The sequence below is a fragment of the Agelaius phoeniceus genome, chromosome 2 (assembly GCF_051311805.1).
Source record: "Agelaius phoeniceus isolate bAgePho1 chromosome 2, bAgePho1.hap1, whole genome shotgun sequence".
Taxonomy (NCBI): domain Eukaryota; kingdom Metazoa; phylum Chordata; class Aves; order Passeriformes; family Icteridae; genus Agelaius; species Agelaius phoeniceus.
The window spans coordinates 83,381,212-83,501,574 of NC_135266.1; the positions used below are offsets into that span (position 1 = coordinate 83,381,212).

General features: G+C 43.1%; 3 protein-coding genes and 1 long non-coding RNA gene across 8 annotated transcripts; 2 read left to right on the forward strand and 2 right to left on the reverse strand.

Annotated features, from left to right (window-relative positions):
- Positions 1–262: 262 nt before the first annotated feature.
- On the reverse strand, positions 263–30,194 carry PRCP (prolylcarboxypeptidase). Of its 4 annotated transcripts, XM_077174015.1 has the most exons (10): positions 29,811–30,194; positions 23,703–23,765; positions 13,985–14,125; positions 12,778–12,879; positions 12,263–12,444; positions 11,441–11,598; positions 10,686–10,858; positions 9,100–9,264; positions 7,749–7,936; positions 263–3,443 (listed from the first exon to the last, which is right to left on the reverse strand). In XM_077174015.1, the coding sequence occupies exons 1-10, from the start codon at positions 30,123–30,125 to the stop codon at positions 3,239–3,241; spliced, it is 1,692 nt and encodes a 563-aa protein (XP_077030130.1). In that variant the 5' UTR covers positions 30,126–30,194; the 3' UTR covers positions 263–3,238. The 4 variants fall into 4 exon arrangements, with proteins under 4 accessions (XP_077030130.1, XP_054510603.2, XP_077030131.1 ...); XM_054654628.2 differs by lacking the exon at positions 23,703–23,765; XM_077174016.1 differs by lacking the exons at positions 23,703–23,765; positions 29,811–30,194 and adding an exon at positions 21,696–21,811.
- A 146-nt stretch (positions 30,195–30,340) lies between these two features.
- DDIAS (DNA damage induced apoptosis suppressor) lies at positions 30,341–42,109 on the forward strand. The gene is made up of 7 exons (XM_054655173.2): positions 30,341–30,465; positions 30,568–30,678; positions 32,714–32,842; positions 33,614–33,775; positions 34,858–34,975; positions 36,742–39,130; positions 39,805–42,109. Exons 3-7 carry the CDS (start codon positions 32,730–32,732, stop codon positions 39,933–39,935), a joined length of 2,913 nt encoding a protein of 970 aa, XP_054511148.2. The 5' UTR covers positions 30,341–30,465; positions 30,568–30,678; positions 32,714–32,729; the 3' UTR covers positions 39,936–42,109.
- Positions 42,110–43,683: 1,574 nt separating this feature from the next.
- On the reverse strand, positions 43,684–92,885 carry RAB30 (RAB30, member RAS oncogene family). Of its 2 annotated transcripts, XM_077174014.1 has the most exons (6): positions 92,350–92,885; positions 85,569–85,692; positions 61,238–61,338; positions 59,814–59,897; positions 54,527–54,710; positions 43,684–52,236 (listed from the first exon to the last, which is right to left on the reverse strand). In XM_077174014.1, exons 3-6 carry the CDS (start codon positions 61,328–61,330, stop codon positions 51,986–51,988), a joined length of 612 nt encoding a protein of 203 aa, XP_077030129.1. In that variant the 5' UTR covers positions 61,331–61,338; positions 85,569–85,692; positions 92,350–92,885; the 3' UTR covers positions 43,684–51,985. The 2 variants fall into 2 exon arrangements, with proteins under 2 accessions (XP_077030129.1, XP_054510751.1); XM_054654776.2 differs by lacking the exon at positions 85,569–85,692.
- Positions 92,886–93,053: 168 nt separating this feature from the next.
- Positions 93,054–103,512, forward strand: LOC143693377 (uncharacterized). Its single transcript, XR_013180987.1, has 2 exons — positions 93,054–94,662; positions 94,779–103,512. It is a non-coding gene; the product is annotated as an uncharacterized LOC143693377 (long non-coding RNA).
- The last annotated feature ends 16,851 nt before the right edge of the window (positions 103,513–120,363 follow it).

Here is a 120,363-nt window from a genome sequence, read left to right on the forward strand (position 1 = left end):
TGTGGTCACCTACAGAGAACAGCCAGCTCATACACCTGCTGCTCACCACAGCCAAAGCTCTGCAGTGAGAAACTCCCAAAGGAGAGCAGACTCACCATCTGTCATCCTGATTGCCATGTGTGTGACTCCAGGATTCCTGTGACCAGCTCTCCCCACACTCCTCAACAGCCAAGTACAAACCAGACAATGTCACTTCCAGAACTTGGAATCTGCCAAAGGATAAAAATTTATGTCCCTGTAAACAAAATCCAGTTTCAGAAACTCATCATTATCTTAATGCATTTTTATTGATACAAACTGCAGGCTCACTGCTAGGATTCATGCTTTGGAGAAAACATTAACTCTTTTTCCTTCTGCATTTTTCCCAGTGAGTAGGAAATTTAAAATTCTCAAGTCTTAAATTCCAGTAATTTCTGACACAAGCCAAGGACTTACATAAGCCTGAGATGAAGTATGGCCCATCATCATATGCCTGGAAAGATACATCAGCCATTTGTTATGGCCCAACTCGTTCTCACCTGTATGAAACACACAGGAGAGCTAACATTTAGATAAGGTAGCCAAACCACAAAGCAATCCCTTGGAAGCATTCAGAGATGTGTACGTGGGTTTTAAGATGAAGTCTGAATGTTTGAGATAAATAAGACCTACTCAGCTTGATGGGAAAAAAAGTCAAATCAATTAAAAATAACATAAAAGCAAGTCACATAATTCATAAACTGGTCCAACCAATAAGAACCCGATCCAAAGTGCACTTGAATCAGTCTCACAGACAGAAACTGCATGGACCATTAGAGAGTATTAACATCCCTCCCCAAACAAACAAAAAACACAAAACCGCTATGAAAAAAAATTTTCTAAGTGTCATTTCACAAAACTTAAAACTGAAAAATTGCATGTTGTCCTAAATGTTGCTGAAGGTAACTTTTTTGCTTATGAAAGGAGTGAGAAGAGGAATGAAATTTTAAATTACTTATGCTGCTTGAAACTAAAAAGTGTTTTCCATACAACAAAGCAGCAGCTGTTTCCTGAGACAGTAAGTTCACTAGCAGGGGAGAGAGAGGAGACACAAACTGACTAACAATATACAGTAGCTGTTAATTTGGGCTGTTCACATCTTTGTCCATACAACATGGAAATGCTTATCCCAAAATTTTCACTTGGAGTAGCACCCTGAGCAATCAGTGGATTAGTGGGAGCCTAATTAATTAGAGCCCCCCTAATTAGTGGGGACTGATTAGACCAGGGATCTTGTTTGCTCAAGTAAATAATTTCTGATCCCCAAATTTATACTAAGTCTTACAGGTTTCATTTCTCACCCCACAGTAAACCAGGGCATTACCACAGACCAATTAATGTGGAAGAAGATACTACAGTATTTCTAAAAACTTTGCTGTAACATAATTGATTAAAAACCAATACATTTTGTTTCAAAAGAATCAAGGACATGTTGTTCTAAAGTCCATGAGTGAGAGTCTGGAGTATATTTACAGCAAAAACTGGAACTATTGGAAAAGGGGAACACCAACAGCTTTCAGTCAACAGGTTTCAGGCAAATCCTGCACAGCTCATCCTTTAGCCCTGGCCTTGTTCTCTGGAGTCTCTAAATTACCTTGCTCAAAAGCACAGGAATGTTAAGACTGTAGAGTCTGAACATAAACGCCATATTTAACACTAGATGAGGAAAAAGATAATCTATTATCTTAGATAATCTGTTATCTAAGGAGTGTTTGAAAAGATAAAAATATTCAGTGTTGGGTTCTCTTTGTTCCCAGAGGACAGGAAGAGACTGGAAACAGAAAAGGCCACCTGGGATCTTAGGAATATACTCAACTGTCAGGCATACCACCAAAGCTGAGAAAACTTTTCAACAGAGATGGAATTTTAAAAGTCTGGGGACATGAAGACTTGCCTGAGTCATTCTAAAATGGAGTTGTCCTTTAAACTGCAAAGAATCCTTTCTGAAGAAGGGTTGCAGTGTGAATGAAGCCAAAGCTGGAAAACAAGGGGACTGCCCCAGCCATTTATTAATGTCAAATATGCTGTCTCACAAATCAGGGCAGTTTGTCTGGTTTGGAAGCCTTACAGAAAGCCCAGTGCACCTGGCTTGGTGAGCTCAGCATCAGGCTTTAGGCTGATCCAAGGGAATAGCTGCATTCTGTGTTTTCAATAGTTGTCCAGCAAACAATTTTTTTAAAAGGCTTTTATTGAAGAGCCATCAGCAAACAGATCATGCAGAATTTGAACAATACACAGAATGGAGGGGAGGGAAGAACCCACACAAGGCACAGCCCCAATTATTTGTCACTTCATAAGATGTAGCCAGCACAAGTGTCCCATTTGCTCTTCAAGAGAATAGCTTCAAAAGCTTCCTGATTTTAAAAAGCTAAGTATTTGTGAGGGATACACACACATACATACACAAAATACACTCATTTTTCTCTGGTAACCATCAGCACAGATAGTGACATATCTCAGAATTAGGACTCAGCAAAAGAAGTAGTAAAATCTTGATGCAGATTCTGCATGCTCAGCCAGTTATCAGCAGAGTGAGTCTGGGCCCAGCCCTGACCATTCAGTACAGCACAGAATACAAAAATCCACTGATTAATAAGCTGCTGGAAAACTAGGTAGGAAAAAAGTCGTATATTTATTTCTTTTCCAACACTGATTCCAAAGGGTAAGGGGCTGGTAAGGGCTGGGTAAGGATTTAGCTTCCTTACACACAGGACAGCCACTTTCCGCAACAAGCCTTCCCTACATCTCCACCAAACATCACAGTAAGATGTGATTTCTGTTCCCTCATTATCTCCACCAGTAGAGGATGTCTGAAATTCAATCACACTGGAGGCAGCAAGAGTTTCACCACAAACAGCACTCCTATGTAATCCACTGTTGGATCCACCAGCAATTGGAACAATCACTCAGTGCAGCGAGGAGAAGAGCAACAAGCCTAGAACAGGAACCCATTACTGTGCAGTAAAGCACAGCATTTGAGAAGAGCAGAAGAGGAAAGCAAACCAGAGCAGGCAGCTCAATCCATGCACTTTGACTGGAGTTTAACATCTGAGCATGCTCTCCATCCATCTGCTGCCTGCCTCTCTCATGGACACGAGCCATGGTGACCGCTGTGGTGCAGGTGAGGAGGGAAATGCTCCAATGACCATATCACAAGGCCTGGCCCTATTCTCAGCAAAGCCAAGAGAGGTGAAATGGCCACAGTTGTTGCAGTAGCACTTCAGTGGCTGTGCCTGGCCTTTTCAATCCACTCCTTCATGAGGCAGATCTCCGTGGCTCGAGCTTGCTGCACAGACTTGGGGTCCAAAGGGTTGCGGCTGCGCAGGTCCAGGTGATGGGCTCCATCCGGGATCACAACTGCCACGAGGGAATCGGTGATGTTCTGGGTCACCCCACCTGCAGACCATGGATCCAGGCCACCATTGCTGTAAGGAAAGACTATTTCATTAGGGGACGTGCACAGCAAGGCTGCAGCTCACATCACCAATTCTACTAGTTTTGCACGTGCAGCGACAGAAACAGAGCTCAGCCCTGTCCTAATGTCTTGTGCCCACCCCTCTGCTAAGAAGCAACTTTTTGACAGAAGTATGGAGCTATCAACAGCTTAAGCAAGGCTATACTTCTCATCAATTATCTGCTAATTCAGATAATTACCTATAAAAGTGCAAAAGCCTCTGAAGAGAAATCTGCTGCCACCTGTAATTGTCATTAAAGTCTCAGGTTTCCCTTTACCAAAACATGCCCAAACTCCCAAACCAAAGCACTTCCCTTTCCTTCTTCACAGTCTGCCATAAACAAATTACCCACTGGACCCTTTAGAGCTGAATTTTTAGGAAGTTCTACCTTTTGCTGTTTCAGCTGAGTGCCATCTTGGTTTTGCAAAGAAATGCTTGGATGGTTTGTTAATGCGCTGACTTTAATAACAACCATATGAAAATGAAGATTATATCCCTTAAAAAACTGTCTAAACTGACTCTTCCTCTGTAACAGGACAACTTAATACCATTTACTACTCCTCCTCCCTCATCCTAGATCAATTTTAACAATTCTTTACACTATAGATCCGGCTCCAAAGAATAGTCCATCGAGCAGGCCAATGGCTCAGCTGGGAGAGAGCTTTCCATCTCTCATTCCTAGCTCTGGATTTGACCCAATAACCCCTACTACATCTTATTTTCCTTTACTGCAATGACCTTCCCACACATGGCCCATCTTTCTGCACAAAGAAAGCAACATCCATATACTTGTGGAACTATACAAACCTAGATCTGTTTCTCACTTTAAACACTGGGCCTGCCCACAAAAGGAAATGTCAGAGATGGGCTGAGGTATGAGAGGGTAAATTTCTAGAAGAAGCTAAGAAATTAAAACATCCTTGACACAGAGATATGCAGCTAGAAAAATACCACAATGGTAGCACCAGAAAATAACAGTAAAATAATGAATTTTTTTTAAAGCCTTTTAAGAAAAAACTAGAAGTAAAAACCTGGAGTCTAAACTAATATTTTACTTGTTTCACCACTGCAAAAAAACCAAAACAGCCAAGTATCTTGAGTCTCTGTAGTTCTTTACTTTCAGTGATTCTAAATATGACTTAAGACAAGAGAAACATTTTGTATCTGCAAAACAAAAAGCATTGAGAGCTTCCCAATAAGCCAAAAGCATTGGATTTAAAAGGTCACCTGAATCAGCAGAGCACCTTGGCAACAGGGGAATGAGTTGCTGAGAGACCCATGATGCACATGAACTTGGATCTTTTGGTCCCAGTCATGTGGAAGCTAAGCATGCCACAGGCTTTTCTGTGAGCTTCTGGCTACATCCTCTGTATCTCCTTCCAAAGGATGGCACCAGAGGCACTGACGCAGTTTGGGAAGTGAAACTTGAAGGGAGGAGGGATGGAGGGCTCACCACAAAATCATAAATCTTTACAGTTTTTGCAGATTAAGATAATTCCAACTGAAATCAATTATTTATGTGTTAAAACTAAGCAAGCATGTAAGTACTCAGTTGCCCATCTCACAGGCCAGGAATTTCCCAGTACAAACCAAAGAGGAAAAAGAAGAGAAAGAATAAGTCAGACATTTCTTTCTAGCAGTGGCCAGGCAAACAGGACTTCAGAAAAAAACTAGTGCAAAAATCAGCATGCTAGTCCTGTTTTCAATTCATATACTTCCCTGACAGCATCCATAGGGTTCTGCCTATCCCACAGCACACAGCTCCGTTTCCTGTATTTTCTTCAGCCCTCCTGTCCTGTCCAGAAGTTTTACACAATTGTAGCAGCACTGTGGATCCTTTTGTAACATGACCACCCTCCACAATTGTCATGTTTCCTGTTAACTTTTTTCTCTAACCTTTTCTCTTCAGCAACACATTGTTCTGTCTTCTCTGCCTCCATTCCTTCCTTTAGTGCTAACAATTCTCCCTTCTGCACAGAGCAACAGAATCTCTTAAAACAGAGCCTTCTCTTTCTGCCTCTCCCATGCCAGTGCAGGACTGGATATGTGGGTGCCCTGACTCAGAAGCCCACAACTTAGGTGTGATTCACTGAGATTGAAAACCCCCATTTTTAGACTGTGCACACCAAATTTCATACTGTCTGATATAACCTGGGCTGATTCTGACTACACAGTATACTGATGACACTACAACTGCTACAAGCTCTCTGCCACCACATGTATGAACAGTGTTAAAATGTCACTTCCCACCACTGTGCAATGCTTCCACAAGGAGTACACAGCATGTTCCCATAAGAAGAGGGAAATTGCTGGAAGAGAAAGGGGAAACAGTGTTCTGAAACCCCCAATTTCCTCTGACTAGTTTTAATAAAGGTGTACTGCCTAGAACAGGCAAGTACCACCTGCCCACAGCCTAAGTAACCACTTGCACACTACATTACTCCAGGAAGGTACCAGAATGGCAATGGAATTCCCTGCATTAATCCCACGCATTACAAACAACAGCCTGACTGTGCAGAGTGATGTACTGCTCACAGAGGGAGAAGCAGCAGCACCAGTTTGAGCATCCTGTCCAAATCCCACTGTGTCTGGATAAATCCACCCTACAGTGGTTCTCTTTAGATGGAGTACTTTTCCCTTCCTGCTCTACACTGTTGTGCAAGTTGCCTGTCACTTGAAACACCATCCTTTTCACCCCACAGGGAGCCACATCCCCTGGTAAACACTGGGATGTTTTTTATCCTCAAACACTGCAGAGTGCTTTACAAAAGGCTCTTATATAAAATGTACAGTGTTGACAATGTATTTGTTTGAAGAGAAACATCCCAGCTTGAGATCCAAAAGCTTTGTGTGTACAGCACTACTTTAACATTCATTTGGTTGCTTTCAGGCTTTTCTCATTTCCAGCTCCTTCAGCTGGCATAAATTCTTAAACACTTATTTAGATTTGTTTGTCTATCGCTTACAAAGCAGATTTCTACTGTACAGAGCTGTGCAGCCTTGGAAATAAGCAACACTCTGCAGAAACTAAGTGAAACCAACAAATTTTTTTTATTAAAAAGTTTTCCAAAAATGGGTGGGATTTCTCCCTCCAGAGTAGATATCCTGCTGGGACAGAAACAGCAAGAGGCAAACAAGAGGAAAGCAAAAGGCCTTTGCAGCCAAACAGACTGACACTAGCAGCTGCGATCCAGAAAATAATCCCCAATTCAAGTGAGAACTTTCCACTTTTAAAATGCATACCTATCTACCACATCCAAAAGACTAATTCTGACCTTGGTTTGTAGAAGTGGCAAGGTGTTTTATGAAAAGGCCTTGCAAAATTTTAACCAGAGCACAGAGGACTACATATCCAGGAGCTTCCCATAGTGGGCAATGGGTACAGCAAGTCAGGACTCCTGAGGTCTCAAATGGGTTTGTGGAACACCTCCCACCCACATAAGATGGATAGATAATACTCACCTGAATCACCTCACAGCATAAGTAAAACCACATGAACCTCCCTTTGGAGACAGCAGAGTGTAATCTTAAAAGTCAGGGAAGTGAAGGCTGAATAGAGAGCAAGCAGCATGGACTAGTTTTTTATGCTAGACTGAAACATTTTTTTTCACTTTTTGTCCACATACAAATGTGTTTCAGACAAACTTTTGTTGTATTACCAGTATTCCTTACAAAAATAGACACATCTCTGTATCTGGATCTTACACAAGTTTGTTGAAACTTGACTAAATGCCACTATAAAAGAAAAAGTTGTTGGCAGTAATAGAAAAACTCCCAAAGTTACTTCCCTCTTCTTTCTATATGAAAGGGAAAAAGGAATGCAATGCCAGCCCCTTCACAAGGCTATCACTCAGAGCAGTAATTTTGGTGACCAAGATTCTGTGTTATAGCTAGAACTCATTTAGACTTTCCTTTTGTGTGTAAAGCAACAGGGCTTTGGGTTCATAAAAGTAGGAATTCACCAGCATGAGAAACCTGGAATTTAGCCACAAGGTAAGAAGGAATCCACATGGAAAGAAGATGTTTGGCAGAATCCCAGCTCAGATGCTTCTTTTAGAGTCACACAGGCAGTAACAGAACAGTTGGCTTCTTTGGCCACCGCAGACTGACCATTTTACTCTCAATAGCAACACAAAGCATGCCCATCATTTATTCAGCTGGAGTGCTGGAGACAGATCCCTTTGCTATTATGCCTTTGCTATTTGCAGCAGATTCTCTACACTGGAAATGCAAACTGGTGGAAGACATTACACCATCAGTTGAAACAAGGCTTACCTGAAGATGATGTTGCTGTGTGAACTGATGTTTTTTCCTCCATACATAGAAAGAATCCAAGAGAGACGAGGCCTCACTCCCCACATCCTGTAACACTCTTCTGAAAGTGCATCAAAGTCCCACTTCTGGGGCTCAAACATGTCATGGACACCATCTGTGCACAAGGGCATCACCATCTCAGTGCAAGCCTGAAAGAAAGGGCGGGTCAATAGAGTAAATTCTGAGGAGAACATCCAATAGCTGTTACTGCAGTATTTAAAAAGGCAGGCTCAAACAGCATTTGATCAGTAATTACTACCTAAGGACTACAGAATCATTTAGGTTGGAAAAGACCTTGTAAGACTGAGTTCAACCATAAACCAAAAAGTGCCAAGGCCACCTCCAAACCATGTACCTAAGTGCATAGCATCTTTTAAAAAACTCCAGGATGGTGACTCCACACCATTTCCCTATGTAGCCTGTTTCAGTGCTTGACATTTTTCCTAATATTCAATCTACATCTCCCCTGGTACAGCTTGAGTCCATTTCTTCTCATTCTATTGCTTGTTACTTAAGAGACAGAAACCCACGTCCCCTACAATCTCCTTTCATAAAGTTGTAGAGAACATTAAGGTCTTTCTTCAGCATCCTCCTTTTCTCCAGGCTAAGCACCCCCAGCTCCCTCAGCCACTCCTCATCAGGCTTGTGCTCTGGACCCTTCCCCAGCTCCATTTCCCTTCTCTGGACACACTCCAGCCCCTCCATGTCCTTCTTACAGTGAGGGGCCCAGAACTGGACACAGGATTTGAGGTATGGCCTCACCAGTGCTGAGTGCACGGGGACAATCATTGCCCTGGTCCTGCTGGCCACACCAGTGCTGATCCAGGCCAGGATGCCACTGGTCTTCTTGGCCACCTGGGCACTGCTGGCTCAGGTTCAGCTGCTGTCAGCCAGCACCCCCAGGGCCTTTTACCCAGGCAGCTTTCCAGACACTTTGCCCTCAGCCTCTAGCCCTGCCTGGGGTTGTTGTGACCCAAGTGCAGGACCCACCACCTGGCCTTGTTAGACCTCATAAAACTGACTGCCCTACACAACTTAGAACTGTCTGCTGTACATCATTTTCCAGTCAGCGAACAGCTGAAACTCAGCAAGTAGCTAGATAATGAAGACACAATCTAAACCTCTGGGAAAGCTGCTTCTCTTTTCTGCCTTGTCTTCCCCACTACAATCACACTTGATTTGTGACTATGTTTGTCATCAATACACATCAATACTTCTGGCACAATATATTGACCGCTAAATGACGATTCTCGTCAGCTCTAGATTAAAAAACCACCACTGACTTACAATTTATAAAGATTAGTGAGCATACCTGGTAGTACCAACCCATTTCACCCAGACTCTTCGTTGCAGTCTGCGACACATCTAAGCATGAGGCCTCTCCTGTATAATTGTAATATAAATTTACTGCCTGGAAAACATTCTGCAGCAACAATTTGTCAGAGAGACTGGGATCCTTCAAGAACTTGCAGACTTCCTGCAATGAAGAGATAAGACGTCGTCTAAATCTATAGGAATTAAATATTAATACATGACACCTGGTAGGATATTAATTTCTTTTCCAAGTACAATCAGACCACTTCCAGAAAGTGTCTATGAAGTAATATACCCTGATTATCAAAAAATGCAGTATCATATATGTGTAGTGCATGCTACTATGAGGAACCTGAAACTTTGTATTTCCTGACTAAAATTTTTTTTTTCAAAACCCAACAGTTCTACCTTAATGTTTCATTCACCAAATTTTTCAATCCATTTTCCATACTTTAAAATTTATTATATTTAATAAATAGTATTTAGTACCTCTGTAATTAAAGACAGCACATACAGATACCTAACAGAGAAGCTCCAGGTATTGATTGGGGTTCCCTGCAGATTGATGCAGGTAAATCACAAGAGAGAACAGATTAAACAACATACACATGGACATATATATATATAAATAAATATATAATACACACACATATATATATATATATACATAAATACATATCCAGCCACTCATTAACATTGGAAAAGACCTCCAAGATCATCAAGTCCACATTTCCCTCTCCCTTTCTTGCCTTAAGAGTCCTATCAGAGCTACTGTTTCAGAAAATAAAGTATCTTAACAACTTCTATAAATCAGATTTCATACATTAGTATTGTCCAATGGGTAATGGCCTTTTCTGGGTTAGGTCTATAAGCAGAAATAATTTTCAAGGTGTTTATTCTGCTCTTTGAGACAGCCACAGAGGACAGATTCATTTCCCTCTCTCCTCCATCAGGCAGCTCTACACAAGGGAATGATTTTATTTTATAATTAACTACTGCCTAAAATACTTACATCTTACCTACCTCACACAGTAACCCAAGTTCTGCAGGGAAATTCAGCCAGAGTCTTAAAAGAATAAGAACACTCCAAGGATAAACAGAACTGCACAAGCGAAGGCTTGCAAGTGTAAAAAGAGCTTCTGCTTTGAGAAGCGACCCTGCAAGGAGTGTATTTGTGGAGATCCACATTTTCTCTCACTGGTTTTCCCACATCAAAAAGGACATAGGCTCAAAACTTGTTCTGTTGCAAGCTCTGTCAGCTGAGTCTGACATCAGAAGCTCTAATTGCATGTGCTTTTTGTGCAGTATTTCTGCTACTCAAGAACAGCTCTGCAGGGCAGCTGGGTCATCTAAGTCATCCCTGGCACTTTTTTTTATCCTGGGCTGTTGATATAACCTGTTAGACCTACAAGGAGCAGTTAGGCAACAAACCAAGATATGCACAAGATATTATCTTGGTTGTCTTTTCTCAGCACATTGCTTCTATGGAGCCAAGAAAACAAAGGAAAAGGTGCAAGCTAGGAAAGGAGGAGAGAATTAATTAAACCAAATAGTCAATTCTACAAGATACTGATTCTATATTACCTGTATAGGCCAGGCTGGCAGAGGCTGCAAGAAGTCAGCTTTATAGGGATAATCCACCATAGCCAAGTTTACCCATGTTTCACTCAGCCAATTTTTCAATACAGCAGCATCCTGAGGAGTTTTTAAGGGGCTGCACAAATGAAATGTGTTGGAAAGCCACTGCAAACCTGCATCTTTAATAAAAGCAAATGAATAAAACAGTTATTTAATGTGTTGTACTATTAACACATACGTCAGTTGTGCTGCTACTAAAAAACCATTTTCGCTTAGCCTAACTAACTTAGTGAAACTATTCCACAGACATACAAGCACAGCAGATCAAATTTTAGTCAGCACCTCACTGTAACCTCTTTTCAGGTAGTTACATAATCACAGAATCACTTAGGTTAGAAAAGATCCTCAAGTCCAACTGAATCCCTGTCACTGAGTTCATAGTGACTGCAGTAATTTTCTTTTCCTCAGTGTCTCAGTTGGCAAAGTACTTTTTTTATAGTAACTACTATCTGGCCTATTTTAAGGTTCTGATTTTAAGTCTGTCCTTATCTGACCTTAGGAATGTTTGGACCTGGATTCTGCATCCCACCAGGCCTGAAAGAAGTGTGTGATACAAGAAAACAGGCATTCAAAAGTAGTGCTAGATTGAAGTTTTCAATACAAGCAGCAGAATTTCAAAAAACCCAATACATACGCAGGTGAAAGTCATAACACACTTCTGATCTTTACTATTCTTTGAAAAAGCACTGGTGAGGTCTTACCTGTTGAGGAGAGGTGGTTAATAGCATTCCAGGAATTCCGGATGCTCTCTGAGCAGCCCTTGCCACTCTTTTTGAAATCATTGGTCACTATGCTGAAAAATGTGCCACATGGAACCAGATCACCAAACTGCCAGATTGGGGCAGAGGCTGCCAGAGCTCTGCAAAGGGAAATAAAAAGATCCTGAACCCCTGCAAAAAGGAATTCCATACCCTCCCAATAGCCACTATCTAGGCAGCATTTATAATTCAACTTGGACACTGGCCTCTAGGTGAACCAACCATAATGCTGCCAAATTATTCCACATGTCTGTATGCAAAAGGCTGCTGGAGGATATGTCTTGGACATTGGTGCAACAATATCAGCAAACAAAAGGTAGGAATTCAGACTTGATTACTTTACTGTTTTTTATTCTCACCTATAAATTAGGTCTTTCTCACTAGGCATTATGTGAACTCAAATGAAGAGAGGCCCAGTCCATGAAAATATACTCTCTAGTTTATTTCCAAGAGGGTAACGAGGTTATTGGAGAGATTAAAAACCTGCCTAAAGTCTGGAGACCCTAAAAAATGTAGGTGCCGAGTCAGTGTTCACATGTTGTTTTCACAAATCTCACAAAATACACCATCCAGTACCTGCTGACTGACAGTTGCCTTTGTCAGGCAAACAGCACCTCTTCCCAAATTCAAAGTAACTTGAATCCTTCTCCCAGTACTGAAAATTTCACACCAGCTTGGAATTATGGTACTTCTCCCAGAGCAGTAACATTTATAGCACAGAAGTAAGAAATGCCTGCTGTGTTTAAGCAGGAGGAGCACACTCACCCAACCACCACATGGGGATACTTCATCCTAAACCAGGCTGCAAGCATTCCTCCATAAGATCCTCCAATAGCTATGACTGGACTGTGCTTGGCTCCTGCAATGGTTGTCTTTAAGTATTCAACAAGTACTGCAAAGTCTGCCAGAGCTTGTTCTGATGTCAGGTAATTGAGGTGCTTGGAATCCTGAGAGAAAGAAGGCAGGTTATGGACAATACAAGTGATTTCCAGCAACAGCCTTTCTATTCCCCACAGTAGCTACAGCTAAAATGAGGTGTACAGCTGACATCATAAGTCTAAATCTGTGCCTGAGAACAAATGAAATATTCTTCGCAGGTGTCCCTTGAAGCACTAAAAAGAACCTTCTAGTTTGGTTTTAATCTTTTACCCTAGAATTGATAGCTACAAAAGAGTTATATATTACTCAAGTTAACACTCAATGCCCTGGCAAGAATTAAAATATGCAGAATTATGTTTGTAGGGAATACATTTATTAGGAAGAAAAAAGATGACACTTACACTGAAAGATTCATTCCCAAAGGGCAAAGATTCTCCATAATATCTATGTTCAGCAAATACCAACATGGCATTAAGTTCTCCAGCCACATCCCACATAAAACCCTGGGTGGAGGAAAACAGACACTGAAAATAATTGACTCAACTTGTTTAAAAGTCTCTAGTTTCAATCTAGTGTATTCCAATTCTTTGATTAGAAAGCTATCACTATCAAAATGCCACTAGAAAGACAGAGTGCAATTTGGTTTTAAGGTATCATTTAAGTAAGGAAACATGCAAAACAGGTATCAACCCAGGGAAGCTGATATATACAAAGACAGTATGTATAGTTCAATGCTGCAAAATATTAAATATCCTTGTTTTGTGACTACACATAGGAAATTTAACAGAACTCCTATGGCACAAGCTTAACACACAGGAAATAAACAGGCTACAGGAGAAAACCATGCATTTGACCTAGGACTACATTACAGAAAACACAAAATTTGTTTGGCAATAACCAGTAATCTGGAGCACTGCAATACAGTTATTTTCAACTAATAAATAAGTACAACTTGTCATTACTTGTTGATAAGAGTTTGTTACCACCAGCTATGAGAAGAAGCAGACAGAGATCATCGGCTGGCAGCACAAAGCATGCAAGCAGTCCTTGGTGGCTCTGAGCTCAGCACATGCCACCTCCTGTCATGTTACTGGACTTTGTATTGAAATGTCTGAAAAATACCCACACACTCCATTCTGCATTTGTATCAGTCAGGGAAGTAAAAACTTCCACAGGTACTGTAGAGAACAAGAATTATCTGGCTCTGATTTCCACTTCCCTTCATATTTTTCTTAATAGAGAAACAAAAATCCAAACATGAAAACCTTCCATTTTACTTGGGGACTCTAAAGTACTAGGATAAGTTAAATTTGGTCCAAAATTCTGAACTGCTAGCTCAGGGCACTACGGTGTTTCCTCTAGAAATTTTCTTCACTGCCCCAGGAATTAAACAGAAGTGTATCCCTTTATTTATTTGGGCTTCAAATAGGACCCTGAACCCCCTCAAACTTTTTCTGTGCTTTTGTTCAGCTTCCTCTTCCTCCTATAACAATCACAGCAATCATTACAAACTTATCCTTCAACGACCTTCTGTGACTGTCTTCTTGCTCCTCCTCACTTTTTCAGGATGCCATGACTGGCAGTGCAATCCCACTGTTTCCCACCTACCGTGTTGTTGCAGAACCACTCGATGTCTCCTTCATTGCCTGTATAAAACAGTATTGGTCCATTGTCCTTCTTCCAGTGCTGATCTGCTACCAGGTACCTCTGCTGGAATGTACCATTTTCATCAAATCCAAAGTGATCAATCTGCAGGAACAAGCGTCAGCAACATGGTCAGAAAGCTAGAACTGATCCTGGAGCCCACTGGGAGCGCTGACAGTTACTTAACAGGTTAAAAAAATGTGTCATTAAATTAATTTATATTCCTAATTCATCAAATTATTTCTGCTTTGTGAAAAAAAAATGGTCAAAATTACAGGTGTTTATACTGAAGGAGAAATGCTATCTTCAGGCATTAAGAAAAAAATCCATGCCCGCTTTATAGCATCCTACTTAACAGATATTCTAAATATATTTAGGAATTTGGACAAATCTGCTGAGAGGTCACAAAGTACCTCATGCAATAAAACTTTATCAACAAGTAAAAAGAGTCATCACAGGATGTTTTGAGTCTCAGGAAAACCTTACTAGCATAGTTATTAAGAAAAACCCAGCAAACTAAACAAAAAAGAACTCCAAAACTAAAACCAACAAAAATCCCACCTCTTCTTTCTCTCCTCTTTCTGGCATAAGAATTAAATTTAAACAGATTCTTGTTAGAAAGTGAGTTGTTATTGTTTACCACTGCTCTACAAATATTGCCAGCCTATATACATCATAGCTCTTAACCCGAACCCCACAGTGTTAGATTTATTCTCTCATTAGAAATTCAATTCCTACAGTCATTTTTTTCCCAGCTTTTACTCACACTGCTTTGTATTCACTATCCACCTCGACCTTTCCCCTAGAATTCATCCACACTGGAAAGTTGTGCTTTTACAAGTAAATTGCTTTTGCAAGTAACTCCCTGCATAGGCATAATCTTATTCTGGAATACCCATACAGGCTTTTACTATGAAATATTAAAAAAATAAATCAAACCAAACCACAGAGTTACTCCAGAAGACCTATCCTACTTAATCAGCATGTATTCACAGTTCTTCACTATTTTTATTCATCAGCTGAAGATGACCTGCAGCTTCCCAATTTTGACTTTTAGCAGTGCATCAATCCACCTTTTCCTGTCATGGTTCCTGCTGGTGGTAACAGCCTGACATCTGCTGGCTTGAGGATCTCTGCTCACCCATCCATCTCCTTCACACCCAAACTCTGCCACACCTCTCAGCTGCTACAGGAAACAAACTTTCACATTCCCTGTTTTGGGGACATCTGCAAGTTAAAGTTGAAGAGCAGCAGATGGCAGCCAAACCCAAGCACTTGCTGATATCACAGTAACATACCTGCTAGGTGGATTCTTTTAAGCAGCTCAGAAAAGCCTAACGCTTGACCAGCAGGATCCAGCTACTCCACACCACGTAATTATCTTTGCTTTGGGTCAAAGAGAGCACAGGAACTTATTTCAGATGCACAGTCTGCTGCAAAATGTCTTTTCTGAACTCCCTTAGGGGTTACTCACTCTTGGACTCAAGTGGGAGGATGTGTGTGCTGCAGCTCACTGCTACAACACATGGAGGTCTGTGCATGGTGTGGACAGACAAGAGACAAAGTCTTTGCCTTCAATAAGTAACTTCAGTGACTGCTTCCAGACCCAAATAAAACTATTTTATGTACTCTCACAGTTTTCCTCTAGGAGGCCATGTGCTCCTTCCTCTTAAGTACATGGTGATGCTATATCATGTGCATGTTTAAGGGCTCTTTCACTGGGCCTCAGTACTGACAGCACACGCTGGGCTTGTTTCACACTGACAACTCACCTGCACAGCTATTCATTTTAGTTTCACCTATTAAGAGTGATTACATGCAGAAAGGCAGAACAAGGTCAGCAACTGATAAAGTCTCTGGTCATAAGACTTTGGGACAATTAAAGAGAAAAATCAGTTAAGGCACATCTAAAAAGTCACTGTATAGTTTGATAAACTCCAACACTGTTAGAAAGTACAGCTAACACACCTTTTGTTCCATGTTTGTTTGTAAATGGGAGAAATTCTTTTTCTATTTAAAATTTCTTGTTAGGCTGCTTGCCAGAGATAGGAAAAACAGCCCCATGTGTCCTGCTTGCCTTTTATGGAATAACCTAAATGAAACAAAATTAAATATTCAGATTTAGAACTTGATTCTGCATCCTTCCTGCCTGAAGCCAGAGTGCCAGCTAGAGGACTGCACCCCACAAAATATTCAACTTTCCTAACTACAAAGATATATACCAGTGCAGGCAACTTAACATGCAACAGACAAAAAAGAGTGCAGAGGGAAAACCAAAACTAAAACCAGAAAAACCCCAAGCAAACAAAAAAAACAGAGAGAAATTTTTTGCTACCAGGCTGAACTTATCCAATGGGGTATTATGCAGAACAGATTCTAAAGCCCATCTTAGTCTTCCTATTTCACAAGAGCTAGAAAATTAAGAGAGTGATACTCCAACATGCACATCTTTTCCCAAATTATGGCTAGTTTTCTTTAGAGATGTGATTTACTGGAGTTTTCTTCTGATGTGATCAGCAAATCTACTTCCCCAAAACAAACCACAAAATCATAATGCTTTAGTGAGTCTGTCTTTCAAAACCAAGAAGGAGAAAAACACAGGAATTTAAGTTCTCTTTTGGTGGTTTTAGTAACCATGTTGATCAAAGAAAAGTCACGATCCTCTGTCTTGACTCTGACATGCTGTACACTCCCTCACTGCCATCAGCCATGTTATTTTTTCCTATTCCTCCCTCAATCTGTAGAAATTTGATACTCCCACAACAGCTAGATTGCCTCTGTTCATCACACTCACAGCACATCCAACCGTGGATACATGTAAGATCCCAGACAGAACAAACACAAAGCCAAACTTCTCCAGAAGAAAAAAAATCACAAGCAGCTATTACTTGGCTGAAGAGCAGAAACTCCTTCAGTTCTAGATGATGGGGCATCATACCTTGTAGTAGCTTGTCTTTGCAAGAGTAAGACATCCAACATGAGTTAAAAAAAAAATCTAAACCAAAATAAAACCTAATGTTTGTAAGGCAGTCAAAAAAGAAAGTGTCACAAATGCTGGTTATTGCCAACAAATTTAAAGAAATTCTAAATCCAGAACATCAAAACACAGTATAGTGGTATCCCAAGGAGTATCTTCTCAAAAGAGTAAAAACTGTGTTAAAATTTGTCAGGCCAGAGGGAAGAAGCCCAAGAATCAATGTAAAATTGTGAGGTGAAGGGTTAGGGGACACACGGGGAAAGCTGCAGTTGAGGAACAGCAGATGGAGCTGTTGTGTAGCCAAAGTGTGCAGCAGGAGCGTGCAGGGCTGCGCACAGGGACTGCTGGGTCTCAAACAATTGTTTCATCTCACCGTTTTTTATGGAACAGGCATGCAAACAGGTAATAAATCCCAGCAACTGTGTGATGCCTACTGTAGTACTCAAATTAACCAGGTATTTTTATAGCTTTTTTCCTTTAAGGAGACGTCATTAAAAATTGAACCAGAAAGGTTTTTTTCCCACTCTTACACAAATGAAGTAAGATAAAAGCAATTACTTTTACAACCCGACCACAACAGCAAAAAGGAAAAAATACCTGTTTAGAACACATTTAAAATACCTTAACTGCTGGTTAAAACAATGGTAATGGTATTCCAGAAGATATGTGTTTTTTCCAATTAAAATTTTTGTAATTACAATTGTGTCCAGGATGTCAGCAGTAAGTACAAGGTCCTGAGCAATCCTAAACAATTTTTAAATTGGCCCTGCTTTGTGTGGGAGGTTTGAAGAGATGATGGCATAGTTCACTCCTAAAACTAAACTATTCTAGAATTAATGCACACCAGTTACTCAGCCCAAAGTTCTAAGCTTCTGTAAACAGGACTACGTGGCAAGTTTGATAAAAAAATAACAACACAACCACCATCAGTCATCTATAAAACAGAAATGTTTTATAGATGAAACTATGATCTACTGACACAAGAACAGTCATTCTGATACTAATAAGAGGAAGGATAAAATTAGAAAAAGTAGCACTGAAACCCATAAGTTATGAGTAAGTTTTTAAGAGAAATTCTTGTCAGCTGAGGCAAGCAGGATGGCAAAGTGAACACAAATTTCAGTTCCACATACAAAAACCTTTGTGAACACTGCTCGATTAAGAAGCCTCATATTTTCCTGCACTCCTTTGAGTGCAAAGACTCACAAAGCATTTGGGGAAAATAAAAGCAAACATACAGCAGATGGCTTGTGAGGCAGGCAGCTCTGATGGAAGGTAGGTGCTACCCAAGGCAGGGCTGCTGAGAACTGCACTCCCTGAGCTGAGTACAGATGTCAGTGGGCAGCACAAGGCAGTGAGCCCATGAGGATGATGAGAGCACCAGACTGAAGGCTCAAGTCAGCAGCTTTAATCCTTCAGCTCAGAGAAACCTTCTACAAAGAAGTGCAGCTGATCAGCTCAGGGTGAGGCACCTTCCCCAGACTGGTTTACTGAACAAACTCACACTGGGAGGAATGGCCAAACTCCACCTTGGTGCCTTCTGTTTGAACTATACAGCACCTTTCTGTATCTTTATAAGTGCACATGTACCATGTGCTTTTGTTAACCTCTCAAAGATTACTTATCTCAAGGTGGTTTTTGCAATGTGCTTTTTTGCTATTTTAAAAGTCCATTTAAAATAAAACAAGCCACTCTGCCACATCTCCCCTGGGGAGGAGACAAAAAAGGCTCAACAGATGTTAGTTGTTGTACAGATGTTAGTCTGCTTAATGTACTTCTGGAAGTATTCAGGAACTCAGGCAATGAGTAGAGTACAAAGACAAAACAGGACATGTGGGCTAAAACCCACTTCCTTCTCAGCAGCACCTTAAGGTCATCAGTGACTAGAGACAGGGCAGCAAAGCCAAGCCTTTACCAGAAAAGACTATAATTCACAGGGTAGTTTTTAACCAAAAGCATCTAATACCAGGGGTGGTAAGTCAGCACCTGCTGGCTTCATGCTTTTGGGTTTCTGGCAAGATTGTGAGCATCTGAAAGGCTTTCTGTGATGCCTTGAATTTCAATCCTCCATGCGATAGCTTTGTTTTCCCAAATTGGATATTCCATGTGAAATCAAGCCAGTTGTTTTACTGGTGAGGAGCCAGGGGATTTTAAGTTGTTCTTTACTCTCCACATGTCCATGGAGCTGTTTTGAGGGCTCATCCTGTCTGAATTATTTCCTGAGGACAGGAAGATACAGGATAGCCTGAGGATATCCTCCTGTGTGAACAGCAGTGTAGACCTTAGCCTCCTTGGGATTTCACTGATGTGCTTCTATTCCTGCTTTTACTCCTGATGGGCTGTGGGGGACCCCAGTTCAGTCAGCTGGCCCTATTAGTTTTGTTTCCTCTTATAACCTTTACTTCCTCTATTCAAATTTGAAGTTCATGAGGGCAGGGACTTTCTTGTCATGTCTGTATAACAAAGGAGGGGGAGGGGGGCAGATTTTGTTGAGCCTGCTAGGACTGCAGTTTCATCCCACCAGTACCTGATAAGATTCTCTGTTTGTCCCTGCTCAGTGCAGGAAAGGGAGGGGGGAAAAAAGACAAGAAAATCAAGCTTAGATTTGTTTCATATCTTTCATTTTAAATGCAAGGAATGAGGTGTTTTCTTGCTTTCAAGGCTGATAGTTGTGCAAGGAACAGCAGAGACTGAAGATTTGTACTTCTCTGTGGAAATGCATAATCATTTGGTGTTCTGTGGAAGAGCAGGGAGATGTAAACTGCACCTTTTTGCATCAGGCTGTGTAACTTACTAACTGGAAAGTCTTCAATGTAAATAATACCAGAAATCTAAGAGATAGGATCATAGGCTAGAATAACAGAACTGCTTAGGCTGGAACAACACCTTAAGACTGAGTCCAACCATTAACCCAGCACTGACAAGCCCAGCCCAAAACCACATCCCCAAGAATCACAACGACACAGCTTTTGAACACATCCAGAGATGGCAATTCCACCACTTCCCTGGACATGCTGTTGCAGTGCCTGACAAGCTTTTCAGTGAAAATTATTTACTTGAGCAAACAAGATCCCTGGTCTAATCAGTCCCCACTAATTAGGGGGGCTCTAATTAATTAGGCTCCCACTAATCCACTGATTGCTCAGGGTGCTACTCCAAACCTACTATCCAAACCTCCCCCTCAACTTGAGGCCATTTCTTCTCATTCTACTGCTTGTTACTTAAGAGACAGAAACCCATCTCCCTACAATCTCCTTTCACAAAGTTGTAGAGAGCATTAAGGTCTCTCCTCAGCCTTGCTCTAGCCAGATTAAACACCCCCAGCTCCCTCAGCTGTGCCTCACCAGTTTTGTGCTCCAGACCCTTCCCCAGCTCCATTTCCCTTCTCTGGACACACTCCAGCCCCTCCATGTCCTTCTTGCAGAGAGGGGCCCAGAACTGGACACAGGATTTGAGGTATGGCCTCACCAGTGCCCAGTACAGAGGACGATCCCTGCCCTGCTCCTGCTGGCCACACCATTGCTGATCCAGGCCAGGATGCCATTGGCCTTCTTGGCCACCTGGGCACTGCTGGCTCATGTTCAGCTGCTGTCAGCCAGCACTGCCAGATCCTTTTACCCTGGGCAGCTTTCCAGCCATTCTTCCCCCAGCCGGTAGCCCCGCCTGGGGTTGTTCTGACCCAAGGGCAGGACTGAGCACTTTGCCTTGTTGAACCTCATACAACTGGCTTCAGACAATGGATTCAGCCTGTCCAGATCCCTCTGTTGGGCCTTCCTGCCCTCCAGAAGACCAGCAGCTGAATTTAACCCCACTCACCACCACACTCTGGGCTTAGCCATCCAGCCAGTTTTCCACCCAGCAAAGAGTATGCTCATCCAAGCCAAGGCTGCCTCTGTCATTGTTCTTTTCCCCAAGCTCCATAGTTCAGAGGTTTTGTTCACCAGATTTAATTTTATTTGTTGGTCCATCACATTTACCAAACCATATGGATAACAATAGACATGCTTTTTGACTATTTATAGTTTTCAATTTCTATTCAACTATTGAGATAGTTTAGGGCAACTGTTACGAAGCTTTTCTTGACTATAATGAGCTTCCAGCCAACCATGCCCCCAGAGCAAATGCAGGATTAGGATCAAATCCGTGTAATTGAAAGAATCTGTCACTGCAACTGTGTCCTTGAGAATACACTGGCCTTTGATAATTCACATAGGTTAGTGATAAACCTGGCAGTGTTACATTACAGATGGACTTGATGATCTTAAAGGTCTCTTCCAGCCTAAATGTGTTTATGATTCTACACTTCATGTATCTTTCTGAAACTTCTCTTATGATGCAGAAATCACAGCACCTGCTCTTGTGATGTTTAAGGAAGCCTAATTTTTAGCATTGATTTATCTCTTCAGTGATTAAAAGACACAAACAAGGAAAACTTCAGACAGGAACTCTACCCCTGCCCTGAGTCACACAGTTTGGACAGGCACTTGAAAAGACCAAAGAAAATTTAAGCAGCGACAGGATATGCTGTAGGAAAGCACCAGGGTACTCAGGTCAGCCCTTGTTAGAAACAAACAGTACATGATGAAAGGTTATTTTTATGTCGGAAGCCCAACCAGCTAATGAGAACACAAACAAATTGATTTCAACTTCCCCACACCATAGGTTTGTGCTGCAATTGAACCTCCAGATTCTGCTTACCATGTAAAAATGAAGTCCATAAACACATTTAGGCTTTAAAATCCTCCAGCAGACAGTGAAGATGCTATTCTCTGTTAGAACTCCTCCATTTGGAAGGAGAAGTACCACAGGCACTCTCAACATTTTCTGTCCCAGACTTGAGAGCCACAAAGCTCCAGCACAAGGGGAAGAATAGGTGACCAAGGCAGGAATGTCTTCAGTCAGCTTTACTGCTGTCACTCCTTCACCAGGCTCCATTCCCCTGCCAGCTGGTTCTTTTCAGAGCAATGAAGAGGCTTGTTCTGCTCAGACTCCACCAGCTACATAATTCTGCAACTAACTACTATGGCTGTAAACACCCCAAATGTGATGCTTCCATTCAAGGTATTATTTTCCTGGCAAAATGCTTCCACAGGACAAGGGATGGGGCAAGGCATGGAGAACAACCAGCTCAGAGCCCTACTTCACAAGGTGTGACTTCTCAAGGCTGAAAAAAGCACAAAGATGCAATACACCAGCAAGATCAAAGTTACCCTTGTGCAAGGCCTCTCAAACCCCTAACAGGCAAAGGCCACTAATATTTTCCATGTGCCTTCCAGATTGAATTACAAATCCATCACATTCAGAGGATTAACTTCAGAGGAAAGGAAAAAATTGGATGTGAAAAGTCAATATGTCACAGATTAATCTGCATAAAAGCATTCCAGGTTTTTTTAAGAGTGACCTAAAGTTCTGTTAGGACTAATTGTTTAAGCAAAAGAATTTGCAAAGTTTCATCTTTTCTGATGAACATGGTTCTCATTTGAAAGATTTGAAAGACTTCCTCAATATTTTTTTTTATAAAGACACTGGGAATAAAAGCATTTCAGAGCCAAGATAATATTTTTATTTAGTCAAATTAAATATTTAAACCAGCTCTACCTCTACCCCAAAAAGGTCTAGAACTGCCTAACTTGCTAAACATTTTTAAAAGGTTTAATCCAGGTTACAGCTGTTTTATTTCCCAGGTTTTCACAACTATAAATAAATTTGCTTTATCATTCTCCCAGACATAGTTCAACCACTACTATTTGTATTATATTTTCTATTGCTAATCCTAGAAAAGAGGATCCAAGGAAGTAGAGATGAACAATGACAGCAAACAGGAAAACTGTCCTGTCATCTATCCAGATAATCTTCTAATTAGGCAGAGCACAGACTAAATTACAAGAGCTCAGTGCAGGGATGGCAATTTATCAGCATTAAAAGGCTAAGTGTTTTACACGTGCCACTGTGGATCATGCATTTAGTAGCCACCAATTCTGATCAGCACTGAGGTGGGGGGAGAGAAAATTTCACGAAACAAAGCAGGAGAGCAGCAATTACTTCTGCAGCGCTGGTTCAATAGCAAAACTACCATGTAGCCACTGCTACTTGGGCAAGCTTGCAACAGCGAGGAACAACTTCTGCTTGCAGGGCTGCAAGATGTTGGTAGACAGGATGATGGGGAAACCAGCAGCATTCAGGGAAATATCATCTGTGGCTCCCTGCACCACCAAGTGTATCCATACTGGTAATCAGAGGGAAAGGACATCACACAGTATCATGGCTCCATGGTAGCCCATGCAGGCAGGCTTTTCAGTGAGCCACCTCCTCTGCAGGAAAGACACACATCTCAAATTTCCCTCCACAAGCACCTTTTCCAGCTAATCTTCACATATCCACTTTGGCTTCAAGCCTGACACAAGGGTGAACTTGTACATAAGCTCTGTCTGTATCTTGGCAGCAGATGAGAATAATGGAAAAGCTGTTACATCAATTTAAAGTTAGAAACAACAGCCCACAAGGATCAGAAGTTTTGTTCTTTCTCACTGTGTGTGTTTAGAGAACAACAACCATGCAGAGCACACCTGATAGCAGCACTATAACAGCACCAAATATCAGAACACACTACATGCATGCTAGAGCTGAACAAAAGCACGAGACAGAAACTAGAAATTTAAAATAAAAAACATCCCATCACACCACAAGCAAAGAGTATCTACTGACTGCGCTTAAAAGAAATGCAATCCCCATTCTTCTGTGTATGTTTAATTCTCTGAATTGACATACCTGGAAAACAAAGAAATTAACCATTTTGTGAATATTAGTAAGATGGCCCAGTACAGCCTGTTTGCCCCGACTAAATTTCTTATAAGCCTCACAGTTTTAGATATAAAATCCAAATATTACAGGATGTCTGAAATAAATTAAGGTATTTGATTTTTGAAAGCTTAAAATGAAATAATCAAGTTTGACTTCTGGTCTCTCAATTTGGCAAAATGGTACAAATTATCTACACGAGCTGCAACAACTTCTCATGCTGATGGCTGGTCTTGATCTTCTCAAAGTCAGATGAAGAAATAGATACAGAACTCATTAGCATAAAATTTCATGTTGAACTTCATTTTCCTCCATATCTCCCCACAAAACAAAAAAATAAAAATCAGCTCTAAGACTCTGCTTCAACTTGTAGAATCTTATGGTACAAGCTAAATTTAATGGAGGTAACAGGAGTTCTCATGCACATCTGGCTTGGGAATGGCTTGCTACTTCAGCCACAAGTCAGTTCTGCTTACTGTTTTGTTCTTTAGACTTTCTTTAATCTAGACAGTCTATCAGAAATCTTTCAGTAGCCTATTACAGCTTTGAACGATTAAAGCTAGTGAGATGTGCTCATTTTCAGTGAGAGAGTAGTGATCATTGATGTTTTTTGAGTCACTAGTATTAACTGCTCACTTGAAGGAAGAGGCTGCAAGTTGTGAGGAAATTGTTTCCTGATTAATTTGAGAAGCTGATGTCTGCATTGTGACCCCATAGATAAGTAGTGCATAAAAATAAAATTTCACTGACAAGCTTTAACAAGTACTTCCCCGTTTTCCTGTTCACTGAGTAAGAGCTATTGTTCCTGGTTTATAGCTTACAGTTCCCATTTTAAATCATGCTATGAAATCACAGAGTAAGAGCTGCCAAGTACCCCTGTACTACTTGATGAGTAAAACACATATTCCAAGTAATTCACCTCAGAGACAAACATCAACATCACTTCTTCTCTAAACACCGGCATAACTTTTAATTGGTACCAAGGGGCTCTGTAAAAAGCACTTTGTTTTTTCCTTCACCAGAAGCCAAAAGTGCTATTGTATTATGGTACCAGGCATGAAAAACAAACCCATCTTAACCATTCCCGACATCTGTTACTATTCTGAGATACCAACCTGAGTCACAATAAGATGTTAACCACAATTAAAAATGATAACCTCAACCCATCTCAATGTCTTCCTAAGCAAGTTATAGACCTGTGAATGAAAACTACTTCACTAGGTTTAAAAAATTATTTATATTCATTCTAATGTTCACATTTTCAATCAGGGCTTTTATTTTCTATACCTCAGAATTTCAGTCTGTAATAAAAAATAGGGTAATAAAGACCCCTGCTAAAGCCAGAAAGGATCAATTTGCATTACTTTTTAAACTTCATCACTTTGAAGCTTCAACATATCTTCCTTTTATGTACACACAATATGAAGCGTGCATGCATTTTAGAGCACAAAGACTTCATGTGAATTTATTACAAGATACTGACATAGGTGTGAAACCTAGGAAGTTATGAAATGTAATCAGAATCCTTCTTTTGGAAGGGGTTACACAACCGACATGTATTAGTTCAAAAGATAATCTGATTGAAGGACCAGGCTCAGCAAGTTGCTGAACAAAAATTAATTTGTCCTTGTTACAACTGGTTCTTAGACAAATTCACAGCACTTCACAAACCGTGATTGAGGTGAAGGGTTCCTCAGCACAGAGTCTCACACAGCCATCAATTATCAAATTGAGAGAAGAGACACCAGGTCCACTCTCCTTTCTAAGATGAGTTTACCACTGAGAAGCCTTCAAATATCAGCAATTTTAAGGCATCATCATCAGTGCTGCTCTCAGCAGTACTGCTTATAAAGCACCACAAGTCCTCAGGCTGTGGCTTTTGTAACACTAGTATGTGTGCCAAAGACAGACACACAAAGGTACAAGATGAGGCTCCCCAAAAGTCAGAACTGACTGACTCCAGACCCTCCTCAGTATGCTGTAATGTTATTTCTGCTTGGGTAAAGAGAACCAGATGGATCTTGGATGCCTCACCAAGTCATTCCAATGAATTTATACTGTGGTCACAGACCCAGCTGCTTACAAAGAAGCCATCCCAGCAGTGGTGATCCTGATACAGCTCTATACATTCTACACATCATTCTCTCTGTAAAGTCCCATTTTGGATGGATTAATTTAACACACAAATCAAAACCAACTGCGTAGCAGGCAAACAAATTACCACAGACTTGCCTACAAAAGTCCCATTAATACATCAGAAAAGCTATAAAAGAGATAATCATCCCCTAAACACACAAAATTTGTTAAAGATGTGGCTGATGGTAGAGTTTCTCCTTCAAGGACCATCTCCTCTTCTAGGTCTGCATGAGGTACTTTTTTACTGGAGTAAAAACTTTGTATTTCACTGATACATAGGAGGAGTAGAGGGCTGAAAGACATCAGTTACTTTTGAAGGGAGAGGAAAAGAAAAAAAAAATCACACCTCCAAGACAAAATAATAAAAGTTATTAAATGCATACACAGGTTAGCAAACAAGCTAAGATGCTAGTCACAGTGACACAGGCACTGCTTGACTGATTTCTCAATATTCTAGACTTTAGCCCCACCATCACAGATGTCTGACACTTAAAGTGGTAAACAGGAGGAAGTTTAATGCAATGAGCATTGAGCTTAACTCTGACCCTGTTATTTCCCCATTTTTATGAAAACAGACTTTAATGTCACTGATTCACAGTAAAAGTTGACACCAGACACTCAAACAATGTTACATGTCTATAGACTGTCATGCCCAGAGGTTCCAATAAATTATTCACAGTTATCAAGAAGTAACTTTTTAGGCAACAAACCATGTAAGGAATCTATTTATACTTTCAAAGTTTTCTTCTGTATAAGTATTAAGCATTTAAAGACTCTATTTAAAGGTATGTTTAATATTAATAGGTATAAAAATAATTCCTTTGTAACAGCATAGTATTTTGCCATATTATGAAGTATTTTTTTATATTGAATGCTTTTAGACAAATTATTTCAACTTGTGATGAAAATCACCAAAGAGAGAAACAAGAATCAAAACAGGAGCCTTAGCTAAGAGGAAAGACTTGGCAGCAAGGAACACAAGCAGATAATTCATGTCATAAGAAATATAATGTAAGTAATTAAACTTCAACAATCCTGAGAGGTGGCAAAGTATCACCCCACCTTATTTAACATGTTAATCATAAACATAATTTTATGTTGGACTACAGAACAATAATGCAAGTACAAATTCCCAGACGACAGCACTGAGTGCATGCTTTATCAGGGCTGAATGCTATCAGTTCTACACACTGTGCTACTGATAGTGTGTCCTATGCTCTCTGTGTGATTAGACCTCTGGTGCTATCCCTGTATCTTTCAAGTGCCATGCAGCAGAATTCAGATCTTTGATGAACACACCTCTCACACTCTGTTCAACAATATTAGTAAGTCTTTGGACAAGGAAAGCAAGGACTTCCAGGCTGGTGAATGGGCTCCCTCTTTCCAGCAGCAGCCACTCTCAGCTAACATGATTGTGCTTGAGGTATGAGAGGAAGAGACAGAAGGGTGAACAAGATGTAGCATCAATGTTTACAATAGGTTCTTACTGTGGCTCTTCCCTCCATCTCTCAATACCTATCTATGTCCCAAAATCCACAGGTCTCAGCCACACCACAGCTCTGCTGGCAGCTGGATGGCACCTGGTCTGTCAGTGCCAGAGCTGAGGAGACCAGCCAGGTGACAGCAGGGCCCCGGGAGGAGGTGAGGACAGAAGTGTGACAAAGGGTGGCTCAGCTCACAGCACAGAATTAGTATCACTGATACTATGATAGCAATGTGCAACAACCAGTGCGCCACAACAATTAGGGTTAATTACAGCACTGCTGCAGCAGTGATATCCTGGCCAGCACTGGCCACACACTGCAAAGCTATCTGCACTATGCTCACAATACAAGTCCAGGGCTCTCAGAGGAGTTAATGCAGGACACAAATCTCAAATCATTACCTGAGTGGACATGAGGCAGAGATGTTGTCAAGACATGATTCCATGATTTATGCAGGGAGATTCCTGGAACAGGAGCATTCCCAAACCATTAACACTATCTGCAGAAGACTGTAATCTCAGTGGATGTATTTCTCACTAAAATCATTCCAAATCTATCTTCCACCTCAAATGACAGGGACCTTGACCCTAAAATTATTCCATAGCTATTCAGTATAATCTTGTAAAGATTATCTGTTTTCTTTATACCTGTTCTCTCTGTGAGTATAATCTTCCCATTTTGCTCACTCCACCATAACTTCACCTTGTACAAAGCTGAAACAGGAGATATTCAATCCACATATTATCCAAGATGCCCAGCCATAAGTTGCACCAAGACACATTTAGATAAGATTTTTTTTTTTTTTTCACTGACACAGTTATTAAGCATTGGATCAGGCTTCCCAGAGAAGTGGCTGAATCAACAACCCTGGAGATTTTTAAAGAGGTGTAGACATGGAACTTGGGGACATTGCTTAGTGGTGCATTTGGCAGTACTGGGTTAATAATGGATGATCTGAAAGGTCTTTTACAACCTAAATTATTCTATTCTATAATTCTATTCAACCTAAACTATTATATTCTTATTATTCTATCCTAAATTAAACACCTTCTCCCTTGCACCCCTCCCTATGCAGACCAGGGCATGAAATTCAGACGCATGCTACAAGCCTGATTCTGAACAAAGCAAGAGAGTCCCAGGACTAGGAAAACATCCTCCTCCCTTACTGTGCCTCCCAGCAAAAAGAACCATTGCCTCCCCCAGGAAACCCAGGTACAGAACAGGGGATGCTGCAGACACTGCTCAACACACCCAAGGAACTGCTGACTGTTTTTATGAAAACCTGTGAACAAGGAGGGTTTCAAGTCTGATCCAACAAAACCACACCAACACTTAAAGACACTGCAGAGCCCTCTATTCTATCCACATGCCATGGATTTCACCAACAAGTTGCTGGAGGAGAGAGGATGATAAAGCTCAAGTTAGTAATAGAAATCTGTTTCATGTTCCATTTTTGCCTTTTTTCTAACTTGGAAATGAAACTCGAGATAATTTTACTAAGGAGGTAACATAGAAGATCTTTATTAAAGGCTTTCAGAGGCAGTTATGGAAAGTTGTCCACAAAAGCCCAGCCCCAAAGGGGTGAGTACATTTTTACAGGTTTTAGGAGATCAGTATAATTGATAAAAAGCACCAGTTAGGAGGACAAGTGGTGATGCCATTCCCCCCCAGGTCAAGCCCCTTCTCTGGAGTCTCCCCTTTGGCATGAAACATATCTCAAAGAGCTGTTGTCAACCTTGGCTCCCAGAAAGATCCAAGATAGGAGAGGGGCCTTGTGCCTCCTGGGGCTGGGAGCTCTGGAATTTGTTTTGTCTTTTTGCCTAGGGAAAGGCCATAGAAAATAACTGGAAAAACCAGCCACTAGTACAACAGGCTACAGATAAATGTGCGAAGAACACAGAGAACGTATAAAAGGAAAAAAAAAAAAAAAGGTAAAAACGAAATGGATATGACCATCCAGGGAAAAGCTATTTTCCTATTGTGTTCATCCAGGGAAAAGCTATTTCTCCCTGCCCATAGCTGGGGAGAAGTAATTAGACGGATCTTTACGGTCCCTCCCAACCCAAACCATTCTGTGATTAAACAAACAAACAAAAATCCCCACGCTAGTGCTGCTCGCAGGTGCGATATGCGTGCAGCGGCGGAGCGCAGCCCCTCGCTGTGGGCGGCAATACGGGCACAAAAGAGCGCAGACCCCCGACACTTTAAATACCTGCGCTTAACCAGAACACTCACGGCTTGGAGTATTTTATCGAAGAGAACCGGCACTCAGCGCTTTTTTAAAAGCCTGAAGCGAACATTCGTGTCCCGCCCGGGGCTCGAGTGAGGCTAATGACAGAGGAAAGTGCCCCCAGCTCCCGCAGGAAAATCCCCCCCCCCCGCAGCTGGCTCCCACCTGCTGCCTCAGGTAGCGCGTCTGGTAGGGCCCGACCGGCAGCGAGGCGCTCCGGCGGCGGCGGAGCAGCGGGGCGGGCAGGGAGCCGGCCGCGCCAAGGAGCGCCAGGAGCAGGAGGAGCCGCAGCATCGCCGCGGGCGGCAGGGGCGGCAGGAGGAGGAGCGGGAAGAGGAGAAGCAGGAGCAGGCTCGGCCCCGCCGCTTTATACGGGCCCGGCTCCCCCACCCGGGGCTGCCCCGCTGGAGCGGCGGGGCCCCGGGGGTGGGGCCAACCTACACGTGCAGGGGCGGGCCCGAACCAGCAGCGCCTTCCCATTGGTTGCCGATCGGCTGTTGGCCGGGGCGGCTTCTATCGGTGTTTCGGCCGCGCGGCTTCCCGCGGGGAAGCAGCGATTGGCTTCCCGAAGCACGTGACCCGCCCGTCTTGCCGCTCCGCGCCGTGCGGGGGTGCGGCCGACATTCTCGCTCTGTGATTGGGCGAGACGAGCTACTGTCCCCTAGGACTGCATCGCGATTGGCTGAGCGCCGCCTCGTCCCGCCCCCACTTGGCGGCGCTCAGCAGCCGCACTTCCGCCCTTTCGCTCTGCCCTCAGGCCCCGGCACCGCCCGCCGATCCAGACCCCGCTGCTGCCCCGGCGTGGCCCGGCCCGGCCTGGGTGAGTCGAACCGGACCGGCCGCTCGCTGTCGGCTTCGGGAAGGCTCAGGCGTGTAAACGGAAGCGAGATGTGTTAACCACCCGTGCTTTGTTTTTCCTTAGGGAGAGAGCGAGGCAGCGGGATCGCCAGAGGGCACCAGGGACCGCGCTGGGGCCGCCGCTGAACGGCAGCGAGGGCAGCAGGGCTCTGAGATTGCCCGGCCGGGCACTGAGGTTTGCGTTGTTTGGTTTGTTACAAAAAGTTCAAGTAAAACACATCTGTTCGTGCCGAACTCTTTCAGTCTGCGTCCGGGTAGTGAGTGCTGTATTTCTTCCGAAGGGAAATAGAGCTGGAGATCTCGAGTCTGTTCGCTCTTGACAGAACTTGTATAAGCACTTCCACGCTATGCTTTATCTCCCCTATTTCAGTTTAGCATTTACATGCTGTGCTTTATCTCCCGTATTTCAGTTTAGCATTTACCTAATGTGATTTATCTCCCGTATTTCAGTTTAATACTTGCAGTGTTCTCTGTTTTCTGGGGTGTGCGTTAGTGTTTTGGGTGTTTTTGGTTTTGTTGTGTGTTTTTTAATGTCTCGAAAAAGTGCAGGTAACAAAAACTATGTAAACTTCGTTTCTGGAGTTCTGAGTTGAAAACGGGTGGGAATGAAGCACCTGCTAGTTTCTCCAAGCCCACCTTTTTGGGCAATAAAAAAAATCAGACTTAACTTTATTCCTCCTTTTCTATATATTGATGTATTTTCCATGTACTTTTTACTGTTGTCTTGTTCTAAAACAAAGTCTTTGTTACTAAAACTAAATAGTTACCTTACGGTATGAGTTGAAGGCATTTACCATTCAATATACTGAGTCAAATTAGTTTCTGTCAATATGTAAGTTCTGAAGAGATGGATTTTTTCTTATTTTGTTTGGCTCCCTATTACAGCTTTTCCCTTTTCCTACCTCAATTTTCCAGATGTAGGGAATAAGGGAATATTGGGATTTTTTTTTTTTTTTTTATCTGACCTACTTAGAGGCAATGAGTTTAGTCACTCACATTTTTCTAGTACTCAGTGTTACAGAACTTGTTTTGACCAGGAGGCTGAGAAAGGTGTTCCAAGCAAAGAAATAGCCCATAAATTTAACTTTCTGGTGGCAAAACATGACCAAACATCTTTGTTGATTATAGAATGTGGGATTTTTTTTTTTTTACCTGTAAAAGCCATAGCTGAGTCTCTTCTATCTCTTTGGTCTTTTGCCTCTCAAGAGAGTTTTGGAATAAAAATGTGGAATTCCCTTCCTATCCTGCAGTTTATATAAAAGAGAGATTGTTATTTAGCTGTGGCTGTGATAAAAGAGCTTTTGCACATACAGACTTCTAAGGAGTCGTTTGATTCAGCTGTAGAGAACATTTTGGCCATTTAAGTGGGAACTCTGTGATTTGAGGTATTGGATGAGGCTCCAAGTGACTTGGTCTAGTAGAAAATGTCCCTGCCCATGGCCTTGGGGCTGGAATAGGTGATGTTTAAGGTCTCTTCCAACCCAAACCATTCCAGGATTCTGTGATTGTTGTCTACATTTTCCTGACATCTGCTGAGAAAAAAAGTTGTCTGTCTAAAATACTGGAAGTTTCCTAAAACTTGGTGTTTTGGGCAGAGTAGTGTAATAAAGCCCAAATAAATCTACAGGAAAGTAATACTGAATAGAAATAAATTCACTCCTATTTATTTGTTTAGTTCATCATTTATTTGTCAAATCTGTGTAGCCTCTTTGACCAGGAGCTGCTCTTTTAGCAAAAAGAACATGATATAGGAGCAAATATAGTTTCTGTTGTGAGCCTTTTTCAGGATTTTCTGAGTAACCTCTCCAAGTCATTGGTGTTGAAACATTTGTAGAATTACAAGTGCAGAATCATTTCAGTTTTTACCCCATGGTGTGAATTCATTCTAAGTTAAGGAAAAGAATTAGAAAGCTATTTCCTGCAGTGCTGTGCCCAAGGATAGTTCTGATAAAGATCCCTAAACTCAAGTGAGAATTTGCATGATCTGTGTGCAATGGTGTGCAAATGCCATGAACAGTTCCTTCATATTGCATAACTTTATCATTTTTTATTTTATTTTTAAAGAGTTAATTAATAGAATTTTTGTGTTCAAAGAGAAATCATAATTTCCTGAAGGCTGCTGTTCAAAATGTTCAAATAACCCAACTGAAAGCATTTAATATTGACATCTTATGAGAACTCTTCTAACCATTTCACCTTACTTCTTTCAGGTGATGCTGTGAGCACATGAATAGCGTGCAGGGACTCTTGGCTGCCTCAGTGATTTCCATCCAGAATTCCTGCTTTGTCTATCCTGCCTGTCAAAACTGCTTTTCTAGGCTGATACTGGATTCCAGGAGGTATGTCCTGTTTTGGGGATCATGTACTGATTTCCATTAACTTACTGATTTCCATTACTCTGTTAGCTGAACGCTAAAAAAAAAGCGGTGAAAATCCAGCCCCTCTAGATCAAATCCTGGTTTTATTTTTTTCATCTCCTTCTGCATGTGCAGTGCACCTGGTAGTCTTGTATGACTCTTCACTGAGTGCATGTCCAGAAAGGGATAAGCTTTCTTTTTTAATTGCAGCAGTGGGTGAAATCTCTGACACACAGAAGAAGAGTAAATCAATGAATGCCAGCACTAAATAGAAGGAGCTGACTTTGTAAAACAAGGATATCTGTTGTTTCAAATGCTGAAGTACAAAATAACAGTGTTGTTTCCTGATTATTTTTTAAACCTAGGTATTTATACTCAAGCTGCAGGAAGAAAAATCCCAAACCAAAATGAAATGTGAGAAAAGTGAGCACAGGAAATTCAAAAATTCAAAATTGCACCCCAACAGTCTCTCAAAACCCACTGTCCCTTCAATTTCACAACAGGCTAGCATTTAATAAATCAGTGAAAGAAATCAGAGCCATTCTGTCATAATACACACATCTTGCTCTGAGCCTTTGGTAAGATTAATGCCTCAAGGAGTAAAGAATAAGGAAAAAATCTTACAGGTTTTAATGGAATATTTGATACATTATAGTAGTAATATTTACGGCTGCAGATAAATTCTTACCTCAGCAGTGATTACCAGAACTTCATTTATTCAATCTTTTTTATCCTTTTACTGTCTTTTGTCAGATTCAGCTGTCTAAAATGTGGCTGCACAGGTGAAGCTAAAGATGCAAGCTACAGATATAGATTGTCCCTAAGGATTGCTGACACTAATGATTTGTTTGACATCACTGTTTTTGGAAGTTGCTTAGATCCATTCTTTGGGGTCACCGCAGAGAATCTGCAGAGGTAAGGAATAGATTGTCTGGCCATATAGCTGCTGCTATTTATTCAGCCCAAAAAAACTGCAGTGAGCCTAGATGGTGGGAACATGAGTGGGAAGTAACTGCTAAAGTGCTCCCTTCCAGCTTTTCCTTGGTACCCATCACCTTGAGAAAGTGTGGAAGTTAGTTTCTTCCTGAAATCTTGATGTTTTGAGATGGATTACTTCTAGGTAGTAAAAGAAATCCTCCACTTGTGTATTGAAGGCTGCTTCTACCTGTTAAGTGAGCCTCACTGCTTGGTTGGTTTGGCTTCTTCCTTGTGTCCTTTCTCCTTTTTCTAAGATGATTGAATTTCCTTTGTTTAACTAAGTTGGCTCTTCCAGATAGAGCCTCTGGCTTTTCTTTTTTAACAATTTGAATGCACCTTGTGACTAATTGGCAGTATAACCAAATTTTCCTGAAGAAAGAAGGGATTTCTAAGAAAGTCTGTTAGTCCTCAGAGCCTGACCACCCACATTATAGGCTTCAGATTTTCTGAAATGTGAAACTGCCAGGATGGGATATTCAGATAGATTCCCTGCTTCTTTTTCTAGTCTGTTATTTTCCCAGTGCCTTGGCTCAAAGATGAATTGTTTGTAATGGCATATTAGCAGCATTAATAACATGCTCATGACAGGCATTCTGCCCTACACTGCTGTACTGCTGTCAGCTGTGGAAAGCAGTTATTTCCATGTCTTGCATGGATACTGCTGTGCTGTAAAGGCTGGGCAGGAAGGATGTGTAAGGAACAGCAGCATGTTGACCAGCATTGTACAGTCACTGTGTTGGCAGAAAAATCACAACCCTGTGGGGAACACCTCAAAGTTGTGTGTGTATTGAACTTGTCCAGAGTTGTTGTTTTGTTTATTTTATCTCACTAACAAGTTAGATGAACTAAAGAATTTAATTTATAGCTTCATGGTTTTCCTGTTTTCATTCTGAGTTTAGTTGTAACTAGCACAAAATTTTTCCTTAACATGTGTCCTCATTAGCACTATACTACAGCTAAAATGCTGTGTAAGTCTTCTTCCTCTGTTGGTCCAATACCTCTGTGTGTTTTTATTCTAGGTATATTCAAGACTTCAATCAGCTGTCAGGAGAAACAAGCACAGAGTCAAGTGCAAGAGCGTTAGTTCAAGCAGTGGAAACCTGTTTCATTGGAAAAAGGTTTATATTTGGAGTGAAGGTAACTTTTAATCCACATTATGGCCTTTTAGTGAGTTTCTGTAGCCAGTTAGGGGTATAGACTGACTTATCAAAGCTTCATGTACAACTTCTTTTTGATAAAATGTAAGGCTAGGACATGAGAAGGACTCTGCTTCTTTTCCCCAAAACTCCTGTGGTTTGGTGGGTTTTTTTTCTTTTTTTTTTGAATGAGTCACATCCAAAAATCATCTTGAATGGCAGTAGTCAGCTTAACAGCTTGTCAGGGTGCTTTTTGGAGAGCCTGAGCAATTCCAGCTCCTGTGCATATCAGTAACAGCTTGCAGCCTGTAAAAAACCATGTACGGTTGGAGCAAGAAGCAGACTCTCTTTCCAAGCACTGCCCTACCTTTCCTATGCTGTGTATTCTCCTTTCCAGTCTAAAATGTAAGGAGAAGCACATCCTCTTGTAGCATTTTAATATTTCCGGATTCAAGAGTATTTTCAAAATGTTGTTAAAGTATAGCTGCTCAGCATCTGCATTGGTGGCTCTTTTGTGTGTTTAACACCCTTTGAAATATTAGTTCTTAGCAATATTTCTATAGAAACAGTGTTCAAGGTTCTCTTCAAGTGGTGCTTATGTGAGTCATTCATATTATGAAATCTCTGAACTAAATCCTACCTGGCAGGTGTTTTGCCTCTCCCACAGGTTGTATCTGAACTGAGATTTTTCCTGGTGGACAGCATCTCAAGTAATGGAAGTTGGAGGACTTCTTGGATTAACTTTACTTACCTGGAACTCTTGATCAGGTCTCTGGGCCTGATGCCTTGACAAATGTAACTCATCATAGATATCAGCAGCCTTGTGGCTGCTCGTACACACACAGGAGCTGAACACACATTCAAAGACTTTGTTCAGCCCTTGGCTGTAGACATTTCTGTACAGTTGTGTTCAGCTGTGAATATGTCCCAGATAGTTCTCAGAATCAGCATAACATACTTTTTAAAGACTTACCTAGGAGGGTGTTGTCCTTGGCTAACAGCCTTCAGCCTCAAACTGACTCAGGGACGAGGAGGGTTGTTGGAGATAACTGTATCTGCTTTTTGGCCTCTCTGGCTCTGCCAGACCTTGAGGGGTAGATCAGAAAGGGTTTATCCACTTCTTGAAATATGAGCTGATTCCCTCTCCGTTTAATGTCATTTTTCACCTGTAATTTCAGTATACAGAGAAGCAGGTTTTATACAGAATTGCAGTTGAAGCTCCTTTGAAATGCTGCTCTCTAAAAAATCTGAGCAGATGAAGGTCGTAGCTCATTTCCCTTTCACGGATGTAGTGCACAGAAAGTACCACGCTGGCTTTGGCAGCTGAGCTGCCAAGTCAAGTGTCTGCTACCAGAGTGCTTTGTTTCAAGTGCTGCCCAGTGCCTCCTGCATAAAAGCAAAGCACTGGCCTTAGGCTGCCAGCCATTCACTCTGAACTGCACTAGAGGAGGCCCGGAAGCATTCGGTGCCCTAAAGGGAGGAAGAAATTTTCTGTGAAGTCCTTTCTCAGAGTTCTTGGTTGTTTTTCCAGCTCCAAAACTCTGTAATTGCAACAAGCAAAGAACTTCTCACTGTGATGCCCTTTACAGCCCTTGCCAGGGTTTATTTCCCAGGGAGGGCCTTGTGTGACAGACTGTTTTGTATTCTCTCCCCTGCAGATCCTAACAAAAAGGGAGATCTAAATTTACGCCTGACTTAGAAGACATGTGTTAATATTTTTTTTTTCTCTAAGTTGATTGTTTTTTTGTTTTCTTTCCCCTTGCCCAGGTTTGTGCAAGGGGAGATGGAGGGCATTCTGCTGCCAGCAGCATCTTGCAGAAGTGTTCCAGAATTAATAGAAGTACGAAAAACCTTGTGGCGTGCCAGATCTTCCCGCCAAGTGCTGCTGTTACTGGCTTCACTGTTATCAGCTACTTAGATCATCTCCTGCAGTCGGCACAATTCAGGAGCTGCAAGAACAGCTCAGATTTACCTGATGCGTCATCAGCTCCCATAGATGAACCTCTCAGTGAGCTCAGCAGCTTGTCTAGCCTGAGCAGGAGCTCCTGTTCTGTTCAGTCTAGTGGCAGGGAAAGTTTTTTAGGGTGCTGGCAGCAATCCTTAAGTCTGACTTCATCTGTTGCTTGGGTAACAACGGAAGACTTTCCCACTCTGGAAGTGAGAAAGCTGGTGAGTGAACCGCATGAACAAGAGGGGAAGCCTGTCTCTGCAGAGTTGGGCAGCGTAAGCCTCAACAATCAGACTCTTTGGGACTCACAGTTTCTGATCTCTTCTGTGGAGGAAGGGGATAAAGAGAAGGATAATGAATCAAGTTCACAGCTTAGTTGGACTGACAGTATCTCTGCAACGGATAAATTGGAGAGAGTTTCCTCTTCAAACACCAAATGTTCATATGGAAACAGTTCCAAGTTGTTACAACATCCCTTGGAATCTGAGGTAAAAAACAATAACCCAAAAACTAATAGTAGAAATTATTCTTATCCAGAAAAATCCCACAATGCCCTTGTTTGCAAGAGAGATGCCTCAGTTCCTAATCACGTAAATGTAGCTGGAGTGTCTCAGATGGACTCCATGCTTTGGGAAGAGCTCCCATTCTCAGAAAGCCTAAATGAATTGTTAGCCAGAATAGAGGATGGCAGGAGTGTTGTAACATCACCCAGCCCTGATGCAGGCAAACTTGTCCATCTTGAGAGCAGCAAGTTGGGTGTAAATGTTAGCAAATCATATTCCAGGCAAGCTGTAGGTGATTTGCCTGCAGCCAGTGTCTCAGGGAGGCTCTTTCCAGCAGTAGGGAATGATAGTTGGGAGACCACAGTGTTTGCTTGTCTTCAGTCAAATGCAAACCCTCCAAGTGATGTCTCACAATATGAGTGTTCCCCTAGTGATTTATCTTCAACCCTCAAGGAAGGTGGAGCGTCCTCACCAGTTACACCAGAGCCTTCTGTTTCTCAGAGCAGATGTGTGCGCTCCAAAGAAGCAAATAATGACCCTGCAAATTCATCTTGGTCTTTTATTAGGCTGCATGGAGAAACCTCCTGTTCAAAAAAGAGTAAGACAGCCACCTGTGTGCATTCTGCATGTGAAGGCTGTTTAGCTTCTTGTGAAAATAAGGAAAACTATTCTACACCGAGCCAGAAGACAGATCTTACACTCACAGAGGCCCAGGTCTCTGATCCACCAGCTCCCAACAATGCAAGAAGTATATATAAAAGAGAATTAAAACCATTGACAGAACTGTCAGATAATACCTTCAAAAGTGTTAGTAGGAAAGAGCTTCAGTGGAACAACTTCTTCCCTGAAGGCAGCTACAATGCTTCTGCTGATCTCTTTGATGCAAGCATAAGAGATGTAGTAAAACCTGTGGAATTCTTAAATAAATCATGTAGTTCTTCAATACAGGAAGATACTTTGACAGAGGTCACAGCTGAATCGGTGCTTTCTCCTGGAGGTGTTCCTTGTAACAGTTCAAAACTGAGCTCATCCCTACCCAGGTCCCGTCATGCTTTTAGCAAGCACAGTACACCTGTAACTTACTCCTTTAGGGATTCAGAATGCAGTTCAGTTTGTGCTCATGACTTCGTTCCTCATTCACAGTCAACTCCTATGACAAAACCTCTGCAGAAACTATGGCCTGTTGGGGAAAGAAGCTCTTTCATCACCCTCTTCACCCCTAAAAATCCCACTAAAATCCATTCCCAAGGCAAGCGATCCAGGTCTTCCTTTCAGAACACTCTGCTGCAGCAGCTGACCGGCAAGTTAGTGAAACGTGAGAGACCAAGGAGCAGGAAAGACAAAGAGAGTGATAGCTCTGCTTCCCAAAAGTTCCTGAACAGCCAACTGCCTGCCAGCTTGGAGGAGTGGATCCCTCCATCTTCAACCAAAGGGCTGAAACCAACTGCATCTTTAAATTTAAAAGCAGATAGCTGGGCTGCTGACTTGCAATCCACCTGTGAGCACACTGGCAGGAATCCTATTTCCGAAAGCAGAAAGAGAAGTGAAAATTATGAAAATCTCATCCAAAATGAGAGAATAAGCCCTGGGGAAAGAGCCAGGATTCTAACAACTCCTTTATCTGCAAGTGTCACCAAGACCTTGTTTTTAAATGATCCTGTCCTGAAAACTTGTTCCCCTTCAGAAGGTGAGAATCACCTCTCAGGTGGAAATTATTCAGGGGTTGTGTTGGAAAGGCCAACTGTCTGGTCTCCTGAGCTGTTCCTCCAAGCACAGACTCCTTTTTCAAAGAAGCCAAAATACTAGGAAAGATACATTTCTATGTTGTGTTCTTTTTAATTTTTTTTAAACTTTAGGGAATTATCTGGTGGAAGAAAAGAGCTATTTAAAAGTTAAATTGTTTATACACCTGTCAGCATGTATCTTGCAAAAAGGAATTAGGTTTATTTTCAGACCTTTGTACCACAGAGATGAGGGAAATGAGAATTTCTAGTTACTATATTCTCTTGAAAATTAATGAGGATGTGCAATAAACACTTCTGTAAATGTGTGAGTATTGAATACATCTCACTTCATAAAGTACAAGTAGGTGAAGTGTTTTAATGTTCACTGCTGTCTTTTCATCACAAGAGCAGCACTGGAATCCATGTCCACTCCACATTTTTGCCTGATGACTCTCGGGAGAAGGGCCAAATTTTCATTGAAGATTTGATGGTGCCTTGTGTCTGAGCCCATTGAGATCCTGTGACAGCCTTGAGCTGGGTGGAGGGGGCCATCCTGAGAGCTTGGCAGCAGCTCCCAGTTTTCCTCCAGGCTTTTTCAAGTTAAAGACTGCTAGTGGCAGATTCCTGACAGTGTATTCCCTCTCCTTGCTTTAAGGTCTTCTGTATCCCAAATCCAAACCAGCTGCATTTGGGATCATTGAACAGGGAAATCTTGGATCTGCTGCTTGTAAGCTTGTAGGTCAGGTTCTGCAGAAGGATGTGGGAATCTGGTGTCACAGGATCTGAGCAGCTGACATTTTGTTGTGAGTGAGTGTTTTAAGGTCCTACTGTGGCCCAAGGGGGTGAAGGGGATGCACCACACTTGTAGAACCAGAAGCAGACCTAAAAGTACTTGCTGTGACTTTTTCTTTTGAGGTATAAAATGAATATGAACCATTTACATTGTGACTGGTGACAGGGAGGGGTTACTTGGCTCCTTCTCAGCTGCAAGGCAGATGTTTTTATCTTCCTATGTTTGAGGCCTCATAATTTCTACAGCATCTACTTCAGCCTCTCTCTTTGTTCAGAAGAGTTTTTCAGGAATAAGGGCATTTATTCTCACTACCTTGTTCCTTATCCATGATTTTTAGCATAGATCACCATCACAGAACATACAGGTAAACATTTTCAGTTTCTTGGTCTCTAGCCTAACTTCTGCACCTTCTAATCAAATGCTTTTCCCTTTGAGAGATGGGAGGGAGGAGGGTATTTGGAATCAAACAAGCTTTTCCTGTGGCTGAGCAGGGTATAAATGAGGTACAGCCTCTCCTGCCAAGGGTGCAGATGTGCTGAGGCTGCAGGCATTCCTGTAGGCTGACCCAAGAAAAAGTCACACATGGTTATGCAGCAGGTCTGCACAGGTAAATTCCTTCTACAAAGAAGCTTTTTCAAGTCAGCATTGGTTGGTTTGGTTATTTTTTTTCCTCATTATTTACAGTTGAAATTTAGGCACAGGTTCAAAGACTTACCTGGCATTGAAAGGACAGGGAGCACAGCTCTGGAGATCACTGAAAGACCTTATCTCTTCTTGCTGTCCCCAGCAAGAATCTCAAGCACAGCACAAAAGTTCTACTGGTATTTAAGGATCCTGCAACAGCAGATGGCAGTGGAAAGAGGCGCAAGATTTCTTCTGACAGGTCCAAGCCTCTGCAGTCCCTGAACCCGAGACATAAACAGAAGAAAAAGGAACATCTTGCTATAGCAAAGAGAGAGATAGAAAAAGAGCAGAATCAGGCATCACAATTTTTAGCAATGTTTAATTGATAAACTAATGATGTTTTTTAACAGAGAGGGGAAATTTAGGTTAAATACACAGAAGAAATTCTTCACCGTGAGGGTGGTGAGCAGTGGCACAGGTTGCCCAGAGAAGCTGTGGATGCCCCATCCCTGAAAGCATTCAAGGCCAGGTTGGATGCAGCTCTGAGCAACCTGGTGTAGTGGAAGGTGTCCCTGCCCATGGCAGGGGGATTGGAACAAGATCTTTGAAGTCCCTTCCAACCCAAAATGGGTCACAGAAGCCATTCCGTGGTTCTGTGACCAAGGTAACCTGTGAGTAGAGTTGCTTGCAAAGTGTGGTGCCAGTGACAGCAGAACATATTGCAGAACATGGCAGGGCTCTGCTGTAAAGGACACAGAGCTCCCCATGCAAGGCCTCCTGGCGCAGCCAGGAGAAGAAGTTACAAGGGCTTTGCAAGCTGCTGCTGAGTTGTGCAGCTGAGCTTTAGCCCAGCAAAGCAGTACACCATAACCACACCAGGGCTGCTTCAGTCGGGGTAGGGGAGGGCTCCAGGATGAGGCCAAGTGAAAAGGCCTGGACTCATGCCTGCATTTACCAAGTGCTGTGCCTATTGAAAAAATTTTATGTATTGCAAATAAAATCCAGCTTGATGAACCCTTGGGGCAAGTGGAAAAGGAGTAAGAAATGTTGCCTGCCTGGAAATTATAAATCTGCGTGTATAGCTTATGTAGAAGAAATGAAGTGAAAGACAGCGTTACTCATACCCAAATCACTGAGCAGAGGGAAGGCAGTACAGAAAAGGTTTTAAGACATCATAACACTTGAAACCAGTTGTTTCTACTACAGCACATAATAGGGTACTGCAGTTATCATTGGCTCTTTAAGCACTCCCTTGTGATGAACTGGACTGATACCCACTCTATCACCAGGAGTTAGAGCTGATCCAAGTGAGACACCAGAGACTTGATGCAGCTGGCTATGAAACACTGCTAGAGCTTCTACATCATATACCTGACAGCATCTTGACATGAAATGTTTGGTCCAGCATGAGTGATTTTTTTTCACATACCAGGGTAAGTGATAGCTTTGGTGCAGGCTGATGTGATTATAATTATAAGCTTGTACAAAAAGACTAAAGCTCAGCATGTTTAATTCTGAGGGTAATAAAACTCCTGAAAATGCACACTGGGTTTGTGATTGATTCCCTATGCATAGAAATCCATAAATCAAGACTAGATTTTAAATTAGGCAGGACTGTCTGTGCCATACCATTGAAATTAAAGCAGAGCACTCAGATCTCCTGTGCTTTGTGCAAGAGGACTGCACACAGAGTGAGAGCAAAAAGTATTGTTGTGTGACAGGCCCCTGTCAGCAAGATGGCATCTTCTGGGCAGAGCTCCCCATATGCTCAGTAGGGAGACTGTGACCCTGAGAGGATGGAAGAGAGGCACAAAAAGCTCTCTTGCTTTCACTCCTGTAGTCAGTCAGCCTTGCATGTGCTCCCCTGGGCAGCTTGTTCCCTTTTTGCAGGGAGCGTTTGTGTGCTCCCCTTCCTTTCACCCTCGGCAAAGCCTGGCACAGGCTGTACCCTTGCTGCTACACCTGCTGAACAAGAAGCAGGTTGCACATCCCACTGGTTACATGCTCCTTGGAAGGAAGAGCTGCCACTCACCTTTCCCCAGGAAGACTTTGGTCTGTTTTCTCCAGCAAAAGCAACACATAACGTACTCCCAAAAGCAACACACTCCAGCCCTCCTCTCTTTCTGTAAATATTCACTTCCCAAGAGGTCTGAGCATCTGAAGGATGTTTCCTTCCCTGTCTTTGCCTTGTACCTACCTGGAAGCATACAGGGACTTTTCCCTATCCAAATACCTGTCTGTTCTCTCACAGACTCAAACTGCCAGCTTCCTGGGGAAGGAAGAGCAGATGGTCCAGCACTCATGTCAGACATTTACCAAGGAAGGAGCTTCAAGGTCAGCGGAAGAGGCAATAAAAGACACATGGTGTCTTCAAGCTTCACAGCTCGTTTCCCGGTGTTAAGTGTTAGCAGGAGTCATCTTTGATGTGGGGCAGAGCACAGGGGAGGAAACCCGATCCCCAGAAGAAGTCAGAGCATAAACTGAAATGTATTTACCAAAAGACAAAAGGCTTAAAATGGGAGATCTTGTCCAAAAGGATTTTAGGCCTCAAGGAAGGCAGGTCACTGGGGAACTCCAGGGGAGTTCAGTGAGGATGAAAACAGCAAGTTGAAGGCTGAACAGAAGGAATGGCATTAAAAAACAAAAAAATTACTAGGTCAAAGAATAAAAGACAACCAAAGCATCCAACCATCATCTGGCATTTATGCTACACAAATCCAGCATCTTGCATGAACAAGAGCTTAACCTGCCATAGGCTTGCAAGGTCAGTGGGTGGACGGTGCCCCTGTCAAAGGCCACCCTCTAGTGCCTGATGCTGGCATTTCTTTGGCATTTCAAATCTCTATAATTTCTCCTATTTTGAGGTTTGTTTTTTTTTTTCCTCTTCTACTGCAAAGGGACCTTGCTCCCATGGGCAGCAGCTCTACATCTGCTCTTCTTGTGAGGTCTCAGTGCTGCAAGAGCCTCCGTATGCTCAGCCCAAGCAGAAAATCCTCAGTAGCCGCTCATTTGCTGGTCTAATGTCAAATCATGTCAATTGAATGCTTTGTATTTAAGGCAACTTTGCTCTGCAGTCCAAATCAAAAACCAAACAAATCCAACACTTTAGACACCAAGTGGAAAGGATTAAACATTTATTTACATACAGATACACATGTAAGCAATTTCTAAGTATAAAAAGGACATTACAAATAAATGTGAAGCATCATACATTCATCATCCTGGTCATCCAAAACACATTCCTTTCTCAAGCCCACTGTACCACATGTGACCACAAGAACTTAAAGAAGAGACAAGCCAAATGCTTCTAACAGTGAATGATTCACAGTTTGGTGATTTGCTAACACCTATACCCTCCCCAAAGACAACACTACCCCACCAAGGAGATCAATTGTCTGACCAGCAGTAGTGCATTTTCTCCACTGAAATGGTTGTGCTTGATCAACAAAAACCACATCCTTTCCTCATCCTTCTGGCCAGATGTTTAGGAATGAGGGTTCTTGCTAAAATTCTGTACATTGTGCTAAATTCACAATTGTTGGGAAAAAGACAGCAGACTTTTGTGGGAAAAACTCCAACACAGAAAATTCCTTTAATGCTGTGACTTCCCTGGCATGGAAATCACAAACAAAATGCTGCTGTTAGTGCTTAAGAAAATTTTTTTAAACTACAATTCAAACTATAGTTGATGGTGTAAAATATACTTTGTTCATGCTGTAAAAGAAATTACATGTTTCAATGTTGATTTGATAGTAATCAAAGCTGAGGGTAATTCAGGTTTTCTCCTGAGGAAATGAAGATGCCTTTGTAGCATCTCTGAAAATTATCATAGCTTTCAGGAAAGAGGAAATGTTTTAGATTCAAAAGTCTAAAGGTAATGCAGAGCATGACAAACTTGTCAGTTAGATAACATTACAAAGGGAAACAAGCCAGTAAACATAAAATTAAAATGCCTACTCAAAGTATTAATGAATTCAAATGAGAACGGGGTGAGTCTTTTTGTATAGATCAAAAGCAGTTTGAAAAAAATCTCATGATCTGCAAATTCACAGAACAGCCAAATATGAGCAGCAGAACAGAGTGAAGTGGAAATAAAAGAGCAGAAAGAGCCTTGTCCCATATTGACAGCTGAGTGACTACAGCTGCTCCAATCTCAGGGTTTTGGGGATTTTTTTCCTTTTGTAAACAGCTGTGGAGAATAAAATGGATGTAACATATCTGCAGTGCATCTTATTATGCTAAAAACTATGGCATATTTTAAACTACTTCCCTAATATCCAGAGATATACTTGTCACTCCCAATCAGCATAGTAACAAGCACTGGGCTTGCTCCATACTCTCATTAGAGGGCCTTTTCTCTACTAAAATGTTGGCTTCAGAAGTTAGTTTTTCCCCCTTCAGTGCTGGCTGTGTGTGGGGGTGAGTGTTAACCCTGTCTTCCCCAAAGGTCTGTAAGAGCTGAGGCAATGGCAGTGCCTGAAATCATAGCAGCTCTCCCCACCATAGACCAAATATTTAATCCCCCCTCTGTTAAAATGTGAAACTGGCATTCCCTCTCCTCTGCTTGCCCTTCTGTAAAGACTCAGCTGCTGGGAGACTGTGGGACACTGCATTTACTCAAGCTCAGTGGCAATGATGCAACCCCAGCTCTCACAGATATTCCCACCACTCCCCCTCCTCAGGGACAGCTCTTCCTCCACACCACCCCAAGTCTCACTGGATGGAGAGCAGCACCCACCTACTCACTAGAGAGCAACTCATTTGCACCAAACTCCCATAAATTCTGAATGTCTGAATCTCCTTTATTGGTCCTGTTAGAAGGGAAGTATTCCTTACAGGGTGTCCTGGCTGGAAGAGGCTTACTGAGTTATTAACTTTATGTCCATAGTAAGAAGCTCGAGGTGGCACAGAAAATGAGTCTCTGCTGCTCTTCTTTCTAAGTAAAGCAGGAGTCAGATCTAGTGTTTCATGCAATCAGATCATCCCTCCACAGTGCTTGAGGCATGAGCAGTAATTAGAGAAGAGCAGATTCATTGATGAAGGGTGCTAGAGGAATCAAGATTTGAGAAGTGCCGAGGTTTGCATTCATGTGACACCAGACACTCCAGAGCCCTTGACTGCTGCCCAAGAAAGCATAAGAATACTTTCAACATCCCCTCTGCCCCAGGGAACTGTGCACAGCTAAAACCATGACTGGCACAGGTTTTGGCCATGTCATTTTTTGCCTGAGGACCAGGGATTCAGAAAATGCTCACCAGGGACACCACCACTGTGTACTCATGAGTGTCCATGTCCTTGAGAATGTTATCCTAAGATAAGCACAAGTGGGAAAAGCAAAGGAGCAAATGTAAAACTGGCATCTGTTTTTGAGTAATATTGTAGCACTAACCAGAGGTAAAATTATTTTCTGAGCTTACTGGAAAAGGATAACTTGTTCAAAAAATGTGGTCACCAATCCACCAAGTCCTAATTGCAAGTTATTAACGTGAAAGCAGAGACAATCTCTGAGTCTTGTAAACCCAGCTCCTGTTCATCCAGACAGAGAAGCTGAGCTGTTGATCCTGGCTGTGCTCTTAAAACCAGCCTAATTTTTCACTGACAACATTTACAGCCTGAATTACACTCATTGCCACCTCATTTTCTGCTCTGAGTTATCTTTCCCCAGTTATCCCATTAACTGTATTTGAAGGAGCAAGCTTTAGAGATGAGGCTTTTTTCTGAATATGTGGCTCCCACCAAGAAAGAAACACACACCTGTAATTCACATGGCACAGCTTTTACTTCTGGTTTAAGTTACAGCTCGTTCACATGAGGGGAAAGGTTGTGATGGTGTCTGTGAGTGACAACAGCTGGTGATCTATCCCAGCTGGATATGATTCAGTACAGCAAAGGCAACTTTGGGTCAGGTGAGTAAGGTGGTGATTAGAAGGGTAAGTCAGAGCAAGGCAGCTGCTGCTTTGGGAGCCCTGCATCATGGTCAGCATGACTACCCTGCTGTCTGCTTTCCCAGCCAAGACAAATCCTCAATTGAGGCAGATGTGAGGTCAGTAACATTTATGGTACATTTAGCTACAGCTCAAGTGGATGATTGCATTTCAAAGACATCACCGGTTCCAGTTGAGGCTGCTCTGCTTAGGATGCACTGCGTGCTTATAAGAAATCAAGCTATTGTTTCCCCACCATTCATCATCATAAGACAAGACTGTCCTTCCAAATGATGATCCTTGAACAGCAGCTACAACAATTATTACCCACAGCAACAAGAGGATAGAACTGGTGCAAGGAAAAAGGGTGATGTCAAACCCAAAACTGGTTAGAATGACAAAATTTATAAAAAGAGGAAGAAAAGATGTTGATTTAACAGGATTTTCACTACTAGAATGGATTAGAATATTTCCTTTGGCTCCAGAGGGTTTTCTGGTGAGCCCTTATGTACAGAGCTATTTTAAAAAGGATGGAGAGTTTCCATACTTGCTCACTGGGAATTCCCAAAATATCCTCTAGAAACACCTTTTTCTAACTGAATTAACTCAAAAAAAGACTTTGTTGGTAGAGTTGGTAGGAGCCAATCACATAAGGATCTTTGGTGCTTTGACACTAGAAGTAGAATTTCAGACTAAATTTCAAAGGAAACCTTTATGAAAGCCCAGAGCTTTCACTGAATCTATAGATATAATTTTAAAAGAGGATGGGATGGAGAAATGAGCACATGGAGCCATCTCTTTACTTGCATTTTCTACTCCAGAGAGTCATCTTTCCACTGCAGAAATGGCTGTAGCATTCATTTCTGCCCCACAGCCAGGAGAGGGTTTCTGTGACCGTGTATCCAGCCATATCTGACCCCGATGGCACCCCAGGTTCCCAAAGGGCAGCGTATCCTACATGTTTGCTCAGCCTGTTTCAATAGCTGGAGAACTTTACCTATTTTCCAATTGAATTCAGTCTCTGACTGCAGGAATCATGCCAGCTCAACATTTCAGACTGATTTACAGACAGTCCTTCATACTGAAAAGAGAAGACAAGTGGAAAAGCAGCTGAACAAACAGCAGTCCTTAGGGATAACAAACAAGGCAGAACCCAGTGGATTTGGCTCTAACTAATTGCATCCCTTGTCAGCAAAAGCTCTGGAAAGCCTCTTGTCCCACGTGTGTGCACCCACCGTGCTTCTGCATCACTAACTTCGACTTTCCCTCTTTTCAAATCACTGTCTCCTGTGTCAGCCCCAGTCTGCTGCTGGCATTACTGATGCTGAAGGAATTCGATAGCCATTAACTGCTCAACCTAGACTAGCAGGAGCCAACTGTTACCGACACAGCCATCTCCAAAAAAACACAAACAGCACCAGCAGGCTGACAGATTTTAGGGGCTGTTTCATGTGTTCTACAGCAAAGAACAAAGTATCTTGCCTGATAATTTGTCATGTGTGGTTTTCATTAAATAATGATCATAGAGCAATTTGGCATTCAGCACAAACACTTCTCTGACTGCACACTCTTACCTGGAGGTCAAATCAAGACTTCAGGGTTCGAGGTAGGATGAGGCACACAACATCCCCTTTCTTTACAGAGCTCATAATTTCACTTTTTCCATATTATTTCTTTGACCTGAAGGTTTTTTTTTTTAATTTGGGTTTTTTGTCCCCTAACATTTTCATGGGGGAATGCAAACATGGACAGAAGGGAGTCATGGCTTGTCTCAGCAAACTCTGTGTCAACACCCAATGCAAAACTTCACAGCAAGTTCACACCAATACAACTTCACACCCAGTGATCTGAAGCACTGAATGTTTGGTGGTTTACTCAAGATCAGCCTGACTGAATCAGTGGCTCCCACTGGAAATCAGAGTTTAGGCCATCCAGTTTTCAGAGATGCTTCTATTAATTTCTGCTAACAGGCTTGCTAGATTAAGCAAACAGCTGTTGACCATCCAGTATTGGCTCTTGCTTGGACATAATCATTGTGCTAAAAATGTCACGAAAGGGTCTCATTACAGGACTACTACAAAAATTAACATTCAGCCAGAAATAAGGAACTCCATGGCTGTGAATATATCACCCTCAAAACACATTCAAATCCAGCAACCACACTAGAAGTTTGGCTCCTCAGATAGTAGAGAACATTCCCAGTCAAATTTGGTCCCATTATATCAATTCTGCATGGGTTTTAGATACTTTATCCAGCAAGCATCACAAGGCTTTTACTGACAATTCTCTCAAAAATCTAGCAAGGTGCTTAGTTGGAGAGCTGATTATCACATAATTGGGATTTTTTTATTTTTCAAGATTCTGCAGTTGATAAAGTTCCTCTTCCAGTTGGGGAGCCTTCAGCAGTGGATCAGACTGCAGAAGAGAAGATAAACCCCTCAGTGCTACAAGGAAGGTTTGGCTGTATGCACTACAGAGATATTCAGAGGTGTACAAAAGTAACTCCAGGAAAGGAGTTACTACAATAAAACACCACTTCTTCAACAAGAGGTGTGTCTGCAAACGGCAGAGAGAGAGGTGAGTCTCAAACTACAGCTTTGGTTATGACCGCGTAAAAAGCGTTGCACATTCCATCATTGTTTCCTTTCAACTTTTTAAGTCTACACAGAATAAACACTGAAAGGAATCAGTTCAAATTTGACTGGAGAAGTCAGGTCATTTACTTGAACATCAGCCCAACCACAGCATTCCACCCCAGCACAAAAGCACATCACTGTCTGGAGATGGGGTCCTTACACAAAGATTCACTAGCAATAAAAAGAACCAGTGCTTTGAAGTTGCTAGTAGGCAGTTAGTATCCAAAATAGTCACCTACTGATTAGGAAAGCACCGGGAGAAGATTTAGTCTTCTAGAAACCACAAAGTAAATATCCAAGAAAATAAAGTTAGCAGTTTCTGCTATTTGACCAGCTCAGTTTGTTCAGTCATGTTCCAGCTCCAGAAGTGATGCAAGGAGCACTTTAAAATGCATTCATAGTGCTACTCAGCAGGGATGAAGAGTACCTGCCCAGATTTGATCTTTTTGGAAACCAGGCTGAGTAACCCATGGGTGTTTTATTGGGCAGTCTCCTTCCTCCTTGATTAAGCTGATCAAAGAGCCCTGCCCTATTTGTTATCAATTATATGCTGACAGGTCCAGCTTCAGGGACTAAGACCTACTACAAATTAAATGCACGTGGTATTGTTTTTAACTGGAGTTTTACCAGCCATGGAACACCACGAGTCCAGCTCTAAAGAACTATCTAAGAGCTGGGCAGAATCAGCTCTTGGAGTTGGGTGCTCTTGACAAGCTCAAATGAAGCTGCATTTGGTGATTTGGGGAATGCTCAAGAAAAAAGATACTGCTCTTCAGCACAGATCACATGGTCCAGTACAGCAGAAGCCACCAAGTCCCACACATTTCCAAATCCTCCAGATTACAACATGAGCAGAGGCTGAAACGGACCAGAGCAGAGCAGCAGATGACGTGTCCCCCAGCATCTCACACTTACAGAAGCTCTTTGCTAAATGTTACCTAAATGACAAACAAGCTTCATACCACAACTTCTACATCTTCCTTTTACCACTAGTCATAAAAATGACTTAAAAATAACAAGAAAATATTAAAAATGGCCCTATGACAAACCAATCCCCCCTCTCTCTGACACAGAGTCAACTTCCTGTTACATATCAAAGGCACAACATGATACAGCCCAAAAAAAAATCTTCCCAGGAAACAAAAAAAGCATTTCAAAATGCCTCATTTTTTTAATTGCTATTTTTTCAATAAGTACTTACTGGCAGCTTTTTACATCAATACAAAAGCTCTGTTATAGTCTTCAGTAAAAGCCAAATAATATTAAATTGATTAACTCTAAATTGCAGCATATCACAGCCATGTAATCACCAGGAGAGATTTATCCAGATTAGCTAAACTGAACTCAAACTCCTAAATATAATTGTTTATGTGCGCATTCACTATCTCCTGACTTCGCTTCCATGCCAAGGTGTCAAACTACAATGCATTGTATGGCACTAGAGGTGGAGTAACATCACAAACTCCAGGCTGCTTCCCCTTCAGAGCTTCTGTAGGAAGAAGTTGCCTAAACAGTTACATGTACCAGAGTTTGGGATTAAGGGTGCAAAGCATCAGGTAAATAAAATGACTCTACAGCCCTGAACCAAAAAGCTACCCTAGCAGAGAGCCCGGATACCAAGAAGAGACCTCCAAGAGCACCTTTGAGAGCAGTTCCACAAGGTGAGAGCTGGATGGAGCAGCATGGAAGGACCACTTGCAACCCACTGCTACTTCCACTTACCATCAAACCAACCCTCTACAAATCTGTACACCTGCCTTCCAACAAGAGCTGTATCTACAGGCTTTGTTCTCCAGCTGCACACATTGCAGAGTGCCAGCTCAGACTGTGCTTCCTTGGAACCCCTGTACGCCATCCATGCACCCACAAGACTTTGGTCACGTCTGGTGCACTTCCGCCAAGCCCACCAAACATCCTTCCCAAGGCTAACTTTTTACATCAGGACATGACTAATTAGAGGAGGAATGGTTAATTTATTTATTTATTTTTATTTCTGGAAAGTCTTTTCATCCTGTGTTGGATATCAAAGAAGCACACAGTCCTTTCCCACTATGTTCAGGCCTAGAAAAAGAGGTAATGAGATTTTTTTTTTTTTTATTTTTTTTTATGAACAGTGCTTATTAGTGTTTTTTCCTAACCAGTCTAAGTTACACATTCAGAAGACAATAATGTGGTAAGACTACATTTGGCCTATGGAATATTTGCTGAACTGCTAGCACCAAAGGGAGCGACTGAGCCGTATCCATGTCTTCTTCTCTTGAAAATGCTGCTATATGTAACTTTTTTGTTTATTCCACGTTCATGAAAGTGCCTGTAGATGAGACACATAACACTATTTCAAACACCAGAGTCCTCCATGAAGACACAGGGGCAGACGTTATGTACACATCCTATGAGCTCGCTCACTGACAGCCCAGAAGATTGCCAGGGTAGTCCAAAGTCAGTGTTCATTGTTGCGTTTCTTCTTACTTTGTTTTACTTTAAAAAGGGTCAAACACATTATTCTGTAAGAGAGATTTTGATCTCTTCAGTATCTTCAAGAAAGGCTGGTCTACTCTCGCACAGAAGGAAACAAAGCAGCTCATGTTCTGCATTACATGAAGCACTTGTGCAACTCTTCCTTTTCTGATCTGCTCCACAGACTGCAAGAAAAATGAAATTTAAACCCTGTTGTATTCTGCTACATTGCCATGCAGCTGGAACCATCAGCCTGCCATGCTTCCAGGACTGTAACCTGACTCTGAGTAAGCCAGATGGGTCTGATTGGCAGGAACTCCTTCAAGTAGATAAATCCCAGCATAGGAAAAAAAAAAATCCACTTGGCCCATGGCAGAAGGGGCAATCACATGCCAGCTCTTTTTAATTAAAATTACAGCAAGTCAAGTAGCTGATACTTTTCCCCTCTCCTGGTAAGGGGGATGAGACATTGTTCACAAGGGTGTTCTGTCGTGCCTCGCTGATCAGCCGGCAGGCCAAGTCCAGGAAGAGTTTCTCCACATTATCCGATTCTTTCGCTGACGTTTCCAGATAGTACATGTCCTGTGCTTCAGAAAACTCTGCAGCTCTTTGCTGGGAGACTTCCCTCTTATCAGCTAAATCAATCTTATTACCTGCATTGATAAAATATTTTAGAAAAGGAGTTAATTTCAAAATCAAGAGGAACTGAGGTCTATGAAGGATAAATAAGAGTTTGGTTTGATGTATGTATGGACAGTAGCTTGGATATGTAACTCCTAGTGCTTGCTCTCTCCTCCAAATAATGGGTTCCCTGAAACACTCAAGTCCATTTAATATCAGCTCATGTAATGAAATATGCCCTGTAAACATCCAAGCCAGTATGCTTTAATTTAGCACCAGTGCATCTGTTTGCCGCTATCAACCAACATTAAAGGATTTCCATGCTAACATCTATTGCAAATTCTCCTGTGCTTGCTCTGAGGAGCACTTAAAATGTCAATTATAGCATAGGAGACACTAAATGTGATATTCATCATGTTGTTACAAGCTTTTAAAAAGCCTGGCATGGAAGGAAGGTTCCCCATTTCAATATTCCAGTATAGGACTTGGCTGTGGAGGCTGGAAGAGGGATGGGCTTGTGGGTCACTTGCAGAGTGAGGTGGGGTGAGAAACAAACCCTTTGGTTCAGAGGGATCTGTCTGGCAGAGAGTTGATTAAAGCCTCAAGCCAGCATCTGATATGATTATACACTATTTCTGGCCACTTAACTTCAAACATGATGTTTCTGCCATAAATCAATCTTACAACAATGATAACAGACAAGGACCTTCAATAACAGACTGCTCTGTCCACAGACTCACCAGGCTCAGGAGGAAACCTCTCCTGGCCCCACTTCTACCAGCAATTTTGTGAGAGCTCATAGGAGGAAGAGGTGGTGTTTCCACCAGCAAGCCTTCTCTCATTGCCTTCCCCTCCAAGATCTCCTTTCCCAATACAGCAATGTCCTGGACCCACTACCTGCACTGAAGTTACCCTTCTGAACAGATTATTACTCAACACAAGTGATTTATGGGTGTCACCATCTTCAAAGGGTGTGTTATGACTACAATATGATTTATATGCTGTGCTGTAGATGCTATCAATTAACTTAATGTTCACTGAAAAAAATTAATGTACATTTGTTAGTCATCTATTATATATTTCTGCACCATTTGTACCCAGGCCATACTCATGGAGTATGAGTTTCTTGTATGAAAGCTCTATAAACCCCATAGCTCACTTGAATTAGCACTGGGGCATGTTAAACTCAAAAGATTTTTTTTTCCTTTAAAATACACTTTTAGACACCTCTTACAATGACCTAGATTTTTTCATTTAAATAGCAAACTATTAAAGGTGACACTGTAGCATGAAACTTCTTAGCTTTCCCCAAGTTATTTTTCCACTGTTCTTTATATATTCTTGGACCTTTAAAAGCCAAGTCCCAGCTATCAGATGCTGCAAGCAGAGCATGGAAAAGCACTGGTAGGCAAAATAACCTTCCCCTTGCCTGTAGCAGACAGATGGCCTGAGGTCTGTTTTGCCTTGAGTTGAAGCTCTACAGATTAATATAACATTCCGTTGTTTATTTTTAGTCTCTCTAAAATCCACGCAAGAACATCCAGTTTTCCAGCAGCACTGCCCCACCTATGAATGCTGTCATCCACAGAACTGCCATGTCCTGATGCTGTTCCCAGATCCTGACCGCTTGAGACAGGATTGATTTTCCCACACCGATGGAGTATAGCATCACTGTTGCATTGCACTAAATAGTTTATTTAGTTGTTGTTTTGCACTGGGTGATTTGAAATTTGCACTGAGTATGTTATGTCACATAGATTGTTATTTCCCTTCTCCCATCACATGGTCTCTCCCTCATCCACCCCTGTGCCTCATACCCCCTTGGTTACCCCTCCCCTCAACTCCTCAATGTATCCTATTGAATAGAGGATACCATTAAGGTATCCTCTATTCAATAGGATACCATTGAGATCCTCTTCCCCTGCCCCCAATAGGATACCTGTGGTCCTCTTCTCCTGCCCCCATTCCCTTGGGTATACAAGTCCCCTGGCAAGAAGGGAACACCCTTTTTTTTTGATCTTACACATCACCAGCTCGAGTAGGTCCTTACTTATTTGTGGAGATCTGGGCTTGGAGTCACAAGGGGAACTGCTCCATCCTTAGCTCAGTGGTAGCTGCACCATCTACACTTCAGTCCCCATGGTGGGAAGCATCCCTCTCCGTATGCAACAGCCCTAGACCCCACCCAGGACCGCGCTTCAAGGGGTGGCACCCTGAACACCACTTGGAGCATCCCATGTGCAGAAGGAATGGTGCGAGCACAGGCTGCAGGCAGGCACAGCTCTCCCCCGAGGCAGCCCCGGGGTGGTGGTGGTGGCTTACCCACGAGCACGGTGATGACCTTGTTGCTGGCGTACTGCTCGATCTCGCGCAGCCACTCGGGCAGGCAGCGGAAGGACTCCTCGCAGGTGATGTCGTAGGTCAGGATCAGCGCGTTAGCGCTGCGGTAGTAGCTCTGCGTGATGGACCGGAACCGCTCCTGGCCTGCCGTGTCCCAGATCTGCAGCTTTGGCCACAGCAAGGAAGGGTGGAAAAAGGAGAGGAAAAAAAAAAGTTATTTAATTTTTTTTATTTGATAGCGGCATCATTTTGACCTAAAAAATTACCTTCAGGGTAAAACCAATGCTGGGAAAGAAGAGCAAACCAATGCTTTGCTCTTCTCCCCTTGGCTTCCCCTCCCCCAGCATTGTTTGTTTGTGTTCCTGCACTTGTGGATTGAAATGCAAGGCACAAAGTCAGCTGGCACTGCGGCCGACTGTCGTAGACATCTTTTTGTGAAAATCCTTTCCTTAGGATTTTTTCCCTTCTGAGAAGCTGAGGCCTCAGAAACAAAATGCAAACAATGGTTATCTGCTGCTGTGGAATGCAACAGGTGCATCTGTGATTGGTCTCGTGTGGATGTTTGGATTTAGTGACCAGTCACAGCAGAGCTGGCTCTCTCTCTCTGTCCGAGCCACAGACCTTTGTTTTCATTCTTTTCCCTTCTATTCTTAGCTTAGCTAGCCTTCTGAGGTGAAACCTTTCCTTCTATTATTCTTAGTATAGTTATAATGTAATATATATATCATAAAATAATAAATCAAGCCTTCTGAACATGGAGTCAACATTTTCGTCTCTTCCCTCACCTGAAAACCCCTGTGACCACTGTCACAGCCAACAGCCCTGGAAGCCACAGGTCTGTCAGCTTCCATGCAACTTCCAGCATCTCCCTCTGCAGTGGGCAGAGCTGCCAGCCTGGAGGGGCTAGAGGGAGACAGTAACTTCTCCCACCCCTGAAGTTTAACAACAGCAGCTTCCATTCCCAAGAAGGAATAACAATGCCTCTCCTCTAGCTCATGGAGCTGGTTGCAGTTATCCAGAGACAATGCAGTGATGGGTGAAAAACACAGGATTGAACAAGGACCTCAGCTGAAAGCTTATCTAAAGTTTGGAACACATTTCCTCTCTACAGCTTCAGCCATCTCATCCAGCTGCTCACTGTTTGCCTTCCCAACATGCAAAATTGGCTACATCACAGAATCCCAAAATGGTTTGAGTTGGAAGGGACCACCCAGCTCCATCCCCCCTGCCATGAGCAGGGATACCTTCCATCAGACCAGGCTGCTCAAAGCCCTATTCAGCCTGGCCTTGAACACTTCCATGGATGGGGCATCCACAGCTTCTCTGGACAGCCTGTTCCTGTGTCTCACCACCAAACAACTCATGAATGTTTGCGAAACCCTCTGAAGCCACAAAGCCTACATTTCCCAATAGAAACTACACTTAAACGGATTTTATATTTTGACCATCTGATAGTTTTCAGTGGGTCATCAAAACCTCAATTCTTCAAAAAGGAAGTCTAAGAAAAACATCCATGATTAACATAATTTCAAGATAAAAGAATATTTCTCTGCTTCAGCTTTTATTTTTTTAAAGCATCTCTCCCTGGAATTAAATATGTGGAAGGATGATTTCCAGCCAAAATCCTGTGTATTTTGGGAAGAAAAAGGTAAAGTATTTGAGACTTTTTCCATATATTCAGCAGCCTGTAAAGAGAAAACCTTATTCTTGCCCAGTTCCAAAGCTGAGCTATGCCAGCAACTCATCATAAACATGTTAGTTTGAAATGAGAGCTCCCAGTAGCAGCTTTTAGATGTGGGGTATAATTTTGGAAAAAAAAAAAAAAAAACAACAAAGCCAACACTTTTTTGCAGAGAAAGTAATTGTGGCTGGCTCACAGCTCCTGGGCACCTTTGTGCTTTTATCTCTAGGCATAGCTGTACTTAAATGGCTGAACCTGGTATCTGTAAAGTAACACACAAAACCATAAGTGAAATTACTTGCACATGAAAACCAGATAATGAATGAGTCGTTGTTAAAACAAATCAAACTCTGGCAGATGGAAAGATACAGGTAATTCTGTTGTTATTCAGCTGTTTCCCAGGAAAAGCATTTAATCACTGTCTGCTGGCTAACTCCAGCTTATATATATTCTGCCTTTATTGAGGAGATCTCTAAATTGATAAAAACTTGATGTGAATATGTTCTTCCACTGCTTTAATCTAATGAACACTTAAAGCAGAAGAGATTGTGGGACCTGGGGAGAGCAGACACGAGTCTACCTGTGAGCTGGGTGCAGAAGGCAGGGAAGAGCCCTAGTCTTACAGCCACTGATAAACTCTTCCTGCACCCAAAATGCATGTCTCACACTTTCCCTCATTGGTCATTTCTGTCAAATAAAATATTTCAAAGCAACTCTTTTATTTGTACAATTTTTTCCCCCCAGAGTAACCAAAGGACAATGTCTGACTCAGCTTGCAGAAAACACAGATGTTTATTTTCTTGGTGTCAGCTGATACTTCGTGCCCTCCCAACATTTGCACACACATTTAGCTTTCCACTAAGCCCTGACAGCACAGCCTTCTGCTCACAGCACTGAGGATGCTTAGCTTTGACCAGCAGGGTAAGTGCTACCTGCTTTGCTTCAATTTGTGGGCCCTCTTGCTACAAGTGCTGCACTATTTTTGGAGTTTTATTGGAAGAAGCCAGGCAGATCAAAATTCCCCCACAACTGCACAGTGCTCTCCCAGCTCACTGGGCAGTGAGCTTTGGTAGCTGCTCATATCTGGAAAAGCTTGCACACAGCTTTCATACTAGCTAGTCCCTCTTCACTGACTTTATAATGCTCTTTTGAAAGCTGGAAAGTATTTTTCCCCAGAAATCCATAATTTATTTTCAAGTCTCAAAACTCTTTTGGTAAGCAGCTCTGCTCCCTCATTCTGGATCCCAGCAGACATGCAGGGGAGGCTGCCCAGCACAGAGGCAAGAGAGTCATGGCTTGGGCACTTCTAAACGGCTAACAGCCAGAGCAGCTCTGTTCTCTGACTCATTCCTGCTTTCCCCTCTCATTAAATGTTCATTCTCACAAGCACTGCTTACTCAAGAAGTTTCAGCTACAAGACCACTGAAAGAAATCTGCCTTCCAAACACCAGAGGGCTCATTCCAGTACCCAAATGTATCACACTAAGCTCCCACCAAAGCTTTGTCACTGAAACAGCTCCAGCAACTCCAAATTACTGCACTGGTGGGGGCAGGAGAGGGACCTTAGAACCCAGCATTGGCCATGTGAAATACAGCAGATATCCCAGCTAGCACTTGCTAAGGCCCTGTGACACACAATCCTGCCCCAAGGTGATGCAGAGAGGACACTTGTGCATTCATCAGACATTTGCAAGGCAGCAGAGACTTTTCATTTAGCTTGTAGAGCTCCCCTGAACCATCCTTGCCCCTGAGACAGCTCATACTGGCACAACTGCTTCCAATATTCTCTTAAGAACTGTGCACCTTCAGTCCAAATTAGTCTTAAAACAGGATTATGTGACAGGAGCAACACTTCAAACACAGACAAATCCTGAGGGTAAGTTCACCAGTACAAACCCCAGAGCTCGAATACAAGTGATGTTCTAAAGCTCCAGCAGAATTTGACAGAGAACCAGATGCTTCAAAAGGAGAGGTATCTGAAGTGGATGGGATTCATGTCCCTCGGGACTGCTTTTCTCCCTCTACTGACCAGGACAGTCTTGAGGCCACTGATTTAAACTATGTATACAAGACAGAACAAATTCCACCTCCAGTACAGTGATCACACCATTTACCAGCTCAGATCCTCTGAGTTGCTTCACTGGAGCTGCTTTTGGCTGAGAGAAACATCTCTGCTGTCTGAGAAGCTTGGGACAAGCAGCATTCATGAGCACCAGCACCACCTGGGCTACACGCGATGCTCTCTGCTTCCCTGCTGCTGCTCTGGCCCACTGGCACAGCCACACGCTAAGTATAAACTTGGCCTTGATCAGGTGAAGGATTTTCCACCCCTTTTCCTTCACCTCCTCAGGTGGGAAGGTCTCCTGGAGAAGCACCACCACTTCCCATAGGTTTGTAAGCTCCTCATGCAGCAGTTGCAGCTTATTTTGAGAGCTGCGGTCATGCCAACATGTCCTAAACTTAGCAACACAGCACCCCATTTTCTTCTTAAACCCCTCTGTGGTGCTGTGGTACAGGTTAAAAAAACCCCAGGGCTGAAAATCTGCCCAAGTCCACTATTTCCATGCCCTCACTTACACGAGCTTAAAAACAGGTCTAAGTGTCACACCCAGCCACTGCCACACTGGTGCCACTCTTGGGTTTGATAAAGACAGCAAGAGAAAAACCACTGGTTTTCACTTTGATGCCCCTGAACTTCCTGCAGGCAGAGTAAATCCAGGAGCAGCTCAGGGACCATGGACACCTTGACCTGAGAGGCTCAAACAAGTACTTTTTTCTCATTTCAAATACCATAGCAGCTCAAGTGAAACCTCTACTAATGAACAATGTGGTAGCAGCCAACATTTCTGGGCTCTGGAACCCAACCATGGACCCCATTAAAGCATGAGATGGGTCTCCAATCCCATGCTTTGTGTGTTTTGGCCCAGGCAAAGTAGCTCACTGCCAAGTGATGCTCAGGCTCAGTTTGGGAGTCAGCTTAGGACAAGGACAGTTTCCCAGAAGTGACTTCCATGCTATTTTAGAGGGTGAAAGAGTTAAAAATATGGAGAACTTTGCCCTTTGCAGTCAACCTGTTTGCTGCAACACAAGTACTGTGATTGGCTCGGCTTCTCCCAAATCCGTAACTTGGCAGAAGTGGAAGATGAGCCTTTGATGTGCAGAACCACACAACTTCAGATGTCTGTTCTCCCCAGTGGCCATCTTGGGGAGCTCACAGGAGAAGACTTTGCTCAAGCACATCCCAGTGGGAATTTCTGCAACAAATTTCTGCTTGTCAGAAACACAGCGAGCAGAGGCTGCGCTGAAATGCCTCTCTGGGCTTCCTCAAGCTAGGCATGACATCACTGTCTCCTAAGCAAGGACAGAAGTTTTGCAACATCTCCCTGTTCCATTTTCTCCTCTCCAGCAGGTTCACTTTTACAATCCTGATAGTAATGGTGGAGAGGGGCACACAGATTGTTAGACCCTGCATTGCCCAAGCCATGCCAGACAACCTTGAGTGTCTTCCAGCAGAGGAAGGGCTGCAGCAAGAAACCTCACCTCTGGTACAGCCACATGAATTTACATCTTAAAACATCAGGCTCCTACCTTTACTTTTTCACCGTTTATCTCCACAGTTTTAATCATAAAGTCAACCCCAATCGTGGCTCCTTGCCCTGGTGGGAAAAGCCCCTGGAAGAAAACAAGAGTTTGATTAAATTTATTTCTAGAACAAGACAAAAGTCTCACTGGGTGCCAATCCTCACCCTTTTCCATCTTCAAAACCATCCATCCAATGTCCCCTTCCCATGACACTTATTTCCATCACATTTAGAGTGTGACATTTCCCCAGCACAAAGGTTACCATACATTCAAACTCTGTTTTCCCTGCCTTATACATCCTTAATTATGCTGCAAGTCATCAACTTCAGAAGTAGGAGCACAGGAAAAGAAAAGGCAGAAAAAAGAGAGGGGGAAAGCCCTTCTGTACAGTTGGAAGAAGCAGGGAAAGTGTGAGGACCTTCCACCCTACTTCCCAATGCATTGAAAGATGTGTGAACATCTGTGTGGGATGAGATGCATTTGCAACCTCATGCCTTCCCTTTTCCCTCCACAGCACCCTGTGGCACCAACAGGCATTTCTGGCAGCTCTCAGCAATGGGGGCACATTTCAGGAGGGAAGCACAGTAGTGCCAGCCATCACCAGTGCCACAGCAATGGCAAGGGACAGCAGAATGCTGGTGGTGTTTGATTGCAGCACCATCAGAAAGGAGCAGCAGTAAATGAAATGAGAGCTTTTGGATTTCTAGTCTACCAAGTCATGTTGGTTTTGGGGCACATCCATCCCCTACAGCAGCCGTGCTGCCAAAGAACAAGCAGAAGTTGCCAGAGATTTTTGCTGTAAACCTTTTGGGTATGACTAACTTTATTGCCACTGGTTGCCACATGTTTTTGGAGAGCATCTAAAATCACTATAGCTTCAAAACTAAAATTAACAGTGAAGGGTAAAATTGCTGACAATTCCTAGTGGAGAGTCCAAAACCCCACAACTTGTGCTTTATTATGCATCATGCAAAGTCTTCCCTTGCCCTGGATCACAAAAAAGGACACTGGACTGACAGCTCAGGACCCAGATTATTTCTTTACTAATGACAAATGAGAGGGAGCACTTTGTGCAGCAAAGGTTGAGGAGGAGACCAGGAAACGTGTTGGTCTTATAACTGGTCCAGAACACCACCAAAACAGGAGGAGATGTCCCAGTGGCTTTCAGAGGGGACTTTCCACCTTCAGAGAGGAATGAGGTTTCTCCAACACAAACTCCAGAACAGGGCCAGGTGCAGCATTAGATACAGATGCACTGCTTGTACCAGTGTGCCACTGTATGTGATGCATGCACCAAGGGTGTGAGCAACAAAAAGCTTTGGAGCTGTGATGCTGGAAGAGCCCTCAGTGCAGAGCCCCAGGCTCCATGCTCCCCTGCCAGTGCTGTCCCCATCCCAGCATTCCACAGTCCAAGAGGCAGCCAGCCTTACCTGAGTGAAGCGACGGACTAAGCAGGTCTTCCCCACCCCGGCGTTGCCGATTAAAACAATTTTGAAGAGGAAATCATAATCTTCCATACTCATTTACGCAGCTGCAAGAGAGACAGAGAGCACAACACTGTGTGAACCAAGCCAGTGGGGACATGCCCTTTTATCCCAGCTGAACTTTATAACTCCAAATATTCAGAACAAAGGTCTCTTGGCACGCACAGGGATCCTTGATAAGCGGGAAGAACATTTTTCACTCTGAGCCGGGGCATCCACGTAGTCAGAGTCAGCTGCTGTGAAACCTTGGCCCCATTCTGGTTCTCATATGATCTCACCTGGCTGCCCACAAGTTAGGGATGCTGGTGTCAGCTTTCCAAGCAGTGCTCCACAGACCTGAGACACTGATTCCTAGATGTTCCCAAATGTTTTGCTTTTAACTACATCAGCCCCAAAGGACAGCATGGACTTTATCACATTGTCTGAGGGGATCATGTAACTGACTCCTGTGAGGGAAATATCCCAAACACCACCATGAGCAACTCCAGGAGCACACTGGGTGCAAACAGAGCAGGGCTTGGGCACACATGAGGGCAGAAGAGGTAGGGGACTTCATTTTAAAACAAGAGCATCATTGCTTGCCTTAAAACCAGAAAGAGCTCATGTCCTAAAAGCAGAGTGAGAAGTGGGGTAACAGTTTATCTGAGTATGAGAAGTTTTTAGAAGAAATGAAATATTAGATGCTATTAGGAATATTACTACTCTGATAATTTTCTTTAGTTTTGTGAGGAATCTTTAGATTGCTCAAATGGGAAGTGATCAGAGAGGAGCTTAGGAATTATCCAGCACACTCCATGCCCCAAATCCAAGCTCCTTGGCAGGATGCAGTGACTGATATTTGAGCAACGTCACAGGAGATGGGCAGGGTTGCCTGCATGGGGGAAGATCCATGTGGATTCCTATGCCACTCACAGCATGGGAAGGACCAAAGAGACAAATGCAGAGCTGAGCTGCTGACAAATGCATTTACTGCAGCTGAGCAAGTCACGAGGATGAGCATCCACACCTCCATCTCCAGGGCTACCAAGGGTGCTGCCAACACAGGGCCCAGAAAAGGGGTCTGTAACCTCCCAGGAAAGAAACAACAGCCAGAAGAGATTCAGGTGGAGATTTTAGGCAGAGAGAAAAACCCAGAGACAAGAAAGCAAAGGACAGTGTCCAAATCCAGCTATGTCCAGGAGGATCTAGATATTACACACAGCATCAAAGACCTGCCCTCAAGATATCAGAAAATAGACAGATTTATACACCATCAGTGCAGATACCATGTAAGGCAAAACATCAGTACCTAACCCACCAGTACCTATAGATCAGGTAAAGAATGAGGTGATGGAGTCAAGGATGGTAAGTGTAGCAGAAGTACAGGGCAGATAGGTGGGGAATGGGGGAGGAAATGTATTACAGAAGTGCTATCCTCAGTAAATCCCCAAATTGCTTAGAGGATTTCTACAGAGCTGATGAAGGGAGGAAATGCAAGCTGGGAGAAACCAGCTTCTTATGGTCAGTCCAAAATCAGGGTGCTATCTCCCACTGCCTCCAATGCCCTTCCTTTGGAGGGTTCACTGTGACACACACCAGAAGGCTCCAGCTACAGACTCCAGTCCCACCAAACAGCTGTGAGAGGCTTATAATCAAACAGAGTACAAGATAAAGCTGAGACAGTCTGTTTCTGCCTGACAGAGAACATTGAAACAGCTCTCCAACCACCACCAAGAGTCTGCTGGACCTGAGGGCAAAAGAGGTAGAAGACTGACTCAGCTGCTTCACGTCTATGTGGCCCTTGGCCTTTCCAACAGCCTAAAAAAAGGGTAACCACACCAATTAGTGACTAATGAGCTGCATCACATCAGCAGATGGTTAGTAGGAACACAGCTGAGTCACTGCACAGACGTGTCACTTCGCCCGGGTCAGGGACACAGTGCAGCACACTGCCACCAAACAGCAGCAGCTGGAGCTGTCCTGAGGATGCTCTGACTTCACCTTGCTCCAACACACAAGTCCTTGCAGATCCTTCCTCTCTTAGTAGAGTGAAAGAGTGGGACCTTAAAAAACAGCCCCCAAAAATGTGCCCTTTTTTATTTTCTGGGGTTCTTACTTTGCTACAATTGTTCCATATCTTCGGGAGTGGCTTTCCTGGAGTGGGACTGGATAACAAAAGCAGTATTAAACACACATTGACAGTGCTCTTAAATGAGGACTAAAAGCTAACATAAGGTTTCACAGTAGCTTCTGCCATGTAGAAAAACGTGATCATCCACCAAAAGTCTATTTCAAGACTAATGATACTCACGCAGCACAGCATAATTATTCCTGGGATCCTGCACACCCCAGAGGGCATGCTCCACCCAGAGAGATTTCAGCTCCATTACTTGCACCCTAAACAATCCAAAATTCAACTTTATCTTCTTAGGAAGCTTAAAAATAAACTTTCTCTGCAGATCTTTGAGGTCAGAGATGCTAAATGGCTCAGACATACCCTAGAGTTATGTCTGATCCCCTTCATTAGGCTCTAGGACTAATCATATGTGATAATGACCCCAAAAGGAACTAAAAGATGAGCCAAGACCATAAAACAAATCATGCAATGATGAGATTACATGCCAGAAGTGAAGAGATACGAGAAGTCAGGGCATGGGAAGGGAGAAAGCACAGGAGGCAGCAAGGAAGAGTGAGCAGTGTTTTGTGAGGCGGAGTGGGCAGGTGGAGCTGCCCATGTCACCCTGTGACCCCAGCTGGTGCTCCTCCCTCTGAGTGCACACGCTGCCAGTGCTGGACACACAAACACTGCCCTGGCCACGTCACGAAATCCTCTCCTCCTGCAGGCCAAGCCTTGCAGCCCAGTGACCTTTGCTGCTGACTCAGGCTCACAACACCCTCCCCCCTCTCCCCAGAGAGGATGCGTCTCACCCTCTACCCCACTTACCACAGCTGGGGAATGTGCATCTCAGCAAGACAGCACATTGCATGATATGCTTGAAAAAAACCCAAAACAAACACAGAGCACAACTTCTCTATTTGTTTTTGTTTTCTTGGATTTTTGGTGTGGGTTTGGGCTTTTTCTTCTCCTCTGTTTTCTTGTGTTTGTAGGTACAAGGCTCTGCCTCACATCCCTGCAGTGGTTTCAAGTGTTCAGGATGCAGCTGCCTATCCCATTGTCTGAAGGAGACAGGACCCTGCAGTGAGGGCAGGAGATGAGATGCCTGTCCATGCCTCAGCCACCCCTCACCACACTCATTTAAATCACAAACCCTACAGCACAGAGACATGTCCTGTCGTGAGATGAAGCAGGAGTAGAGTCCAAGGCTGGCAGCAGGGCAGAAAATTTGGTTTCACAGCTGTTTTTCCCCAAGGCAGTTTATGCAGCTGGCATCCCAACCAGTCTCCATGGGCGGTTCCTACCAGCCTCACACACAGGATCAGTTTTGTGGGGTTTTATTTAATTTGTGTCACTGCTCTGCTTCACTCCATCATGAGATCCCACACATGGTCCCTCTGGACAGAACAAGAGTCAGGAGGGATAAATTGAAGCAGGGCTTTGATTCCACCTGGAGAGGTGATCCATCAGTGGGAATGCAGCTGAAGGAGAGCAGGACTTGTTTTAGACTTAGTTTTCACAGATCCATAGAATTATTACGGTTGGAAAAGACCTCTAAGATCATAGAGTTCAACATTGCCAAGTCCACCACTAAAGCATTTCCCTAACTGACACATCTCCATGTTTTTCAAACACTTCCAGGGGTGGTGACTCCACCACTTCCCCAGGCAGCCTGTTCCAGTGCTTCATCACCCTTTTAGTGAAGAAATTTTTCCTCATCCCAACCTAATTTTCACCTGATGCAACTTGATGCTTCCTCTCATCCTACTGCTTTTCACATGAGAGAGGAGACTGGCTGTAGGATGAGAAGGTCCCCCAGAGTCTCTTTTGCTCCAGATTAAACACCCCCAGCACCCTCAGCCTATCCTCATCAGACTTGTACTCCAGACCCCTCATAGTTCCATTGCCCTTCTCAGGACATGCTCCAGAACCTCAGTGTTTCTCTCTTTGCACAAGACAGTGCAATAAAAGTTTTCAATATTCTTCACTTATTAATTCTAATTCAACCAGAAGACTGGTGAGACACACTCAAAACAAAAGCACAGAAACCAGGCACTTTCACTTCTCCTCCTCTCACCCAACCTTGTACAAACAAGTTCCTGCTCCCATGGAGACGCCTGAAAAGGGAAGTGGGCTGCCTTTCCCATGCTGATGTTCAGCTGCTGTTGACCAGCACACCCAGGTCCTTTTCCACCAGGCAGCTTCCCAGCCACTCTGCCCCCAGCCTGCAATGCTGCCTGGGCTGCTGTGATCCAAGTGCAGGACCCAACTTTGCCTTGCTGAGCCTCGTACAGAGGATCACATCCAGCCTGTCCAGAGCCCTCTGCAGAGCCTTCCTGGCATCCAGCAGATGAACATTCCCACTCCACTTGATGTGATCCACCTGACTGAGGGTGCCCTTGATCCCCTCTCCAGATCACTGCTAAAGACATTAAACAGGAGTGTCCCCAAAACTGAGCCCCTGGGAACACCACTTGGGACCAGCTGCCAGCTGGATGTAACCGCATTCACCACCTCTCTCTGGGCTCAGCCATCCAGCCAGTTTTCTACTCAGTAACAAGCTGGATGAGAAACAAAACAGAACAAAAAACCAACTATCCACAGCTGCAAAGGTTTTTGCCCCATTTAAGTATTAAGACCAAAACCATATCAAGCCAGGAATGCTGATAATTTGCACCTCAGCTCTATCCCACCTCAAAACCCCATCAGAGCCTAGTGCTGCAATCAGGCACAGAGGAGGATCTGCAGCCTTTTCACCTGCTGGATCTAAGCAGTAGCCCAGGGCAGGTTTTGATGTATTTACACAGTTCTTAATAAACAAGTATTTTCTGTTTTTCATCACCCAACAGCTATAAACAAAAATAAATTTACCCAAACATCTCAAGTTCAAACAGCAGCAGTTATGTATACAGATATTACACTGATTGCATATGCCATATGAGCAACAAAATTCAAAGCTAAGGCTAATATTTCAAGCAGAAAATTATTCCTTGCAGGCCAGAAAATTGCAGGGAATTCAGGTCTGGACATGCTGCTGCATTACGTAACTCAGGATAAAATATTTTTGTTCCCAAAGCACCTGCCAACCCAAGCAGGCTCCTGCACTCAGCAAGCATGAGCCCAGCTCATGCCCTCTGCAAATGAGCAGGCTGCATTTCCCTCTGCTTCCTTGCCCACCTTCCTCAGTCCTCATCTCCACAGGATGAGGATTTGATTTCACTTCCAGTCACACTAGAAAAATTAAGAGGGACTTAATTCCCAAGAAAGTCTGGATCATGAATGCCTCTGCACTGATGGTGGCAAAACCACAAGTAGCTGGGATGGTGCAACATTGGCTGATGAGCTGCTGATCATTCAAAATTCCAGACACATTTTAAAAAGTGCATCTGGGAAAAAACTCCACATTATAAAAACCTCAGCCCTATCCCAAATGGAGAGATTCATGCTCCTCAATGCTTCACTCAGGGTGTTTCTCTTACACCAACCAAGTAGATTGAGAAGGTACAAGTGGTCATGTATCAGATGTATGTTTTATGCCACAGACATATTTCTATAAATAAAAGGCAAGCTGATGCTGAAAGGTTTTGGATCAATGACCATTCAGAGAACACACCTACCCCTTTTGCCACCATGGAAAATTTACAGCTCTCTGAACTACTTTGCTCAGGTCATGGCTCACACATGAGCTGGCCTCCAGGAGCTTGTGTAGGTACTACAGAGGAGCCCACTGACCAGCAATTACAGCTGTTTCTCCACAGAACAAACAGGTAAATCCAGCACCAATATCATCCCAAAGAAGAGCCTGGAGCCAGAGCTCCAGAGAGCAGGATGCTCTGCTGTGGTGCTCCCAGTTCACACAAGACACCCCAGCCCATGGCTGGACATGAGAGCCTGCAGGCTGCCCTCTCCATCTGCCTGCTTGGCTTAACTCTGGAGGGGACAGATCTCACACTCAGGAACAGTCTCTGGATTTTCACACATCCCAGGCATCCCCTGATGTTGAAAAGGCTTTGTGTCCAGGCTTTCCACTTCTGAGTGAAGTCTTCTGGGGGACTTTGCATTAACCCTTTTTGGTTGGACGGTAGAAAGATGTGTTTGGGTTGCACACCTCCTGGAGGACCTCAGTGCCACCAAAGCCCCTTGGTGAGAGATCAGGCAACTCACAGCTTGCCTGATGCAGTGTCCTCATGTAACTTTCTCACCCCCTGGAGAGAGAGTTGTCTCACCCAGAGACATTGGTGCATGTCAGCATTAGGAATGGCCATGGAAGTGCTAAATACCACATGCAGACAGCAAGTTATATTCCATCACACACATCGGAGGACTGAACTGTTAATAATAATAATTCTCCTCACGCAGATAAACTAATCAGATTTCTGTGTTATGTAGGAATAATGAGGTACATGCAGTAGTTACAAAATGGTAAACAGAAAAATAATTTCTTCAGGATTAAACAAAAAACCTGATGACATGCACATTGGCATTGAGCACACCTGATGACATGACATGCACAAGTGGCATTGAGCCACAATGCCTCAGTGGTGTCTGACCAGACCACATACCAGCACCCCCAGGACACACACCATCTTCAGAAGCATGAGAGCAGCCTGACACTCCATTTACTGTAAAAATCTGGGTTTTCACTGCAAAAAAGTTGGTGCAATATTAACATTTGCTTTCACAAACACATTTTAAGACCTGCCTGGGGGTGGGGACAATACTGCATGCTCAAAGCAACACTCCCTTGGTCTTGGCTACTTTTTAGCACATCCTGTGACCACCAAGCTGGACACCCTGCAGCAACATCTTTTTGTGTGTTGAAGCATTTAGAGCCAGCACAGCAGACAGGCTGACTTCCAAGTGTGGAAAAAACTCTATTGCCAGAAATCCAGCCAAAAAATGCTGTTTCATCCACTCAAAAACAACAGCCTCTTCCCAAAGGGGGGGAAAAAACCCAACACAATTATTTTTTAAACTACAGCCAAGAGGTACATATCTTGCATGGAAAAGGCAGGAAAGCTTACTGAGTCCAGCTCTCTGGGTGAAATAAAGCTCCCACACCAAGACCTGACCCACTAAAATGGGGAAACCCATCAGCAACTTATGTGAGATTTTGTGTCTTTAGAAACCAGGTGCAGGATCAGGCTGAACCCCAGGTGTCTCCATGAGGTTTCTGGGGACAGTGCAACTCCCAGCAGTGTAGTGCAGGCTGCCTACCTCACAAGGAGGCAAAGCCAGTGGAGAAACAAATCCTTGGTTTACAATAAAGGCTTGTGCATGTCAAGCACATAAAAAGCAAAGAAGTCTCCTGATGCATTAGTTTGCTGGGCTGGCAGGGGTTTGAGTGGCACCATGATCATACATGGAAAAGTTCTGAAACTGGGTGACAAGGTTCTGCTAAAAACTTGAAAGATTAGACAGCTTGAGACCATCATTTTTGAGAATATACGAGAAAAGCTATAATAACCAAAGAATTTCAAGAAAGTATTAACAGGAACATCATGACTCAAATGAGGTTGCAAGTGCAGAATTAGCACAAGTGTAACTATGCCATTTAGCAGCGACATAATCATAAGTGTATTGTGAAATATGAATATGTGCCTTAGACACACTTTCATAACCCAGACTATCCAAGAAAATTTTCCTGAGTTTTAACTGCAGTGACATGTCTTACTGCTGTTGACCATCTTGTTTTCATTGTGTCAGAGTCTCTGGTATGAACAAAAAAAAAAAATCCAATAAGGTTTTGTTTAGCAAGAATGCTTTCTAATTGAAAAAATAAGCCATTATTTCCATCTCTTCACTTCTGCTTAAGTAAGCTTGTGATTTACTGGGATTTATATCACTTCTCCATCAAACCTATTAGAAGTAATAAGTAATTAAACCTCAGCTAATTGCACTTTCAGGTGTCTGAGGTCTGGGCTGTGCTTGGTACCTCACAGCTTGGGCTCTGGGCTCCATGCAGCCCTGTGCATGATGCTCCTCCCCCATGCCACTGGTGAAAGCCAGGCTGTGCCAAATCAACAGTGTCCTGGAGTAGCAATCAAAAGCTAAAAAAAACCCAACAAACTTTTGGCTCAGGACAGATATATCATACCTGAAGTCTAAATATAGAATATATAAATATATTCTAAAATACATTTTCTACATATAAAGTAATATGTAATTTAATATATAATATATATTTTATATATATTGTAAATATGTAATTTAAATATTGTAATAGTAATAAATGAGCAATACCAGCAGCAGAGGAAGAGAAAGAGAAGATAGATAAAAATCATAGACCCATACAACAGTTTGGGTTGGAAGGGATCTGTGAAAATCATCCCTGAAAGTGTTTGAGGCCAGATTGCATGAGACTCAGAGTAATCTGATCTAGAGGGAGGTTCCCTGCCCATAGCAGGGGAGATAGAACCAGGTGATCTTTAAGGTCCCTTCCAACCCAAGCCACTCTAGGACTCTACAATTACACCTCACTGAGAGGAGCTGAATCCCTAACCAGCTCTTCTGGTACGTTTTGTTACAGCATCATGCACTGAAGCAGCCTCCCCAAGACAATTGCTTAGAGGAACTTTATCCAGGAGCAAACCCAAATTCATCAGGGCATTAATTTGCAAAGTTCAAGCAACCCATCTTCAGTCAGTCATTTGCACTTGGGGCAGCTCCAGGGACAGCTTCTTCCTGGTGCCTCAAGAAGGTGGCTGTCACTCCCAGGCAAAACTCTCAAGGGCAACCTACTACTCCAGAGGTGGATTGTTAAGATAAAAGAGTTCTTTGTTGTGGTTATTTTTCACTAACATGAGGAAATAAAGAGGTGACCCTGTGCTTCAGTTGGAGGCTCCCTCTTTATGAGCACACACGCGACATCGTATGTGAGCCACATGTGAGCTGTGCATCACACCTGGGCCACCACAATAGGACAGGCAGCACTTTGCCACAGCAGATGGGCATTTCAGAAGGATTTCAGCCTCTGTTACACCTTTTAAGGGAAGGTCTCTTATCCAGAAGTAGCAGCATTTTTGAACATGAAGCTACAGGATAGGAGGAATAAAATACAGTTGAGTGTTACAGGCTTCTGCCTCCAAAGATGAGCTTGGGATCCCAAACCAGGGGCCCTGTCTGCCACTAAAGTCAAGTTTGGGGTGATAAGTTTTGACCTGTTCCTAGGCTGATTATTGCCCCAGTGGTCCTCAGTTTACCACCTCCTATTTCCAGATGGGAAGCACATTGTACCTGGACCAGGCATGCCCATGCACACAATGCTTCAGCTTCCTAATGGAACTACACCACCAGCTCAAGCATTGTACGTGCCCTCTAAGAAGTTCTCCCCTCTAAAAATGGTCTCATCTGATGGAAACCCCTCAGCTGGGATGAGCCATCTCATCTGGCAAGTGACTGATCTGGCAGGGAATATTCTCTGCATTTCTGCACACTGCAGTACAGCTTTAACTGTGAGTATCTGCCAGAGTAGCAGATGTTTCACAAAAACAAATTGTTCAGAGAGGGAAGAAAGTAGAAACAATAGAGACTTGGGTGTAGCTTCAGGACTGGCTTAAGAAGATGTTTCCAAAGGGAAGGCTTCCAACCCTGCCTGCTCCAGACAGCTGCAGGAGGGACCCAATCCAGATGGGAAAAAAAACCCTGAGGGTGGGACAGCAGAATTAGACTTCATAGTCAGGGTTACAGAGTTTAGTTTTTAAAGAAGTATGTTTACTATCTTGAGTATCTCAATAACAGCAACATCATCTGATGGCTCCCAAGTAAGATTTCTACAAGGATATGACGGGTCTCTTCAGAAGGTAAGGAACAGTATTCATGTTTTGGTTACATTTTAGCTCACACACTAAACACATAGCCCGTTTTCAGCTCCCCTTATAGTTTCAGGTGGTTACAGTACTTTTTATTTACCCTAAACCACTGCAAATGTACAGTTAGTCTTCTAGGGCAGCTATCTGCTGTTAAAACCTCATCTCAGCTTTGGACCAGCTGCAATTCAAGAAACTGTACAGGGTAAATTTGGCACTAAAACAAATCCTTAAACACAAAAAAGCAGCTCTTTAGCAGAAGCTTTCTGCTCCAGGCTTCTGCTACTGCAGAGACATTAGTCAAACAGCTCACCTAGAAGTACAAAATCTGAAAACATTATTTTAAAAATTGTGTTCTAGGGTCATTGGAGATTTATTGTTTAGAGCTGATGCAGCAAGCAGTACCTTGAGGACTAAGCAGGCAAGGCCCTACAAAACCAAGCATTGCATGTGAGGCACACACACATTAAATGATGGCACTGGCCACAGCCGCTCTCCAGCCCAGATAAATCATGTCTCCACCTCTGCACACCTCTACACCCAGCTCAGCTACTGCCTATCTCCAGCCACATGGGTTAATAAATTATTGCAGAGATCTGCAGAGAAAGATTTGCATTTGGAGAGAAGGTGAAGGGACAGCTGCAGCTCCTGCAGCACCACTATTCACCCTCCTGATGCCATCAATGACCAGCAACTCTGTGACAGCCCAGGATCTCCCAAAGAATGTGCTTTTGTTCAAAAATATCTTCCCATCTCTCAGGACTCCTCCAGTACAGACATTGCTGTATTACAGATATTAGCACACAAAAATGTTTTTTTTTTTCTGTACTACTACTATCTCCTGGCAGCAGCCCTCTGAAGTTTTTAGCTCTTTGGGACTAAGATTAGGAAACAGAAAGTTACTTGCTCTTGCTTACTTAAAGCAAGCAGCAGCCAGTCCTTCATAGACACTGATGCCAACGTGAGGTGTGCAGCCTGGGCAGTGCTGCCACTGGGACAGGGACCTGGCACATGCAGCTGCACAGTCATGGGGACACAGCTTGGCACGAGCACCCTGTTTGGGACCATCTATTTTTATTCCTTAGCAACAGAGCAGCTTTTGGGGTTGAGCTTTGAGCTTGTGGGGCTTTTTTTCTTGCGTTGAATCTATATTTGGCACCCTGAGGAAATTCCTAAATAGAAGACAGCAATTTTTAAAAGAGAGGATAAATGCTGGCACTCAGCTTTGCTGACAGCAACATCACCACCAGACTCTTGGTTAGTGTGAAGTGCTCAGACCTGGAGCCAAGGGAAGCTCTCACATGGACCAAGCATCAAGAGTCACATCCCTCACACTTTGTCTTTGCAAAACCTTGCCCTGGCATAAGAACAGCTATTGGCTTATAAAGTCTCTGAGACGTTTGTATCCTGTGTAAACAACATCTCCAAGGCTCTGAGCCTCATCACTGCTCAGCAGCACTGATGGGCCCCACAATAATTTTTGTCCTGTGGGAGACAGTGCTGAGTGGTCCTGTCTCAAAGGGGGAAAGGGGCAGAGGGGAGAAAACTTCAGTACAATACAGCAATTCTGAACTAAGATACCATCCTTACCATAAATCATGGAAATATCAATACCTCCCAGCTCTCCACAGCTCTTAAATAAAAACATGCAAATTAAATCCTGACTAATCTACATGAGAAAAGCAAACAACACCTGATGTTTCCCAACAGTTAGCGACATGGCCTTAAAAATAAAAAAAAAAAAAAGATTTAATCATAGGATGTATAAAGATATCACATGGCTTGGCAGTTTCATCGGTTGTCATGGCAAATGAAAATCCCTGACTCTCCAACTTGCCTGTTTTAGAGGAAAGGAAACAACAAAAATGCCCTTTTTTATGACTGGAAAGCAATGTTTTCCTAATAATCACTCGTGAACCCACTGCACACTATATATAAACAGCTGCTCCTTCCCAGGGACAATGTTTGCTGTTTCTCACTGAGCAGCTCTTGGGGATCCAGGCAATTCAGCCCCAGCAGACATTCAGGCGCGGGCAATGAGAACCACGTGCTCTTGGATGTGGTGACTTCTTGCCTGCCAAAGGGAGCCTGAACTAGTGCAAGGGGGGGGTCTCAGCTCCACGAGGGCTCAGCCACCAGCCCCCAGGGGAGGCTGCCAGCACAGCATGGCCAGGAGTAGCTGGCAGCAGTGTGAGCCCCCTCCTCTGCTCCCACACTCAGCATCACCGTGCCATTTCTTGTCACATGTCCAACAACGGGTGTGTTTTCCCATGTTCTCAAAGCAAGCCAGAACCATGGATGTTTCTGTGAGTTTTGATCTGCCACACAGGTTAACAGCAGCAAAGACACCCCAGTGTTTGCTCCTACCCAGGCAATCCAAAACACCCTGCTGGCATGACCAGCACCACTCATCTTTCATTACAGTAGATTTTCTAAATCTAGGGAAATAATTTGGCTGAAACTTCAAAAGCAGGTCCCCAGAGAGCCTGTTCCTTCCAGTCACACTGTCTTTTGTCTTTGGCTGCATGTTCAAAATCTGGGAAGCTGAGGATATCCCCACAGCAGATTTACATCACTCATTTCATTAGCAGGTTTTAGTTCATCAGTTTATCTCCAGCCCTTCCCCTACTGCAAATTGCTCTCCACTCCTAGACTTCAGTGCAATACTCTTGTCTAGAAAGAACAAGAGCACCCTAAGGAATAATGCTTATTGTACAGTGTGGCAAGCAGTCCTCCTCTGCAGGTTAGGTTTTTTCCAACATCCCCATCCACTGTGATTGCTTGGGGGGAGCAGAAGTTGCACCACCACAGATGGGTAGCTGGCTGGAAAGCAGCCCCTTCTCTAAGGAAGGCCACAAGCTCTTTCCTTTATCTTCCTGGAAAAGCAGCTGTGTACCAAAGTGCACCATTGCACTCCAACACTGGCCATATACACCGAGGCCCACGTCCTCCCAAAGCCTCAGTGCGTTTGCACTGCAGAACCTTCATCGCAACAGCAAAACCATGCTCCTGCACAAACCTCACCCAGCATCAGGGATGCCCATACACATTAGCAAAGATAGTGAGATAACACATGGATAACTAATTTGGATCCTTTATCTTTGGGATATGAGGCAGAAGGAAGGCAAGTCTTCGGTGCTGTGCCCGCAGGACCCCGAGGGAGACACCACCTTCATTTCCAGGCAGCAAGTACCAAACGAGGCCACTTTGTATCAAGCACGAGATAAAGAGATTCCACAAAAACTTCAGCTGCAACACTGAATTGTACTGCAAGGCTCATGCATTAACCCTCACCCACAACAAGGGGATGGAACATTCAGGTTACTGAAGTTACCAGGAATGCAATCACAAGCCGAGGGACAGAACTCGGCTCTTTCACCCATCCAATAAGCCAACTACACAGAAAACATGATTGTTCCATGGAGGATTCCAGCCAGACTACCCCCCACCACGCTGGTCCTGGGACATGCCCTCCCTGCAAGGGCTGCTGGCTGGCACCCTCAGCACCCTCAGCTCAGGGTGCAGAGTGTTTCTGGATTGCTGTGCATGTATGTGGCTGTGGGAAGGAACGGGCAAGGGACAGAGCATGGGCCAAAGGGGAATTCGAAGGCACGTTGCAAAAGAAAAAGGGAAACTGAGAAAACCAAAACCAAGCAAGAGTAGCTCTCATTGGGTATTATAGAAGAACAGGCTGCCAGTTTTGGACACCACACAGTTCTACAGCCTTAGCTTGAAAGGATGACACAGAGCAAATATTTTCCATCCTGACTAGGAGACCCAGTAGTAGTCTCAAGGCTACAGCTAGTTACACTCAGGTGTTCAAGATCTTGACACACAATACAGGAAGAAAAGTGTTTCAGTCACAAAAAAGACTGCATTTTCAGCTTCTCAAATACATATTTACTTAAGCATTTTCCTTTAGGACAGAGCTTGACAATTGAGATGGTATGAGGCAGACAGACTGTGCCTATGGGGGTAAGGCACATTTCACATTTGTTCATCCCTTGCATTTTCCCAGTTTTGCACAAAACTATTTAGACTAGCACTGTTTGTTCTTTACCAAATGGGCAGTCTACCCAAAAATACTGCTTGTAATTCAAAACTCAACATAAGGCATTTTTTATTTAGGGAAATAAAGAATTCCCTCACATTGTATTTCAGTTTGCCATTTATCCCCTCAAACACAAGCACAGCCTTGCTGCCCTCCAGCACAGCATGCTCCCATCAAGTAAAAGCAATGTACCAACAACAGCTCCTCTTCCACAGCAAATTGTCATGAGTTCTAAAGAGATTGCATGTCTAACAGAGCCTGTGTAAAGCAAAGACAAGACTTCTGTAGGAGCTCCATATTTATTTGCTTCTGTATGTGTTTCTATACTACATGTGATAGAAATTGGATATCCAGAGAACAGAATAGGGGTGGCTTTTTTTCCTATTTTGGTGCATATTTATCCTTTTAGCAGGTAAAAGAGGTGAAGACCAAGTCAGAATATAAGAAGATATTTGGCTGACTGCTTGCAGGACAGGTGCTATTTAGCACTTTAGAATTTATTTTTTCCAAGGCAGCAGTCATCAGCACTGCCCTGAAATGGCACTGCAAGCCCAAATCCACCCATCCTGCAAAGCTCTGTGCAAGAAACTTGAATGACAGCATTATTTTAAGTCTTAATTTTAAAAGCAGATTTATAAAAAATCACCAGTTTTCTCTCTGAAAACAGAGGTATTACAATGACTTGCACAATTTTATTGCAGTAAGCTAACTCCAGCAAGAACATAAGAATTTCAGCTTTGAACCACCTTTTCAAACTACCCTCTCCTCCAATCTATTTAGATTCACTCTAAAGGAAAAAACCCCTCCCTCTTAACATGTGCTGCTGCTCCCTTGTAGCCTAAGCTCCTCACTGTCTCTGCAATTGTCATGTGCAGAATAACTGAAATTGAGGCAACGTGAACTACTGGATACATGTATGACAAAAAGCAAAAGAGAAGCTGCTGTGGAGGTAAAGAATCCAGGCAGGGTAACAAGGCTTGTAAAACTGGCCTCATCTGGACTGGGATATTTGCTTAGCTGGCAGTACTCTCAATTGCTACAGATGATGGTGAACAGAAACACGTTACAGCTGTAAAAATCTAGGTTTAAAGAAGAAAAAAAAAAGTGTTTTTAAAGAAACCATGAGGCAATTTTGGGTTATGATTATGAAAGGAAGAAATAAGATTTACAGGTTGAAAAGACAGAGGGAACAGGAAGAACAGGGGATGAATCTGGGCTAAGGATGTCTAGGCAGATGCTGCTGGAGCACCAAGGCACGAGCCCATGCAGCCGCACTGCGGAGAGGAGCATCCCTGCCCAACACAGCAAAAAAGGGCAGGAAAAACACTGCCCAGAGGGGAAGATGGGAAAAACAAATGGCAAAAAAACTATCCCTAACCCTGGAATGACACCTGCCAGCTACCTACAGAGATAAAAGCCATGAGGTTATCTCTGCCAAAAGTTAGAACACCCTCTGTTTTTAAAATTGCAAAGGAGGCGCATACGTTGGCAAGACTGTATTGGATCTGGGAATCTGAATTCAAACCCTGAGCATAAATCGGGTTCCAGTGCCAGCCTGAAGAACAGCCACTACAGCCCCAGCTAACACATCCACCTGTAACAGAACATGCCTTTGTAAGTCACAAATAGGCTTTTGGTTCACTGTCAAAAGCTCCAAACACCCCACAACAATCAGGGAATATTAGGCATTAAAGGTCAAGTATCTCATTTGTAGTGCAATGCAAGGGGACAGGTTTGAGTATGGTTTTGGCACAGCAGTGTAGGTGGGCTTGGGGCAAAGCCAAGTGTTCCACATCCAAAAAAGTCTGTGTAGCATTTGGAGTGAACAACTTCACCTCTAGTGGAGAGATATAAGTTTTCATTGTGGGCTTGCTAACTCCATGCTTTGGTTCACAGCCCTATTGATGCTACTCAGCAGGAGCCTCACATACTGCTCAAAGCTACAGCCAGCAGTTCCAAGCACTTCCTGAAAATTATTTGGGTCTCTTTTCTTGGCAACTGATAACCTCTTCTCTCCCTTCCCACAAAACTGGACAAGCACCAAGTGAGCGTTCCCAGGTACAATACAAGAGTTGCAAATAATAGGGGTCACACAGAAAGCACTTGTGCTTGGTTTTTTGTTTTTTCTTTTGTATACGTATTCCACTTAAGCAATCAGTGCATGTTTTTTGGAGCAGGTCTGTGTCCACTCATGTCTGCCCTAAAGAAAGCAAAATAAAGTCTCAGCATAGTTACAAATATCATGCCCTTCACCCTCAACACAAATACACTCATCGACAGATCCAGAGCCTGGAATTAGGAAGCCATAATTAAATATGTAATATAGAAGAGAAGTAAATTATTACTTCATTCATTACAACAGCCAACAATGAACACAAAACTAAGTCAAACATTAGCTGGGTTATGTAAGAGTACCAGAGAAGTGTTGCAGACCTTATATGGGTGGTGTCTCTGCTTTACACACTTGTTGGACTCTTCTTCTCTGTTTTGTTATTTTCTCCTTGTTGGTACCTCCATGTGCATGACAAGAGTTTTCTTTATACCAGATTGTACAGAAGGTTGTATGGGCTCTAACAACATGTGAGTTGTGCTTTGAGAGAATATATCTCTTTTTTGGTCTATCACATTAAAAGTAGCCTGTGGCATTTTTAAAATGTTGGAGTAAGAAGTCAAAAGCTTCACTCAACATTTAACTATTGCAAGCACACTTTCAACCTCACACCTACCCCCTTGTACATCCTTTAAATTTTAAAGGAGAGTAAATTGCTTGTAAATAGTATGTACATATTCCCCTTTCTTCATCATTAACAGTAACTTCAAGCCTGTATCACGATAAAACTTGAATTTGGGGCTGATAGCCTGACTATATTCTGTACTATAGAAAAATTACTTACTAAGAATTATTGTCCATCTTTAAACACTCTGTAAACAGAGGCAAAATGGAGGGGAAGTAACAGATCAGGTAACTTGTTCAAAGAGAGAAACTCAGAAATAACCCCATGTAAACCAGACCTATGCCTCATATTATCTTTGTTGAACTATTTTACCTCTCCAGACTCTTTCCCTGCTGATGTCCTCAACTCTGCTTTGCTTTTCTTTACTATCCTTGATGAGTATCTTTTCATTCTGCAGTCTCGACATCCACCTTCCTCTGCCCTGGTATCATGCTCTCTATGTGCATTTTTGTCTTTGTCTGTCAAGGAAGTTGTAATAGGGCTGGTGTTTTTCTATGGGAACTATTTTCATACCATATTCAGGAAATTTTCCCTTTTAACTAAGTTTTGTATAAAAGCTATAGCTACCACAATAGAGAAGATAATACTTTCTTCTACCTTCTCTTCCACTCACTCCTCAGTGCTGGAAGATAGGCCATCCATGATGGGCCAGCCTTTCCTGGGGTCTTCACCATTCCTCCAGTCAGACAGGCCACATCCCATTGCTCTGCAACTGTCCAAATTCTCTCCCAGACACTAGTGCCTCTGTCCCCAGACTCCAACAGAAATACTGTCTATCCTGACTTAACATCCTATGTGCAGCAACTGAACTGGCTGATGCAGCTCTCAAGTAGCTGATACTTACCAAAGAAGATTTCAGATTTCCAGCTTAAAACAGATGCCACCCAGCTTCCCTTAAACCCTCTCTTCCCTTTTCTCACAGGACAGCCTTACTCTTCCCAACCAAAGCCTCATCAACCTGCACCTTTGCTGTTCGCACAGATCATTCACATGAAGAACTGGTTTACTTTCAGCTGGCAACAGAGTTATTTCCTGCAGAAGTACAGCAGAGAAGCCTTAAAAAAAAAAAAAAAAAAAAAAGAGAAGTCCCTTCAGGATTAATCCAGCCCAGCACCCTCTCACATCTCAGTTATTGCAATTGTACCTCTCTAGCCTCGATAGATCTTGGATCACTGGCATCTCCACACACATGAAAAAAAAGATCCTGTTAAAGCACAATTTGCCCAATTTGTATCTTCAGGGTTTCCAGTTTTTTTCTCTCTATGGCTCCAACTCCTTGTTATTACTTTTCACATTCATTTTACAGCCTATCCTACATCCCACTAATTATCCTTAGAGCAAAAGCAGCCCTGTCAACTGTGCTCTCCCTCTCAGCTGGTCAGGTCTCCTAGAAAACACTCACTGAGCTTTTCCCTGCACAAAAATACTGCTGTTATCTGGCCTTTCCCTACCTCTTAGTGATCACAATGTGCAGTCACCCACCAGAAAGCACTGGGCTCTGACAGGTGGAAACTGCATTTTGCCATTGACAGCTCCTGTGGATGCAATGATGGACCACGGAATGCTGCAGCAACATATAATGGCAGGAGGCAGAAGGAATCTCACTTGAGTGGTCACTCTTAATTTAAAGCAGCATGTCTCCCCTCTTGAGGCTCATCCAACTGTTCCTAAATGGAAATGTTAAGCTGTTATGCCCATGTTACTCATTTTCCTCCAGGTCTGAACCTACAGCAAATGGCAATTCCTCTTGGATCCACCAGGCTGAGAGGTGATGGTGAGAGGAAAGCATGTGGCTTGGGTTTCTTGCAAACAGCAAGAGAGTAGGGAATTATGAAGGATTTGAAATGTGACACAAGATGCATTTTTGATATTTACAGGGATTTCTGTGCCTTCAGAGGGAGCCCTTCCCACGCAAAAGCAGAAGTGTGATGGAGAGTCTACTTTCCCAGGAACAACCAAAATAGCCTTTATGAGCCTGTTCTTTGCAAGAGGACAAACAACCTCAATCCCACACTGAGGCACTGGGACCCACTTCAGGCTTAGTATAAAAATCACAGATGTTCCTTTTTAAAACTACAAGTTGGAGAGTAAAATGTCAGAGCCTTGGACAAAGCCCTCAAATGCCAAACAAGCTTCACATCTCACACATGAGAAGGCCAGTGAGTTTCAGCACACAGCTTTTCCCAACATATCTCTATGTATCACAACACATATTAAGATTCAATCAATGCAGTCTCCCTTTCAAAAGGGCACACAAGTTATAAGCACTTTCTTACTTCCTAAGAAGAGACAGATGCTGATTACAGGAAGGAGTTCTCTGTAACAATTCTCTTTCTAAACCATCTCAATTGTCTTGCCCATTTGAAAGATGCATTTGCTGTTTCAGAAGAAAAAAGACCCTTATTATCACCAATGTCTGAACCACTAACCATCAAAATTGTTTGCTTACTGGGCACATTACTTTTTCTGCATAGCACTGCTTGAATCCCTGTAGCACCTTCCCAGACTAAGTGCCATTAACATGCAAATGAAAAGTTCACACTCCTCCTTGAGATGGTACACAATTATAGTCATAAGCTAAGGTAATGAAAGGCTCAAAACAAGACAGGTTGGTTACACATGTCACAGCACTACTTGCAAATCATTCTCTCCTCTAATTACCACAGCATTTCCAGGAGGAATCGATTAAAGCAATATGGATGAATGGGATCCTAAAACTGAAAAATGTACTGAATTAAACATTAATCCACCCATTGACTGTTATCAATAGATACACATATTTAATGGTATGGCCTAGAAAAATACAGAACTAAACATCTAGAAAGACCAGAATCCTGGACACTGAGGCTTTAAAATAGTCCCAGCAATAGAATATACCAAAAACATAAATCCATCCACCAGGCTATAATTATACTTTGTGTTTTGTTTTTGCTGTAAAGATGGCTGTAAGCCTATAGCCAGGCACAAAGCCAAGCCACAAACTCTGCTCTATTGACTGCTGAGGTCTCCATTAGGTGCTCCAAAAGAAATACTCGTTTGCCCACACCAAGCCTAAATATGATACAGTGCAACCTCTACTCCATGCCAGTCAATCTTCAGATGAGCACTGCCAAACAAGCATCTGAATTCAACAAGCTCCCTGCTCCTCAAAGCATTATACACACTTTAGCCCTGTTTTCTAAGAAAAACAAGATTTTACAATCATCTAACCCAGCCAACAGGCTCAGAATTTACTGAAGGAAAGAGTGTTTTGGCAAAATTATGAAGAACGATATCATTGCTACAACTCTTTTGATCCCCAGGTGGCTGGGACGAGCCCAAAATCAGCATCCACACTGCCACTATTGGGCTGACTTCTGCTCTTGCCATTTTTTGTTTGGCTACACCTGGCTGGTTGTTCAGGACACCGAACAAGAGCAGACTTAGCAGCCATGCATTTCTTCTCCAACTGTTCCAAACACAGCTTCCAGTTCTAGCCACTCATTTATACTATCTGGTTTCTGGACCTCATCTACTGCTTCTGAGCTCTTGAAGCTGCAGCACTCAGCTATCAGAGGTGAGAGTGCTCAAAACCTTTCTAAAAGAGATGCTCCTGCATGGGACAGAAAAGCTGGACCACTCCTTTATTAATAAAGTGATCTGACACCTTGAGCCCTGTGACTAGTTCCATTAGAACACTAACTGGTCTGGCAGATTATGTCATACATGGTGGCACTGTTTTATCTCACCCACCTTCAAGGAATTAACCAGAATGACCCACTTCTGACTCTGCTATCTCTCTCCAGTGATGGTGTCTGGGACCATCTAAATAACAATGTTATTTAGACAATGCAAGTTGGGCACCTATGATTCAGGGGGGAAAGCCAAGGCTACACCATTCAGTGAACAAACCCAACTGAATGCAATAAATTCTAAGCCAACATTTTGCAAAGTTATTTACACTTTCTAAAAGGATTTAGAATTAATGGGACATCACCTTAATAGTAAAGGGGGTGTGTGTTCAAGTCTTTTGGATCTTATACAAGGCAAACTCCAACTGTGCCTTTTGCCTCTGCAAGAGGAGGACATCACAGAGCCAACCACATCAGCCTGAGGAACCACTGCAAACACATTGCTGCACCCCAGAATTTGAATTGAGACATCCAGCAACACACATGCTCTGCATGAAAAGAAAACCCTGGTTGCTAGGACGGCTTGTTCTGCTCTGAACAGACTGAACTTCAGACTTCAACTGAACCAGGACCGCAGCATCATGAGGCTGTGACAAAAATGCCACCTTTCATGTGAGAGTCACTTGATCCAGAAGAATCAATCATGTCAAAGATAAAAATCACAATTCAGGTAGTAGCTGCTTGTTTTCTTACTTCTCTCCTTGTGTCACCTCCAACACTTGCAGAACTCCTTTTTTTCCTTTCTATCCCCTCACATCCAGCTGCACTGCAATATCCATCACACAGCACCTCCCTGATAGCTGGTGGCTGCTAAGGCAATATTTGCACTATGGCTTACATTGCAGTTTATAAAATTCTTTGGAGCTCTTCCAAAGGGAAAGCCCCACATAAATCAAAGTTATTAGTGTCATCTACAGGCTAAGTCCAGTCAAGAATTTGCTAGAGCTCACTGTGGAGACTGCAGATCTTTGAAATACCAATAAATGTTCAGCAGAGGGGCTGAGTAATAAACTTCATTAGCATTGCTGGTAACACTTTTCTTCAGTGGCATACAATAAATCACTGATGAATATTCAGGGCAGCCCTCTGAGGTTATCTCAATTTTATGCATGGAGGCAACCAAGAAACAAAATTTAAAAGGATCTTACCTATAAACACAAGAGAGATGCAGAATTCAATTGTCTTGCCTTCAAAGTACAAAAGATGTAATTTCTAGAGGAAACTGTGAATTATATAAATTGATTTGCAATGAAAGCAAGGAGACTGTGTTTCCCCAAAACTACTAATGGCTATTCCTACCCAAATCACAGCACTGGTCACTCACATTACAGTAACACCTACAGACTGTGGGAAACTGCATATTTTTCACTGTAGAAAGTGGAACTAACAGACAGAAGTCCTATCCCAAAGACCTTATAATGGATAATAAAAATCTATACACAAAATACAGGAACAGTCATGCAGAGATTAATGACTCAAAAACTGCATCAGAGAAGAACAAGAAATGGATCAACCCTCCAGAGTATGAGGCAGACATCAATAAATTCATTAGCTAAGCATCACCCAGCATTGCCCAGGAGATATTTTTAAAACCTTCCTCTGTATCTCCAAGAACTGATGTCATCAAGCAAAACGAGAAATATTGTGAGAGATGTGCTAAGAAGACGGAAAGAATTTTTATGTAGTTTCACACATTTTCCAGCAAGAAGCCTGACATTTAAGCAGGATGACCTGGTTACTAGTGGCTACTCCACAAAGTGATGCACCACACTCTCCCCCACAATGACTGACAGCTGCAGTAAACAAACAATCATTCACACCAGGTTCTTCCTCCCTGTGGCAACAGCTTTTGCAAAACTGCAGAACTTAATGAGATACTTTATTTAATATTTATTTCACAATCAGCCTCGTTTATTCTAACAGAATTAGCTTCAGCCCACAGCGAATGTTTTCCTTGGTTATTTCATTGTGCAAATCAATACTCAATTTATTTTGAATTTCTTCAGTTGCAAATTCTTAACTAGGGGGGATTTGTTTTAAACGTGCCTTTATTTATTATTATTAAACACCAGCTAACCATCCACATGGCTGCAAAATGAATCAGCCTGAGGATGCTATCCCAAAAAGCTAACCTAGCAAAAAAGATTAATTTTAAGACAGACTTATCCAAGCAGTTTCCCAATCCAGAGGCACAATAGATCAGAGACAACACTGATATAAATGTGATGGCCCTTGACAAAAGATTTGATACTCACAATGTGCAAGGTGAAGTTACTCATGATGGAAGCACACTTGAAGGCCAGGCAGCAGCTTGAGGAGGAGCTTTACAAGCGCCCCATACTACATTCACACCTGAAGTAGAGAATTCAGGAATGGTCCATAATAACCACATATAATGGCACAGGACAGGGCAATCTCCAGCACAGGGATGTGACCCAGCAGACAATTCTCACAAGCCATGCTTTTGAAGACATTTTTGTCAGTGCTTCCTAGAGACACATAGGGACCAGTGACCTGCATAGCTAAGTGCAAGTGCACCAAGACACAACTTTCCTGCAGAACTGTGACAACAGAACTGCTACTTAAAAGAAAAGAAAAAAAAGATTCCCTAGTAGAGGGAAACACTCTACAGTAGCAAAAGTCATTTACAAACATAATGGAAATACTGAGAAGTACCTCAGAATCACAATATGGACATATTTAAGTTTATTCTCCATTTTTTGGGTGATCGGCAAAGAGACAGAATTTGGAGTTAACAACTGCTAAAAGACACTGATTGTTTCTGCACTGAGCATACACTACATCCCTGCACAAGGTGTTGAGGGCATGCCAACCACAGGTCACAACACAAGATGAGACTTCGCTCCTACAGATCCCACAAAGCAGTTTCCATCCGAGCCCTATGCTCACACTTCCTTCTCCTAAATAGGTCGAGCAGAAATCCTCCAGCCTGGAGTTAAGAGCTCAACTTTAGACTCCTGTTTGCCTGCTGAAACTAAAGAGTTAACAGAAACCTGTGTTTATCTGGGGGTTTTCTAGGTGTGCACACATACATCAATACAAGCAAAATGCTATTACCACATTTTAGAAACGTGAATACTGCTGACTTCAAGGGAATGGGCACATTTCCCTTTTTAGAAGGAACAAATTGTTCAGAACAAGGACAAATGCAATAGAGAAATCAGGCACGGACTCTGCTTCTACAGTTTCAAGCTGCTAGTTCATATAACTCTGACACAGTCTTCACATATTTGGTTTTTTCAATAGACCCAACATTGTTCAAAAATTCCCTCCTAAGTACTTAACACTCTCAAGAGCAAATATTTACAGTAAGGATTCTTATATGTGAGAAATTAGAGGGTACCACAATCTTCTGTTGGCTACAGACAGAAGACAGCTACTGCCAACGAGGCTGGAGTAATTGCAATGATGCAGATAGTCACTGCACTTGAGTGTATTTTAGACAGAAAATATGGAATTAGCTGCAAACTGTGTCAAAACATCCCCTTTAGAGTAAAAGCACTTTCTGTAATTATGCCACAGAAAAAGGGATTACAGAGAAGAACAGCAGAGCCCAAAGACATCATCACACAGGCTGAACTTGCTGCTACATCTCCAGTGAACCAGATGCTGACTGTTCTGATGTCCTCAGCAGTCCACAGAAACACAGAAATCCCAAACCTGCCCTTACCTTTTTGTGACAGCTAGAGATTTCTCTAATCTTTGCTGGGGTTTAAATAAACTCATTACCACAGGTTTATCTGAATTTAGACCTCTTCTCCACAGGACACGTTGCACCACGAACTTCAGGGGGGATGCAAGAATAAAAAGGCTAATGTTATTTCTCTTAACCTTCTTCTCAATATGCAAAAATGAACTGACACCCCCACAGCAATTTCAGGCTACCTGATTCTCACCTCTAAAGATTACTTGTCTCAGGATGGAATAATCTGAGGTCTCCAGAGGACTAGCAGGGATACCAAAGGAGCCAGGAAAGCTTTTTCAAGCCTACATTTTCTTTTCAGGTATTTGTGTTAAAAGCTGTAAGGCAAGAACAACAGAAAAATAATTAAAATAATTATTTTTTTCAAGGGGCAGTTGTCCTCCCTCTCAGTTAATAAAATTCTATAGGTACTATAATAAAGTCTCAACCTCCAGTGTTGGAGAAGAAGGAATTTGCAACTCCCTACTACCATCAGAAAGCAACAGGACAATAAGACCACACAGTAGGGAGATGCCGTAGTGGATTTCTTGAAGTCAATTCAGGTTATACAAGGTTGTCTTACCATGTTTTTAAGTAAGGATGTTATTTTCAGTAAATATTCCCATGCAGCCCCAACTGTCATGAAAACACCACTCTTTAGGCCCTAGAAACACCATGAAGAAATTCTCACTAATTAGACACAAATCTGGCTTTCTTTAAAAACTTGTTAGATGAAAAGCCTTGACTGATCTGTTTTCCATTTCTCCAAGTCCAGGCAATGAAACTTAAATCACAGAGAAGTGCTAATGATTATTTTTCAAGTCCGCTTTTCATTACTGAACGCGTTCTTTGCAACATATCAAGCCCAAAATCTCTTTTCTAATTCTGGCAGTCCTTTAAGTTTCCTTTGATTGGTTGTAAATCTGAATGCTGGCATTCACATCTCAACTAATGGCCTATGTCCCAAGCATGGATCTGGGACTTTTCTGGAGCACAGATTTTTCTGGATCTCTCATCATGCTCATATTTATGGATAAATGACTATTTGGAGCAAAAGAAAGCACTGAAAAGACAGGAAGGTTTGACAAGTTCCTGTGCCTTAAGTTTCATGTCTCATGTAGGGTGATCTACTAACCAGACACAAATTCTTCTACTCAGCATCTCTAATAATCTGTTTCCTATAGGCATCTCATCTTCTTCAGTTAAAGTCTCCATTTATACCTACTCCTCAGATTTATTTGTAGTCTGGGAGTATCCAAGCTCCTGAGGGTGCAGCTGGGGTGGCTGCATTGGAGCAAGAGGCTCAGGCAGATGGAAAACCAGGGAGAAAGCAGCTGGGAACAAGGACATTAGCAACTCCCCTGGAGCTGGTGCTGTCTCTTCAGCAACATCCCACTAAGCAGTGAAACATCCTGTACAACCCCACACAGCTTTGTCAGGGCTGGAAGAGCACTATGGACAGCACTGAAGGCTTTGGGCTTCTCTGGTTTGGAGAAAAGAGGTGACCTCATTGCTCCCTGAAGCTTCCTGAGGAATGAAAGTGGAGAGAGAGGGGCTGATCTCTCTTCCCCCTCGTATCCAGTGATAGGATGCATAGGAATGGTTCAAAACTGCACCAAAGAAAGTTCAGACTGGACACAAGGAAGTATTTCTTTACCAAGAGCATGGTGAAACACTGCAACAGGCTTCCTAGAGGAACAGTTGATACCCCAGCCTGTCAGTGCTCAAGAGACATTTGGACAATGCCCTTAACATGTTTATGGTCAGCCCTGAACTGTTCAGGCAGCTGGACTAGATGATCCTTGTAGGTTCCTTCCAACTGAAAATATTCCATTCTAACCGCTTGATTACTCTGGAGAGAGGTCCTATCCTTCCAGAGCCAGGTAACAGGGCAATCTGTCCTGCCAAAGCAATAAAAGTTACTTTTTTTTTTTTTTTTTTTTGGGCTGCAAGAATTTTGGTTCAAAACACTCAGGAAAGCACATGCAAATGATTGTTCCTGTGGGGGATGCGAGACTCTCACACGCAGTCAGATTCATTTTCTGCACTGTTCCAAAATTATTGGCACCAGGGCTCAGCACCAGCCTACGGGATGGTAGTTCCATGACAATTCTCTTTTACAAACAACAGCCTGGATTTATATCAAGAAATACACCCACTTTAAATGCACACATGCTGCCCTTTGAGAAACTGAGTTTTTGCTTAATCAAAAAAAGCAGAGATTTTGGAGCCCTCATTGCAGAGGAGAAGCAGCACAGTGCAGCAGTGGGTTGGGCTGCTGGGGCCCTGCGTGAAGTCCCTCTCTCTATGGAGGGCATCCTTAGCAGGACACAGTAACCCAAGCACTGCTTGACTTCTGTACTTTGGCATCTCTAACACCTCTTTTTTTTTCCTCCCCTTTTAAATTCAGCCTGCAGGATACAGTCTTTTAAGAAACCATGCACAAGCTCATCTTTTTTCATGCCAGCAGAGCCTTTCCTCCCTTTCCTCTCCTCTCTTTCCTTTTCTCATTACTCTTTTCAAGGTCTAAAAGAAAACACTATTTAGATACTTAAAGGTTACAGTTAACTTTTTAGTTCAGCAATACTCAAAAGACAGTATTTCTGCTAAAAGGAAAGAAAATAAACAGGGTATCCTGTGATGTTTAAAAGGACAGCAGCAGATTTCTGTGAGACCTTATTGAAGGTTTTCTCCTCTGTTTGTACAAGTATTCCCTAATTATCTCAGGAAACTAATAGCTAGGTTAAATAGGTTTTAAAGAGGTTTAAATTTTGCCTTAAGTACATTAGGGAACAGTGCACCTCTGCAGTGTAGTGAAAGCAGTAACTCCAGGAGAGGTGATATGACAAATAGCAAGTGAATCTCAAGCTGTTCACAACCTAAATATCTCTCCTCAGCTCAAAGCAACAAAGCTCTCTAATTATTTTTATCTATGCAAGGTGAAATCAAATGACATTACAACACAAATCTCACTAATACCTTATGCAGGGCCAATGTTTAATAGCACAGATTAGTTATGAAACTACTGCAACAGCAACAGACCAGTGTGGTCTTGACTGTTTAAAAGCTGACAATGATTTTAAGGGACAAGTTTTATCCTTGTTCTGCCCTAATTATTTCAACATATTAGCACCTGAGGAGTACTTGACTCAACCCCTTCCCTCCCCCCTCTTTAAATTCATGATTTTTGCACAGGCCAACCAGGATTATATGACAAACATGACAGACCACTTCTTTCCCACTGTAAGAGAGCCATTAAAAATAAAATGAGAATTTAGTTAGTTATTGACAGAAGCACTGGGAGGGAGCAGGAAGCTAAATGACTTGCTGCAAAATGAAATTGTGGAAACTAGGAAGTCAATCAAAACACTGCCTTGGGTCATCTCATCTGCCCTCCAGCCAAAGCAGAGCTGTTGCTGAGCATCTCTGCCTCAAGACCTTCTCAACTGCCCCAAGACCTCTCCAACTGGGCTGATGTTTTTGGTGTCAGAAACCCATCTGTAATATAGGAAGTTATTTTACTGTCTCCTAAATGTCCTGTTTCAAAGTTTTGCAAACATCCACATGAGCATCAGTATCTAAAGAGCTTCATCACTGCAAGGTATGCCCATCTTGTGCTACTTTCTGCACTCCTGCCATGCCAGCCACAGTTGCAATGAATCTCTCTAATTTTCTCAATGCCTGGGTGGTTATTAGACAAATATGTGCATATTTGTATATGCACAAACTAGCACCTAGCACATTCCCCACTCCTCCTTCTGTACTCACAGAAAGCAAGGCTTGCACTCAAACTGCTGGTCCTGTCCTTAAAAAAAGGCAATAAGCCCTTAAAATAAGAAATGGAATCTATCTAGATCTCAGCTATTATAATTCCTTGTTTGGCTACATTTTATGTAAAAATAAGAAAATGCCAACAAACCTGTGCCTCCCACAAAAAGCCCAGCTGCAAACACACCACAAAACTCAGAGCAAGTGTCTCTATTTGCCAGCTGATGGATGCCAGCTTGGCTCTCCCAGCAAGGACCCAAACCAGGGCAGCTCCAGAGCTGGAAACACAAGCTCTCTACAGCTTGCATTAGAGAGCCACCACACTCAGCTCAGGCTGTGAGCAACACCCACCACCTGCACTGGGTCTGGGAAGATGGGGAGCACACAGCCCAGAGCAGCCAACAGAGAAAAGCTCTTTCACAGCAGAGTGACAAATGGGGGGTGTTTGCCTGCCGACACCTTTCTGCCCTCGCCTGCATGGGAAACGACTCCACAGCTCCTCCCCAAAGAGCCACCTCCAGCCATCCACCTGGGGCTTCAGGAACTTCAGCTGTCTCAGCAGGTTCCAGCTCCAGGCTGCAGAAATCCCTGTCCTCTCCTAGCTCATCTCTGGAGCAAAGTTAAGCTGAAGAGTCAGCAAAGCTGGCCCAGCTCTGGCTCTTCCCAGTTCCCCTCATCTCGCCAGTCTTTGGGTATCCCTGTACATGAGGCTGAGTGACATCCAAGCATCCCAGGGCAGCAACACTTCTGGGACAGGCAATTTAACACTGTCCAGGGCACACAGGTGATGCTCATAAAACCCATTTACAAGGATGTGATTTCTGGCTTCACTAGGAAGCCAGTAATTGGCATCATACTCAATTTCATGAGGAACAGGACTAAAATACAAGAAAACTCTGCAGAGTATGACCATGAGAGCACCTAATCCTAAATTTCCCTTCAGAAACTCGACCTGACTAAGAAATGGGGAGGGGCGAAAGTAAAAGACCTGAGGAAATGCTTAGTACTACCTTCCTGGGATATTTTCTTTGCTTCCAGCAACTGGCATTTTGGAGAATTCTTGATTCAGAGTAAACACATACACTGCATTTAGGTCTTTGTGGGACAAGAGGAAGGGTCCCCTAGCTCTGGGTTTTTTCTTAGCAATTGAGTGATTTTCAGCTTTTTGTCCCTTTCTATATGTCTGTGTTTCAGTTTCTGAAAGGTAAAATGTAAGCTGATTGATACAATAATGTATATTTTTGAGGTACATTTTTAATCCACCTCCTGATATAGTATAATATAGCTTGAAAATGCTAACACATACCTTGTAACAAGTCTTTCTAAATCCAAAAAATGCAATAAATTTTGAAAAACATACCAATATGTTTTGCTATTTATGCTTGTTTTGTTCAAGATATATACATATAGAAAGTTGAAAACAGAAATTAAAAATATGCATCACAAAAACTGTATTATTTAAATGAAAAATCGCTGGCCATTGATTCTTTGCCTGTTCTCACCAACTTCTGTATTAGTATTTCCCAGAACAATTCCCAGGCTACACTTTCAAATTATCACTTCATATCCAATGCCTTCTATCCCAATCTAACAAAATCACTGCTATAAAACTTCTCCTTTTACAGCCAAGATGGGAAACACACTATTAGATTATCTGCTCCCTCCCTTGTAAAATAAAGAGGAAAACGCCATTCCAGGAAACAAAAATGTTAAAAAAAGACCAAGCAAAGGCAACGCCTGCATGCACTGTTGTTCTTCCCCTTTGAGTCAGTAGCAAAGAGGAAGGAAGGAAAAAACACAGTTAAAATAAAGGCAAGGAGGTGTGGATGCAGCATGTTTATCCCACTGGAAGAGGGGCAGCTGTAAAGCACCATCCCTTGCACAGGGACACCCCAACACCGCCTGGGTGTTTACAAACACTTTGAGCAAACCAAACAGGGAGTTTCATTGTCCCCACTGCACTCATGTCACCCTCTCCCCAGCACTGCAATTCCAGGGAAAGCCCTGCCAGAGGACACACAGTGCCAGTTACACAAGAGAAGCGCAGAAGCAAATATGCAGCAGAGGGGAGGAAAAAAATTGAAAATATCAGCTCAGCTGCACACTCTCCTGCTGCTCTCAGAACAGCCTCCAAGGGGGCTTTGCTGAAGATTAACTTTAAAGGCTGAAAGAGACTGAGAGACTTGAAGGGAGCAGGACCCCTCTGTGTGCGCACATTTCATTGCGCCAGCAGAAAATGAGGTGTCTGGGGTCCACTAGCAATTGCAGAAGTTATTCAGTTATAGAAGGGAATAAAACCTTCTGATGTCACATATTAACAGGAAAAAAATCTCTTATATTGTACTAATATCTTAACACTGTTCAAGTAAAGATCCAAATTGCATCTCACAAACAGCAAGGTACGGGGAAACAAATAAAAAGCCACACTAAAACGAAGCTCTGCTGGACCACAAAGTTTCTACAAAGTTTAAAATAGAGGCACTACTTGTATTTACGATGAAACTGAAAAAGATCAGAAGAGTAGTATGGAAGTTGAAATAAAACATCAGACTGTCCAACCGAGAATTTTTAAGATACTAACTCATTATGTGACTTGGAAAAGAAACCTGGACCAACTGCACACAGCCAGGACTGAGAGCCAGCTGGATTCAAATCTCCCCCGTTTCCCTGAAAGAGGGGAGGAATAGCGGTGTCAAAGCAAGGAAGCCGCACGACAGCACACCAACGCCCCCAAAAACCACCCTAAAGCACACCTCGGATTTATCCTGTCCTCAGGAGCCCGGCTCTCTCAGGCTCCGCAGCGCTTAACGACACCAATTCCAAATCCATCTTATTTTCCACTCTTACCCAGCGAGAGAGACAAACGAGCCCGGGCTCCCCGCGGCTTGGCACCGCGCAGCGCCGGGGCGCCCGGAGCATCCCGGAGTTGCGGGACTTTCCCGGGGGCTGCGGGACGCGCAGCCCCGGGCCCGAAGAGCGGCGAGAGGGACTCATCTCCCTCCCATGGGATGACACCATGTAGCGGGTTTTTTCTCTCCCTTCCCCGTCCCTCCGCCCCTCCTTTTTCAGCAGGACCAGGGAACGACGGCGCGGTCCCGCCCGGCAGCGCTGCGCCCGCTGAGGAGCACACAGTGCGGGGAAGGGCATCGGGAGATGGGGGCCTGGGAGGGAGGACGTAACAGGACAAGGAAAAGCACGCAAAAAGAGAAGAGCAGCGCAGAACTCACCTGGTTTGGGATTTGTCCTCCCTCTCCACGACCATAAAATGAGGCGGGAGCCAGGAGCCGGTCGGCGGCGCTGGGAAGAAGCGGCAGCCCCGGGCCGCCGCCGCACGCCGGGCACAGCGGGGCTGGGCGCTGCAGCCTCCGCACGCCGGGCGAGCTGCGCACCCCGGAGATGAGCGGGACGGAGCCCACTTCCACTGGGATGGGTGCTGGCCACCCTCCCGACGCAGGGCAGCTCCCGGGATGGGTGCAGCGGGGCTGGGCGCAAGAGGCAGTCCCGCTTGGGGATGCGTGTTCGGTCCCCACCGCCCGTGCAGCGCAGCGCAGCCGTCCGGAACGCTGCCGAGCCGCCCTGGGGCCAGGACGCCCGGGACAGGAGCCGCAGGGCTGGGCGCAAGGCAGCGGTGTGCGGGATGCGAGCGGGGCCGCCCGCCGCAGGCAGCGCAGCAGCAGCGGGAGCGCAGCCCCCCCGCCGACCCCGGACGCGGCACCGGTCGAGCACAATGAGCGGCGGCGCGCGGCGCGCCCCCGCGGCCCCCGCTGGGCAATGACATCACCCCTCTCGCCAGCCGGGGCGGGGCCACTGCCCGCGCCGCCGCCTCGCCATTGGCTGGCGCCCCTTGGCAGCGGGGCTTCTGGGGTTTGTAGTTTTTTATGGCAGTCGCAGCGCTGCAGCGTGCAAGGAGTGGACTCCATTTCCCGGCAGATCCCGCGCCGCGCGGCCGCTTTGGGAAGCGGGGTAGGGAAGGAGGCGGTGGCCGCCGCCATGTTGATGGCGTGAGACGCTTAGCTCTGGAGGAGCGGTCGGGTAGCCGGGTTAAGATGTCGGAAAAGGGGGAAGGCTGGGAGTCCTGTCTTGGTTTAAGGGGGAAGGAAGAGCTCGTGTGAGCGGCTGACAAAAAAGGGGGAGGCTGAGGAATAGCCGGCGGGGCGCGGCGGGGAGGGGTGCGATGCCCTGAAGGACACAGCCGATTTTCACTCGGTGACTGCCGGCTCTGGCTGAGGAAGCGCCTCTCTGTGCTGGGAGCGGGGCGGGGCCGTGGGGTGGGAGTCTGTCCCGGGGCTCGGAGGGGGCTGCGGTGGGTGCGTGCAGGAGCGGCGGCGTGGCGGTGAAGCGGCGGCCGGTCATGGCTGCCGGGGCGTGCGGGCGCGAACGGGGAGGCCGCGCTGTAGCGCAGGAGCCGCGGCGGGCACGGTGCCGCTTGGGGCTGTGCTCTCCGCCTTCCGGGGAGAGGGGCCCGGGCGGGGCTGTACCGGCCACGGTGCTTGGCCTTGGACCGAGCACGGACTGGGTTAAAGAGCAGGGCTGGCCTTGGGGCGACTGTCCGCAGGGAGCAGATTGGAACGTGCCCTTGTCACGCGGCAGGTGACAGCCTGCGCTTCCCTGGTTTGAGGGGGTTTGTTAAGGGTTCTGGCTCTGTCCGATGCCTGATAATTGCACTAATGGTGCCTGGTTGCCAGAGACATACGGCTTGGTGTGACCAGCAGGAGGAGCTTTGCTTCCTTTTAAAGTCCTTAATATGTCTGGAAGAGGGTAGATTGAGATTAGCTATGAGGCAGAAATTCTTTACTGTGAGGGTGGTGAGGCACCATCACAGGTTGCCCGGAGAAGCTGTGATACCCTGTCCCTGGAAGTGCTCAAGGCCAGGCTGGATGGGGCACTGGGCAGCCTGTTCTACTGGAAGGTGTCCCTGCCCATGGCAGGAGAGGGTTGCAACCAGATGGTCTTTGAGGTCGCTTCCAATCCAAATGTATAATTCTATGTCCATAGACACATAAATCAAGTTTAAAAAAGCTGAGAGGGCAGATGAGGTGGTGTAAGACGTCTCAGCATGGTATGGGAGCAGCCAAGCTGACTTGTTTCCCCACTGTTTTGTCTGTGCTTGCTCACATTGCCAGCTGACTAGGTGCTGTCTTAGTTTCAGCCCTCCGGCTGGCATGCAGAAGGTAGGCTGGAATTTTGAGCAATGCTTTTAGACTTTCTTGTAGTGAACATTATCCTTGCTTGTGCTAGTCTTTTGTGCTGGGGAATGGGAAATACGTGTTCACCAAATGAGAGAGTAATCAAAGCTCTGTGAGCCTTAAGGGGACTGGAGTTCCCTGAAACCATGTGTGGAAGGCCTGTGCTCAAAACTGAAAGGGAAGATGGTCAAAGTGTTGCATGGCTCGTAAAATAATATCATTTCTAGTTACAGCTGATTCCTGTGAAATAAAGCATTTCGTTATGCCAAGAAGATACTTAATTGGAAAGAGTCCTGAGGAGTTTTGTAGGCCTGCTTGAAGTCTTGGCTAAAGTTGAGTGGTGGTACAGCTCAGGTAAAATGTAGTCACAAGGGTTTATTTCATCCTTTGGCTCCTCCTGGAGGTAAGTACAAGGCATTTGCCCAGGGTATTGCTGCCCAGTAACTACACAGGTGGTGTGTTTGCCACAGGGTACACGAGTGCTGGAGGAAGGATGTTGTGAGATCTTCTGTGATGCAGATACTTCACCTGAACATTGTGGCCTTTCAAGATTTGCTGGTACTACAGCAATGTATGCTATGCTTTTATCACTTTAGGTGCAGCTCCCTCTAGTTAAGGAAGCTGAACCAGTTGCATGCCATCCTGCAAAAAGTCCAGTGTTCTAAGAGTGCTTCTCGTCACAGGCAGGTCCTCCAGTTTTATCACACTCCTCACTGAAGAAAAGGAGTGGTGGGGGTGTAATGCTCTTTTAATAAAATTTGTAGCATCAATAGTTCATATATCTGGAGAATTCTGAATTAAAAGTACAGCCCTTTTTCTTTCCTTATTCTGTTTCTCCTCTATGCAGATACCTTTCAATTAGGTGAACTGTGGGTGAAATAAAGGGCACTGGCACTTCAATGACTTCTGCCACAGCTGTTGCCCACTGTAGACTTTAGGCCTATGCTTTTATCTCTGCAGCTGATACCTGGTAACGATGGTAAATAATGCAGTGGAATGGTTGGAGCAAGCTTGGTTATCTTTTCTATAATTGTCAGAAAAAGTGCATGTGAAATCCTCATCCAGGATGGTCTGCTGGCTGAATGACAGGATGCTTTGTTAAACTGCTTTAGAAACAGTTGGTTTTACCTGCAGTGGTTCCCTTCACTCCCTCCCCATCCCCCTGCAGTCAGTGCTGCTGCTCTGAGGAGGATGCTGTGCACCCCACTTTACAGATAATTGTATTTTGTTATTTATTTCTTATTTCCTTATCTGTAGATGTAGGTGCCACTGATGTCTCAACTAAGGTAGGAAAAAGGAAATGACTTCAGAAACTACCCAAATGAACAGCTGATGCAAGAGAGAAGTAAAACAAGTTTTCTCTGTGTGTGTTGTTCACTTTGGTCTGTTTTGGAGGATTTGATACTTGCCAGTGTATGTATTACTTGTTGGTCACAGCTTGTCAGAGATGTTAATGATGAAACCTGTGTTATGTGTCTCAGACTTGGATAATGTGTTCACCTGAAAGTGCCAATGTCCAAATCTATCCTGACCCAACAGGCCTCAATTGCAATGTCTGTAAGAAGCTTACAGTCCTGTTGCAGAAGTAGGTGGTGTGGCTGCATCCCATAGGAAAAGATAGAAGGTGACAGCAGAACTGAAAACCCGCCTGTGGCATTTCCTAAACATCAGTATGCTCTGCTTTAACGCTGGTAATGATCACCTGCTCCAGTGTCTGTGTGCTCCTCAGCCTATGCAGCTGAGAGGTTTGTGTGTTCTTTACTGTGCTGACATCCTGCCCTGCAATACCTATGGGTTGTCTTTGTTACTGAAGTGATTTTGAGCACTGTGAACTCTGGTAAGCAACCACCCTGTTTCCTGACCTGGAGAATCAGCTGGGAGATCCTGAAGGAGAGATGAGGAAGTTAAGCAGGAATGTGTGATGACTTTGCTCAAAGAAGAAAATGCACAGTCTAGGTTTAATCCAAGTTCATACATAGAAACCTGTCTTCATGTCTCAGTGCTCATTCTGACAAGTGTGCTCTGAAAGAAACCAAGCATTTGGATGCTTAAATTGAGTACTCACTGGGTAGTATACAAAGCTAGGCTGCATAAGATTTCAAGATGAAGTGTACTAATACATCATGTCATAATTTTTGGGGTGTGTGGTGGTCTAGGTCTACTGTCACTGTCACATCCATGTCAGTACAGCACAGAGAACTGTTGGGGTTCTTGGAAATCATGGTCAGGCATAATGTCATTCCTGGTATACAAATTAACTGGACACAAAGGTTTACATGTGCACTGAAACAAAGTGGAATGTGGTTTCTAAAAGTGATACCATCTATGCTCATCTTGGCACATAAATTTTGTTTTAAGATCCTCTTAATTATCCTGGCTGTAAGTCCCTTTGGGGGAAGGAGTGGAAGTGTTACTGACCAACTGCTTATTTCAAAGCCTGTGGGGGAAGAATGTAAACTCTTTCAAATTAAAGTTACTGCTCAGATGATAGTGGATGAAGAAGCTGTGATGAAGGTTGGTTTATTTTAATTGTTTCCTATGGAGCTATTTGCCAAAAAGTTTCTGGAGCTGCAAGGGGAAAGGTGAGAGGATGAGTTCAGCTGGGAAGAACAGGTAAGTACTTGTATATCGTGTTACTGTTTCCAAGTATCTTAATGATAATGCCAAGAATACATTGTGAGCTTGGAAAAATAGGAAAGAGTGGAAGGCTTCTGTGCTTTTTTAAAGTGTTCTACAGGAAATTGTGGGGCAGCAACTGTTAAACCAATATCTGGAAGAGTAGTATTTGTGCATAGCCAAACAAGTGTAAAGCAACTCTGGAAATTATTCTAATGACTAATTATAAAGTGTTTTTTTTTTTTTTTTTTTGTCTTTCAGCACAAAGAAGAGTGCTCTAAGAGCAGTCAAAAGCCAAAATAGGATGGACATGTTCTTCAGCTGAAACATGGCAGCAGTTCAATAGCAGTTACACAATAGGAAAGGGTGTGCAGGCTGCTGCAAGTCCCCATGTTCTTTAGATCTGGTATCTGAAGGAACTCAGTAGAGAGAAAAAGGTGGTTGCTTCCACAGCTTCAAACTCACTCAGTTCACTCAAGCAAACTCATTTGAAAAGAGAGCTCATCTAATACTGAAACAGGAAATTGATTTTATTTTAGATATTGGGAAAGATCACAATATGTAGAACTTTAAAGTGCTAGTCAGGACACTGAAAAACTGCAAGTAGCTGAAGGACAGGAGGCTTCAAGACTCCAGTTGTGGGAAGCTCCATTTTGGAAGCCACAATAGCAGTGGGGAGAACTTGCTAAACACAAGGAGAACCAAAAGTTCTGCAGCTGTTAGCTACACATGCATATGTCTCTTAAGGTGGGATGGCCTGACATGACCACTAAAGACCACCAGGCTGTAGGCAGACTGCATTTCTCTTGAAAGGATATATGCCACTACCCAGTTCAGAACCACCCAAAGAGCTTCAGTTTTTGTCAAATACTGTTACTTCCTGGAACAATAGCTTTTCTTGGCCCCCCTAACTCCTGCAGAGCCAGCTGGCTGATTGTAGCTGTGCACTGAGGATAAGCCTTCCCCACCCCTGGATTGCCGGATAATGGCACACAAACATGGCTCAGGTGGACTCAGGGCTGAGCATAAATCCTTTGGCTGTCACTGTTCTGGCTATAATATGTGCAGTGGATGCCCTGAGCACTTCCATGTGGAACAAGAAACACTTGGAGTGCAGGTTTAGATGTACTTTCTGTATGCACTGCCCTCTTCAGCACAAAGCTTGAAAAAATCCTGTATTGCATAAAGCAGGTAGAGGTGTGGATCTGGCTCAGTTGCCACTAATCTGAGGAAGGTCTATTTTTGTTGTGTGGTAAACCTGAGTTGGTAACTGATAACTGTTTAGCTGATGGGCTTGTCTGTGCCAGGAGAGCAGTCCATGAGTTGACAAACATTCAAGCATAGTAGTAGCTTTTACATCTTTCAACATAAAAAAAAATTTAAAAGGTGGGAGGGGAGAGAGCAGAGGATTTTTAAGGGCCAGATAAATTCTACTGAACTTAAAAGCTCACTAAGAATATATTCATTGAAAGAATGCATTTTGGGAAATTACCTCCTTTGTCAAGGGCAATATGAGCCTTTGGTTATGGCAGGTGTCCAGCACTGTTCCTTGGCCCTTTCTTTCGTGAGGTTGTAGGGGAAGAGTGTTGGATGAAGGGAGAGTGAAAGCCATAACCGGAGGTTAACATTTAATTTTAGCAACTATGTTTATGTGAAGTGATGCACCATTATTAATTTTCAAAGGAGGTCCCGCACCTAAACTGTTGGAATCCCTGATCATGCGTGCAAGTGTTTTTGGGTTCTTCAGCTGTGTGGTGCAATGGTGCAAAATCACATATTGCTTCCTATATGATTCAGCTTAAAATACAAGCTTGGGCAGTGAGTACCTAAACAACAGTATTGTAGTCAGAGCATTCCTCAGTGCACAGAAACATTTCCTTTGGGTAAGTAGTGCTGCACTGTGAAAAAGCATGAAGCTCCTAGGACAGCACCATTTGACTGTGTTGCCTGTGCTGCAGTTCCCTGGGTTTGCTCTCTTCCTTGCCTTGGACTCTACCCAAACTTCTAGTATTTCTGTATGTTACCACTGGTTTACTCTTCCATTTTTGGGTGGGGTTTTTTTGCTGTTTATTTGCAAATGCCTCTTCCTGGAAAACTGGCAGCGACAGTAAGTATCTCAGGTTCCTGGCCAAGTTTCCACTCACATGGTTTCACTTGCTGCATTCTGTCAAGTTATTTACATGTGGTGTCCTAAGGACGTAATTTAGTGGATTGCTAGTGAGGAGCTAACCTAGATGTGTTGGCTGCAGTCCACATAAGTTACACAAACCTGCTTCCTCATGAATTCAGTGGCTACTCTTGCAGCCCTTGGTTTCCTGATGCACAACTTTATGAAAAAGATAATGTTACACTGCTCTTGCAGAGATTTAAAGTTGGTCACATTAGCGTTGCTCACTTCACCTGCTGAGTTGCAGGACCCAGAATGATTTCTGAGCCTTGTTCTGCGTGTGCAACACCTAGGGCTCACAGGGTGAGAAGGATACATTCAGGTCTGATGTGCCACAATACAGGAGAAATAGCTTAGAGATGGGTCTTTGATCACTTAAGCAACCTTGCTCAAGGTAGTCTTAACCCTCATGTTCTGGTTTCATGTGTTTTGTTTCTAGTAGAGCCACTTTAGGCATGCATTCCCAGGTGGTGTACTTACTTGAATTCCCTGCTTTTGAGCTCTTGAAAAATGCAGTTGCATGAAGCAGAGGCAGTGGTGGCATTGGTAGTTTGAGGAATTTGGTGCTACCTTCTGCCCTTGCCTTCCCATGCTGCAGTACACCATTCCTTTTTGCACCTCCCTGGAGCAGCATATGGAGCTATCAGTGTCTTAATCAGGGTGTTAACACACACTCCCTGCCCTGGGTATGCCTTTCTGTGGGTCATTGCAGATGTCTAGAGGAAGAGGTTTGTAGTTCTGTGGCTTTCTAGAACTTGAATTAGGTTTGTGAACTGGTTTAGAGCATTTTCACCATGGCACAAAAACCAGGTGACTGGGTGCATGCCAGAAGTCCAAAGTTGTTGCCTTGTTGCTGAAGTCTCTGACTCATTAAATTATGCATCTAAGGATGCTGTTAATTTTGTGGGGGAGGAGCAGCAGCAACCTTTGTGCACATGGGTGCTTTTGTTAACCATGTTTTTCTGTGTTAGGTCTCATGGCACAGCCTTTTTGTGGTTTTGCTGTGTGTAGCCTTCTGACCAGGCAGCTCAAGCCACACTGCTGTCTGTAAGCAGCACTAGAGATTGTTCAATGTACTCCAGACAAATCCTTGTGCCAACAGAACTGGAGTAAGATATGGAACACTTTTTTCCTAAGTTTGGGGTTTTTTAAATTACTGAGACTACCAATATCTTTTCCTTTGATTGAACTAATTCTTACATATAGGGAGTTGTATATTATCCCTGCACACATAGCCAAATACAATTATATATTCAATGGCAGAGTAGATCAGCAAAAGAGAATTGGGTACTAAAATGTTGCACATATAAAAAAGTAAAAAGCGAATCCTTGTCATTTTTGCAATGCTCCTGCTTCCAGTGAAGGTTGCTCTGCTGTGAGCTCTTACTATGCAATTACGATTTTCTTTCCCCATTCTGAAAATGGTGAATGTTGCCTTTTGATGAGGACAATGAGGTGACAGCTGTTTCAGAGAGACCTGCAGTGGCTTCACTATCCATGCTCTGCCTCAGTGGATGTCAGCTAAGAGTAATTGCATCCCCCAAGAGTTAGACTTGCTGCTGTTGACCTTTCTGGAGAAACAAACATGAAGTAGAGGCACGTGCAATCCTCACATGAGCTGGCAGCCAGGTGGGTGCTGTGTGTCACCAGGGATGACAGGCAGTCACCCTTTACTAACAGCAGTGAGGTGCATTTGGCCTCTTGAAAATTCTTGCCCACTGAAAGCTCTCATCTCCAGGGTAGATTGTGACTGGAGGAACTGCTGTCCCATGCTACCTCCTGGAAACAAGGGGGTGATGAAATGGAGTTTATTTTAGTAGGTCCAAAGAGAATAAATGAATATTATTAATTATAAATATTTATACAATAATTCATAAGTATTTTTATAGTGTAAATTATTTCTAAGTACATATATGGAAATCTAGGCATATATGTGTATAAAACGTACGTATTTAAATACATTTGTATACATTGTTTTATAATTCAAAATCTAGCATTTACTAAAATACAAATTAGTAAGCTGGGAGAATCATGGAAAATAAGAGGAGCTTTGTGTTGACAAACTCATGGGATGGAGAAGCTGTTCCTTCTTGAGAACAAATAGAACACAAACATGAATGGTCCACAGCATGAATGGTCCACAGTTGGCATGGATTGTTTTGTTAAAACTGCTCATGACTGTCTTTTAAACTCTTAACCTTGGGAGGGTGGATTAACCTTGTCATGAGCACTGAGGCATGTGACATGCTTGGCCATGAAAGCAAGGATGTGAGGGGTCTCACAAGTTTCTGTCAACACTTCAGTGATGTGGCTCTCCGGGAAGGGTGGCATTGCTGCCATTCATTCTTAGTGACACTGCAGCCTCGTTCACATGGGTTTGATGGTACCTCAAATATTCCAGCCTTTTGCTATATTCAGTTCTCTGTTACCTGAAGTTAAATTTAGGTACAAATCACATCAGCCAAGATCTTGCTTTTGGAATATGTCTGCCTCACTCACTGGTATGAGTGACTGCTTCTTGGGTAGTATTGATTAACCATCTTATTTCTCCCAAAGGAAAAATGCACTCTGAACTTTCTGTGTGCTCTGGCAGTGCTTTATGTGGGCAGCCTCCAGGTAATGTTCACCTCCATGGATGTAAGGGAAACAGCTATCCCAGTCTTTCCTGAATTTATTGCTCAGCAGTCAGTGACATTGTGGGAAAAACAAGGCATTATTTTGCTCGTGTCCACCATCCACAAATGGCATTTGGTTTTCATCACCATTTTGTTTCTAGCTAATGTGTCTGTCCACACACAGGTTTTCAAACTCCCTTTTTTTTTTTAATTTTTCTACTATTTCTTTGTCACCCATAAGTAGTGCACACATTGCACTCAGTGTTTAGTGTGTGAGAAACCCTAGGATGATTCCCTGTAGTAATAAATTTTAGCTGTGGGGAGATGGTGATTCTGGTAGCTGCAGAATTCCACCTATAGCATCCCAGAGGAAAGAGCCCTCTTTGAATCTGGGTAGGGAAAGAGATGTAATAACACTTAAAAAGTAGACAAAAATTGCTCTTTGTGTGCCACGTTTCATATATTTAACCTTTGCATTTTAAAACTTTAAAGTTGTGCATTCTATTTCCTAAACTGATGACACCTGAGGAAAACCAGATCTCTCCAGCCAGTTGCTTCAAATACCTCCAACACAGAAGTGGTGTTTTGCTGATGCCCAAGGAAGATGCAGACGCACAGTATTGCTGGGAACCAGCCTGTCACAGCTAAAATACAATAGTGCAAAAACCTGTCAGCAGGCTGAGCAAACCCAGCCCTTCATACATGTTATGTTTACAGTGTTATGTGTGAAAGCTATTATCCCTTGGAAAACTTGCTGACACATTTTAATAAGGAGAATCAAAGACTTAGAAGTACCTCTGTAGGGCTCCCCTAATTTGTAGTGCATTCATAATCATAGTCAACTACTGCCCTCTCTTTAGTAAAGATATATTGGAAGCCATCCATAGATAAATTAACTTCTTGATACAGTTTTAACTATTCATCCGTTTGCATATGGCCTGGTTTTGACATCAGCAGGTATGTTCACATTTCTGAGTCCAAAATGCAAGGTTGCTTTATGTTATATCTTTAGAAACAGTACAAGTCATAAAAGAAGGCCTAATTTTCAAAACAGAAACATTACATTTGTATTTTATTTAAAATAAAATCATGCAGGTGGTAGTGCAAGTCAGTACAGGGTTTGTTCAGGCAGGGTTTGTGGTTTCCTAGCCTACCTGTTTTGCCTGCAGAGCAGCAAAGAGAGCAGGGTTTGTGCAATCATAAATCCTGTTCATATCTTCTCTCCTGGCAAACTCCTAGGGGCATGGCTGTAAGGTGAAACCTGGGCTGGATGCAGCTGTAAGGGGAGAAAGGGAATAGCAGCTTCCCCTTGCAGGACCTAGGGCACCCTGAAACGCAAAGGGGCACAGAGAGGGGCCTACCCTCGCTCCCTCCCAGTAGCCGAATGCTACGTGGCTCTGCAAAATGCACGTCAGGGGCGTTGATCTCGGCTGCCTCTGGAACTGGAGAGGCTGCTGTAGCTGCCTGAGCTGCAGGCCCCCTGTACCGGTGGGTGTTCACCAGCAGAGGGTGGCTCTAAGACCGTTCATGTATTCCTGTAATGTTTAAACACTCTACAGCGTGAAAATTGAGCGTGATGGCCTCAGTGCTTCCTTTAGTGCCTAATACTTCATCTTTAGTTAGTAATTACAAGAAAGAAGTATCTAGCAAAGGTTTTTGTTTCGGCTTCCCCTCGCTGATTTGTTTTTGTTGTTTTCTCCTCTGGCATTATTCTTCCAGGTAAGAATAACCAAATATAGTTAAGTTAGTTAACCAAATATAGTTAAGGATCAAGAGATTTGAAATAAATAATTGTGTAAGTCGTCAGTGCTCTAGCATTTATTAGGGATTGAAACATAAGACACTAATATTGAATGGAAGTAATTTCGCTGAACTTCAGACACCTAACAGATGCCCAGTGCATGCTTGGGCTTTCCTTGCACTCTGTGGAGAGTACTGCACACATCCCAAGATTGATTTCAGCATCTCTTACCCTAATTCAAGATCTCAGTGTAGAGAACAAAAGCTAGTAGGAGCCTGAGCCCAAACAGCACTTGTGGATGTATAATTATTCTCACATGGAACCCCACTATGTGTGACAATTAATGACTAGATGGTTAATTATGTGAGTAGTTTATGTAGGAATGGGCTCAGTTCTTGTGTCTGTGTTGCAGGGAGACTAATTTGTCTCTTGAGATGTTTGTTCATTGACCACAGAGGAAGCAGAGGTTAGACTAGCTCAAAGTGAGATATCTGACCTCCACATCTAGCTGAGATACAGCTCAGCTGCTGTGCCTGCAGGCTGCTGCTGCTGCTAATGTTGGTAATACTCGGCTTCATCTTTGAAGGCCTGCACACACTTGGTAGATTTTATAGATCTGATTTCCCATCTAAGGGACTAAAGTGTAACAGTTCATGTGATTAGTAGACAGTCATTAACTTCTCCGAAATCAGTGGAATTCCACATGGGACCATGTGTTCATGAATATGTAGTTCAGGCTGCTGTTGACTGGAGACCTGTTGAGAGGCTTTAAAAAAAAAAGGTAGTAGTAAATGATGATGGAAAATTTTCCATGTTCTAATATATAGTGATTTATATTCTGAATTAGATGCTCTGTTCAGAATTATCCTACATATATTTAAGTAGTTTTAAAGGGTTTGAACTAAAATTCCGACATTTCTGTTCTTGATTTCAGTTTATTTACTGCTCAGAAATTATTTTCAAAATGGAATTCCTATCTAAAGTTCTTCAATTAAAAAACCGAAACACCTGAGTACCAGCAGTTTTGAACTATTGCAGAAGTATAGCACAGATGCAGCCTTAGTATTTACTAGAGTAGATAAAATTCCTCTCTGTTTGCAGAAATAGTGCAAGTTAGGGACCAACTCAAACAAAAAATTGAAGAGGCATCTTCACAAAGGCTACAAACAGCAGGTGACCTCTGGCTTTCTCTTCCACAGAAGACAGGCAATACCAAATGTGAAGTGGATTCACTTCCTCCTTCCTGCCTGATCAGCAGGTATCAAACCTTTTGAGCCTGTTTCCAAAACCATATCCATAATGCAAGAAGTGTTTGATGTATGTAAACATAGAGACATGCCACAACAATGATTAAGGGATTAGAGGAAAAGGATCAGGAGGACAAGAGAAGATTATTGCAGACACAAGGGTGTATCAATGACACCAGCATACACTGTGGTTCTTCTGGAAGTTTCCAGTCTACAACAGAGTAATCAGAGCTTTCTTCAGGATTTAAGTGTGCCCAGCACTTGTGCTCTGCTTGAGGTTAAGATGGAAAATCCTGTGTGTGACTCCCTGCTCTAATGACCTGTTTGTATACAGATGGGCTTTCCAGTTATGGAAATGACCCATGACTTATGAAATAGCCTCTTCCTGTTTGCAATGATGCAGTGAAATATTGAGTCATCTCTAACCCTTGAGCCTTCCCCATACAAGCTCTTTGTTGTTTGAAACCTGTCCCCTGGGATTTGGATTGATGATACTGGACAACTGTTTTCTCTTGAACTGGTCCCAGTTTTTCCAGTTTTGGATTAATTACTGCTCTTTCCTAGGGGAAAAGGTTTGATCCACATCACTGCTGATTTGAATTATAATAACTTACTGAAAAAATACCTGTGTTTAGTTAGGTTTAGATTAATGAATTCTTGATTTGGGGGATTAATTACTTGTATTTACTGTATGTACCTAACTCTCCTCCCACAGCGTAATGAGTCCAGGGGTCCACAAAGTTCTGGATTCAGATGGAAAGTACATACTGTAATGCTCCACAAGATTATATTTCACTGCCTTTTGGAGAGAGGCTCTAATGCCAGTGAAATCTCAGCAATATGACATCTGACCCTTCAAGGGATGAAATAGATTAGGTGCCTGACAACATAACAAAAAATCTTTTGTGAGGTATTTCATTGAGTATTTTTACCCTTTCTCTACAGAATATAGCAAAGGCTTAGGTAGAGCAGGTTGGATGGCCCTAACTTAGAGTGGTTAAGTTTAGTTTAATATTGACATAACGTCTTGGCTGAAGAGCTGCATTTCCAGTGGCTGTGCAGACTACTGGGTGTGCTGCCAAATAGCTGGAGATTGCAGAGTGATGCTGTTGTTGTTAATTTGTTTCTGCCAGAGAGACGTTCCTCTTCATCTCTGGGACAGTGTCATAAGTCACTATCTTGGTTTGAAAAGACAGGTGTCTGCTAAGGAAGGCAGCAGCCTCCCTTGAAATGGAAAATGTAAACCCCCTCTCTCTGAATTATTATAATTTTAAAATTAAGGGGCTCTCAGGCAAAGATATGGGAATAGGAATAAGAGTTCTTTACTAAGAAAATTAAAATAAATATGCAGTAGTACAAAAAAAAACCAAAACAAAACCAAAAAAAACCTACTGACAGCGTCAGAATATAACCTGACACCCTCTGGGTCAGGGTGTTGGTAGCAGTCTGATTGAATGGTGGCTGCAGTCCTCCTGTAGTGACAAATGTGATTCTGTTGAAGCAGTGATCCTGCAGAAGGGTGCAGTTCTCCTCTGAAGGTGCAGACAGGTGGTGCAGACAGGTCTGGTCTTCCTCTGGGAATCCAGTGGGAAAAGGTTAAACCACCTGGTTTTAACAGCTGGCCCATTAACAGAAAATAACTGCCCCACCTGCTTTAAACAGCTGGTAACAGAATTCATACTTGCAGTTACATCTTGCATTGCAACCTAACACAGTCACTTATTGATCCTTGCTGGACTGGTGTGAACTCAAGCATAATGTATGTGCCAGTTAAAAGCCACTGTGCCTTCCTGGAAGCAGCTCATTTTAGCTGTTATCCTACAAAGAAGGAGGAAAGAAGGTGGAACAAACCAAATTACATGGGTGGGGTAAAAGAGCCAACATTTTCCAGGTTTGAAATGCAATGCCATTAGACATTGACAACTGACAGTTGCTTCATCAAGGCACAGAATTTTGCAAAGCCTTTGACAAATTAAATGCAGATGCAACATGAGGCATTTTCTTGTGGAACATTTTTAATGGCTATTCTTGGTTTTCCCAGTGGGATCTTACTTTCTTAGAGCAGAGATTTGTCACCAGTTAATTGATTTGTGTGAACTTTCTGCCAAAATCAACAAGGAAGGAATTGACAGGACAGACTTTAGAAACAGGGAAGTTGTGACATGTTTGAAGAGAATGCATGCTCAGAGGAGGGTCTGCTGCTCTTTCAAAAAGCAGTTTCCTATCAGCAAAACAAGCTCCACTCTTTCCTGCATGTATCTTGTCTCTGCCTTGCAGCAGTGCTACGGGTGTGCTTCATCTTGTGAGAAGCTAAGGGAAAGAGATTCACTAAATAACAACCTTGTACATGCTATTGCAACTCCAGCCATTCTACTGAGTTGAGCTAAGGCAAGCATTAAAGCAAGCTGAAACTCTAAGGATTAGAAGTCTTCACAGTAATTACAGGGTCTGTTTTTCTACTGATGCTGCAGCTTCCATGACAAATGAAAGAAGTACATATTGGTACAACAGTACAGAAAAATATCACTCTGCTGCCTGGTCATGGGTGATGTGGGGCAGACGTCAATTCCTGAGAGGAAACAACAGTGCAAAACTTGGGTGGTTGCAAACTGCCATTTTTTAATACTGAAAGATCAAACTCCAAGCAGTGGAAAATGTGAGGCAGTGCCCAGAGCAGTTCTATCTTTCAGAAATATAAGTAAACACAAGTAGCCAGGAGTTCAAGAACTAACTCAAAAGAGAGATTATGCCACTTCTCTCTCCTTTCTTCTCCTCACCTTCCCTGGAACACTACAACCAAAACCAACAGCATACCATGTCATCCCAAGCCTCAATATTTATTCACACATGAAGAACATGCAAAGCTTTTTAAAATCCCCTTGACAACTTGTACAAGAAAACTATTTAGCTATGAGTGGAATGTCCTCTTACAAAATGCCAAACAGCCTTGTGCTTTTTAGGCCAAAAGCTAACAAGTTGAACTGTGAGCTCTTATTACTTGTTCTGTTCCTCCACAGTAAGAATCTGGAGTGCTTTAAAAATGCTGAGAGCATGACAGTGATTGACAAGAAAAGAAGGAATGTAAGGACATACTGTACTTCTAAAAAATTTTCATTATTTTTGTTAAACAAAATTGATAGTGATAGAAGTCCTGCATTTTCAGTTTGAACCAGGACCAGGGCTGTTTTCTCAACCATGCCCCTTACACACTGCCTTGCACCCTTATGTAGGAACACCAAATTTGGTAAAATCCCAGAGTAACTTTAAGCAGAGAGATCCTAAGAAGTTAAACAGCTGCTTGAACCATTCATGTTTTAACTTTTTCTCAGTGAAAGCATGTCTTAATTTTAGTGTGTGGAGTGCATGTGTGAGGCTCTTTCCATCATTTTTACTGGATGTGTGCAGTGATGGATCTCCGAGCACATAGGTTTGGTTCCAGTTCAGTGTGGGCACATGACCACGTTGTCATTGAATTAAGTATGTCTGGTATGGAGTTGATATGAGTTTTTAACAGTTGGTAGCTGATATCTAATCTGACATGAAGTGACAATGGCACAGAGAGAGCAGTAGTTTTAATCACATTAAGTGTGTCAGTAAGAAATCACAAAAATTTTAGGGCAATTTTAACTGACAGTGTGAGTGAAAGCTGGATCTGCACCTTGGGTAGCAGGTTATGGTATATCTGGTCCAATGCCAAGAGCCCTAATGTTGGATTTATTGTGTCATTAAGCCATGGCCAGAGAGGAGGAGGGTGAGCTGTGTCTCTTACAGTTGCTGAGAAAGGAAAACACTGCCACTGGTATGTTCTTCTCAGTGAAAAAGCCAGTGCTATGGGAAAACTGTTGGAGATGATTCAACCATCATCTGTCTGCATGTTAAATCTTCAAAATACTCTGTAACTGCATAGAGATGGCAAAAACAATGGGAAACTGCTAACATGTAAAAGCAGGGAGATCTAAGGATGTGTTGCAAGCATTTGTATAACTACACTTCTTGAACTGAGCTCAGGTACAGTTCTTGTCTGCTTGGATCATTGAACTGGCCAAAGACCAAAATGTACCCTTAATATTCCACAGACACCTATGGCCAATAACGACAGGGTCCTCCAGTGACATGTTAACTGTGTCAATAAAATATTAGCTAAATAGTAGCTGGGTTTTTCTGGTTAAAAGAAAACTAGACCTTCATTATATTCCAAGATAAACTTTTAAAAACTTACTTTTTTCATTATATGACCTGGTTATCCTGATTATGGTGACTGGACAATTTGGATCCACTAATTTATTGACTTGACTGAAAACACAGCCTAAATCATCTAAAATATAGATCATTGCTTTGTTTGTCGTCAGTCTGCTGGAATTTTAAGTAAACTAGGTAAATGTGCTTTGTCAGATTCATGCGTACATGGGATGTGAGATGTATTTACTCCATCAGCTCACAAGCTGGGTCACAGTCTGTAAGGGCATTTAGCTCTGGGGTGAATTCACCAGCCTCTCGCACCCATCTCCACAGAGACTACCTACATGCCTTCCATTACACAGGCTCTACATCCCCAATAAAGTGACCACAAGAGATTGCTATCTTGCAATACTGACAATGTAGTTGTTTATAGAGTATAAACATGCATGTGCACTGTGCAGGCACTAATATGCCTTTGTTTACCCACAAAAGTCAACACAAGGCACAAAATTGCCAGATGTCTTTGCCTCTAATGAGCACCTACCCAGACACACAGGTGGTTTGGAACAGGACAAAGCAGGCAGTTCCAGGGCATCTAACCCAACTGCTGCAGGGCAAGGCAGCCACAGCCTGGGGCCTCCTTCTGCAGCTTGCAGGGGGAGTTCCTGCCCTCTTTGTGTTCACTGACTATTGTGTGCCCTGGAACATGGTGTGTAACAAAACATACAGGCTGTTGTTTTGGCACCAGGGAAGATGCTGCCTCTGTCTTGGATGCTGCAGCTGTGGTTGGAGCCCTGGAAAGGGGACAAGATGCTTTTCTTTGGTGCTGTTAAGAATGATCAGTAGAGTGAACCACTTTAAGGATAGCATGGACAGAGAAAAGTGTTTGCAAGAAAGAACCTAAACTAACAAGGAGTTAATTTAGAAACTTTCTGTTTCTGTTCTGCCTAACTTGAAGAGGTCTCTGTTGTTGCTGTTAGGGTTTTGTAAAAAATATTCCTTTATTCCACTGATTTCTGAAGTTAAGAGCTTTGTGTTTTGGGATGTGTGTTTCTAGGGAAAACTGGAGGTAGGTCCACCTCAAAGATCTGCTGACTCCATCAGAGTGCTAATAAAATTATACATGTTTATTACCCCCAAAATGAGGAGGTGCCTGCTTTAAGGTGTCTTGCAGGGTTATAATGTGAATACCTTAGTTCATTGCCAGAGATGCTGCTCCTCTGCCCTGTGCTTAGTGGATTTGCACTTAGTAGATTTGCATGTGACCATGACAAGAGCCAATTGCCAAACATAAAGATTTGAATGTAAACTCATTGCTAAACTTTGGCCTGGAAGCATCAAGAAGTTCTTCTGAGCATTTGCACGTACAAAAGTTGAGTACAGAGGTAAAGAGCAATAAAAGGGCAAGGCAAAAGAGAAGGACTCATAAAGCACCTCAGCAGAGCTACCCTGTTGGCCTGTATCAATGAGTCTCAGTTTTGCCCTTTTAAATGCTTGTGCCTTTGCACACTTTGCACCATGGGGCCCTTTATAACACATGCAGAACTTGAACAAAGCATATTTGCAGCTCCTCTACCTATTTATGAGCTGGTGTGTAAACTTTGCAGTGTTTCACATAGTGTGAGTGAAACAAATAGGTACCTTTATACTTCCTTATTCCTGATGGAAGCAGCAAGGGGGAAAGGGCAAAAGGAGAAGCCAGAATTTCTGCTATCAGGAGGAAAATTGAGATAGAGAAAACCTAAGATTTTATTTGGGCAACCTAGTAATGTGTCTGCTTGCTAATGAGTTCTACTGTAAATCACTAGCTCCTCAGTATGTATATATTCTGCTTATTTGCTGTATTTACTTAGTGACTCGATAATTCAAATCTGCAAATTTATTGACTTAACTGAAATTGCAGCCTAAATCATATAAAATGTGGGGTAAATACATGTATGGATTATTGTGGGATGGTTTTGTTATGGGGCTATACTGTCCCCATAACAGACAGAAACACATAACTTTTACTTTTGTTTACATATGTTTAAAAATATGCCAAGATACCCAAGCACAGTACTGTCATATAAACCCAGCTCAAAGCAATAACTGGCAGTGACAAGGCCAGAAACCCATCCCAGTTCTATCTCATGTGGCACATCTCCAAATGCTGATTCTCATGGTATAGCCCAACATACCAGCTGCTCCCAGTACAAAGACAACAGTTTGTTAGTTCATTGTGGATTGTTTATGATTGACAATATTTACTGTATGTACATTTTGAACAAACACAGTGCTGTAAACAAATAGGGATATTAGGCAGCTGTATGTTCCTATACCATGCAAATAAACTGTAGCTGGAGCTTTTATCCTGCTAGCAACTCAGGCAAATAGATTGTAAAAGCAGTTGGGAATTAACCCAGGACTTTTATGATGGTTGTGAAGAAGTACATTTTAAGTACTTCTGTAATTATTCCATCTAGGTCAGCCAGTGAATTGTTTTACTGTACAGAGTCCTCAAAATGGCTGTGCTTAGTTTGGCATTTACTGAGGGACAGGCAAGGGCTTTAGGCATGGCCAGTATGGCAAGAAGTCATTGTGCTCATATCACTTTTGTCTTGCAGTCCTGGGGAATGGGCTGGCAGGTACAGCTCTGCTGCAGGGCCCCTCCTTCAAGGCCATAATTTCTGTCCTCTCCCTGTCCCCCACACCAATGTGCCACCATCGCACTGATGTGATTGATGAGCAGGGTCTACTTACACCTTTGATGAGAGAAGTGCTGATTCATGTGGACCTTGTGTGGGACCCCCTGGGCAGGGTCTGCAGGGATGCTGTGACTTCAGCCCCATCCCACCCACTGCCACCCACTTTTCACCTCCTCAAAACCTTTGCAGCACAGCCAAGGGAGCTTTCCTTTTCAGTATACTGAAGTGATTACTCTGCTCACTCAGAATGGTTTTTCCAAGAACTGTGGCTGCTGGCATCTGTATGCAACGACAAAGCTCTGGGGATCCTCTGGAGATGGATGCAGGCAGGGTATTCCAGCTTAGAAGTCCTCAAGAGCAGCATAAAATATGTATAATCATTATGTCCTTCTGTTTATTCTGACCCTGTACAAGATGAAGCTATGTGTCATATGCTTAATATTAAATGGACTGAACAGGTTTCTCTTTAATTCTTTTAATCTTCTTACAAAATACAAAATAGGCTTAAGTCAAAAACTGTTCCTTAGTGTAAAGGGTTGAGGGGGCTGGCTGCTTGCTTGGCTGTATTGTGATGGTGACAGCTAGAAGGATTGGGTTTGTTGAGCACTGAGACTGCTCTCCCGAGCAGGTTTATGCCTCCTTGCATAAAGGTTTCCATAAAGATTTCTGGGAGACAATTGCAGGCCTAGCAAAGGAAGAGTCAGAATGTAGTTAAACCTCCCAGCCCACACACAATAACAGGAAAATCCTGTTTGAAGAATCAGGGAAGAGCCTTTTCTGGATAATAAGAGATAATGTGCTGATAACGCTGCAGTCTCCCGACCCTCTATGTGGTTATCCCGCTAGCGGAGTCCAGCCCCCTGTGGCTTGGTATTTTTCAGGGTCTGTCCAGGGTGGGAGAAGGAGAGAAGAGGTTCTAGGAAGTGTTTCTGCAGTTGAGCCAGCAACAATTGTATTTTAATGAACACACGAGGCTTGGGGGCACTGCAAGGATGATTTGTTTTCTGATTCATGCATGGGTTTTCTTGTCCGGGCTGAAAATTAGAGAGGGAAGAGATGTGTTAGTAGGGAGATGCGTTACAAGGCGTCCAGCATGGGAGTGGGAAAAGAGAGGGAGGGTGCCGGCTTTGTCTCCTACTCAGTGGGTGTTAATGTTCCTGGAACATTACACCCTGCTCCAGGCTGTTCATGTGTCCCACTCCTACTCGTGGGAATTAATGTTGCTGGAACCACAGCTGTGTTAAGTAAGAGTTAAAGCACCATCCCAAGACCAGATTTGCTCTTCTCAAGAGAAATGCTGGAAACTTTCTGCGATACAATACACATAAAAAGATTTTTCACCGGTATACAAAGCCATCGTTGGGCTAGTAGTGTAAGCGGAACCCCAAAAATGGACACCTTCAGGCAAATGGGAGTTTTTTAGCCTAGAATCACAACAGTTCTTCCCAGAAGAATGGCCCGGGGAGCAGTATAAAATTCAATTCAATTAGAAGGTGCTTCCTTCAAATCTAAAAACAAAGACACCACCTACCTTATCTATTGATTTTGAGAAAACTACTTTGCACCTCGCTGCAAAACTGAGCATTTTTCTGATGGACAGGGTTCTTTTTGTTAAAAGAGAAATGGGAGCTTTGCTTTTATTTGAAAACACCAATCAAACAAAAACCCCAAAAATATACATTTTTAAAAATGCCTTGCAAATCTTTGCCAATATTTCATTTTCTTTTTTTTTTTTTTACAATAGATAACAAAGACATTAGTAATTGACAACATCAATTTAGATGAAAAAAAGATTTTCAAACCAATAGCAAACCTTGCATGGGTAAACATATTCTTGGAGAGGAAAAAAAGCACTGAAAATGTCTACTTGAGCAGGGCTTTTGCCTCACATAACAGTCCCATAAGTAAAGCAGCTACAACTTCTAAGGGGGTGCAAAACTGGTTGTGTAACTGTTCTCAGAACATATTTATCAGTGATTCACTGTCAGAGCAGAGTGATGTGCACCTGCAGGCATTCATCTCAGGTCTGCTTCCATAAAGACATAAGGGAATAGCTCTTTCTCTTCAGAGCTTGATGTTTACACTGTCTTTTTTATTCCCAATTGATTTTCACAGTGTTAGCGCAAAGATCAGGTGCTCCTCTGTTAAAGTCCTCACTCACTGTGAGCTCGCAGTGGTGCGGGCTGTAAATTCATCATATAAATCAATTCCTGCATTTCTAGTGGGTTACTGTAAGTTGTGTAACTTCAATACCATCAATAAGAAGTAGGATCTGATGGCTTTGGTCTTTGAAACTAGCAAATTAAGGCCAGCCACTTTCAGTTCCTTCAATTTGGTGTAGATAAACAATTACTTGTAAGAATTTGGAAAATAACTAGGAAAGGAGTAGCAGCTACCACGATTCATCAGGTATAAATTATATTAGTAGAAATTGCAATCAAATTTCTTTCTATGATAGATTAGCAAGACTCATAAATAAGCAATAAGTTGTAGATATCATCAGATACGTGGACTTTGGTGAGATTTTTGTCATCATGCATGTTCATAAACAAACTAACTGAAACCCATCCAGGCCCAGTATAAATTTGGTTTCATGTATTTTCAGCACAGAAAGGTGGCTACATGGCTCTAGCCAAGTTGTTTCAATGTTTCTCTAACAATGGAGATGATGGAATAAAAAATACATGTCTGAAGTTTACCAATAGTGCAAAACTGGGAAGGCCATAATTATAATGAAGGATGGGATTCAATTTCAAAACAAACCTGACAACCAGAGCAACTTTTTCATGACTGCAACTTAATGGGGACCAGGACACTAAGGCATGAACAATCAGAGACACATGCTGAGTAGGAGCTGGTGAGCACTGGTTTTCCCAACAGAATCTGTGAAGTAAAAAGAAACACAACACACCTCCCATCACCTGCCATACTTTGGAACTGTAGTCTCTGGCAGAAATATCAGTTGCATGAATAGGACAGGATAAGGTCTTTTCTCTCATGTGGATGCGTGTGCTGTCGATCTTTGGAGTTGAAATCACAACCAGAAGTCTATAGCTTTCCAGTCTCCTTATTCCTCAGAGTTGGCAGACTAGGAATATTTCTAAAAAGGGACCTAGGAAAATCAAATGCATTCTCTCATATCAACTTCAAATATTTATTAAGCTGGTGCAATGCCCAGAAGCCTCAAAACGCCCCCAGAATATCCCACAGCCAGAAACAGCTGTGATGAGAAGAACAGGGGAGGCAGGAGGGGCTGTAATTAATGTGGCAGCTCCCAGCACAATGATCTGGCACCTACAGCCTCCAGCAGACGCAGGTGACCACCAAAGACATGTGACATTGCTGTGGTTTGACCTCAGATGGCAACTAACCCCTTGCTCACACTCCAGTACTTGCAGGAAGGGGGAGAGAATCACAAGGGTAAAAGTGAGAAATTTTTTTTGGAGGGATACAGACAGTTTAATGGGTGAAGTAAAAGCTGCACACATAAGCAAAGCAAAACTAGGAATTCATTCCCCACTCCCCATGGGTAGGCAGGTGTTCAGCCATCCCCAGGACAGCAGGGCTCCATCACAGGTAACGGTGACTTGGGAAGACAAATGTCATCACTGCAAACATCCCCACTTCCTTCCTTCTTCTCCCAGCTCCACATGCTGAGCATGACACCTTATGGCCTGGAATGTTCTTTAGGTCAGTTGGGGTCAGCTGTCCTGACTGTGTCCCATCCCCATGCACCCCCAGCCCCCTTGCTGGTGGGGTGGGGTGAGGAGCAGAAAAGGCCTTGGCTCTGTGTAACCCCCACTAAGGGATAACAAAACCAACCCTGTGTTACTAGCACTGTTTCCAGCACAAATCCAAAACACGGCCCCATACCAGCCACTGTGAGAAAAATCAACTCTACTCCTACCAAAACCAGCACACACTTAAGTGTTAAAGGATTTTATTTTATATCAGACCACACTGTAACACACACACACAAAAAAAAGATAGTTTATGTCTTGAGCAGAGGCTGGGCTAGCTGCAGCCACATGAAACACTAAAACAACCCAGATACTGCTTAACTAGGTGGAATTTACTCACAAAATTCTTGAGTGAATCTTCTTGCTAAAGATGGACAAGACTTTGGCTCATCCAAACACTGCTGTAGATTCCATCTATCCAATATTCAGTGATATTTATCCCATACTCCTTAACATCTATGCTGTATTTGTTGATATTCATCCCACATTCATTGAAAATAGTTGTAAAAGGGGATGTTATTGTAGAAGGAGGAAGAGTTGAACTCTCAGAACTGAACAGCAGAAGTGTGGCCAAGAAGGGGATGGATTAAATACTGGACAGATAGTCTGCATAGATGGAAGAAGTTGGAGTGACAAGGGTTTACAACTTGTACAGAGGGAGCTCTCTTGAATTTGTGTGTAGAAACAGCATTTCAGTTCTCCAGCACAATGCCAAGTTTTAATGAGCACTTGCAGTGCCCTGCGTGAACAGAGCCTTAGCGCTGTGAGTCCCTCACTGCTGTGGGTACTCAGAGCTGTCTGTGCCAATGGCTGCTCGTGGGCAGAGAGAGCCAGGCAGGTCTGAAACACCAGGGAATCCTTTCCATGTCCATTCCATGGTGTTCCGTGACCGCGTGCTCTAACCATGAGAAAGCCAGCTGCCTCCTTGGCAAGGGAGGGATAGAGGGGGGGAGTGTGATGCCATGTGATAGGAGCAGGTTTAGTTAAACCAGCTCATTATCTTTTCAAAAAACAGTTGACAAAGAGGCCTGCTGGAGTTGCCCTTCTCAAAAAAAAAAAAAAATTAGTCTCTAAAGCAAAATGTTTCCAAAATATAGTCTACTTTAGTAAACATGCCTTTAAATCTCTAGATATTAGTTCTAGCTAATTGCAGCTACTTTCCTTTCCTTGGAGCTCCCAGCCTGTTTGTATGGAAGGCATGGAGAGCTGGCCAGCAAAAATGTGCATTATTTATGTTCTTGCTGAAAGCACGAGTCTTGTCACTAGAGCCTTGCTTGATTGAATGGATCTGCAGAGACAGTTTCTGTAGCAACCCAGAACCTCGCCCAGCAAAATGTCACCCAGCTAACACAGAACGGTAATAAATATCTCTCTGGGTGGCTGAAGATGACACAGATGTGCCAGAGTAAAATATATCTGGGTTTTGAGTCCTCCAATCTCCCAAGACCCATGCAGATGTCATTTCAGAAGGTGAGCTGGTGGCATGTCAACTTGGGTACCAGTAAGAATCTAGCTGTGACAGCATGGGGTTTCCAAAGATTACAGAAATCTTCCTGGGGAAGCAGCAAGTCTTTAGCACCAGGAACACAAGGAAAAAAGGTGCTGTGGTCAGGCTTTTAGTGGTAGCCCACATAGTTAAAGTCAGTGTAAATAAAGATGTGCTTCACAAGACTTCCTGTCACATCTTTGGGTGCTATGTCCACATAGCAAATACTGAGTTTGATAATACTGTCCAAAATATTTCAGAGATCTTTTAATTACCGTGGTATTTAGTATAGATTGACAAAGACAGGAATACGTAGATTCAAGAGTTTCTTTCCTACCTCTCCTTAGTCTTTGATCTTGGCTCGTTGCTGTTTGAGATCTGTCTGCCTTCCTGTAAAGATGAACCCATCACACTGAAAATCTTACAGAGATTACAAACTGCCAGGACTATCTTGCAGACCTTTGAAAGGCAATACAGGCTGGTACATTTGTCTAGACATACTAAACATATTTTTCACTATGTCTGTATTTGAATTTTTCCTAATTATCAGCCCAGCAAATGATCTTTTACTAAATATAGACGTCCTGAGGCTAACATATTAGAAAAGTTACACTACCCAGAATTTTGAAAGTAAAGAAAGGTGGTTCCTTCATCATGCATCTCCAACTCAGCTGTACTCACCAGAAAAGTAAACTGCAACTTTTTGTGCTTCCACAGATGTGTAATTCCAGTATTTCTTATATTTTGACCTTATGAACAAAAGTAGGCTCTCCACATTCAGAACAACCCAGGTGCTTAGCTTTAACCAGGAGATAATCCAGTTAGAAAAAGCTTGTGGTTATTCAGACAGAGGTCACCAAGGTACAACTCTAAAGGTGAATAAAAGTGAGGGAGGCTGCCTGACACCTATGTAATCTGGACAAGGAGTAAGTAATCTGGCTGGCAGATGACAGGGATTTGGTTTATATTTAAAAGTTTTGCTGATTTAGCAATAGCAGGATGTAACAACGCTCACCAATCAATACAGCTTTGCCAGCAAAAACCCACAGGTGTGGTTTCAACAGCAAAACACCCTTTGCAGCTCTGGTATAAGCAAGAGCTAATTATTAAAGCAATTTAAATTGGATCCTGGCCCTTGGAGGGTTTACCAGGTCTTCTACTGCAGCTGCATCGGCAAACTTTCTAGTCAAGGCTGTTCCAGGAATCAGCTGCTGGAGAGTGTGAGGCTGATGACAGCAGAGCTGCTCTGGAAGCTCGAGGAGAGTGTAAAGCTTTGCACCCCCAGGCTCTGGGAAGCCCACCGAGAAACACGAGGGATACAGCCTGCTTCCTTAAGAGATTCTCGGCTGGAGAACAAAGGACTTCAGCTCACACGGGGAGGGGTAATTTGCATCTCATTTAAGCAATATTTAAAAATCGACACTGTGTTTGTTCCTCTAGTGACTGTTTTCCTCTTCCAGACATGTCAAAAAGGATGCATTTTCAATTAGGTTGATTTTTTTTTTCACTTTTCCAGAATGAAAAGCAGCAAGAACATTTCTGGATGCCTAGAGATCCTTCCCCTCCCACCCCACCCAATCCTTGCATAGCTATAAAACACTTAAAAGGAATTTTGTAAAACTTCCTAAGAAAATTTATCTCATAACATAAACACATGAACACAAGCATAACTATTCTCAACTATAAATGTTTTGGAATGTAATACATTCTTAGAAGGTGTTTTACCTTGATATGTTTTTTTTTATGTATTACAATAATTTCATGGCTATCCAGCAAAACTTCCTTAATCACCAACTGCTGGTGATGCTCAAGTCATGTGTGCTATATGTGGGTCTAGTTTAGAGGCTTTTTAGCAGGTTTTATGCCAGCAAAACCCATAGCTGCATCTATAAAAAACCCTCAAATGACCCAAATATCCAAACTTTATCTGACAGCTATGTCAACTGTGATAAGAAGCAGTGGAATACAGCTGCACCAGAGGCATTTCTAGGTGATGCGTTCAGCAAAGCTCTGCTTTTAATAGGAGGTTCAAGAACACATGTATGAAGGTGCTTTTGTAGGCACAAAGAAACCCACACTGTGCACGCACTGCTGGCACAACACAATTCCTGTAATTAACAACACAAATAACACAAATAATAAACAATTCCATAATAATGATCAACTTTTTTTCATTAAAGAGCCCGGGGATAGACTCAGTGGGTATTCCTGTGCCACTCATAATGAGCTGTTTCAGAAATTGCTTAGAGCATGGAGTGTTCCCACGATTCATCGGCACACGGGGGCCTCACGGGCTCTTCTCACCACCGACCTGGTGAGAAGTGGCTTCACGTGAAGACTGGTAAAGGCAACTTTTGTAATTATAAAAGGCAAACTAATATTACACTAAAGCATGAGATCTGCTCAGGCACGTTGGTACTCGCTCTCAGGAAAGCTCTGTGTTCTGGAGGCAGCAAACTGCTCCGCCTCACATCAGGCTCGGTCCTTTCCTCATGAGTGAGCAGCAAACCTGGTTTTCAGGGTGGCCTTGGACCACACGGTATCCTCATCAAGGCTGCTTTGTTTCTATTACTGGTTTTGCTCCTGTAATTAATAGGAGCGAGCATTCTAACTTACAAACACGGGCTTTGGAGGAGGAGCTAGATTTCCCCACCCCCATTTTTCCCCTAGCAGCAGAACAGCGTGTTCTGGTTTTGCCAAATAAACTGGTATATATTATGGCTTGATTCCTGGTTCATAATTAATATTCTTCATAGACAATGTGTCTTCAAACAGCTGGCTATTATTTACTCTGAGAAAAAGGTCTTGTGATCCCAGCTTTGGTCCGCCAGGGACGGAAACTTCAGTTTTATTCTCTTATCTTCTGGTGACACACGGTAAAGGCAAAGTGATGTGTTCAAAGTACAGCGTTTTGAGGCTTCCAGGAACAAACATGAACATGCAATTCAACAGGCAAATAGAAGATGCCATTTCATTTCCTGTTCCCGCCTTCTCTGGTTTTCATAAAGGGCATACAAACATCATGAACACACAAACTAAATTTTTTTAGCCATATAAAACAACAAGCAGTTCTTGTTAGAAATGTACCAGGCTTATGTTTTTACTATCTTTCTACTATACTTGCAGAATATATTGATGTCTGTATGTATAAATATATACACAATTTGCACTTTAAACACGCTCTCACATGGTGTGTTTTATGCCGTGTATTTTAATGAAGCATTCACCCCTTGCCTGGTTTCACACGCTGACAGCTCTCCAGTTACCAAGGAATAGGAAGTGTGGGGGGAAGGAATGGCTACACCTGAAAATGCTTTGCAAGCAACTTCACTTCCAAGAGGTACCTTTGGGCAAATCTAATGACCAAGGAAAGGCAGGTTTTGTTACTTTTCTCTCGCTGCCCCTATTCCCAGCTCTCTCCGGCGGCTCCCGGCTCTGTGAAGACCTGGGAACACTGGTGCGAGGGGTGACTGCTTAAAGGGATGGCATGGGAGAAACACGGGGGGCAGGGCTCTTGCCGAGGCGAACGAGCCACAGAACCACGGCATTGTCAGGGTTGGCAGGGAGCTCTGGAGATCGC

Bases quoted from the DNA above. Each gene is read 5' to 3' on its own strand.
- DDIAS (XM_054655173.2), top strand. From the start codon at position 32,730: ATGAATAGCGTGCAGGGACTCTTGGCTGCCTCAGTGATTTCCATCCAG. The intron at 33,776-34,857 runs GTAAGGAATAGA...TTTTTATTCTAG, and splicing joins ACCGCAGAGAATCTGCAGAG to GTATATTCAAGACTTCAATC. The intron at 39,131-39,804 runs GTGGAAATTATT...CCTTGCTTTAAG, and splicing joins AGGTGAGAATCACCTCTCAG to GTCTTCTGTATCCCAAATCC.
- RAB30 (XM_054654776.2), bottom strand. From the start codon at position 61,330: ATGAGTATGGAAGATTATGATTTCCTCTTCAAAATTGTTTTAATCGGC. The intron at 59,898-61,237 runs GTAAGGCTGGCT...GTTTTCTTCCAG, and splicing joins TAGTCCGTCGCTTCACTCAG to GGGCTTTTCCCACCAGGGCA. The intron at 54,711-59,813 runs GTAGGAGCCTGA...CTGTGGCCAAAG, and splicing joins TAAACGGTGAAAAAGTAAAG to CTGCAGATCTGGGACACGGC.
- PRCP (XM_077174015.1), bottom strand. From the start codon at position 30,125: ATGGGAAGGCGCTGCTGGTTCGGGCCCGCCCCTGCACGTGTAGGTTGG. The intron at 23,766-29,810 runs GTGGGAGCCAGC...TTTGTTTTCCAG, and splicing joins CGCGCTACCTGAGGCAGCAG to GTATGTCAATTCAGAGAATT. The intron at 11,599-12,262 runs GTGAGTGTGCTC...TTCCCTTTGCAG, and splicing joins TATCCCCATGTGGTGGTTGG to AGCTCTGGCAGCCTCTGCCC.